The sequence below is a fragment of the Lolium rigidum genome, chromosome 5 (genome assembly GCF_022539505.1).
Source record: "Lolium rigidum isolate FL_2022 chromosome 5, APGP_CSIRO_Lrig_0.1, whole genome shotgun sequence".
Lineage (NCBI taxonomy): Eukaryota > Viridiplantae > Streptophyta > Magnoliopsida > Poales > Poaceae > Lolium > Lolium rigidum.
The window spans coordinates 150,527,970-150,672,148 of record NC_061512.1 but is presented as its reverse complement, the minus strand read 5'-3'; positions in this window follow the sequence as shown (position 1 = coordinate 150,672,148).

The following is a 144,179-nucleotide window of genomic DNA, read 5'->3' as shown; positions in this document are numbered from 1 at the left end:
GAGCTTGCCGGAAAACACCATCGAAAGCCCAACCTGGCAGCGGCGTTTTGAAGATGAGCACGCCGTCGAGCTCGCGCGGGCGACCGACCACTCGCGCGGTCGCTTCAACAACGCCGGCTGCCGTGCCTAGTGGTACGGCCGCGACGTCGACACCACGCTGGGCGAGTACGGCTACCGCCAGCGCGTCTGCGGCAACCCGATGCGCGTCCCACTGCACTTCCCGCAGGCGGCCTGCATGGCGCCAGCGGCGCCGACTTTGGAGAGGCCGCCGGAGAGGACCGCGGCGTCGACTTTGGAGAGGCCACCGGAGAGGACCGCGGCGTCGGGAAGCTCACGCACCGGATCTTCATCGGTCGTCGCCCGCACGCGCTTGGCCGCGCCCGCGCCTCCTTCCGGAGGCATCGTCATCCGCGCCGGGGGGGAGGGGGCGAGGAGCGCGTCCTCCGCTCCGGCCCTTCGAACGACGGGGTCAGGCCGCCGCCCCCGCGTCAATTAAGGAGGAGGGTGGCACGGCCTCGCCACAACTTTCGTCGGCGAAGAAGAAATGGTGGGAGAAGGAGGCGCATGCGCATGCGGCCATCCATGGTGACGATGACGAGGAGGAATTCCCCGCCCTAAAGTTCATCCTCGGCTGCTCCATCGACGAGGACTACCGGCATATTACGCTGGACCCGCGGCAAGCGGAGGTGAGGTCCGCCAGGGACCATAGCGCCAACTTCGTCGACCTCGCCAGACCATCGGAACTGCCGGTGCCAAAGGAGGAGAAGGCCGACGAGGATAACAGCTGGTCCTTCGGGGCATCCAGCGACGATGGCGACGACATGGACTTTAGCGCCTTCGACTCCCAGCGCAGCTAAATGTTTTTTTTTTAGTTTTTACGTTTAAATTTGTGTTAAATATGTATAAATTTCGTTCGAACTTCATATAAATATCGTTTTCGAAATTTAATTTAACTTTCTAAATCTATCGAGACTACCGATTTAGAAGCGTCGGTGTTGAAGCAGCATCCTCAAATAGAAAATGCTCTGCCCTCCCCTATACTGCTGTACCGACGCCTACCTATTTAAAGGCGGCCTGTGGAGATGCTCTGAGGGCGCTTTGGTTCTCGAATGTCTATACCAGAGTGATAATACAAGTAACCGGTGACCCAGACGACACTCAACTCGAATTCGCACCGGATGTCACAGATTCGCGAGATTTTCTTCGGAAACCCGACGGAATTTGGTTGCAAGCTGTACGCCGGTTCATGCTCCGTCCAATCACGCCAATAGCTCAGCTGGAATGCGAAACTGCCGACACACGCCTCGCAGTTCGGGTTGTCGTGGCCAAGATTGTCTGTCCCATGGTGCGCGTTTCCGGGAACACGAAAACGAGCTTGGGCCCGCACACCTACCGACCTATGGCGAAACGTCACTGTTCCGGTATTGAACCACGGTTCAATATAGTTTTAAAATTTTATTATGGGCGTTTGGTAGGCTGCATGTCCCTTGGCTGCATGGATACAGCTATTTTCGGCCATTTGGATGCTTGGGTCGAGTCGCGTTGTTGCATCGCAAGGGTTCTCAAAGCACCCCTGGAGCTGGCCCTAGAGGAACGTCTGGAATGGTAGTTTCTCCGGGGACAGCATGTTGCGGCCACAAGGCTGCACGCGTGGGGAAGGGAGGTGGAAACGTCGCATCCCTTCGGGAACATGCGCCATAATTAGCCTCACCGCTCCCCTCTCCTTCCTCTCACTCGCGACCGCACTCTCACCTCCCCCAAACTGTCACATCACCCGGTGGTTCCCCTCTCGCCGACCAATCCGCCGGACCGACGCACGGAGGAGCACCGGTACTGGAGAAGGAGACCTCTGCGAGCAGCACCGCGACATCGGCCGCAATCTGCTCCGCAATCTTCATCGGCATCTCGACTTCCCGCAACCTCGAGCTCGTCCTCGGCCGGAACAATGGCGGTAACGACCTCTCCTTCTCACCTTCGTACTCGTTCTGGCAGAACATGCCATTCTCGGGCATTTCCGACGACATGCACATTAGATCTGCTAGGGTTTCTGTTAGGATAGCGGTCGGATTGACGTTTGCAAGGTGTTCGTCCCCATTTCTTGATGTGCTTGTCCAGCTCTTGCTTTTCACGGTCTCGATTTGTTTAGATCTGTTACTCTAGTGTCGGATTGCGGTAGATCCTTCCTAGACCGGGCTTTGGATTGGTCAAACCGGTAGATTGTACTGTGCATGCATAGAGGGGAAGGTTTTTGTGTTCGGGTTTACCTTGTTGTGATTGTTGTGCGAAAGATTGAGCTGAGTCACGCTAGTTTGTTCAGACGCAAAATGAGTGGAAGGACTTGAAGAAGGAAGTTGCTATGCTCAAGAATATGGAGAGAACACAAGCACAAGTGATGAGGGCTAACAAACAAGAATGGGAGGCAGAAAAAAGGCTTTGATGGCTGAGAAGAGAAACCTAGAGTATGGCATATACGACCTGCTTCAAGTGAACTTTGCAATCAAGGACAAACTCAAGAGGATCAGGGCTACTTGTGACGAGTGATGAATGTGATGTAGATGTACTGTACAAGAATTTGTAATATGGCCTAAGTACAATTTGTAATGTACCCTAAGTACCACTCTTAATGTACTCAATTTGAAGTGCTACTTGTGTTGTTTCTTGATTGAACTAGGCCAATGATTATAACATGGGGTCATAATATGAGAAGATGATTGATCAGAACCTATGGCATGGCTTAACATGACCATGTCATTGGTTCTGTTCAAACATCTCCTACATATGTTCTCATTTTATGAGGCCTCTGATACTCTGCTTTGCATGTTTCTGCTTCTTCAGTTCTGCATAGGCCAATGATTCAACTATGGCACAACGGCAGGCATGGTGCTGCCCTCAAACTTAGTCATGTGTGCCATATTACTGGCACACTAGACTTAGTTTGGGGACAGTTCCTTTGCCTGCAGTGTGATCCTACATATGAGGCCTCGTTTTCGTATGTCTGGTGCATTGGTCAATGATTCAACAAAGGCACAATAGAAGGCTAGGAGGTGGCCTTAAACTTAGTCATGTGTGCCACTGTCGTAGCACACTCACTTAGTTTGTAGCCACTCCCTATGCCTACCGTGTGAGCAAATGTATGAGGCCTTACTAATGTTATCAATGTCCTTTTTCATCTAAACTACTTGTGAGTAGGCACACCTCTAATTGCTTGTGTTCTTCTGGCAGACTGAGAAGATCATGCTTGGGTCACCTGCTAAGGTTCCCGGCGAGGGATCGGCGAACAAGCGTCGTGGAAGGCCGGCTAAGGTCGGCCACTTCCACGAGGAGGCAGGGCCGGACCACTTCCTCAAAATCATCTTCAAGCCTACCTTCGGCCGGCTCATGATCCCTAAAGCTTTCGTCAAGTGGTTCGGAGAAATCCCTTCCAACATCGTCGTCACCACCAACACCGGATGCAACTGGAGGATGACTACGAGGAGAGAAGGCAATGACGCATTCATCGACCAGCGATGGACGGCCTTCTCCGTCGCCCATCAGCTCAAGGTAGGCTAGTTCGTTGATACGTCTCCGACGTATCGATAATTTCTTATGTTCCATGCCACATTATTGATGATATCTACATGTTTTATGCATACTTTATGTCATATTTATGCATTTTCCGGCACTAACCTATTGACGAGATGCCGAAGAGTCAGTTGTTGTTTTCTGCTGTTTTTGGTTTCAGAAATCCTAGTAAGGAAATATTCTCGGAATTGGACGAAATCAACGCCCAGGGTCCTATTTTTGCACGAAGCTTCCAGAAGTCCGAGGGAGAGACAAAGTGGGGCCACGAGGTGGCCAGACAATAGGGCGGCGCGGCCCAAGCCCTGGCCGCGCCGGCCTGGTGTGTGGGCCCCTCGTGACGCCCCTTTACCTGCCCTTCCGCCTACATATAGTCTTCGTCGCGAAAACCCTACCACGTTCGACGAAAAAGCCACGGTACGAGAAGCCTTCCAGAGCCGCCGCCATCGCGAAGCCAAGATCTGGGGACAGGAGTCTCTGTTCCGGCACGCCGCCGGGACGGGGAAGTGCCCCCGGAAGGCTCCTCCATCGACACCACCACCATCTTCATCAACGCTGTTGTCTCCCATGAGGAGGGAGTAGTTCTCCATCGAGGCTCGGGGCTGTACCGGTAGCTATGTGGTTCATCTCTCTCCTATGTACTTCAATACAATAATCTCATGAGCTGCCTTACATGATTGAGATTCATATGATGATGCTTGTAATCTAGATGTCATTATGCTAGTCAAGTGGGTTTTACTTATGTGATCTCCGGAGACTCCTTGTCCCACGTGTGTAAAGGTGACGAGTGTGTGCACCGTGTGGGTCTCTTAGGCTATATTTCACGGAATAGTTATTCACTGTTATGAATGGCATAGTGAAGTGCTTATTTATATCCCTTTATGATTGCAATGTGTTTTGTATCACAATTTATCTGTGTGCTACTCTAGTGATGTTATTAAAGTAGTTTATTCCTCCTGCACGGTGTAATGGCGACAGTGTGTGCATCGTGTAGTACTTGGCGTAGGCCATGATTGTGATCTCTTGTAGATTATGAAGTTAACTATTGCTATGATGGTATTGATGTGATCTATGCCTCCTTTCGTAGCGTGAAGGTGACAGTGTGCATGCTATGTTAGTACTTGTATTGGTTATGTTGATCTGTCATGCACTCTAAGGTTATTTAAACATGAACATCGAATATTGTGGAGCTTGTTAACTCCGGCATTGAGGGTTCGTGTAATTCTACACAGTTAGTGGTGTTCATCATCCAACAAGAGAGTGTAGAGTCTAGCATCTATCTATTTATTCTGTTATGTGATCAATGTTGAGAGTGTCCACTAGTGAAAGTATGATCTCTAGGCCTTGTTCCTAAATACTACTATCGCTGCTTGTTTACTGTTCTACTGCATCTGTATTGTCCGCAATATTACCACCATCAACCACACGCCAGCAAGCACTTTTCTGGCGCTGTTACTACTGCTCATACTTATTCATACCACCTGTATTTCACTATCTCTTCGCCAAACTAGTGCACCTATTAGGTGTGTTGGGGATACAAGAGACTTCTTGCTTTGTGGTTGCAGGGTTGCTTGAGAGGGATATCTTTGACCTCTTCCTCCCTGAGATCGATAAACCTTGGTGATCCACTTAAGGGAAACTTGCTGTTGTTCTACAAACCTCTGCTCTTGGAGGCCCAACACTGTCTACAAGAATAGAAGCACCCGTAGACATCATTCGTCACCTTCAAGAAGGTGTCCTCCTTGGAGTACAGTGTGGTCATCTTCGACCACACCTGCACTGAGGTGGTGAGTAGGTTCCCATACCATGGCGATGACACCAGGTGCGTCGTCTCCGAGCATCATGTCTGAAGCTAACCTGGTACCATGTCGTGTCTAGTTGCTGCTCGTGTCTAGTGTGTTGAACTATGATCCTGTCTGCCGTGTCCAGAACTATGACCGTGTCTGCAAAATGTTGTGTCGTGAACTCGTGTCGTCTATGATCAATGCTAAGTTCTATGTTGTCTATGATTGTGTTCTTACTTGTGTTGTTGATCGGTGGTAACCTCACCACTGAACGAAAGGGTTACCAGAAACGGATTATGGGTCGCAACCAAACAGCAGGGGCGTCGTTCTGGGCTGCTATAAGGCCTGAAAAGGATAAGTTCACCCAACGGTTATATTTCTCCCTATACTATAAATAGGCCTTCTTCCACCTTGGGCTGGATAAGTTCTTCCACTCTCTCTCCTCCATTGTTGACTTTGAAGAACTTGCCCTCTCTCTTGATTCCCCCCATGATTCTTGCTCATTTTTGCGGGATCTAAGAGAGCAGATCTAGATCTACAATCACCACCAATCATTTTCTCCTCTAAGTGAGGGGAACCCTTTGGTTCTAGATCTTGCAGTCATTTGTTGATTTCCTCTTTGTTCTTCCTCTCTAATCTTATCCTAGCATTTGTTGCTTTGGTGGGATTTGAGTGTGAAGGATTTGAATACCTCTAGTGTTCTTGCTTTGCATCATTGCATAGTATTGAGCGGGCGGCTCCGGACCCCCACTCCGCCTGGGAGGAGGCCTTGTGGTCTCCGTGGCCGGAGTCTCCCAGGCGCAGCCGAGCCACAACAGTGCCTCACCGCCCGGGGACGTCGTCGACGCCAACGGCGACGACGCCCACTGGGACTAGGCATCGCACCGGCGGCCACCGCATCCTCGACCAAACCCTAGCTTAGGGTTTTTGTATTTGTTTTAAATTTAAAGCCCATATAGAGGGATTCTTTTGTTAGTTTATTTGCCCAAAATAGGGCTATGTACAAATTTGCCGAAAATAGGGCATATGCTTAATGAAATTTAGTTTAAATTTATATTTTAATTTTTTTTTGTTTTTCTTCAAATATGCGATGCGTCCGCGCGTTGGGCGCAGCGTGTGACCCAAACGGACACGCGGACGCGGGCCGCTGTCCGCGTGTCTACGTGGCCACCCAAACAGGCTAAAACGAACTGGTCAGCGCGTCCGTTTGGGTCGCAGGGTTGAAGATGCCCTAAGAGCTGTCCGTTTGTAGATGATGGAGCTGCGGACGTGATTTCACCGTAGACAGGATTTAATACAGATCAGACCTAGACTTTACCGTTATGTGTCTTCATAGTAAAATTAGAGCTTGGATATTCACCATCTTTTCTGTAACACTATACAGAAATAGCTCCAAACACCCCAAAAAGGAATCATAGTACCTGTTAAGAAAGGCCATGAATCAATAATAAATGGAGTGATGTTTTGACACATGGGTGCGTATGCTCCCTTTATTTTGAAATACATGTTAGACATATTTTAAAATGTCAAAAAAATTGAAACAAAAATTTCGCACGTACATCTTCATGTGCTACGCGCTCACAAAGTCGTTTCATGAAAAATCGACATGTCATGTGACGTGTGTAAAAAAGATAAAATTCGGTGCTGAAATAAAGGCTTGTCACAAGATAAATTTTCTCTTCGCTTAGACTATAAAAAATATCATTTTTTCGTGAAACTTGACGAATACACATATAATATGGAGATGTACATGTAAATTTTTTTGTCAAATTTTTTTAACACTTGCAAATATATTTTTATGGTAGAGGGATCATATGCACCCGGGAGCCGAATTGAGTTTCTGATAAATTACTAACTACAAGTTTTGGAATCACATTTCGGTATGGCGTCGCCCACTTGTGTGTGTGTGTGTGATTAAAAAAAGTGAACAGCTTACCATAAACAGTATAGTGAGGTTGCAAGCAGTTTGTTCATCACCTGGTCGGTGGTAGCTATGATTGGGCATCTGGGCCTCCGCTCCACCCCAAACCTGAAATAGCAGTGAACTAGATCGACCAAAGTCTGAACAGAATTAGCATCGGTAGTTCGGGATCTGAAATCGCCAGGAAGCTACAATCGGGAACAAAAGTCAAGCAACGCGTATGATTTGGCGCATCTGCTGCCAGGTCGGTTCCCAATATTGTTGTCTCATCTACCGGGCGTGATCCTCAAATAATGGCATCCTTCACATCACAGCTTCGTCCAATGTTAGGGTATCTTTAACGGGTCGATCATTTTTAACATTATAATGTGTTCGTTTCGGTCTGTTTATGTTAGACCGCGAGCAGATTTAAAGTTGTATCCTCCTTTTGTCCATTTTAGTTGGGTCACATCGAGCCGGAAGACCATTTTTTTAGTGGAATTTGATATATTAAAAACTTAATTTACCTAGGGTGAATAAAGCAATAAAATAAGAAGTATAAGTAAACCCTGTCCACTAGGGTTTGCATCGTTGCTGCCTAAATGTCGGTAGCTCGATGTAGACTAGCGGCTCCCATGTACATGATCAGACTGACCCAGGAGGTGTTGCCGTTGCCGCTAGCGCGGTGAGATTACTGGAGGCGGCATGTCGCCCCAGCTCCAAGGCGGATTCCCGCATCTAGACAACAAGACACCCGCCCCAGTTGGCTAGATCTTCCAGGTCGATATGCCCGTTAGCAAACTCGAGGGCCTCCTCGTAGCTGAACTTGGGCGGTTGGACGTGGCCCTCGACCTCCTGCTTGACGACCTCAGCGAGGCACGTCGTCACGAGGATTGGGTCACCGGATCGAGCGGCAGCGCAATTGTGTTGTTACTTCCTTGGAAGCGTCCCCTAGGTTGTTCGAGGAGTCCTAAGTGTACCAATTAGAGTCTATGTTGGTCATAGTTCAATTGAGGTTCCGGTGGGAAGGTGGTCAATGCTTCTTCCTTCGATGACGGCAGAACTAACTCGCCTCTCGTAGGCGGTGTGCCCGATTGGCCAATCCTTGCGGCGCATGTCTGAGTTGCTTTGGGGTCGACGGCTGAAATCCCCGCATCAAGCTAATGAAGGCGACGTCAGTGGCGATATAACCTCTGAGGCGTCTACATGCGGACCGGAAAAAGGATAATGCCGACCATGAATAGTCTTTGTCTCACTGAATAGATTTTTCCCATTTGAAGGGGAACACGAGAAGTCTTATCTTGGACGGACGAACATGCGTGAGAGCATCTCCAACAGCCTGACGCATATTTATGTCTGTTTGCGTCGGGTACGGGCACAAAAAACGTCCGCATGCGTCTGTCCCTTCTCCAGCGGCAAGGACGTATTTATTTGATCGCATGCGTGATTAGAGAGGAGAGAGAGGAAAATATTCTGTTTGTGTGGCTAAGAATGACCGCATGTGTGATTAAAGAAGAAGAGAGAGGGCTGCATGCAGACCAAACGAACTCAAATAGACGCGCGGACGTGTCCGCACAGACGCATTTCTGACGCATATTTGATCCACGTTTGCGTCAGGACGGACGCTGCGGACGTTTTGGGTCTAGTCGCTGGAGCAACTTTGTCCGCTGAAGATGCCCTGACGGTTTGATTCGCAAGAGGTTGTTCTACAAAATCCTTTCGTTGCAAGTTGCACGCCGCTTCCTGCCCCGCTCCGTCCAATCACGCGAACATCCAGGTGGAAACAAAACTGTCATCAGTCCCGACACTCGCCTCGCAGTCCGGGTCGTCACTGGTCAAACCTGTCGGCGGGACCTACGGTGCACGTTTCTGGGAACACCAAACCCAAGCTAGGCCAGCCCATGCGCTCTGCACAGTCTAGACGAAATGTCACTGTTCCGTAGCAGTACGTCCAATACTTTGTCACGATTCAGCGTTGCTGAGAGTGTCGAAACAAATGACCCTTCGGAAGCACCGTTGTTCTCTACATTAACCTTTTTTTTTTTTTGCTTCTGCCGTCCAAACTGGAGCCGCCTCCATCAAAGTAGGCACTAAAATTTGTTTTAGGCGCGTCGGACATTTAACCGGTCTAAGTCATGCGCTCTTAAGGTCATTTTCTTCCGGTACGGTCTAATACGGTGTTCGACGTAACGATCCCATCTTAGCTCCACAGGAGACGCTGCGGGCGCACCGGACAGAGCGTGGAAACGAGTCGCGAGTGGTGGGCCCGACGCGTCATTGACACATGGAACGAAGCGGTGCAGCTTTGCCTCAATGGTGACGGAGGGTAGGCCAGACGTCACGTCGACGATGCGCCTCCTCCACGTGTCGTCATCGTTCGCACACGACATCTTCCCGCGATTTCTTCCCCTCGCTTCTCACCTCTTCCCAGCTTTCTTCACACCTCTTCTCGCGTCGGTCTCTGCTGTCCACAACTGGCGCGTGGTTGACGTGGGAGGTAGAAATCTCTGTGGTGTAGCTTTTCTTCGTTCCCCGGCAACGGCGTCAGAAAATAGTTTGATGTCTACGCACGCTTCTATTCCTGTAGACAGTGTTGGACCTCCAAGAGCAGAGGTTTGTAGAACAGGAGCAAGTTTCCCTTAAGTGAATCAACCAAGGTTTATCGAACTCAGGGAGGAAGAGGTCAAAGATATCCCTCTCAAGCAACCCTGCAATCACGATACAAGAAGTCTCTTGTGTCCCCAACACACCTAATACATTTGTCAGATGTATAGGTGCACTAGTTCGGCGAAGAGATAGTGCAATACAAGTAGTATGGATGTATATGAGTGGTAATACCAATCTGAATAAAATATGGCAGCGAGTAAACATGCAACGTAACGAGTAAATAAACGGAGATTCGATGTTTGGAAACAAGGCCTAGGGATCATACTTTCACTAGTGGACACTCTCAACATTGATCACATAACTGAATAAACAAATATTACTTTCTCTACACTCTCTTGTTGGATGACAAACACCATTCATTGTGTAGGGCTGCAAGAGCTCCCTCAAGCCGGAGTTAACAAGCTCCACAACATTCGGTGTTCATATTTAAGTAACCTTAGAGTGCATGATAGACCGTTGCAATTATACCGAGTACTAACATAGCATGCACACTGTCACCGTCAGGCTATGAAAGGGGGAATAGATCGCATCAATACTATCATGGTAATAGTTAACTCCATAATCTACAAGAGATTACAATCATAACCTATGCCAAGTACTGCATGATGCACACACTGTCAACATTACATCATGGAGGAGGAATAGAGTACTTTAATAACATCACTAGAGTAGCACATAGATGATATTCAACTAGATCACAAAGCTCATGATCACATAAAGATCACATGGGAGAGAGAGATGAACCACATAGCTACGGTACAGCCCTTAGCCTCGGGGAAGAACTACTCCCTCCTCATCATAGGAGACAACAGCGGTGATGAAGATGGCGGTGGTGTCGATGGAGATGCCTTCCGGGGGCACTTCCCCATCCCGGCAGGGTGCCGGAACAGAGACTTCTGTCCCCCGAATTGGAGTTTCGCGATGGCGGCGGCTCTGGAAGGTTTTCTGGTGTTTCGTCAATCCGTGTCGAGGATTTAGGTCAGGACGGCTTAAATAGGCGAAGAGTCAGAACCGGAAGGGCCACGGGGCCCCCTCACAGTAGGGGGGCGTGCCCCCCCCCTAGGCCGCGCCGCCACGATGTGTGGGGCCCCCCGGGCTCCCCTCTGGTCCCACTCTGGCTCTCTGGAAGCTTCCGGGAAAAATAAGGTTTTGGGCGTTGATTTCGTCCAATTCCGAGAATATATTTCCTTACTAGGATTTCTGAAACCAAAAACAGCAGAAAACAGGAACTGGCACTTCGGCATCTCGTCAATAGGTTAGTTCTGGAAAACGCATAAAATCATCATAAAGTGTGAACAAAACATGTAGGTATTGTCATAAAACAAGCATGGAACATCGAAATTATAGATACGTTGGAGACGTATCAGCATCCCCAAGCTTAGTTCCTACTCGCCCTCGAGTAGGTAAACGATAACAAGGATAATTTCTGAAGTGACATGCTATCATAATCTTCATCAATACTATTGTAAAACATATGAGATGAATGCAGCGATTCGAAGCAATGGTAAAGATAATGAGTAAACAAATGAATCATATAGCAAAGACTTTTCATGAATAGTACTTTCAAGACAAGCATCAATAAGACTTGCATAAGAGTTACTCATAAAGCAATAAATTCTTAGTAGAAAGTTTTGAAACAACACAAAGGAAGATATAAGTTTCAGCAGTTGCTTTCAACTTCAACATGTATATCTCATGGATAATTGTCAACTCAAAGTAATATAACAAGTGCAATAGGTAAACATGTAAGAATCAATGCACACAGTTGATACAGGTGTTTGCTTCTGAGATAGAAAGAATAGGTAAACTGACTCAACAATAAAGTAGAAGAATGGCCCTTCGTAGAGGGAAGCATGGATTACTATATTTATGCTAGAGCTTTTCATTTTGAAAACATAGAAACAATTTTGTCAACGGTAGTAATAAATCATATGTGTTATGTATAAGATATCATATAAGTTGCAAGCCTCGTGCATAGTATACCAATAGTGCTCGCACCTTGTCCTAATTAGCTTGGATTAACATGGATTATCATTGCATAGCATATGTTTCAACCAAGTGTCACAAAGGGGTACCTCTATGCCGCCTGTACAAAGGTCTAAGGAGAAAGGTCGCATTGGATTTCTCGCTTTTGATTATTCTCAACTTAGACATCCATATCGGGACAACATAGACAACAGATAATGAACTCCTCTTTAATGCATAAGCATTCAACAACAGATAATATTCTCATAAGAGATTGAGGATTAGTTGTCCAAACTGAAACTTCCACCATGATTCATGGCTTTAGTTAGCGGCCCAATGTTCTTCTCTAACAATATGCATACTCAAACCATTTGATCATGAAAATCGCCCTTACTTCAGACAAGACGAACATGCATAGCAACTCACATTATATTCAACGAAGGTAAAATAGTTGATGGCGTCCCCAGAAACATGGTTACCGCTGATACGTCTCCGACGTATCGACAATTTCTTATGTTCCATGCCACATTATTGATGATATCTACATGTTTTATACACATTATATGTCGTATTTATGCATTTTCTGGCACTAACCTATTAACGAGATGCCGAAGAGCCGATTCTTGTCATTTCTGCTGTTTTTGGTTTCGAAATCCTAGTAAAGAAATATTCTCGGAATTGGACGAAATCAACGCCCAGGGGCCTATTTTGCCACGAAGCTTCCAGAAGACCGAAGAGAAGACGAAGTGGGGCCACGGGGCGCCGCCACACTAGGGCGGCGCGGCCCAGGAGGGGCCCGCGCGGCCCTGCTGTGTGGGACCCCCGTGACCCCTCCGACTCCGCCCTTCCGCCTACTTAAGGTCTTCGTCGCGAAACCCCCGATCACGGGAGCCACGATACGGAAAACCTTACCGAGACGCCGCCGCCGCCAATCCCATCTCGGGGGATTCAGGAGATCACCTCCGGCACCCTCGCCGAGAGGGGAATCATCTCCCGGAGGACTCTTCACCGCCATGGTCGCCTCGGGAGTGATGAGTGAGTAGTTCACCCCTGGACTATGGGTCCATAGCAGTAGCTAGATGGTTGTCTTCTCCTCATGTGCTTCATTGTCGGATCTTGTGAGCTGCCTAACATGATCAAGATCATCTATCTTTAATTCTATATGTTGTGTTTGTCGGGATCCGATGGATAGAGAATACTATGTTATGTTGATTATCAATCTATTACCTATGTGTTGTTTATGATCTTGCATGCTCTCCGTTATTAGTAGAGGCTCTGGCCAAGTTTTTGCTCTTAACTCCAAGAGGGAGTATGTATGCTCGATAGTGGGTTCATGCCTCCATTAAATCTGGGACAGTGACAGAAAGTTCTAAGGTTGTGGATGTGCTGTTGCCACTAGGGATAAAACATTGATGCTATGTCCGAGGATGTAGTTATTGATTACGTTACGCACCATACTTAATGCAATTGTCTGTTGTTTTGCAACTTAATACTGGAAGGGGTTCGGATGATAACCCGAAGGTGGACTTTTTAGGCATAGATGCATGCTGGATAGCGGTCTATGTACTTTGTCGTAATGCCCAATTAAATCTCACAATATTCATCATGTCATGTATGTGCATTGTTATGCCCTCTCTATTTGTCAATTGCCCGACTGTAATTTGTTCACCCAACATGCTATTTATCTTATGGGAGAGACACCTCTAGTGAACTGTGGACCCCGGTCCATTCTTTACATCTGAAATACAAATCTGCTGCAATACTTGTTCTTTACTGTTCTTGCAAACAATCATCATCCACACTATACATCTAATCCTTTGTTACAGCCAAGCCGGTGAGATTGACAACCTCACTTGTTTCGTTGGGGCAAAGTACTTTGGTTGTGTTGTGCAGGTTCCACGTTGGCGCCGGAATCTCCGGTGTTGCACCGCACTACATCCCGCCGCCATCAACCTTCAACGTGCTTCTTGGCTCCTCCTGGTTCGATAAATCTTGGTTTCTTTCTGAGGGAAAACTTGCTGCTGTGCGCATCATACCTTCCTCTTGGGGTTCCCAACGAACGTGTGAGTTACACGCCATCAAGCTCTTTTTCTGGCGCCGTTGCCGGGGATCAAGACACGCTGCAAGGGGAGTCTCCACAATCCAATCTCTTTACTTTGTTTTTGTCTTGCTTTATTTTATTTACTTTTTTGTTTGCTGCATTATATCAAAACACAAAAAAATTAGTTGCTAGCTTTAGTTTATTTACTGTCTTGCACTCTATATCAAAAACACAAAAAAAAATTAGTTACTTGCATTTACTTTATCTAGTTTGCTTTATTTACTACTGCTAAAATGAGTAATCCTGAAGTTGAAGTTCGTTCGTTTAAGCAACAAGGGGGAGAATGTTTAAAAGATGCTTGGTATAGAATTAGTGATGCTCATAATAGGTGCACTAAGAAACACTCCACCACTATCCTACTCAGGAACTTTTATGTTGGTATCTCTAGCTGGAATAGGTATGTTCTTGATTGTCTCGCAGGAGGTAACTTCCTAGGCGCTCCTGCTTTAGAAGCTAGTTGCATTATTGAAAGTTTATTTGGAACACCACCTGTTAATGAAGTTAAAATTGAAACCTCTCTTGAAGATGTCATGAAAAAATTGGAAACCATAGAGAAAAAATTTCCAAGTATTGAAACTAAATTGGAAATGTTACTTGATAAAACCGATGAACTTGATAAATCCTTAGGAGGAATTGATGAAAGAATTAGTGTCCTAGGAACTTGTGTTGTCCATGATAATCAAATCAATAGGATTGGCGAACTTGAAAAAGCTATGGGAACCTTGGGTTCAACCTTTTCATCTTTAAAGTTCAGAGAAAAATCTTATGTGGGTAAGGAGCAAAAGTTTATGTATGTCTCTAAAGTGCCTAAACCAAGAAAATATTATTATAGGCCTAAAATTGACAAATCCCTTAGTACCACTACAGATGGGGGAGCTTATGATATCAATGCTTCATCTCTCGATAACACTTGATACACACTTTCTGCGCCTAGCTGAAAGGCGTTAAAGAAAAGCGCTTATGGGAGACAACCCATGTTTTTACTACAGTATTTTTGTTTTATATTTGAGTCTTGGAAGTTGTTTACTACTGTAGCAACCTCTCCTTATCTTAGTTTTGTGCATTGTTGTGTTATCACCAGAATTTGACCGAGTCAGAGGTGGGCCGCGATCAAGATGTACTTGAAGATATATACATGGAAGAAATACGTGAATCGGCCTTTTATACCAAGTTGGGCTTGTTTGCCCACGTATCTGTAACATATTAGATCGCATCTTAGTTTAGAAGTTAGAATCTTACTCGTGCACGGTTTGGTGCACGCCCACATTAGAAAGTCCGCTGGACTATAAATATGTATTTAGGGTTTATGGAATAAACAACAACCAACGTTCAACCACAAACAAATCTCGGCGCATCGCCAACTCCTTCGTCTCGAGGGTTTCTACCGGTAAGCACCATGCTGCCTAGATCGCATCTTGCGATCTAGGCAGCACAAGCCTGCCCACGTTGTTCATGCGTTGCTCGTATCGAAGCCTTTTTGATGGCGAGCAACGTAGTTATCTTAGATGTGTTAGGGTTAGCATTGTTCTTCATATTACATGCTTTCGTAGTGCAACCCTTGCATGTCTAGCCGCCCTTACACCTATCTTAGGTGTAGGGGCGGCACCCCGCTTGATCATTATTTAGTAGATTCAATCCGTTACGGTTGCTCCTTGTTTCATCAAGGATTAGTTTAATATCTGCAATAGTTAGGCCTTACAAAGGGTTGGAGGATCCAGCGGCGTGTAGGGTGGCGTTCGCTAGCCCTAGAAAGGATGTTCCGGGGATCAACCTCGTGTTGGTTTTTAGGCCCTAACTAGGATCGGCTTACGGTCACCGTGCGCGAGCGCGAGGCCCAATCGTGAGTAGGATGATCCGATTATGCGGTGAAAACCCCAAATCGTCGTAGATCTAATCAGCTTTATCTTGATCAAGCAGGACCACCATATATTCGGACACCTCGTCCGAATCATGGGTGGATCGGCTCTTTGAGCCGATTCACAGGGATAACCCGAGAGCCGATCGAGGCTCGTATTTAACGTTTACGTGTGTGCCCCGCAGGAAACTAAGCGAGGCATCATCCACACCTTCCTGACCAGGTATAGGTCAGGTGGCACGCCCTTGTGATAAACATCGGACGTGCGACCAGGAGGCTTTGCGGGCCGTCACTCTGAGGGACTGGGGCCAGCCGCAGCCCTAGTTGTTCCCGGCTCTACCGTGTTGCCCGTCTCTGCCCGCCAGGGGGTTTCTGACGCCAACACATTCTGGCACGCCCGGTGGGACACCCTTCGTCATCCACAACATCGCCATCTACATCCGAGATGGCGGAAGACACTCCGGTCACGTACGAGGGTCTGCCTGATGAGCTCAAGAAGAAACATGACGAGATCAAGGCAACCCTCGAAGCCGAACTCATCGGCTCTTTCCACAGAACCCGCTCCCACGGCATCAGCATCAACATGGTAGAAATTGGGTACCGCCCTGGTAAGGTGGCGTGGTATCGTCACGGCATATGCCATAGGGTGGCTAATCGAAGGGGCTCCTGAGAGATCTCACGGCGGTATCCGGAAGCGGGTATGGGCACGAGCGACACGGCGACGTACCCAGGTTCGAGGCCCTCCGATGGAGGTAAAACCTCTACTCCTGCTAGAGTGTATAAGATATCACACAATACAATGGTGCTCCTAGAGCTGTGTCCGGCTGCTCCGGGAGGCTAAGGGAGACGACGGTCTCTCTCACAGGGCAGCGCTAAGGGTGGAATGAAGTAAGAATGATTGATCCTCCCCGCACGAGGGGGGGTAGCCCAGCTTATATAGGCGCTGGCACTTTACACATAAGTCCCTATAGTCTACCGGCCGGCTTGGCCGGCTCCGGCTTCCGCTCCTTCCCGAGGCGTTGACGTCATGGAGCCGTTGAGGCGTAGTGGCCTGTCCCGTCCGCCGCAGGAGGTCAGGCGGTATGGCGAGGAGGAGTCTCTGTCGCCATCATGCCCTCGTAGCCGGTACGGATCGTCGTAGGCGATGATGGCCTCGTCCGGCGTGTGGTACCGCTGCTCTACGGTGCCCCGCGCTTACGGAAGATGAAGTCGGCGTGGACTTTGGGAACCCGGATCACCAACCCGGTTCCTTCCAAGTGCAAGACTCGCCAGCCTCGAGTCGGTCCGAGGTACGAGACCCCAGCCGGATATGGCTTGTAGAAGCCGGCCCAGCCTACAGCATTGGCGGCCGTAGCCAGGCCGACTAGGACCTAGAGCCAGCCGGCTTCCGGACCAGCCGGCCACGGCGCCGCACCGGCTGCTCCTCAGCCGGCCTTTGCCGCGAGCCGGCCAGTGGTCAGCCGGCTGCTCCGCGTCCATTGCCCTACCCGGGGTCTTCCCCCCGACATAAGGGCATCGATGAGGGCAGCTGCTCTCATAGCAAGGATGAAGAGGGAGCCGATCCACGCGACCGGCCCCGACACTGCCACAAGATCCTGGTGATGATCAAGATGGAGGCTGATTCTAGCGATCGGGCCGTATTATCCGCGCCACCGGCTCTCCCAGTATTTGGCGTCGACCTCACAGGTGACGGAAAGCTGGGGTATGGGTTCACCTCGGCTGACGAGCTAGAGGAAGTCGACATCGGCCCCGGGGATAAGCCTCGGCCGACTTTTATCGCCAGGAAGTTAGATCCACGACTCAGGAGTCGGATGATTGCTCTATTGAAGGAATACCCGGATCGCTTTGCATGGGACTACACAGAGATGCCTGGGTTGGACAGGAGCATCATTGAACATCGGCTCCCCCTTAAGAAAGGGTTTCGGCCGTTCCAACAACGAGCACGTCAGATGAAGGCCGAAATCCTGGAGGAGGTCAAGAAAGAGATCGAAAAGATGTTGGCCGCCGGGTTCATCAGGCCATGCAGGTATGCGGAATGGATCTCCAGTATCGTTCCCGTAGAAAAGAAGGACGGCCGGTGGCGTGTGGCTATCGATTTCCGAGATCTTAACGAGCCACTCCAAAAGATGAGTATCCAATGCCCGTGGCAGAAACATTGATCAATGCACTTGCTGGCCACAAGGTTTTAAGCTTCATGGATGGAAACGCCGGCTATAACCAGATCTTCATGGCTCCGGAAGATATACACAAAACCGCATTCAGTGGTACCGAGGGCAGTAGGCTTGTTTGAATATGTGGTTATGACCTTCGGGTTGAAGAACGCTGGTGCAACGTATCAAAGAGCCATGAATTATATATTTCACGATCTGATCGGCAAGTTGGTGGAAATCTACATCGACGATGTGGTAGTCAAGTCTGTCTCCCTGGAGGGACACTTGGGAGATTTGCGACGCGTCCTAGACCGAACTCGGAAGTTCGGGCTGAGAATGAACCCAAAGAAGTGTGCCTTTGGTGTGACGGCCGGTCAGTTCCTAGGATTTTTGGTTCATGAACGAGGAATTGAGATCGGCCTGAAAAGTCAGGAGGCAAGGTGCGTACCATGCAGCCGCCCACCACGAAGAAGGAACTCCAACGTCTTATCGGCAAGATCAACTTCGTCCGCCGATTCATCTCTAACCCTGTCGGGACGGATCGAGCCGTTCATGGCGTTGGTGAAGACTAAATCCGACGACGAGTTTCACCGGGGCGCAGAACGCAGCGAGCGTTTGATGAAATTAAACGGTATCTGACGACGCCGCCTGTGCTAGTTCCGCCCCAGCAAGACAGGCCGTTCTACATCTACTTGTCAGTGGCTGATACGTCCATCGCCTCGGTGGTGGTACAACTCTACGAGGGCGTTGAAAAGGTCGTTTTTTACCTCAGCAGAAGGATGTTGGACGCGGAAACAAGGTATCCTGAGGTCGAGAAACTGTGCCTCTGTCTGTTTTTTACCTGCACCAAGCTGCATCACATCCTTTTGACGGCAGAGATCTTCGTCATGTGCAAGTCGGACGTTGTCAAGCACATGCTATCAGCCCCTGTGTTGAAGGGCCGATTAGGAAAGTGGATGTTTGCGCTGTCGGAGTTCGATCTCCGGTACCAGCCTGCGAAAGCAGTCAAAGGGCAAGCGTTGGCCGATCTCATAGCTGAGCGAATCAGTACCAATATAGCGGCACTATCCATACGTGCATGGGCTATGTTCTTCGATGGATCGGCTTGCGACGATGGTTGTGGCATCGGCATTCCGCTCGTGTCGCCTCGGGGGCGAGTACTCTTTCTCCATCAGATTATCTACCCCTTGCACCAACAACGTGGCGGAATATGAGGCGAGTACGAAAGGGGATGGAGTTGCTATTGGAAGCCGGAGCGAGAGGCCGTAGAGCTTTTTGGAGACTCCAAGTTGGTGATTAACCAGCTCACGGATGAATACAAGTGCGAGTGTGAATTGCTCTTCCCGTATTGGATGGAATGCCGTGAGTTGATGACACAGTTTCGGTACATCAACTTTAATTGGGTCCCAAGAGCCCAAAACACCGAGGCCAACAATCTCTCACAAATGGCGTCAGGTGATACGTCTCCAACGTATCGATAATTTCTTGTGTTCCATGCCACATTATTGATGTTATCTACATGTTTTATGCACACTTTATATCATATTCGTGCATTTTCTGGAACTAACCTATTAACAAGATGCCGAAGTGCCGCTTCTCGTTTTCTGCTGTTTTTGGTTTCAGAAATCCTAGTAACGAAATATTCTCGGAATCGGACGAAATCAACGCCGAAAGTCTTAGAAATACGCGAAGCTTCCGCAGCACCGAAGAAAGGTCGGAGGGGGCCAGGGGGGCCCCACACCTGTGGGCGGCGCGGCCCAAGGGGGGGGCGCGCCCCCCTATGGTCTGGGCAGCCCAGGCCCCCTCCGACTCCGACTCTTCGCCTATTTAAGTCGTCGTGACCTAAAACCTCGACACCAATCGACGAAACCCACAGAAACCTGCCAGAGCCGCCGCCATCGCGAAGCCAAGATCTGGGGGACAGGATCTCTGTTCCGGCACCCTGCCGGAGCGGGGAAGTGCCCCCGGAAGGCTTCTCCATCGACACCGCTGCCATCTCCATCGCCATCTTCATCACCGCTGCTGCTCCCATGAGGAGGGAGTAGTTCTCCATCGAGGCTCGGGGCTGTACCGGTAGCTATGTGGTTCATCTCTCTCCTATGTAGTTCAATACAATAGTCTCATGAGCTGCCCTACATGATTGAGATTCATATGAGTTTTGTATCACAATTCATCTATGTGCTACTCTAGTGATGTTATTAAAGTAGTTCTATTCCTCCTGCATGTGTGTAAAGGTGACTAGTGCGTGCACCGTGTGGTTCTTGTCGTAGGCTATGATCATGATCTCTTGTAGATTGTGGAGTTAATTATCATTATGATATTATTGATGTGATCTATTCCTCCTACATATGCATGAAGGTTACAAGTGTGCATGCTATGCTAGTACTTGGTTTAGTCTCGTTGATCTATCTTACACTAAAGGTTACTTAAACATGAGCATTATTGTGGAGCTTGTTAACTCCGGCATTGAGGGTTCGTGTAATCCTACGCAATGTGTTCATCATCCAACAAAAGTGTAGAGTATGCATTTATCTGTTCCGTTATGTGATCAATGTTGAGAGTGTCCACTAGTGAAAGTGTAATCCCTAGGCCTTGTTCCTAAATACTGCTGAGTTACTACTCGCTTGTTTACTACTCGCTGCGTTACTACTCGCTGAGTTACTACTGCTTGTTTACTCGTTTTATCTACGTTACTACTGCTGCAATACCACCACCATCAACTACACGCCAAGCACTTTTCTCGGCACCGTTGCTACTGCTCATACTTATTTATACCACCTGTATTTCACTATCTCTTCGCCGAACTAGTGCACCTATTAGGTGTGTTGGGGACACAAGAGACTTCTTGCTTTGTGGTTGCAGTGGTTGCATGAGAGGGATATCTTTGACCTCTTCCTCCCCGAGTTCGATAAACCTTGGGTATCCACTTAAGGGAAACTTGCTCGCTGTTCTACAAACCTCTCGCTCTTGGAGGCCCAACACCGTCTACAGGAAAGGAGGGGGAACGTAGACATCAAGCACTTTTCACGGCGCCGTTGCCGGGGAGGAAAGGTAAAAGGCTCTCATACTACGGTCTCAGGTAAAGTATTTTTCCGGCGCCGTTGTGTGTGTGCTCGAAGCTATTTCCTTTAGATCCTGAAATTGCATCTTGTTGTTTCTTGTTTACACTAGTTTGGCATAATGTACAAGAGTGAGCTTCTTATTCTATTTCCTGATTTAAAACATGGATTGTTTGATGCGAAAATTAAAAAACCTATGAAATCTTCTTTGCATGCTGGTAGTAATATTAGTATGAACGCTTTGAACACCATTGTTGACAATAATATAGAAAGTTCTAAGCTTGGGGAAGCTGGTTTTCATGATATTTTTAGTCCCCCAAGCATTGAGGAGAAAATTTTCTTTGATGATACCTTGCCTCCTATTTATGATGATTATAATGATAGTGGTCTTTTGGTGCCACCTACTATGGAGAGTAAATTTTGTTGTGATTATACTATGCCTCCTACACTTGATGAGAATAATAATGATAGCTACTTTGTTGAATTTGCTCCCACTACAACTAATAAATTTGATTATGCTTATGTGGAGAGTAATAATTTTATGCATGAGACTCATGATAAGAATGCTTTATGTGATAGTTATATTGTTGAGTTTGCTCATGATGCTACTGAAAGTTATTATGAGAGAGGAAAATATGGTTGTAGAAGTTTTCATGTTACTAAAACACCTCTCTATGTGCTGAAATTTTTGAAGCTATACTTGTTTTATCTTCCTATGCTTGTTACTTTGCTCTTCATGAACTTGTTTATTCACAAGATTCCTATGCATAGGAAGCATGTTAGACTTAAATGTGTTTTGAATTTGCCTCTTGATGCTCTCTTTTGCTTCACATACTATTTCTTGCGAGTGCATCATTAAAACTGCTGAGCCCATCTTAATGGCTAAAAAGAAAGAACTTCTTGGGAGATAACCCATGTGTTATTTTGCTACAGTACTTTGTTTTATATTTGTGTCTTGGAAGTTGTTTACTACTGTAGCAACCTCTCCTTATCTTAGTTTTGTGTTTTGTTGTGCCAAGTTAAGCCGTTGATAGAAAAGTAAGTACTAGATTTGGATTACTGCGCAGTTCCAGATTTCTTTGCTGTCACGAATCTGAGCCCACTGCCCTGCAGGAAGCTCAGAAAATTATGCCAATTTACGTGCATGATCCTCAGATATGTACGCAACTTTCATTCAATTTGAGCATTTTCATTTGAGCAAGTCTGGTGGCCTAATAAAATCCATCTTTACGGACTGTTCTGTTTTGACAGATTCTGCCTTTTATTTCGCATTGCCTCTTTTGCTATGTTGGATGAATTTCTTTGATCCATTAATGTCCAGTAGCTTTATGCAATGTCCAGAAGTGTTAAGAATGATTGTGTCACCTCTGAACATGTTAATTTTTATTGTCCACTAACCCTCTAATGAGTTGTTTCGAGTTTGGTGTGGAGGAAGTTTTCAAGGATCAAGAGAGGAGTATGATACAATATGATTAAGGAGAGTGAAAGCTCTAAGCTTGGGGATGCCCCGGTGGTTCATCCCTGCATATATCAAGAAGACTCAAGCGTCTAAGCTTGGGGATGCCCAAGGCATCCCCTTCTTCATCGACAACATTATCAGGTTCCTCCCCTGAAACTATATTTTTATTCCATCACATCTTATGTGCTTTTTCTTGGAGCGTCGGTTTGTTTTTGTTTTTGTTTTGTTTGAATAAAATGGATCCTAGCATTCACTTTATGGGAGAGATACACACTCCGCTGTAGCATATGGACAAATATGTCCTTGGTTTCTACTCATAGTATTCATGGCGAAGTTTCTCCTTCGTTAAATTGTTATATGGTTGGAATTGGAAAATGATACATGTAATAATTGCTATAAATGTTTTGGGTAATGTGATACTTGGCAATTGTTGTGCTCATGTTTAAGCTCTTGCATCATATGCTTTGCACCCATTAATGAAGAAATACATAGAGCATGCTAAAATTTGGTTTGCATATTTGGTTTCTCTAAGGTCTAGATAATTTCTAGTATTGAGTTTGAACAACAAGGAAGACGGTATAGAGTATTATAATGCTTTCAATATGTCTTTTATGTGAGTTTTGCTGTACTAGTTCATCCTTGTGTTTGCCTCAAACAACCTTGCTAGCCTAAACCTTGTATCGAGAGGGAATACTTCTCATGCATCCAAAATACTTGAGCCAACCACTATGCCATTTGTGTCCACCATACCTACCTACTACATGGTATTTTCCAGCCATTCCAAAGTAAATTGCTTGAGTGCTACCTTTAAAATTCCATCATTCACCTTTGCAATATATAGCTCATGGGACAAATAGCTTAAAAACTATTGTGGTATTGAATATGTAATTATGCACTTTATCTCTTATTAAGTTGCTTGTTGTGCGATAACCATGTTTATCGGGGAACGCCATCAACTCATTGTTGAATTTCATGTGAGTTGCTATGCATGTTCGTCTTGTCTGAAGTAAGGGCGATCTACACTGAGTTGAATGGTTTGAGCATGCATATTGTGAGAGAAGAACATTGGGCCGCTAACTAAAGCCATGTTCCATGGTGGAAGTTTCAGTTTTGGACAAACATCCTCAAATCTCTAATGAGAAAAGAATTAATTGTTGTTGAATGCTTAAAGCATTAAAAGAGGAGTCCATTATCTGTTGTCTATGTTGTCCCGGTATGGATGTCTAAGTTGAGAATAATCAAAAGCGAGAAATCCAAATGCGAGCTTTCTCCTTAGACCTTTGTACAGGCGGCATAGAGGTACCCCTTTGTGATACTTGGTTAAAGCATATGTATTGCGGTGATAATCCAGGTAGTCCAAGCTAATTAGGACAAGGTGCGAGCACTATTAGTACACTATGCATGAGGCTTGCAACTTATAAGATATAATTTACATGATGCATATGTTTTATTACTACCGTTGACAAAATTGTTTCATGTTTTCAAAATCAAAGCTCTAGCACAAATATAGCAATCGATGCTTTTCCTCTATGAGGACCATTCTTTTACTTTCAATGTTGAGTCAGTTCACCTATTTCTCTCCACCTCAAGAAGCAAACACTTGTGTGAACTGTGCATTGATTCTTACATACTTGCTTATTGCACTTATTATATTACTCTATGTTGACAATATCCATGAGATATACATGTTACAAGTTGAAAGCAACTGCTGAAACTTAATCTTCTTTTGTGTTGCTTCAATACATTTACTTTGAATTATTGCTTTATGAGTTAACTCTTATGCAAGACTTATTGATGCTTGTCTTGAAATGCTATTCATGAAAAGTCTTTGCTTTATGATTCACTTGTTTACTCATGTCATACACATTGTTTTGATCGCTGCATTCTCTACATATGCCTTACAAATAGTATGATCAAGTTTATGATGGCATGTCACTCCAGAAATTATCTTTGTTATCGTTTTACCTGCTCGGGACGAGCAGAACTAAGCTTGGGGATGCTGATACGTCTCCAACGTATCGATAATTTCTTGTGTTCCATGCCACATTATTGATGTTATCTACATGTTTTATGCACACTTTATATCATATTCGTGCATTTTCTGGAACTAACCTATTAACAAGATGCCGAAGTGCCAGTTGCTGTTTTCTGCTGTTTTTGGTTTCAGAAATCCTAGTAACGAAATATTCTCGGAATCGGACGAAATCAACGCCGAAAGTCTTAGAAATACGCGAAGCTTCCAGAGCACCGAAGAAAGGTCAGAGGGGTGCCAGGGGGGCCCCACACCCGTGGGCGGCGCGGCCCAAGGGGGGCGCGCCCCTATGGTCCGGGCAGCCCAGGCCCCTCCGACTCCGACTCTTCGCCTATTTAAGTCGTCGTGACCTAAAACCTCGACACCAATCGACGAAACCCACGTAAACCTGCCGGAGCCGCCGCCATCGCGAAGCCAAGATCCGGGGACAGGATCTCCGTTCCGGCACCCTGCCGGAGCGGGGAAGTGCCCCGGAAGGCTTCTCCATCGACACCGCTGCCATCTCCATCGCCATCTTCATCACCGCTGCTGCTCCCATGAGGAGGGAGTAGTTCTCCATCGAGGCTCGGGGCTGTACCGGTAGCTATGTGGTTCATCTCTCTCCTATGTAGTTCAATACAATAGTCTCATGAGCTGCCCTACATGATTGAGATTCATATGAGTTTTGTATCACAATTCATCTATGTGCTACTCTAGTGATGTTATTAAAGTAGTTCTATTCCTCCTGCATGTGTGTAAAGGTGACTAGTGCGTGCACCGTGTGGTTCTTGTCGTAGGCTATGATCATGATCTCTTGTAGATTGTGGAGTTAATTATCATTATGATATTATTGATGTGATCTATTCCTCCTACATATGCATGAAGGTTACAAGTGTGCATGCTATGCTAGTACTTGGTTTAGTCTCGTTGATCTATCTTACACTAAAGGTTACTTAAACATGAGCATTATTGTGGAGCTTGTTAACTCCGGCATTGAGGGTTCGTGTAATCCTACGCAATGTGTTCATCATCCAACAAAAGTGTAGAGTATGCATTTATCTGTTCCGTTATGTGATCAATGTTGAGAGTGTCCACTAGTGAAAGTGTAATCCCTAGGCCTTGTTCCTAAATACTGCTGAGTTACTACTCGCTTGTTTACTACTGCTGCGTTACTACTCGCTGAGTTACTACCGCTTGTTTACTCGTTTTATCGTTGCTATTATCGCTGCAATACCACCACCATCAACTACACGCCAAGCACTTTTCTCGGCACCGTTGCTACTGCTCATACTTATTTATACCACCTGTATTTCACTATCTCTTCGCCGAACTAGTGCACCTATTAGGTGTGTTGGGGACACAAGAGACTTCTTGCTTTGTGGTTGCAGGGTTGCATGAGAGGGATATCTTTGACCTCTTCCTCCCCGAGTTCGATAAACCTTGGGTATCCACTTAAGGGAAACTTGCCGCTGTTCTACAAACCTCTCGCTCTTGGAGGCCCAACACTCGTCTACAGTGAAAGGAGGGGGAACGTAGACATCATCGGGCTACATAGATATACCCGAAGGGTCGGAAGTCCAGGTGCAATTCCCGGAACAGGATGATTGGAGAGCCGAAATCTTCAATTACTTAAAAGATTCGGCTCGGGGGGCACCTAAACGGATAAGATACAAAGCCATGAAGTATGTCCTCATAGGAGACGATATGTTCTACAGGACGTTGGAAGGGTTACTACTCAAGTGCCTGGGACCAACTGAGTCTAATCGGCTCTTGCATGAGGTGCACGAAGGCGCCTGTGGAACTCACCAGTCGGCTCACAAGATGAAGTGGCTAGTCAGGCGCTCAGGGTTTTATTGGCCCACCATGCTTGAAGATCGCTTCAATTACTATAGGGGTGCCAAGCATGCCGGATGTTTGGGAAGATTCAGATGGTACCGGCATCGGCGATGAACCCTATCATCAAGCCTTGGCCGTTCCAAGGGTGGGGCATGGATATGATCGGCAAAATCCATCCGGCGTCGAGTAAAAACATGAATGGATTTTGGCCATCACGGACTATTTCACCAAGTGGGTGGAAGCCTTCCCTATGAAGAAGGTGAAATCAGAAGATGTGATCCAGTTTGTGAAAGAGCACGTGATTCATAGGTTCGGGATTCCCCAAACTATCACGACCGATGGAGGTTCGGTCGTGATAGTTTGGGGAATCCCGAACCTATGAATCACGTGCTCTTTCACAAACTGGATCACATCTTCTGATTTCACCTTCTTCATAGGGACGGCTTCCACCCACTTGGTGAAATAGTCTGTGATGGCCAAAATCCATTCATGTTTTTACTCGACGCCGGATGGATTTTGCCGATCATATCCATGCCCCACCCTCGAACGGCCAAGGCTTGATGATAGGGTTCATCGCTGATGCTCGGTACCATCTGAATCTTCCCAAACATCCGGCATGCTTGGCACCCCTTATAGTAATTGAAGCAGTCTTCAAGCATGGTGGGCCAATAAAACCCCGAGCGCCCGACTAGCCACTTCATCTTGTGAGCCGACCGGTGAGTTCCACAGCGCCTTCGTGCACCTCATGCAAGAGCCGATTAGACTCAGTTGGTCCCAGGCACTTGAGTAGTAACCCTTCCAACGTCCTGTAGAACATATCGTCTCCTATGAGGACATACTTCATGGCTTTGTATCTTATCCGTTTAGGCATGCCCCCTGGTTTTGGAAATGACATTTCCAAAATCATCACGTTATTCTTTCGTCGGGTCATGTCGTACCAGAGCAGAACCGTTGCAGCACTTCTCATCATGATGCCCTGTCTCTTCAACTATCCCGCGTGATTTGGCCGCCGTCTCTGGGCATCGCCTTCTCGGAAACTGCTATGGCATCGAATTCCTACTATAGCCCTTTTATTTAAACGCCTTGAGCAGTTTGCCACTCCATCACTTTGCCCCATTCCGACCATTGGCACCCCAAAAAACCCCCAATCTCCTATAGCCATGCCTTCCTCTTCTTCCTCCTCCACCTCATCGGTCTTCTCTGACTCTTCCTCCTCTCGCGAGCCGACGCCGGAGTGGGGCTCGTTGGCGGCGCACGACATCCTTGCCCCGACGACGTGGGACAAGGAGGAACATGATTCCTCCATCCGGTCGGAGGATGACAAATCCCCGACCGATGGAGAGGGCGACCTTCAATTCCTTGTCGAAGGGAAGAGGAGGCGGAAAGCGAGGACGACCGCTTCTCTCGGGACGATTTCACCTCCTCCGAGGAAGAAGCGGAGGAGGACGACGATGACTCCCTTGAAGGTTACCCCCCAGCAAAGCGCCTCCGCACCTGGTGGGACGACGATAGCGATGACGATGATGAGGAAGATGAGGCTCCCGTAGAAGGCTACGGAAGCTCCGATGAAGAGCCTCCCAGCAATTGCACCGGAGGCAGCGACGACGAGAGCAGCAATGGCCTCTAGATCAGGGATCAGTAGTAGTAGTTGGCTTTTGCCCTCTTCTCCCCCGAGCAATCGGCTCTTTGCTTGTAAGAAATCCCTCTATTAATGAAGAAAATATTCCTCAATTAATTTCGCCTCTTTGTTGACTTCGCCGATCGTCGAATGGAGTCGTCGTACGAAGAGCCGATAGCAAGACATCGGCTCGCATTGCGATCTGGGGCCAAGCCGTTGCTTACCCACACGGTTCAACAGGTCTTACATGGCCTAAGCCTCGTCCAAACCACCAGCTTGAATTCTTTATCAATCTCACCCCTGGTCTGAACCGATTCCATTAACTTGTTAATTTGAGCTCATTCCTCTAGAGTCGATATCAGCGTATCGGCTTTGTTATTCTGAAGTCGATGCCTATACATCGGCTGTATTTTCATACTGTTATCTCTGTGCGTTTTCTCAAGTCGATGTCTGCGCATCGGCTGCGATTTTTTTACCGGCCGATTTAAAATCGGCCTCCATACCTTACTGCCCATCATCCCACATGCTTGGGAAATACTTCTTGAGGTGTTGACCATTGACGGCTACTGGGAACTTCTGTCCGTCCAATTCTTCCAACATGTATGCATTACCCTTCAAGGCCTGGACGACTTTGTACGGACCGTGCCAATTAGGAGACCACTTGCCATATGCCTTGTCTCTGGTTCCTAATGGCAACACAGCTTCCCATACTAGATCACCAACTTGAAACTCCTTTGGCCTAACCTTCTTATTGTAGGCACGAGCTACCCTGGCCTTGTTCTCCTTAATCTTCTCCAATGACCAAAGCCTAAGTTCTGTTGCGTCCTCAATAGTGTCACTCATCAAAGCTGCATATTCTTCCGCCGTCAGATCATTCTGAAACGTGACACGTCTTGATCCAGCCGTAATTTCCCAAGGTAATACGGCTTCCCGTCCATAGACAAGCTGGTACGGCGAAGTCTTTATAGCTCCATGGCACGACATGCGGTAGGCCCATAATGCTTCGATAACTTCTCATGCCAATCCCTAGGGTTCTCGTCAATCTTTCTCTTGATCAGCTTGATTAAGCTCTGATTGGACGCTTCAGCTTGCCCATTAGCCTGAGCATAGTACGGAGATGACCGGATTAGTTTAATCCCCATGTCATCACAGAATTTCCTGAATTCTTTAGAAACAAAGACCGAACCTCCATCGTGTTATCACCAGATTTTGGCTAAATCAGGAGGTGGGCCGCGATCAAGATGGACTTGAAGATATATACATGGAAGAAATACGTGAATCTGCCTTTTATACCAAGTTGGGCTTAATTGCCCGTGTATCTGTAATATATTAGATCGCATCTTAGTTTAGAAGTTAGAATCTTACTCGTGCACGGTTTGGTGCACGCCCACATTAGAAAGTCCGCTGGACTATAAATATGTATCTAGGGTTTATGGAATAAACAACAACCAACGTTCAACCACAAACAAATCTCGGCGCATCGCCAACTCCTTCGTCTCGAGGGTTTCTACCGGTAAGCACCATGCTGCCTAGATCGCATCTTGCGATCTAGGCAAGCACAAGCCTGCCCACGTTGTTCATGTGTTGCTCGTATCGAAGCCTTTTTGATGGCGAGCAACGTAGTTATCTTAGATATGTTAGGGTTAGCATTGTTCTTCATATTACATGCTCGTCGTAGTGCAACCCTTGCATGTCTAGCCGCCCTTACACCTATCTTAGGTGTAGGGGCGGCACCCCGCTTGATCATAGTTTAGTAGATCTGATCCGTTACGGTTGCTCCTTGTTTCATCAAGGATTAGTTTAATATCTGCAATAGTTAGGCCTTACAAAGGGTTGGAGGATCCAGCGGCGTGTAGGGTGGCGTTCGCTAGCCCTAGAAAGGATGTTCCGGGGATCAACCTCGTGTTGGTTTTTAGGCCCTGTCTAGGATCGGCTTACGGTCACCGTGCGCGAGCGCGAGGCCCAATCGTGAGTAGGATGATCCGATTATGCGGTGAAAACCCCAAATCGTCGTAGATCTAATCAGCTTTATCTTGATCAAGCAGGACCACCATATATTCGGGCACCTCGTCCGAATCATGGGTGGATCGGCTCTTTGAGCCGATTCACAGGATAACCTGAGAGCCGATCGAGGCTCGTATTTAACGTTTACGTGTGTGCCCTGCAGGAAACTAAGCGAGGCATCATCCACACCTTCCTGACCAGGTATAGGTCAGGTGGCACGCCCTTGTGATAAACATCGGACGTGCGACCAGGAGGCTTTGCGGGCCATCGCTCTGAGGGACTGGGGCCAGCCGCAGCCCTAGTTGTTCCCGGCTCTACCGTGTTGCCTGTCTCTGCCCGCCAGGGGGTTTCTGACGCCAACACATTCTGGCACGCCCGGTGGGACGACCTTCGTCATCCACAACATCGCCATCTACATCCGAGATGGCGGAAAGCACTCCGGTCAAGTACGAGGATCTGCCTGATGAGCTCAAGAAGAAACATCACGAGATCAAGGCGACCCTCGAAGCCGAACTCATCGGCTCCTTTGAGAAGGCCCGTGCGCACGGTAACACACGTTTGTTGCCTGGCGACAACATGGTGGATCTCAGCCACTCCATATGCCAGCCGAGTTCTCCTTTGGCGTCAACATGGCAGGGTTTGCAAGCCGCCATGGCAAAGATGAAGCGAAAGCAGCCACTCCCGTGGCAAGGATAAAGAGGAGGCCGATCCATGCGACCGGCCCCAAGATGATGACAGACGAGCACCGGCGAGAGGAGGAAGTGAGAAGCGTGCGGTATCAACGTCCACTCTCCGAGCATCTCCTCAACAAATATGAGCAGCAGTACGACCGACGTCGGCGCTACTACGTAGATGATGAGAGAAATTGTCGGTCCGATGCAGAGGACAGGAGGTACCGTCAGCAGGATAGGAACAACGGCGGGTACAGTCGTCACGCTGAAGGAAGGCCGAGGGGGCAGGATGACATGGGTCGGCACTGGGACTGTCCGTTCTTCAAACATTGCTGGGACTCAGGAATGAGCCGATTGCCAACAATCGAGAACTGCCCAGAATGCAAACAAAGGAAGAAGGATGCCGCTAACGTGTCCGTGTTCGAGCGTCTGGGGCCTCTCCCGCCTCGGAACAAGCATGCTGAGTCCGCTCGGGTGGAAGATCTCGAGGAACTAGAGGACGATGATGAAGAAGACAAATATCATCGGCCCAGATGGTGCCCCGATGGGCTCAGCCGTTCCCGAAGCGAAGGGTTCAGCGTCCGCGTGGGTCGGAAGAAGCTGAAAGATTGTACCCGCACACGCTAAGGAAGGCACGGCTCGATCCGGCCGCCAAAATTCGGCGAACCCCGGACGAAGAAGGTCGGCCACAAAGAAAAGAGTGGCGCCCCAAGCGAGAGGAAAGCCGATGATGATACATCGGCTGGCACAAATATGGTCTTCATTCTTCCAACGGAGTTTAGCGCTCCAAGATTATATGAAGCACCTGTGGCGCAATTAGATCGTGGCCCACGGCCGGTCATCTTTGAGAAGCCGAAAGAAAGAAGTTACGGGCATCCGAAGGCCCTGTACTTGCGAGGATACATCAATGGGCAGCCTGTCAACAAGATGTTGGTGGACACCGGAGCGGCAGTCAACATTATGCCATACTCCATGCTACGTCGGTTGGGACGCTCCAGCTCGGATCTGATCAAGACCAACGTAACACTGAGCGATTTCAACGGCCAAGCATCTGACGCACAAGGTGTTCTGAATGTGGATCTGACCGTAGGAAGGAAAACTGTCCCTACAACGTTCTTTATCGTCGACAGCAAGAGTACCTACGTTGTCCTACTAGGGAGAGATTGGATCCACGCCAACTGTTGCATTCCATCCACGATGCACCAATGCCTAATACAGTGGGATGGAGATGAAGTAGAAGTCGTCCATGCAGATGATTCAGTCGAGGTTTCAACAGCCGGCATGGACATTTGGGAGACATCAGGCCAAGAGCCGCTCTCAGGCATCAATTTGGACGACTGCGAGCGCATCGACGTGACAAAGAACGGGGTCAGGCTAGTTTTATCCACCGGCCTGACCGTGTAATAAAACAAACGTCGATGGGCGAACACGGCGAGGCTGATCCTTGTGATCGGCCCCAAAAATTTATGAAGGGACATCACAAAACCTTCACCGAGCAAGCAAACGTGGAGGCCGATTCCAGCAATCGGCCAAAATTATCCTCACCATCCATTCTGCCCGGGTTCAACATGTTATCCAACCAGAGCCGATACCATCAATTCCCTTGACAGAATCGGCTCGGGGGGCACCCAGGTGGATAGAACACGAGGATATGCAGTAGAAGTGTCTCACCCTTTGGCGGTGGGTATTGGAGTATGGGAGCCGATATGTAAATCGGCCGAAAATTCAAAACTAAAAAAAAAAAATTTAGCAGAGCCGATGCACGGTCATCGACTTTAGTACAAGTGCGCAAAGTTGCCAGGTTGCCAGTTCAGCAGTACTATCAGAGGAATGATGGCATGCAAGTCAGCCTTGTCCATGGAGCTGTGGGTAATCATCCACCGTATCGACTGCCAACGGAAGAAAGGTGATCGGCTGGTGGCCCTGCAGGATAACTCTCTTGGACGTGATCGAGCCCGCCCTGAAATGTCGATGATCTGGGAAACCGATTTGTTGGAATCGGCTGATGCGGCACCACAGTTGGGAAGCTGGTGATGGTCCATTAGGCTGGTCCATTTTTTATCCTCGCCTTGGCTGAGGCTCGGGGGGCAGCTCGCCCTCAAGGTTTAGCCGATTTTGTCGAAATCGGCTCACTCTTCATCACAGCTCGTTTGAAAGATGGTGAATTATTGCAGAAGGAAACTGCCGGAGCTGAGTGAGCGGAATTTGGAGAGGATAATGCGGCAGAAGAATGTCTGAAATTTAAAGTTAATAAGGAGACTGGACATTATTTCAGGGGTTTCGCCGCTAAGTTTAACATGCCATCCTGTGAGATCTGCATTTACAAGTCCTAGGATTTGCGCGATTATGGCTTGGCCTTGTTTGACCGGGAGTTTGGGTCCGGATGATCTATCTCGAAATTTATCGTGAGGGACCGATGCGCTGCCGTCGGCTCACTGGGCTTTGACCAAATTGACAATCGGCAGAATCAGCATGAAGGACAATCGGCTAAATTATCCTAAGGGAAATCGGCAAAATCAAATTGGGGAATTTCTTCATTGATAAACCAGATTTCTTACACAGAAGAGCTGATTACTCTCAAAAGGAAGTACTAAGGGGGTACATTGCCCCGTCTACTGCTACTGATCCTATGCTAAGGGCCCTATCTACGGGCCGTTGCTGCCCTCGTCGTCGCCGTCATCGCCGCTGTCGGCGCTGCTCCCGACCGGCTCGTCGTCGCTGCTCCAGCGGCCGCCGGCAGGACCTTCGTTGTCCTCGTCTTCCTCGTCGTCGTCGTCGTCGCTGTCGAAGTCACTCAGATTCCCCGGCCAGGGGCAATGGCGCTTGGCCGGCGGCTCGTCGGGGAAGCTGTCGTCGTCGTCGTCCTCCTCTTCCTCCTCCTTCACCTCCTCGGAGGTGGTGAAGTCGTCCCAGGAGAAGCGATCGTCATCGCTCTCCTCCTCCGATTCCCCGTCGACGAGGAAGCGGAGGTCACTCTCCCCATCCGTCGAGGATTTGTCATCCTCCGACCAGAGGGAGAAGTCATGGCTCGACTCCTCCCCGGCCTCAATGGCGCGGCGGATGTTGGCCGCGTGGACCTCCGCCGGGTTCGGCTCCGGCGTCGGCTCGCGAGACGGAGAGGACTGGGTGGAAAGATCCGACGAGGCGGAGGAGGAAGAAGACATTGTGGCAGAGGAGGGTTTTTTGGAAGTGCTAATGCGAAGAGGATGAAGAGGAGAACTGTTCGATGCGGTTAAATGAAAGGAGATGGGGATTTAATTTTCGAGCAGTTTTCGAGGACATGGTGCCAAAACTGTCAAATCGTGCAGAGAAGTTGGGAAGGCAAGTCATCATGATGAAGCATACTGCGACGGTTCTGCTCTGCCACGACATGACCCCTCGGAGGAAAAACAGAGTGGTTTTGAAATTATCATTGCCAAAACCAGGGGGCATGTGTTATCACCAGATTTTGGCTAAATCAGGAGGTGGGCCGCGATCAAGATGGACTTGAAGATATATACATGGAAGAAATACGTGAATCGGCCTTTTATACCAAGTTGGGCTTAATTGCCTGTGTATCTGTAATATATTAGATCGCATCTTAGTTTAGAAGTTAGAATCTTACTCGTGCACGGTTTGGTTCACGCCTACATTAGAAAGTCCGCTGGACTATAAATATGTATCTAGGGTTTATGGAATAAACAACAACCAACGTTCAACCACAAACAAATCTCGGCGCATCGCCAACTCCTTCGTCTCGAGGGTTTCTACCGGTAAGCACCCACTACTAGGAATTAGCTTATAGCCGCACTTCTTACCGCCGGCGCGCTAGGTTCGAAGATGCCAGCAGTAAGTTACCGCCGGCGAGTTGGTTTGAGGTTGCCGGGGATATTCCCCTTACCGCCGGCGAGTTGGAACTGCAAATGCCGGGGATAAGTTGAGCCGAGAGCACCTAGATGGGGCTGAAATTACCGCCAGCATTTTTAGTTCAAACTCGCCAGGGGTATTAGATTTACCGCCGGCATTTTCAATTTATAGTCGCCGGGGTAACTTGAACTCGTGTGAGCCACCTGGGCCGAATATACGGCCGGCATCCCCGAATTGTTTTCGCCAGCGGTATTTATCCCTATACCGCCCCCACACGACCAAGCGCACCCAGCCCTATCCTCTCACGCCCCTCTCTCCTCTTCCCCACTCCGCCGCTCCGATCGCCATGCCGCCCCGGCGTCAAACCCCCACCTCGACGCTGTGAGCCGCGGCGGGGAGAGATCCCGGCGCGCCAACCCCCACCTCGACGCCGTGCGAGGCCGCGCGCGGCCGCCTCGTCCGCCGCCCTGGAGCCGTCGCAGCAGGAGGCGGTGAAGCCCTCCCCGACCAACGGCCGCATCCGCTACCGCTCGCCCTCGGCGGCCGATCTGCTCCCGGTCGACGACCTCACGGTCGGCCCGTCCGCCGCCGATGCCGCCGCCGCCGCCGCCAGGATGCGCCGCTTCTCGGCCGCCGGCGCGCGCCAGCAGCAGCAGCAGGGGGACGCCGTGTCCGACCGCCTGCACCGCTACCGCGGGGTGCTCATGGTGCTGCTCTCGCCGCTGCTCCTCGTCTCCTTCGTGCTCCTCATGATGCCGCGCTCCCCGGCCTACGCCACCGCCGGCGGGGCCTCCGGCGTGCTCGTCGCCGCCGGAGGCAGGAGGTGGGGGCCCATTGTTCAGGTGATTGATTTGCATAGATATACACAGCCAATTTTTGTGGCAGCTCTTTATGGTTAATCCTGTTCTTCAGTTGTGAATTTGAATCCTAATATGAATACTAATTTGGTTATTTCCACATGTTCTAAGGCCATGATAACATTAGCCACATTGGTAATAATAGTTGTCAACTGAACCGACCAAACTGTGATGTGTGGCATCTTTGACCAGTTAGGCTTAGAATTAGATGCTAACCCGCTGCTATTTTTTTTTCTAGAAGATTGCATCTATGTCGTCAGTAATTCCCATAATTTCACTCAACTGAACTAAACACCATCATATGGAGTTATCTTGGCGTCTAATGATTTTATGCCTCTTTTAAGCCATGTAGTGGTCCTTGCTTATTCTTCCAGTAGATGATATTGACTAGATAGCTATAATCGTGTTTCATTTATAACATCTTCTCTGAATGAGAGCTATAATCGTGGATGTAGCAGTACTGGCAAACAGTGAGAGCTGAATCATCCAACCTGTAGTTAAATTGCTCACACCCACTCTCTGTTTTGAGTAGTAGTTTCTTGCAGTTCATAGTACACGTAAGAGCATTATGTGTGCTGATATCTAACCTTGTAGATGTAGGCTATGTGTGACTGTTTTCTACCTGATTTAGAAGTTTTAACCGTGTGGGCTTCAGCAGATTGTGAGAGTTTATCTGAAGATTTCTTCCTTATGTTATTTGATTGTTTTTAATCAGTCCAACTGAGATTTTGTTTGCTGTTTCAAAATTCTTGAGCAGACAAGCATTATTTCGCTGCTACCTTGATCATGGACAGAAATGGAACTAATTCGAGTGCAGCAGGAACACCGGAAAGGACTAATTCAAGTGCAGCAGGAACTTTCTTTTCTTACGGGCATAGTTTCTATTGTTCAGATCTTCCAGGCAACACGAGGAGTTTTTCTGATATCCATGCCTCTTTTTTTGCAGGAGCGTTCGTATCTGCCCCTCGGGCCGTCTCATGGATCTGCTGACATGATCCCGTAGATCTCAGTTACTCAACATTTGAGTCTTTTTGAAGCGCCGCAAGGACGACTAGTATGGTCGTGCTGTCTATATTATTCGTTTGGTTTGGCCATGTTTTGAGCCATATGTTCATGTGCCGATTTGTCCAATTTCAGTTCGGAAAGGTTGAGGTGCTCGTCGCCGCCTGCACCGCTACCGCGGGGTGCTCATATTTGACGCCGGGAGCTCCGGCCACGCACCGGCCACGCCCGTCCGCCCACCACGCGGCGCAACCTAGCACCACCACTCGCCGACGCTGCTCCTCCACCGTTCCCTGTATAGGTGATTTTTTTATTATTCTGTTACTTTCTTACTAGATCAGGTCTGCATCTAATCCCTAAACCTCGATTTGCTTACATTTTTTGTCCTGCTTCAGATTAGTATACCATCATGCAAATTTTGGTGTTAGCGAACCTTTGTTGTCTGCACCTAATTATTTAACTAAACTGAAATGCTTAGTTCAACTACAACTCTAGTCTATCTCCCTTTACTGCGGTAGAGTTTAATTTTGTTGTGCACTCAGTATGGTTGATACTATACTACTCTAATCAGTAATATATTTCTATAGCAATAACTTTTCTCAAGTCATATGTACTTACTATTGCAATAAATCTTGTCTTCTGCAGTCATGGTCATAGGATCTCCAAGTGCGAGACAACATCATTAACCAGTGTTCATTTTCTGTGATGGATATTGTGTTATTTTGATTTTCATTATGTAGCCACTTGTGTGTGATTATACTGTGCTTGTAAAATCAAATATACACTGCTGCTAGACATGTTTTGGAATCAGAACAGTGTAGAGTATCACGTGGGAAATGTATGGGATGGAGCCCATGTGATTTTTTTTTTAAATCCTGAAAGTGTTACCGCTGGCGAACTGGGCCTTTGTGCCAGGGGTAAGATGAGATGCCTCGGCGCATTGGTAAAACGCCGGTGGTAAACTGGATTACCCCTGGCAGATTGTAAAACGCCGGCGGTAAATATTACCCCCGGCAGTTTGGGATAAAGTGCCGGCGGTATTCAGGGTTACCCCCGGCGGTTTGCAAAGCGCCGGCGGTAAGGCATTACCACCGGCGAGGTTATCGCCGGCGAATCCGAAAGTGCCGGCGGTAAGCCTTTTCAGGTCGCCGGCGGTAGGCCTTTTCCTAGTAGTGCCAGGGTGAGTCGATACGCCGACCGACCCTGGACGACATGTTTCCGCGCCACGCCCCGTTTGTGGAGCAGGCGGCCGGAGCTGGTAGGGGTATGCCGCCTGCGACCGGAGCTGGAGCTGGCAGGGCTGCACCGCCTGCGACCGGAGTCGGCGGGCCCGCACCCAACGTCTTGGTGTTGGAGGACAGCCTGGAGGGAGCGCCTCAGGCGCCGGAGGCGGCGGCTCCTACCGGACCGACTGCTTCGACCGCGCCGCCTCCATCTTCGGAGCCGCCAAGGGAGGAGCCGGCCAGGGACGAGCCAGCGCGCACAAGGGACGCTGGCTCCCGGCACCGGTGAGGATGGAGGGGCCATCCGAGCCAACTACGGGCCTCCACGTGGCCAAGGGCGCCCGGCTGCCGAACGTGGCATCCGCCTCCGACTCCAGCCTCGGGTTCGGCTGGCACCATGGAGAAGGCGTGGCACCGGGCGGATGCCTCGCGAGGTGACCAGCCGGGAGGGGCAGCCGGGCGTGGCGCCCATGAAGATGTTCTTCTCCGGCTTCCGTGGCAGCCTTAAGGCCAAGGCCGCCGAGGCCATTGCCCAGCTGGCAACGCTGGAGGATGCTGACAAGGTAGGTGTCTTATCTCATTTTCTGCAATTTTGTTGTTATCCTGGTAGCCCTCCGAGGCATGGGCCGGCTGCTTGGAGCCGGCCCAGGTTTCGCCAAGACGTCTGATTTTATTCCTCTTAGGCGGTTACGGAGCGGCGTACCGTCTTGTACAACCAAGTCGTCACCAGCTACCACAAGGCCAAAATTGAGATGGCCGGCTTGGCCCGCGAACTGAAGGATGCCAAGGGTAGGGTTTTCTTCCTTTTGACCTGCTCTTTTTCTCTTAGATCTCTTTTTGGCTGACGGCTTGTTTTTGCCGACTTGCAGCTGAGGCCGCCCGGGTCCCGCAACTGGAGTCGGATCTTCGAGCCGCCCGCGCCCAATGCGCCGTGAGCGAGGAAACGGGCCGGGCTGCTGCCGCCAAGCTAAAGGTGGCTGAGGGGGAGCTGACGCGGCTGCGCCAGCTTGAGGCTAACCACCTCAAGGAGCTTGCCGCCCTCAAGAAGGCTGAGGAGGAGAAGGTGGAAGCCCTGAGCAAGCGGCTGGAGGAGGTGGACCGGCAGCGGCTTGCGCTACGCCAAGAGGTGACCTCCAAGTCCGAGGAGCTGCCGGCCACCGCCAAGCGGTGGGTGGATGAGATTAGCCGACTCGACCGCGGCTTGGCGGGTGAGTCCTTATATTTTTTCCTGTCCTTCCCCTTTGCCGGCTTTCGGCCGTCGGCTGCCGGCTTAGGTTGGCAGCCGGCGGCAGAAACTTTGATTTTTCCGATATCTCCATCTTCAGGCTGGGGGCAGTTGGTTCTTGCCGGCTGCCGCCAGGCTTTTTTCTTTTTACTTCGAAATCTCCATCTTCAGGCTGGGGGCAGTCGGTCCTTGCCGGCTGCCGCCAGTCTTTTTTCAAGACTTCGAAAATTTGCATTTTTCTGCCTTTTTCCGGCTTCAACAGATTTCTGATGTGTTTCATCTTTGCAGCGGCCTTCCCTGAGGCGCAGGAGGCGGCGCTGAAGGCAGTCGGCGAGGCGCGGGAAGCACGCCGCCAGGCCACTGGTGAGCAGAGCAGGGACTACTTCTCCATGGACGACTACGTGGCGGGCATGGCTGCCCGCGTAGGGCCCATCACTAAGCTTGGCTGGGAGCTCCGGAAGGCGGCGGAAGAGCTGATCCGGCTGGTGTGGCCGACTGAGACGCTGCCGCAGGACCTCTCCAACCTCATCGCCTGGATAGAGAGGGCGCCTGACCGCTTCCTCGACTTGAAGGAGTCGGCCGCGCATGCAGGAGCTGATATGGCGTTGTCGTTCGTGCTCTCCTGGTATAACGAGGTTAGCCTCGACCAGCTGGAGTACCGGCGCGCCGACGTGGAGGACAAGCTCCCGCCGAAGAACAAAACCGCCCGGCTTGCCCGTGCCTGCGCCATTGCCGACTTCTTCGACAAGGCCATCTTCGTCGCGGATCCGAATCCACCGTCTGACGACGAGGAGGAGGAGGCGGAGGAGGCGGAGGACATGCCCGAGGATGACCCGGCAGCCGGCTCCGCCGATGCTCCCCCGACTGGTCCTGATCCAGCCGGCGCTTAGCTTTTACCTATTTCTTTTGCTTTTGCAAGACAATTTGTTAAATCCCCGGGATGCCGGGTGCATATGTAAGACAATATTATTATCCTTTTATTAGAGCACACTTTAATGTGTTTGTTTAATCATTTGTGTGCCGGCTTGCTTTCTTCCGACTTGTTCGCTTTTTCCCATCCGCCCCACTCTTTGGCTGTGCTCTTGTCGATCGTACGTCGGACTTGCGGTCCGTCGCCGGATCAAAAGCGTGCCGCTGGGTGAGGCCGATAGTATTTCAGTCGAACGAGCCGAGTTCGGCAATCCGACACTTTTATGAACAGTTGAGCAAGAAAATCAATTCGCTTTCACTCTTTCTCTTAACCCTCTTTCGCGTGCCGGCTCCCTAGGCACTTACTCCCGCCTGCCGGACAGCCGGGTTGCGGTCTGTAGCTGGTCGGAAGCCGGCTGTCGGAAACCGGATCACGTTACTAAGCCGGCTGCGTGAGAGGGTGTTAGCCAATCGGTGAAAACGATAGAGTACGCGAAAAACTTGTCGAAATCGGCGCTCTTAGCGCTTGCTTTTTCATAGCTTACAAAAGGGAGTACAAGGGATACATACATTCCTGCTCTCAAGTGTAAAATGTTCGAAGCAACCTGACATTCTAGGGACGTTTAGTCTCCTCGTCAATTTTGTTTGCCTTGTTTTTCTTAGACTCTTGGGCATCTAAGAGATAGTAGGAATCATTGCCTACTGCCTTGCTCACGATGAAGGTACCCTCCCATGGGGATGACAGTTTATGCTGTCCGGCTGTCCGTTGGATCAGCCGGAGCACTAGGTCTCCTTCTCGGAATGCTAAGGATTGGACCTTCCGGCTATGATAGCGTCGGAGGCTTTGCTGGTATACGGTAGACCTGGACTCGGCCATCAGCCGAACCTCTTCAACCAGGTCGACTCCATCTTCACGAGCTTCTTTGGCTTCAGCTTCTGTGTAAAGCTTGATTCTTGGCGCGTCGTGCTCGATATCAGTCAGCAGGACGGCTTCGGCCCCGTATACGAGGAAGAAGGGTGTGAAGCCGACTGAGCGGTTTGGCGTCGTGCGCAGGCTCCATAGTACGCTGGGAAGCTCTTCAATCTAGCAGCCGGCTGAGCGCTCAAGCGGCTCCACTAGCCGGGGCCGGATGCCGGCTAGGATTAGCCCGTTTGCCTTCTCCACTTGGCCGTTTGACTCCGGATGCGCCACGGACGATAGGTCCATTCGGATCCCCATCTCCCCGCAATAGCGTTTGAAGATGCCTTCGGCGAAGTTGCTGCCGTTGTCAGTAATGATGCTGTGGGGGTAGCCGTATCTCACGATTATCTCCTTAAGGAACGTGACGGCTGTGGAGCCGTCCAGCTTCTTGATTGGTTTGGCTTCGATCCACTTAGTGAATTTATCAATCATCACCAAGAGATGAGTCATGCCGCCTCGGGCTATTTTGAATGGGCCCACCATATCCAAGCCCCATACGGCAAATGGCCAAGTAATGGGGATGGTCTTCAGGGCGGAAGCCGGCGTGTGCTTTTGCTTGGCAAAGCGTTGGCAGCCGTTGCACTTCTTCACCAGTTCTTCTGCGTCTCTGAGCGCAGTCGGCCAGTAAAAACCGTGCCGGAAGGCTTTGGCCACTATGGCTCTGGAGGAGGCGTGGTGGCCGCACTCTCCCTGATGGATTTCCCGTAGGAGTTCAATCCCTTCAGCCGGCTCGACGCACCGCTGGAGCACCCCACTTACGCTGCGTTTGTACAGCTCGTGGTTGATGATTGTATAGGCCTTGGCCCTTCTCTCAATCTGCCTGGCTTGGACCCTGTCATTGGGCAGCACACCATCGGTGAGGTAGGAGAGGAATTCTTGTGCCCATGATGGTACGCATTTTATTTCAAATACGCTGACCACCAAGGCCTCCATCTTCGGAGCTTCCGGATTCGACTGCATGGTCGCCGGGTTCGGCTGTGGAGCCGACGGGTTTGGCTGAGAAGCCCCCGAGTTTGGCTGAGAAGCCCCCGCGTTGGACTGAGAAGCCCCCGGGTTCGGCTGTGGAGCCGGCGGGTTCGGCTGAGAAGCCCCCGACTTGGGCGATGAAGCCCCGGGTTTGGCTGAGAAGCCCCCGGGTCAGCCGGCACGAATATGGAATCCGAGTCCGGTGACGGTATGATGGACGGTTTCTTGAGGACCGCCAAGGCAACGCCCGGCGGAATAGCTTGCCGGGTTGAGCCAATCTTGGACAGGGCGTCTGCCGCCTCGTTGTTTGCTCGCGGCACATGATGGAATTCACATCCATCGAAGAAGCCGGATAGCTGCTGGACGTGGAAGCGGTACGAGGCCATGTTGGCGTCCTTCGCGTCCCAGTCGCCCGATGCTTGCTGTATAACCAAGTCGGAGTCGCCGAAGCAAAGGATGCGACGCACGCCTATCTCCTTGGCCAGCTTCAGCCCATGGATGAGCGCTTCATACTCCGCCACATTGTTGGATGCGGCGAAGTGGATCTGCAGGACGTAGTCCAGCCGATCTCCCTTGGGGGAGGTGACGACGATGCCGGCTCCCAAGCCGTTTCGCATCTTCGAGCCATCGAAGTGCAGCTTCCAGTGCGTGGAGTCAGGCACAGGCGGCAAGTATTGCATCTCGGCCCAGTCGACGAAGAAGTCCGCGAGGATCAAAACTTGATGGCTGTGCGCGGCTCGTAGATGATGGTGTGGGCGGCTAGCTCCAGGGCCCATTTGGCAACCCGGCCGTTGGCGTCTTTGCTGCCAATGATTTCTGCCAAGGGTGCTGTGGCCACCACCTTGATGGGGTGCTCCTGGAAGTAGTGCTTGAGCTTCTTGGCTGCCATGTACACGCCGTATGTGACCTTCTGGTAGTGGTGGTAGTTTTTTCTTCGACTGGGACAGCACTTCGCTAAGGTAGTAGACTGGGCGCTGGACCGACTGCTCCTTGCCGGCTTCCTTGCGTTCCACCACCAGGACGACGCTAACCACTCGATTGGTGGCAGCGATGTACAACAGCATCGGCTCCATTGAAGCCGGTGAAGCGAGGATGGGCGCGGTCGAGAGCACGCGCTTTAAGTCACGGAAGGCCTCATCCACCTGCGGTGACCAGACGAATTTGTCTGATTTCTTCAGCAACTGGTATAAGGGCAGTGCCTTCTCTCCCAGCCGGCTGACAAAGCGGCTCAAGGAGGCCAGGCATCGGGTGAACTTCTGGACGTCCTTGAGGCACTGCGGCAGTTCCATCTTCTCAATGGCACTGATCTTTTCTGGGTTGGCTTCGATTCCTCGCTGAGAGACGAGGTAGCCCAGGAGTTGGCCGGCTGGCACGCCGAACGTGCACTTGGCCGGGTTGAGCTTCGTCCAGAATTTTCGCAGATTGGTGAAGGTTTCTCTCAGGTCATCAAGGAGGGTAGGCATCTCCTTGGTTTTTACAACGACATCATCCACATATGCGTGAACATTTCTGCCGATTTGATCCTGCAAACACTTTTGCATGCACCTTTGATAGGTGGCGCCTGCATTTTTCAAGCCGAATGGCATAGTCGTGTAGCAGTAAGCCCCATACGGGGTAATGAACGAATTCTTTATTTGATCAGCCGGATTCAAAGGAATCTGGTGGTAGCCTGAATAGGCGTCTAAAAAAGACAACAGTTCACAGCCGGCAGTCGAGTCTATAACTTGATCTATGCGCGGTAGGGGGAAGGTGTCCTTCGGGCACGCCTTGTTGAGGCTGGTGTAGTCGATACACATGCGCCAGGAGCCGTTCTTCTTCAAAACCAGGACCGGGTTTGCCAACCAGTCCGGGTGCAGCACTTCCATGATGAAGCCGGCTGCGAGGAGCCGGGCGATTTCTTCACCGATGGCCTTCCTTCTTTCTTCGGCGAAGCGCCTGAGGGGCTGCTTCACAGGCTTGGCTTCAGGCCTGACGTGGAGGTGGTGCTCAGCCAACTCCCTCGGCACACCCGGCATGTCCCTTGGAGACCATGCGAAGATGTCCCAATTCTCACGGAGGAAGCTGGTGAGCTCGCTTTCCTATTTGCTGTTCAAGCCGGCACCGATGGTGACGAACTTGTCCGGCTGCGCCGGGTCGAGCAGGATCTTCTTGGTGTTGTCGGCCGGCTGGAAGTGAGTCGTCCCAGCCGGGTTGCCCACAGCAGGCATGTCCGACTGCGCGGCCTTAGCCAGGGAGACGGCGTCGTGGATGAGCTGCTTCTCGGTGGCGATGACCAGCGTCTGGGCCATCTTGGAGCTCTGCGTGGCGTAGTCCATGGAGCGGCGATAGTCGCCGGCTACGGTGATGACCCCTTTAGGGCCAGGCAGCTTCATCTTCAGGTACCCATAGTGGGGCATCGCCATGAACTTGGTCAGCCGGCCTGCCCAGGAGCGCGTGGTAGGGACTGACGAGGTCCACAACCTCGAACTCGATCCTTTCGGTGCGGAAGTGATCCGGCTTCCCAAACATCACCTCCAGCGTGATCCGGCCGATCGGCTGGCAGCAGTGGCCTGGCACGATGCCATGCAAGAAGGTGGGGGTGGGACGCAGCTCGGCTTCTTGGATGCCTAGCTTGTGGGCGGTGTCGCGGTAGAGGATGTTGATGCTGCTGCCCCCGTCGATGAGGACACGCGAGAAGCGCACGCTGCGCCGGGTCGTGCCAATGGTGGGGTCGAGGACCATGGCGTAGCTGCCCGGCTTCGGCGGGACAGCCGGTGTGTCGCGGCGATCAAAGGTGATGGCCTGCTCGACCGGTTTAGGTGCTGGGGGACCGGCGGTATGACCGCGTTGACCTCGAGGAACGGCTCGCGCGGCTCGTCTTGTCCTCGGGCTCGGAGGTGAAGATGATGTAGGTAGCATCCTCGGCCAGGTAGCGGCCATGGTGCACTTGGTTAGCCTCGTGGTGCTCGAGGTTGGCGTTCTCTGCGCCGGCTTGGCCACCCGGCCCGCCGGCTGGAGGGGGCGGGGGTGGGGGTGGGAGGAGTTCGCCGCTTGTCAGCCGCTTCATGAAGTGGTAGTCGCGGGTGGTGTGATTGGAGGGGTTCTTGCCGCTGTGATACTTGCACGGCGAGTCGAGCATCTGCTCGAAGGTGTACTTCGGCTTCCACGGCCGGTCTTGCTTCTGGCGCCGGCTGCCGCCAGCCGCCGCATGGTCCGACATGGCTGCCACGTGGGCAGAACCGTACCGGCGGTCCGGCTGGTGGCTGTACGTGCCACTTGCCACGGTAGTTGTCCCGCCGGCTGCCGTGAGAGGCGCCTTCGGCCGGCTTGTGCTCGGCCGGCTTGTTGTTGTCCCGCCTTGGCGGAGCCGGAGATGTATCAGCCGGCGCTTTGCCGGCTTCCTCAGCCAGCGCGTACTTGTCCGCGATGGCCATCAGGGCCGCCATGGTCTTGGGCTCGCTGCGGCGCAACTTGTGCCACAACATGGTGTTGGGCCGACATCCTCCCATGAAGAAGCTGATGGCTTGGATCTCGTGCACACCCTCGCAGGAGTTGCGCATCTCGCACCAGCGCGTCAGGTATGCGCGGTCCGTCTCGTCCGGGCCCTGCTTGCACATCTCAAGCTGCTGAGGGCGACCCGGCCGGCGATAGGTGCCGGGGAAGTTGCTGATGAAGGCTTCTTCGAAATCCAGCCAGCCAGGTGCGGGCGGAGCCGACCAACATCAGGGGGGAGTAGCATACCGCCCAGCGCTTGTTGCCCCTGGCGATGCCGACTGCGGTGGAGTAATCCAGCAGCCAGTCCTCCGGCTTGGCGGTGCCGTCGTACTTGGGGGTGTCGCGCGGGAGCTGGAAGCCGTCGATCATGGGCTCGTTGGCGATGCGGGGCCCGAAGCACTTTGGGCCGGCTGGCCCCTCTTCTTCCGCGATGCGGGACTCGACCAGCCGGTCGAGGCGATCTCGGGCATCTGCCGGCTCGATGCGCGGGCCCAGCCGGGAACGTGCCGGCTGGCGAGCGCCGCTGGCTTCTGGAGCCCGGCCGGTGCTGACGTCGAGGCTCGGAGTCCTGCTCTTGGTTCCGGCTTGGTGGAGGCCGGCTGCGGCTGCTGCCGCCGCCTGGCTGGCGGCTCGGCCAGCTTGAGCTCGCGTGTGTAGCGCGGGAGTCGTTGCGCCGGCTTGGTGCTGGGAAGATGGACTCGGCCGTGTCCTCGGCGTTGCACTGCGGCACCACGAGCGTGAGAAGCTGCGGGATCTTGGGCGTACCTGGGGTCTTTCGACTGCCGGTTGGCAGCCTTCAGCAACTCAGCCACCCGCTCGGTCTGGCGGCGTAACTCTTCGCCTTCGAGGCGGTGCAGCTCTTCTGCGGCGGCTTCGGCCGCGAGCATGTTCTTGTCGGGGGTGTTGTAGAGGGGCAGCTCCATAGACGGAGCCGGCGCTTCCGCGCCATCGCGGTCGATCTCGGCGCCTAGGTCGCGGCCTCTGCGGCGGATCTGGCCGGCTCGGCTGGGGTTGTCGCCGCCTGGGGTGAGGCCGTGGGCGCGGTTGTACTCGCGCTCGGTGATCTCCCACTGGCGCTTAGCAGCAGCCAGCTCCTCAGTCTGCTTGAGGAGGAGCACGCGGTGCGCCTCCAGGTCCGCCTCGACGGTGGCGGCATCGGCGCCGGTTGTGAGCGGAGTGCTCAGCTTTGCCCGGACTTCTTCCAGCCGGGATGGTGGTGGTGGTGGCTTCGCGCCTGATGCAGACGCGCGCCCGTCGACGTTGCGCTCCAAGTCGGGCCCGCGGACGCGCGTGGACTTGTTGGGCTGCTCGTCGCCGGTCGCCATGACTTGCACGATGCAGGGGTCGGCGAGGGCGCTGCTGATGCCGGCTCCTGGAGGAGGGCTTGCGCAGCGCAGCACCTGCCGCGGGTAGCGCGGCGGTGCGGCGGTAGCGACGTAGACGTCGTGGCCGCCGAAGGAGATGACGCTGCCGCCGGCAGGGAAGGGCCTATCGGCGAAGCAGCCAGCGTTGTCGCTGACGCAGTCGAGGGAGCCGAATCTCCAGATCAAGCCTGAAGCGACTCGCTCGCCGGTGGTGATGGTGAGGCCCGTCCGGATGAAGACACCGGCCGCGGACGCTGAAGGCCCCACGGTGGGCGCCAAATGTCGTGGGATCGTCACGGCATATGCCATAGGGTGGCTAATCGAAGGTGGTTCCTAGATGGTCTCACGGTGGTATCCGGAAGCGGGTATGGGCACGAGCGACACGGCGACGTACCCAGGTTCGAGGCCCTCCGATGGAGGTAACACCTCTACTCCTGCTATGAGTGTATATGGTGATCACACAGTACAATGGTGCTCCTAGAGCTGTATCCGGCTGCTCGGGGAGGCTAAGGTAGACGAAGGTCACTCTCCTCGAGTAGCGCTAAGTCTAGGATGAAGTGAGAATGATCGATCGTCCCCCGCACGAGGGGGGTAGTGCAGCTTATATAGGCGCTGGCACTTTACAAGGAAGTCCCTATAGTCTAGTGGCCGGCTTGGCCGGTTCCGACTTCCGCTCCTTCCCGAGGCGTTGACGTCATGGAGCCGTTGAGGCGTAGTGGCCTGTCCCGTCCGCCAGAGGGAGTCAGCGGCATGGCGAGGAGGTGTCCTTGTCGCCATCATGCCCTGTAGCCGGTACGGATCGTCGTACGCGAAGATGGCCTGTCCGCCGCGTGGCACTATTGCTCTACAGTGCCCCGCGCTTTACGGGAAATGAGGTCAGCGTGGACCTGTGAACCCGGACCACCTACCCAGTTCCTTCTCGTGCAAGACTCGCCAGCCTCGAGTCGGTCTGAGGTACAGAACCCAGTCGGATATGGCTTGTAGAAGCCGGCCCAGCCACAGCACAGACGGCCGCAGCCAGGCCGACTAGGACTTAGAGCCAGCCGGCTTCCAAAAGCAGCCGGCCACGGCTCCAGCCGGCTGCTCCTCAGCCGGCCTTTGCCGCGAGCCGGCCGACCTCTAGCCGGCTGCTCCACGTCCATTGCCCTACCCGGGGTCTTCCCCCGACAAAGGTGGTGCGCCGGCACCACTTGCCTCCACCTATAGGCTTTTTCCTAGTAGTGGACGCTGGAGAATGTGCTGAGGTGTAAGGAATGGTGGACGACGGTGATGGATCTGCTCGGTTGCCGGCGGCGGCAATACACGGGACGGAGGGGAGACCCTCAAACGTCGTGGAGGAGTACGACAAAGTTGTACGGGGCACAGGTGGCAATGAATCTACCTTGTGTTGCCGTGCTAGCTAGCTAGTTGTGGGCGGTGCTGCAGGTCGCGCAACCCTGGCCCTAGCCCGCCTGAATTTGGTAATTCAAAAATTTGGGGGAAAGCCCTCCCGCCGAATACAGTTTGCAGGGCGCGAACACTGTTTTATTTTTAGACAACACCAAAGCATGCCGAGTCGTTCTGAGAAGAACCTGAATCTAGTTGAATAGATCTGGGTTGGGATATAACTTTCCAGGAATAGGCCTTGGGCCCATTATTCGGCTTCGAATATATTCTGGGCTCTTTTGTGTGTCTTGTTTCAACAAGAATAAATTGGAATTGGGCCAAGTAATTTCCTCTGCGTGTCTTGTTTCGACCTGAATAAATTGGCCTTGGGCCTTTAGTCAGCCAATCTGGCCCAAGGACACCATGACGCGTAGCTGACAGGTGGGACACATAGTGAATCCAATAGGTCTCACAGCTACATGTGGGCTGGACGGGGTTGGGACCAGGAACACACCAGGCTCGAACATACGGGCCCCACAAGTTCTGACATATTGGGTCCACACTCTGGCATGTTGGGCCCACCAAGCTCGGGCATGCTGGGACCCACATGCGGACCCCACGGATCTCTGGCATGCCGGACCACTAAAACTATCATACGTGGGTCCCACCAGGCTCTGACATGTAGCCCCCATAGATCTCTGGCATGCCGGACCCACCAAAACTCACAGAGAAGGGTCCTAGCAGGCTCTGACTTGTGGGGCCATGCGTCCAGAATTGACGGCAGGCAGACACTTGTGCTGGCACGTGCACAAAAATATTGGCATGACAGCTGACATGTGGAACCCATGTTGGTGGTACTGACAGTTCTGGGCCACTTCACATGCTGGGAGGCTGTTGGAACGGGCGGCCCCACACAGGTGGGTCATGTCGATACCTGACATGCGGGCCCGAGTGCTGCAGGACAGGTACATGTGTGCAGACAGTGCTTGTCTCCCCTTACAAATATGGGTCCCAGTGCTGCAGGCATTGGACGGTTGTGCGGGCAGACAGAAAATTACATGAACATGAGCGTGCAGAGCGTGGGTCAGGTGTGTCCACCGGTTGACGCCTCCCCTGCTGACTCCGCAGTTCGGGCCGCCCACCACCCGCGACGCTCATTTCTGCACAATCGTTGACGTTTAGACCTCGCCCGTCACTAATTTTTCGGGACAAGCGGCCCAAATCGCCATCGGTGATGCGAAAACGCCCTATCGTCGTAGAAAAGACAATCACTGACGGATTTCTCAATCGTCAGTATCATACCGTCATTGAAGACCCATATGTTACTAGTGGTGTCTGGTAACTGTGGACCCTAGATTTATTTTTGTCATGCCCCAGAATATCATGGTTGAATAAAATCCCCTATAATTATATGGAAAGCATAACACTTTTTTCTGGAAAAAAAATTAAGAAGGGTTACCAAATAAATTGCCAAAGAAATAAGGTTTAAACCATTTGTCAAAGAGAAGTAGGTTTAAATGCTGCTCCACATAATGCATGTCAGCATGTTTCCCACTCATAGTGCAAACGGGTTGTGGCGGCATTCATATCGATGGCGCCAAACGTGTATGCGCATATCCGAACGTGTGCATGCTTTACATTCCTTGTTTCTAAAATATAGCTTTTCTGTCACTAGTGGAAAATAGGGCTTTCGTGGGAGCCTTTTGTCGCGGGCGCGCCTGCACCCGCGACAAATGGCGTGGCCACGGCGCCCCGAAACCATTTGGAGCGGGCAGGGTCTTTTGTCGCGCCCTTTTGTCGCGGGCCGTATCACAACCCGCGACAAAAGGGGTCTGAGGGCTAGCGCCTCCTGCCGGCACCCCTTTTGTCGCGGATCGTAATACGGCCCGCGACAAAAGGTCCATGCCTATATATAGACGCGCAGCCAGCCCCCTCCCACCTCCCTACATTTTTTTCCTTGGTGGTGAAAGGTGGAGGTGTATGCTAGCTCATTTTTTCTACATGTGCACAAGAGGTGTTTGATGGAATGCTTGTGAGGGATGCCACTTGATTTTATTTGATAAGATTTCTCCTCTTTTTGATCCTAAAAGGTTAGCAACTATTTTCTCGTATATATATACATAGTCCGTACAATACTAATTTTAGCAAGGTGATTGCATCTGATACATAATTGTACTTATGCTGCAGATGAGTCATCCATGGATGTACGGTAACCGATGTGCTCCCGCTTTCAGAGAGGGCGTGAATTCTTTCCTGCTTGTGGCGGAGGCCAACAAGTCGAAGCAAGGTTTTATGTGTTGTCCATGTCTGAAATGTAAGAATGAGAATGATTACTCTTGGTCAAGAGACATTAAGAGCCACCTGCTTCGGTTTGGATTCATGTCCAGCTATAATGTTTGGACCAAGCACGGAGAAGAAGGGGTTATGATGGAAGACGGCGATGGAGAAGAAGATAACGATGACCAGTACCGATCTATGTTCTCTGAATGCGATGATACCGCAATGGACGACAATGAAGAAGAAGGAGGTGAAGAACAAGCAGCAGATGATCCTGTTGATGATGATCTTCGTCGGGCCATTTCTGATGCAAGAATAGACTATGGCACGGATAAGGAGAGGTTGCAGTTCGACAAGATGTTAGAGGACCACCAAAAATTGTTGTACCCAGGTTGTGAAGATGGACAGAGAAAGCTGGGTAGCATATTGGAATTGCTGAAATGGAAGGCATAGGTCGGTGTGACTGACTCGGGATTTGAAAAATTGATGATAATATTAAAGAAGTTGTTTCCAAGAAATAACGAATTGCCCGTTAGTACATATGAAGCAAAGAAGCTTGTCTGCCCTCTAGGATTAGATGTGCAGAAGATACATGCATGCATTAATGATTGTATCCTCTACCGCGGTAAGAAGTACGAGAATTTGAATAAATGTCCGATATGCGGTGCATTGCGGTATAAGATCAGAAAAGATGACCCTGGTGATGTTGAGGGTGAGCCACTCAGGAAGAGGGTTCCTGCGAAGGTGATGTGGTATGCTCCCATAATACCACGGTTGAAACGTTTGTTCAGAAACAAAGAGCATGCCAAGTTGTTGCGATGGCACATGGACGAACGTAAGAAAGACGCGATGTTGAGGCACCCCGCTGATGGTCGGCAGTGGAGAAACATCGGGAGAGAGTTCCCGAATTTTGCAGGTGAGGCAAGGAACTTATACTTTGGTCTAAGTACAGATGGCATGAATCCTTTTGGGGAGCAGAGCTGCAGTCACATCACCTGTCCCGTGACTCTATGTATCTACAACCTTCCTCCTTGGTTGTGCGTGAAGCGGAAGTTCATTATGATGCCAGTGCTTATCCAAGGCCCAAAGCAACCGGGCAACGACATTGATGTGTACCTAAGGCCATTAGTCGATGAACTTTTGGAGTTGTGGGCCAAAACAGGTGTACGTGTGTGGGATGAGCACACCGAGCAAGAATTTGACCTACGAGCGTTGCTATTCGTAACCATCAATGATTGGCCTGCTCTTAGTAACATTTCAGGACAGACTAACAAAGGATACAATGCATGCACACACTGTTTAGATGAGACTGAAAGTAAATATTTGGAAAAAAGCAGAAAAGTTGTGTACCCGTTCAATCGTCGTTTCCTTCCGCGCAAGCATCCCTTAAGGAAAAAAGGCAAGCATTTCGATGGCGAGGCAGACCGCCGTCGAAGCCTGTCCCCGTAGTGGTGCTGATATATTTGACATGGTCAAGGATTTAAATGTTATCTTTGGAAAGGGTCCAGGCAGTAGACCTGTTCCGAAAGACGATGACGGACACGCGCCCATGTGGAAGAAGAAATCTATTTTTTGGGAGCTAGAATATTGGAAAGTCCTGGAAGTCCGCTCTGCAATCGACGTGATGCACCTGACAAAGAATCTTTGTGTGAATATTCTAGGTTTTCTGGGCGTGTATGGAAAGACAAAATATACACCAGAAGCACGGGAGGACCAGGAACGTCATAAAGGACGAAACGGCAATCATCCAGGGCAGTTTTGTAGGGCCTGCCAGCTACGCTCTTACCAAACAAGAGAAGGAGATCTTTTTTGAAGCCCTATTCAGTATCAAGGTTCCGTCTGGTTTCTCGTCGAATATAAAGGGGATAGTAAATATGAAGGAGAAAAAATTCCAGAACCTGAAGTCCCATGACTGTCACGTGCTTATGACACAATTGCTTCTGGTTGCATTGAGGGAACTTCTACCAGAAAATGTTCGACTAGCCATTGTGAAGATATGTGCATTCCTCAACGCAATTTCTCAGAAGGTAATGGATCCAGAAACTTTGTGATTCAATACTATTTTCTTACAACTACGAGTGAGAGTCTTAATGATCTTTTATGCACATTCAATTTTTCTTACTCGATGTTAAGTGCAAGCCCTGACGTATATACATAACATGTGCAGCTTCCACTGGATTCTACTAGACATTCAAGTTGAGAGGGGAATAGTTGAAGTAAGGGACCCACTGAGTAGAGGCGTGGACGGGTTCCACGACTTGCAGAAGTTGCCCCAAGTGTAATTTCCTTCATCGATGCGCTATATCTTTCGTGAGATATCAATTAATTATCCACTCATTCAATCAGTCTTTTGCCTGGCAGGGCTTGGATAGCTTTCAAGAAACATCATAAGGGTACCTGGGCAGAGAGGCTAACATTTACTCATGTACCGTGCGCCCAGCAGCCACCAGGGACGAATCTATGTGGATACTACGTTTGCAAGTCCATTCGCATGTTAACCACTGAGAAGCAAAACAAAAATAAATTCAACGTAAGCAATAACATTCACAACTTCATTTATTATGTTCAATATTTCGTTATCAAGATTGATATAGTCATACTCATCTCATTTTCGTTTATAGGTCGACTTCATGCGGGACACACTCCAACCAAAAGAACACCTACTAGGAATTGCGGAGGAACTGGCGGGACTTTTGGTTAGAGAAGTAATAGACAACAACGGCTTGTTTAGTCCAAATAGAAGCTCTACCTCTCCCTCCAAATAGACGGTCTTTAGTACCGCTAGTCGATCGTCAGCTCCATGTATATATATATGTAAGGGGAATCTACGAATATGTAAGGGGAATCGACTATTTCTTCCAATATTTGTTTGATCGATCTATATATAATGAATGAACGTGTACCACTATTAGTAGCGTACAAATATATGCAACTTTTATTTTCGAATGAAAAAATGAAATAAAAGGGGGTCGGTGGCGGGGGGGGGGGGGTGCTGTACCCCTCAAACCCTAAAGCAGCAGCGCTGTGCGCGCGCCACGTAGAGGGCCTTTTGTCGCGGGCGGTATTACCACCCGCGACAAAAGGGCATGTCCCCTGCGCGCCCCGCGCCTGCCACGTGGTGGACTATATGACGCGGGTGGGAAGCGACCCGCGACAAAAGGGTTGGCCTTTTGTCGCGCCTTCGTTGTCGCGGCCGGCCGCCCGCGATAAAAGACCCTTACGACCCGCCACAAAAGCCCTGTTTTCCACTAGTGTGTTAATTAAAAAGCCACAAACATGGCACATGCAAAGGGGATCAGCTAACATAAATTAATAATAAAATCAATCATTAGTGCATTCAAAAATCTAGTTTCTTTTGTATGCATGTATGTATATTCTTAGGGAATTTCTTGTTCTCGGATTAGTTCTCAGTCATCCAGATATCCATCTGATCTGTTGTGAAGTGATTTTTCCATGAAATAGGCGTTGTATAATTTTTTTTTTGTATGGGCAAAGGCCAGCCCATACGGGAGGCATTGAGCTGCATCTATTTTTTCTTGTCTTCGTCTAGCAGTTTTTGCAAACGAGGGACTTTGGCCCTTTTAGCATTTACTATTTAGTTGTTTTCTCACACGTGCGTGGAATCTGTATGGGGTTGTGCGCTTTGTGTGCGGGGATTTTCTTTTTCCTAAAATGTACGCACATATGCCCCATTTGATCGATCAATTATTTTTTTAATTTGTGCAAGATCTATATATTAATGTGTGTTCATAGATAGTTGCCACGCCGGAGGTCTCTTAATAGTGGTGTGCTACTATAACGGCACGTCACTAATACTTGGTCCACTATAAGCACTTTTCTACTAGTGTCTTCTTTAGTAGTGTCATAGCCATTATGATTTTTGTATTGTATATTTTTTCCAAATTTTCAGCAAGGTGAATGGTAGAGCTCTTTCCTAGGCCAATTCTACTCATATTGCTAATTTATTTATACCTTGACTTGTTTATCACAAATCATATATACCCATTAACACCTAGTGCATTTTGCTCACATCTTAAAGGGAACAAGACATATAAATTGTTTGCTAACATCATCTAAATGCAGCGGAAGCTCCCCCTCATGTTTATTTAATAGCCTATGTCAATTTAGGGGAATGGGTCCAGCATGTCCAGTACATTGACTAATCTAGACATTAAAGAACATAACCTAAGAAAATTGATTTATTTCCTGAGAACTTGCGAGGTGAGAAATATGACATGCCATATACATTCTTGTTGGAACAAAGAAATGAAAGAAAATTATACTGTCATCTCAATATTGGGTTTTCCAACTTGGTGATCTCAATCCGTCGGATCATACTATCGGGGTAGGATCCCTATGCCCATAACTTCTGAAAAATAGTCGATCATATAGTAGTGAAAGGAGACAAAAATCACCAGACATATCATATATAGTCTAACAAACAAGCCACATATTAGTGGTCATTCTCAACGAAAATATAAATGAGTTATTGATTTGTGTGCAAATATCATTATCACGTGATTCCTCTAGTGCATATTTCCAATAACATATATTCATACAAATCCTAGTATACTTATTAATCATAATCAAAGCGGGAAAGGAACTGTGGTGGTTGATATTTGTTTATATGGTTGATATGTTTATTTGGTATAAGGCGGAAAGAAATTTGTTCACCATATATGCAATTTTTAAGGGGAGACTTGTCACTTGCCTAGTTGTGCATAAGTGACTTCCCACTCATCGTGCAAGCGTGTTTTGGCGGCATGCAAATGGACAACACTAAACATGTATCGGTGTATGCACATATCTGAACATGCGCATAATTTAATGTTACTTTTTTTGTGAGAATATAGTTTTTCCTCTTACATTACAAGCCACCGACAAAGCACGTGTAACCTAATATAAATTAATTATAACTGCATTTACACATATAATTTCTTTTGTTTGTATTTATATTCTTAAGAACTTGTTAGTTCTCACTTGTCAGTCATCCTCATATCCTTATGTTTTGTTGTGTGGAGATTTGTTCTTGAAATACATGCTCTATGTTATTTTGTTTGTGTCAGCAAAAGACATCCCATACATGAGGGATTGAGCTGCATCTATTTTGTCCTGTCTCAATCTTTATCTGGCGGTTGTTATAAATGAGGAACTGGGCCCTTAGTATTTAGCATTTAATTGTTTTATCATACGTACATGGAATCTGCATGGGGCCGTGCGCTTGATGTGCAGGGAGTATCTTTTTCTTGAAAGGTATGCACCTATATCTCGTTTGATTGATCGATTTTGTTTTTATTTTCTGAGGAACTTAAACATCATTGTATTTTTTTGGATAGAGTTTCTTTCTTCGTCATAGAAATTGTTCAACACAATTTTTTATCCTATAATTTTGATTAACGAAAAGTCTTAGTTACAACCCAATTTGCCACTATAGAAATATTGTTGCAAATCGATTTGCAGTTGACTTTTTTGGTTGCAACCATACTTACAACTTAAAATCATCTCTGTTGCGACTCGACATGCAACTAGAGAAAAACTTGGCTCGGTATCGACTTGCAATTAGCAAAAGATGTTGGTTGCGACTCGACTTGCAACTAAAAATATCTCAGCTGCAATCTAACTTGCAAGTGAAACAAAAATCTCGGTTGCAACCTGACTTGCAACATATCTGAGTTGCAACTCGACTTGCAAGTGTCAAAGACACAACTTCAACCCGACTTGCAATTGAAAAAAACTCCTTGCAACCCAATTTGCAACTGGAAAATATCTCAGTTGCAACTCAACTTTCAAGTGTCAAAAAACTCAGCTGCAACCTAACTTGCAATTGAAAAAAAGTTAGTAGCAACCCATTTTTTTACTGAAGAAAGTTAGTTGCAATCCGACTTAAAAATAAAAGATGTCAGTCGCAAGCTCTCTTTCAATTGAAAAATCTCAATTTTAACTCCTGTGTGAGTGGAAAAGTTATAAGTTAACAGTTTGTCTCCGCTATATCTAGTTTTTTCAAAATAAATTATCTCTTAGTTTGCTAGTGTCTTTTGTTGGCCTTAGTTAGCAATTAAAGGAAAATATACTCTTACAAAGAAAATAAAAGGAAAACAGTTGAGGCCGATAAACGGAAATGTCCTACCAAGCAAAACAGAAAATGAATATGGCTGAAGCGAGACACATCGGCTCAGACATGCCTCCCGCGTCAAAGCCCACGATATATTCCTGGATCGTTATTACCGCATGGCTGGTCGTTAACCAATCCCTCGATTGGGATTAGTGATTAATCGTGCTCCAAGTTGACATGCCAACATGGGTGACGGCAGTCGAGTCAGAACTAACTAAGTTCTTGCTCGACTGAGCCTTACGCGCACCCATATTCTTAATGAAAAAATTATGTGGGTGGAAGAATTTACTAAATTATATAATGCATAGGTAGTACAAAAGGAGACATGTCTTATTAGCCTGTTTGTATCACTTGATGCATAGACTAGGAGTCTGTATGACCCTGTATTGAACAAAAGTAGACAATTGAAATGTCATCGTGCAGAATTTGTGAATAAGGGCATGGATTCTGCTTCTCGGTAAAAAAGTTGCACGTGAACAATAGTATTTGTAAGAACGAGTGGCAAGATTTTTCCTAGATGTAAATTAATTTTGTGATAACAATTAGGAGGAATAGTAGTATGTTTATTAGGAAAAAAAAGTATGTCTAAAGAGTGATAAAAGGGAATCTAATCTTTGCCCAAAACATTAGGATGAAGAATTGTGAAATCAGAATTAATTACTACGGATTTGTGATGGAAATAAGATGAAAGATATATATGACATAGATATGCGTGGAAGAGAGGATTAACAGGTGGCCTACAATTTACTCAGTTGATGGGTCCTGTATAATTTTTTTCTGGAGTAATAATTAGACAAGGATGAGTCGAGCATGAGTTGTCATATACAGTCACATGATAAAATTGGAGTATACTATTTTTTAAAAGTATACTACGGAGTATTAATTTGGTATGTCATCAAGGCATATGGGAGGATATATACTAGTACAACGGACATATTGCATTTTGATAAAGAGAATCCAGCCATATATGTGCATGCAAGCATTCATATTGATGCACATACAAAAATATACGCATATATCTGATCCCAATTAGCTGTCACGCACATCCAATTAACGCTGCTAGATCTAGACAATATTTTGCCGCAATATTTTGGCCATTAAGATGGAGTAGCGAATACAGCCAATCGTTTTCCCTTCCATAAAATGTCATTACGCGTCGATATCACTTACTTCCATTTGTATATATGTGATGTGCGTTCTCTATTAAACCCATCCGTCCCGGCCTTAAACCCCCGGCCACCCTTCAACCAAGCTTTCACATACATCCAAATGGAGTGCACCGCGCCTGCCGTCGCCGCCCCTCTGGCCGCCGCGGAAACCACGCTGGTCATCCGTGACGAGGGCAACAAGGCAGCGAAGCGGAGCTCAACGTCTTGTTTTGCACCGTCATCGGCTTCCAACAAGAACAAGAAGCTGAAGGAGTCAGCCGCGCCTGCCGCCGCCGCGGACACCACGCTGCAGCCGCTGGCGGCCATCCGCGAAGAGGGCAAGACGGCAGCGAAGAAGAGATCAAGGTCGTCTCCTGCGGCGTCATCGGCTTCCAACAAGAACAAGAAGCTGAAGGAGACGATCCAGGGGTTCTACTGTGAGCCCTGCCAGCGCAACTTCCTGACCGCGCCGGCGCTGAAGCAGCACCAGACGAAGACGCACACGAACCGCCACGTCGGCCAGGAACCGAAGGAGCCCCGTCGTCTAGCTCCCGCTGTGCCGCAGGTGAGCGCCTCGTCGCTCATCCCCTTGCTGGGAAGACCTAACCACTTCTACTTGGAGGGGAAGACATTCGAATTGACCGGCTCTGGCCTCGTCCCTGTGTTCTTCGGCCCTGCTCCTGCTCAACCATCAACTGGAGGTGGAGGTCAGGTTGGTAGCGGAGATCATCTTGGAAGCCTGCGTGAAGTGAATCAGGGAGGTATTGCTCACGGCATCATGCCTATTTCCCCCGGAACGGGCAGTGGCACCAGCAGCCTTCCGGGGCCTTCGTGTGCCGCCCTAGCACCTGTGGCGGATGGCAACGGCAGAACTGGAGATGGAGATGATCTTGGAAGCCTGCGTGAAGTTGATCGGGAGGGGATAGTAGATGGGATTGACCTCACCCTGAGGCTCTAGCTTGGATCATGCATTGGAATATTTTTGTTTATCACCTTCAAATCTAAATTGTTTTGGTTAGTTGGAATTTGTCTGTTTTTTTTTATGGTGAACTCTAAGATTCATTGCAAACACCAATTGTAAGGAGTTACTGGGTCGGTCAAATCATTTACTTTTTATCTATTGGAGTCGTAAGACGATGCAAGTATTTTGAGTATTGCAGCAGCGTATGTACTTATTTGATGGACGATGCAATCGCAAAAAAGTTTGATTCGCTGTATATGATCTCTACACAAATTAATAAGAGTTCTCAGCTAAAAAAATTCAGATGTTGCTTCATGACATTTTGGATGTCTGATCTTTATTCAATGTTGAAGCTCCAGGTTTTGAACGATTTAATTTTGGGACTAGCTCTATATGCCTTCAGGAAATACAGAACATGCTTCCCTATTCTTTTATGTACAACTATATATATGGACTGGTGCTAATCATGTACTACTTAGATTAAGATATTTTCGAACTTTAGATTCTATAGCTTGAATTCTGCTGTTCTGGGGATCATGTGATAAGCTAATAGCGGCTCGGAATTTCATTTTTGATTATGGTTTCCCATAGGTATCTAATTAGGTTCTCAATATAACTTCATTTTTTCTCATATGCTACTTAATTATGTTGCAAATTTCCTGAATGAGAGCAGTACGAATCTTGCCGGCATCATCTCCTTCCCCAATCATGGATATGGGTGCAGCAACGCTCATGCTACCACCAGATCAAGCGGATCAAGAGTTAGGTGCCCATTGAAATGCTTCAGTTTGCTCGAGCCCAGCAGTCCTAACAGGGGATGAGGACGGTGGCGGCCTTAGCTATAGCACGCCATTACACATTAACTTATGATTGGCCAATCCTTGACTCACCAAGCAGACGGCCGTTGGCGACTACGTATCGACCAATGATGCTTCCCGGCTGCATCTTATCCTGTGTTTCCAGGAGTACAGAGATCCAGACGTTGCCACAAAGGTATGGCTACGTTCAGACCTGCATGTAAGTAGCTGGACAAAATCAGTTGGATTCTTGGTGTAAATTATTTTTCCTTCACTTCTTTGCGCAAATTCTAATTGATTACTGAATTTTCTAATGATGCCTGGTTCACCTTACCTACACGTAAGTAACTGGGCCAGATTAGTTTAATTCTTAGTGCATTTTTTCTGAACACTTCTTAAGTTCTTATCGCAATTTCTTATATACTACCATTTTCCTGATGATCCCTGGGTTAGTACCTTCTTATAGATTTGACAGCATGGGCTCATAAGACTTTACTTGAAAATGGCGAGAGACGATAATATTAAGACGAATACTGATTACATGGATGGAAACTTAAAGATCAAAAACTGCATTCTGATCATATAAGGAGCAGACCAAGGGTCAATACTAAAAACAGATCTCTGTTTTCTGAAGCTAGAAATGAGAAACAAACCCCATGGTTCTCCCAATTTAGGGTACATATAATCATGAATTCAGATATCTCAGGCACTTCTATGTTATTTGGAATTAGGTTACATGAGCATACCAAGTTAGATGATATCATATCCCATCAGAGATAATCTAACACCTATGCATCCAATTTTTCCTAATAAATAATTGAGCTTGATTTTTTTTCTTATGCAAACCTGTTAATTATCTCAATTGTGCAGAAAACCACAATGTTGTGAGGCGGCTAATATTTTTTTCTCAGATGGCCTGACTGGATCTCTCTGACTTCTTTCTCACAGCCGTGTAACACAGTACTTTCTGCTCACATTTAAGTACTATATACAAGTAGACTACAGCTACGCTACCGCAGTATTCCTTCCACATGTTCATTGAAATATTTAATTTCATATGTCACATGAAATTTGGCACTCTATAGTTTGCATCTACAAGGTCGCAAATTTCGAAATTTTAGATGGTCGGTGCATGCCACCTTTCATCCTGCTTTGTGTTTGAGGGTATATGACTCATTTGATTTTTTTTAGTTGTTATGCCTAAATATATCTGGGAAGACATCTTTAACTACTTGTAGCCTGTTCTCGGTAGTAACTTCGGATAAACCATGAAAAAAATGCAATGTTGAATATGTTACTTCTCTGGGGAATGAGGATTTCTAAGACAATGGTGAATACGTTTTCTGTCAAGTCCATTTCGAAAAAAAAAGTTTTCTATCAAGCAGAGATATGGAAACATAAGACCGTGTGTTCTGGGATCCTGATGTATATCAAGCAGGGAGACAGCTGCATATCAGGTCAGCAAAAAATTGAGTACTTTATTCATTCTGTGGTAGATTTGCTGAGATCGTCATCAAAGTTCATCCAATCTGGAATATGGTGGAAGCTCAAGTTTACTACCAAAAGAAAAAAAAAATGTATGATGGATCTGCTCTCAGAAGGTTTATTTTAATGGTGCCCGAATGTTGCCGAAGGTTAGTGCAAAAGGAAATTCATATGATGCATTTTCCCTCGGAATATTTATTAAACTTGTGTGCTGAATGTTTTCGTAATTGTAGTTCTCGCCCTGCTGTTCCTTTAGGAGGATACTTAAGTGACAACTCTAAATTTTTTTTTTTGCTTCACATGGCTCTTGGTTGGCAAAACATGTTAAAGTGTTCTTTGATAATAACGTGGTTTTAGAAAGGAAACTCAAAAACAAATGACACGGTTTGGGTGGTGTACTTCCTTTGATTTAAAATATAAGTCATTTTAGAAGGCTACTTCCTTCTAAAACATCTTATATTTTAATACGCAGGTATTATTTGTCTTTAGAAGTAGTTGTACTACTGCACCTTGATGCACCAGTGCAGGTGGATTTCAATGAATATTTGAACCATTGGGGCATCATTTTTCACTATTTAAGGATACCACTATAGTATATGCTAGATCTTAACTTCTTAAGACACTCCTCTATGGAGTTCTTTACTGCTAGGTGCTTAACGTTTATAACTTTCTACTCTTTCATTTAATTGGTACAACATCATCTGATAACATATTGTTACAAGGCCGTTGAGACAAAAATTAAAGATTCCAGTCTAAGAAAGATAAATAAAGGTTTTAGGGTATGACTAGATCCACTAATAAATATTGTCACTTCACATCGCATACATTATCTATTGTGCTTGGTTTATATGGAAAGTGAAAATTATCTTGCACCACATGTGTACATTTATATTTTATATGATGCTAAGAAAATCTGAAGCTGCCTAATTGTGACACAACTGAGAAAACATAAATATAATATACTAGTATGATAACCAGTTAAGAGCATAATTTTTTTAAAGAAAAAACCAATTGAAGAAATATATATATTTCAGAATTACGAATCATTTTTTTATAAATTATTATATGTTACAAAATGTACTTTTGAAAGGGTTGTAATTGCAACTTCTCTTTCATTGCAACTAGACGGGTGCCTACCTTCTTTATTATTAAAATATTTTCAATATAGTTCGAATATGCTGTCTTGTTATGTGAAATGAGTTAAAAACATGAAGTAGATAACTACAAACTGACATAAATTAAACTGAATTTATATTTATAAATTGAATGGAAATGACGACGTAATATTTTTAGAGGGGCTTCAGTATTATAAAGTATTCTAAGGTATTCATATATTTATGATTACGTCGTGATAATGGTAATGAAACTATATGGCAGGAGGATAAATTGGAAATTTAGATTTTTCATAAAATAGATAAAGGTTTGATTTCTATCAAAGATATAACAACCATATTAAGCTGACTATGGCTGCTGAGTCCTATAAATTTTTAGGGTGTATTTTGTGTAGTAAGTATGGATGACTTTTCCAGTGATGAAACAGACCCATGGTTCATCCTTTAGATTACTAAATGAACTCCCATGAGTTGTCAATGTGCACAAAAAGAGAAACTCATATGAGATGTCTTGGATCAAATTGGGAGGAACATCGTCCACAATATGGACCTTGTCCCATCATTGGATTCTAATTGACTAAGAGAGCTGATACAAATATCCCAACAGAAAAAATAAAATGAAGTCAACCATGTGTGGTACACACGTGTGGTTGCAGCCGCCGTGGTGCACAACTCACACAAAGCTGACAGGTTGCAACGAAAAATAGGATGGTTGCTGCTAGTGATATTGCAACACGTCTCCGTGAAGTTTTTTTTTCTTTCTTCTTCAACAAAATAGGGAGAAGTTCATCGAGAAGACACATGCAAAGGCTTGAGGTTGAGGCACATTGCGCAATTTTTGATCCACCAGAATATATATTATGCAAATCAGATGACTATGAAAAGTGGAGGCTACAATGGAGATTAAATTTGTTATTATAATAGATTTATGCACAATATAATGTAGAGAATGGACCGATCCTAATTCATACCTAACTTTCTGTAAGAAAGAACCAAAGAAACATAATATATGAATTTTGGTTCCAGCTTGGTGAACACCTTATACAAAATAATTGGAATAATAATACATGAATAGAGAATGATTGCGCTCATAGTAATAAATTATTATAATTAACTACAATTAAATTTAACGGTACACATCATCTAGACAAATGCAAAACAACCATGTAATTAGTAGTTGAGGGAAGGATAATTGGTTGGACTACATCAGTAACAATGGTTCTGCAGCAATCAAGAAACACTACAACAAAAACGCATGTTATTTCTTATTTCTTCTTTGTCAAGATGATTATCCGCTAGATAGTTACATAGGAGGCACAAATAACTGCAGAGAATGGCCAACTAAGAAAAATGCAATCTAATTATCACTCGGTATATGCCAATGATACTGTGGTGGGCATGGGGCGATGAAGCCCCATGGTTTCTCAACGAGGTGTAGTGTAACACCTCTAGTCGGTTGTTGATTGCTGCAGCTTATCCTGTGTTTTTCTTCTTTTTATCTTTGATATGCTTTGTAATAGGATTCCCTCGTCACTTTATATCTGTTCGGCCGTGTAGCTTAGGAGAAATCTTGCATTTCCATTTGTCTCTACTAGTATTATAAAATTAAGATATCTTAAACTTTGAAGCGAAAATGAAAATTTAACCTACTCACATGAGATCCAAATTTGGACAGTATTCCCTATACCATCTTCACCGATTAGGAATTTTGTTCAAACATATCATATGGTGAACTAAGTGTTAATTGTACTTTTCATTGGTCAATTTTCAAATCAACAAGGAACAACATGTTAGCAAAGCTCAATATGACTCCGTATTTTCATGTTGCTTGTGAGGCAAACATTAGATAAAAGGGAAAGAACAATCAAGAAATAATCATATAAAATTAATTAACTGATTCTTACATTTCCACTTTTACCGCTAAGAGAGACAACAAAAACTGCATCTCCAATGAAAGTGTTGCAGATGACTGAAACTGAATATGATTGTATGGCACATCCTTTACCTCTGCATCTGCATACCTCAGCAATTTAGTTACTAAAAGTACAGTTTATATATGGATCTTCATCTATCATGTAGGGATATGGATTTGTACTTACTTTTTGCGTATAAGAAATAAATAGTATTATAAGCTACGAAAGGTAGCATGACCACATCTCTTAATTATTATACTTGCACATAATTCCAACTCTCTTGGTTTCTATTCCTGCTTTAATTTATGATTGTTAGGTTATATATGGCAAATACGTGAGGGCAAAATAAAATACCATAGGAAAGATAGACTTAATTCATTTACGTAAATGGTATAAGATGGATATTATCTGCCAAAATATTAAGTACAATGAGTATTTTATCGCAGATTGGTTAATCTAAACCTGAGCGACTGGGTTGGATTCCCGTTTATCTCACTTAACTGAAAGATAGAGAACGATGTGCATACAACAGCGAAAATTAACGCAAACACGGTAGCGATTTTCCCTAAGCCATCATTTAATTAGGTTTAGTCATCCACCATAAATATAAGACATCGAGTAAATAGCTTTAGACCCATCCACCATTAGGACAACCATTACCGCATTTACACTTGTATTTTATATGCTAGCTAAATTTGGAGATGGTGATTTCTTTGGTCTTTTCTTCTTTTCAGCAATGTATCAAGTCTCGGTCATTTCTGCTTCGTTGATTACTTTCTAATAGAAGGAGAGAAAAATTATAAAATGTTACTAATTCTATATCTCTTCAGAGGGAAGTAGTACAAATGTCTCCACGTCAACTCTTATTAAGAAGATCTTAGCATATCTACAAAATCATTTCACTATGCAAACAACGACATGAGTGAGTTACCTGAATGATACATGAAGAAATAGCACCTTCTATCTTCAGAGTGATAATTAGTTGGAGACATTGAACACCTTGAAGAAATAAGCTTAATAGTTAGGGCACAGAGCACTGTTTGAAATTTCATCATGATCCTTGAGAAAAGCAGCTGAAAACCGAAACTGAGTAAATATGGTTAATAGAATTCATAGCTAAACTTACTATTTTCTTGCAGCGATAACTAAGAAAACAATCCATGCTAGATAATTGATCTATTCTATTATAAAATTATCTATTAATCCTCTTGGTCCTCCTCTAGCTTGGTTTATTGCTCACCAAAGTAGCAGTTACAGTCTTCTGTTCATGTTGATTATTACTAATCGAAATAAAGACAAGAAGCTACGAATAGTGTTTTTCAGGATTAACAATATGGCTCCAAATATCTAAGCAATACGTCTCTTATTATATCTTTTGACATAAAAAATAGTACATGCAGTGCAAACATCAAACACCGAATTATAGATAGTGCTCCACTTGTCCTGGATCGACAATGGTATACCAAAAACAGATATGCCATAAACGATTTAATTAGAATTACATATTACATAAATACTCCTTGCAATGATGGATTAGCTGTATTTTTTATTTTCGAATCGTTAGGAGGTACTGTAGGAGCAGGCCAGCATGGACTTAAAGATGTCCCTGCGGACATCCTGAAAAGTGGATTTGCATCTGAGATATAGAATGAATCTAGGATAATTTATCAAGAATTAAAATAAAACAATTATGTGTATAAGGCAAGTACGAAGATTATACAATCAAGAATCAAGGAACTCAACATATATATGTTCATCCGCTCACCACTGTATCCCTACATGCAGATATCCATGAGAAATTGTTTTACCTGCTGCGACGACCGAGCACATCCGATTCAACCTCCAAACTGCTACAATCAAATAAAACCTGAAGCCTTCCCCGATTGATGCATTGTGCTTCCAATTCCATGCACCCTTTTTTGCGGGTCAATTTCATGCATATATCTAACATCACGACCTTACAGAAATCTCACGTAGATGTGATTTTATTTAGCATCTATATAAGATGAATATATGAACTTATTAGTTATAATTTCATAATATATTTTTCATCAATCTATAAAAAAGTTTTATACATATTCATATGCTACCCTCGCATTCGTGAGGGCCACCTTGCTATTTAGGTAAAAAGACTTGGCACTAACATGACATATGCAAGCACTGATATCCTCTTTTGTATTAGACCAGCTCAACGAATGGTATTTATATATTCAGTTGTACCCAATGGTATCTTCTTCAACCAACCCTAGCCTCCCTGGTCACCTCGGGCGACTCTTGAGTCCCCCTGCGCCACCACTCTAAATTCTCTCTCCACTGCCCCTCAACCCTGCCGCCGCCGGAGGAGATCGCCGGTGGATAATAGTGGTGTGCCCCCAATAAAGCTTATCCATTGGTGTCCCTATCATGATGATCTTCCGCCACTTCCATGTGCACCCTCTTCCCTCAACGATGAATTAGGTTCTCGTGCATAAGGTTCATTGCGACAATTGGCTAACTAAGTGATCCCTCGCGAATTGCTCCAGATAGATCAACGACATAAAAAATGGCCCAGGAGACGTTCTTGCATTTATGATTCTTCATGTGCTGGATCGACTTCTTTGGTAGCATGCGCGAAGGGATCTTCGTATTTTTCGCCCCCGCGGGAAGGGTGCAAGACATGAAGAATCATTTTCCTTTGGCTCGTGGCTATAGGGATCCACCTTTGTTCAGCCTTGGCATCTTCATTGTTGTGATTACCGAAGTGTTAATGCAGGGATTATGGCAATCGTGTTTGAAGAAGAACAGATAGGATCTGGAAGTTCCATCTTGCATGCTCGTGTCGAGTCGAGAAGATCCTAGAGAATACTCGCAGCAGATCGGAAGAAGTATGAATTCAGACAGACTTTGTTCTTGGTGTTGCTCTTTGAGCTTGGTGTCTCAGTTTGAGTGTTTAAATCCCTAGGTCTGGCATTTGCTGTTCTACCTCAAAATGGTGGCTTCCTAGTTATTTCCTTGTTGAATGCATTGTCTTGAGAATGGACATTCTCGAGGGCAAAAATCCAAGATCTAAACATTCTGGTTGGACTGGGCATCAACGTTGTTTATGCATTTTTACCTTCATGGATGCGTTGTTTTAGAGAAACTTTTTTGGAGAAGAGGTGTCGTTACCAGTGTTTGTGCTATTGCTGCGGCGAGTTTCAGATTGCTTCAAAATGGTGTTTTCTTTGTTTCTTATTCTTCTTTATTTGTTTTCTGGATGGTTGCAACGTTGATGTCTAGACTTGCTATATGATTAATGCAGATGTTGGGTATGATTCATATTATCTTGGTATTAATATATTCCTATTATCCAAAATGTGAAGAATCACGACGCCAAACAATGAAATATAATAATGTGCTGTGACTTCAGAGATTGATTTTAGGCTACTACTCTCTCAGGGGAAATGAATTCAGGTCAGGTAGAAGATCCTCTTATTTTGCAGAGAAAGAAATTAAAACCACAAAGAATATTTTTTTTTGTAAAGAATCACAAAGAAGATCCCAAGGGTTCACATATGTAAATATTGTAACACGATACTGCCTCACAATTTATAGCAACCCACAATTATCTCTGTGTAATCCTACCCTTTAAATGACTCCATAATCTTTAAAGGAAAAGAAAATTCAACGGAGAGCTCTTGTTACCTTGTGAACCGACATACTCCGTGGACTCAACATGGACACCAACACAATCCGTATGGACATAATTCAGAGATCGCGCACCACCTAGCACTCTTCCCTTCCTCGCTAGTGCATCCACCACTAGTAGGGAAATAGCTATAGGGGCAAGCTTATTGGCAGCGGACCACTTCCAGCGCACACGACTGCTCTTTTTAGAAGCGGGTGAAAGAAAGGCATGTGATCGATACACACATAGTGGCAGCACACCGAGCAAGAAGGCACACGACTACTAAATGGGCTCCAGCTGTACCCTGGTCCAAAACATATCCGCAACGCGTGGTACTGGTGACATGCGACCGCGTGCCAAAATTAGGAGTCGCGTGCACCTTTATGCGGGAAAATCGCGCGCGGCAAGTAATGCGCGGGAAAGAAGCGCGTGTGATTTTGCCGCGCGGGAAAGGTTGTCTGCGCGCTATAAAATGACCACCGCGCGCCACCCCCGCACCCGTCGTCTCCTCCAAATCGCGCCCTACCTCCCGCAGACCGCACCAGCGCGCACCGCACCACAACACCACCGCGCATCCGCTGTCGCCATGCCGCGCCGCTCCACCACCACCGGCGTGCGGGAGCGCCCTAGCGGCGCGTTCTACGCGGAGAACCGTTCCAGGCCGGAACGGATCAACCTCAGCACGGACGAGACGGCGCACGAGGCGACGCGCGCCTACGACGTGGCGGCCTGGCGCCTCGGCCGCCCGCACGCGGAGATGAACTTCCATGACGTCTGGATGCAAGAGCAGGCGGAGGATCTGGCGCCGCCTTCGCGCCTCTTCACCGACGAGGACAAGCGCCGCCACAAGATGCTACAGCGGCAGCTCTACCACGCCGTCGAGGACGAGCGCCTCATGGCCGAGCGGAAGAGGCGCTTCCCAGCGGACGTCCAGGAGATGCGCGCCTTCTACATCGAGCACAAGGCGGTGCGGAAGGCAAGCCGCGTCGCGAGGAGGAAGGATAAAACAGAGCTCCGCGTCTTCATCCTGGCGCAGGAGGCCGACCCTCAGACGATCGGCGACAATGACGACATGTGGCAGGACGTGTTCTCCTCCACGCCGGTGTCCGACACCACTGTGTCTGCAAGATCGGACTGGAGCGACTAGAGGAGTAGATCGTCTCCGGTCCAAATTAACTACATATATATATGTTTCATATTTTATCGTACTAGTGTAATCGACACCGAACTCGATCTATATATATAATACTACTACATATTTTTATCTATATCACTTTTGTATAATTATTCATCTGCTTATTTGGAGTAAACTATAAACAGTATGCTAATAGCCGCGTGCAACGTTGTGGTGTGCTGCCAATTAGTTCATAGCCACCGTGTGCCCTAGCGTGCGCTGTCAGTAAGTTAATATCCACGTGCGCCCTTGGGTGCGCTGCTATTAAACTATGGCCGCTCTTATAAGTTAGGCGCGCGCTTGTTACACTTATCCTCAATCTGCTCGTCTAGCTCGGCTGCGCTTGCTGCCTGCTCGCGTGCGCGCTCCCTGCTCACCTGCGCGCCGACTCTGCTCCGCCGCGCGCCCATCCTCGACACTCGCCAACGTCGGACCTGCTCGCACCGGCGCCGGAGCGCGTGCAGGACGGACAAACCTGAGCGGCGCACGTCTTCCCCTTCTCACCGCGTGCCGAGGGTGAGTCCTCCACCTACAATGTCTCTTCCTCCTGACTGCGCCTGCTAACCGCTCGATGAAATGTCCGGCTGACAATGGCATCAACTCCGCACTGGAGGGCTTCTCTATACCGGCTATCACAACCAACTCGCCAGCATCGACTCTCCAACGGCTGGCTCGTCTTCACCAAACCATGCAAAAAATCCGGACGCGCCTCTGAGGGAGTGCCTTTGTGTGTTGTTGGATCCTCTTGCGTGCGTGGTGTCCACCACCAATCCGTCTTTTCAGCCATCGTTCAGGACTTCACCAACACCAGCGCCATCGATTTTTATATGTGCACCATCGTCCACGCCCTCACATATATGGGCACATGTCAGCCCGATCAACCCATCTCACGCGCGTCTTTGCCAAGCATGTCTGTGAGCATGCTCCTATCACCAATCGAACATCAGGCTGTCGCTGCATCGCCTCTTCAGGTCACAACACCTCCGCCTTTTATTTTGCCCATGCTACCTGGTTACAACACACGTCACTGGTGGTCTGCAGTAGTTGCACTAACTTGCGCCAATCAGTTCTTCCTCTCCTTCGGGTTGTATCCTCGCTGCAAGCGGCCAACTTCCTAGTCCCAGAAAATCGATGTCCTAGGCTGTCACCACACCGCCTCCCCTGCATGAGTCGCGACCGTCCATCGATGATAGATACCATGCCACCGGGTTCTTCCTTGCCTAATTCGAGTGTCATATCCGTGTTGAAGGAAACATACCCTAGATGCAACAACAAGTTGTATTATTCTATATTTCTAGATTCATGAACAAGTTTGTAGTTCTGTTGTACAAGTGTATTGGTTTTGATATTGTGATATCGTAGGAAAACGTAATTACGCATGTGGAGTTAAAAAAACGAAATATACATTTCCAGTGTCGCCTCTAATACTAGTTCGTATATTATTGATCGTCGTGTTTTGCTGGCTATAGGAAAATGTGAAGTTTTACCATGTTGGATAACAACATTGTTAGGGGAACAATGATGTTTCATAGATCCTGAATGATATATCGTGAAACATATCGTCAATATTTTTATAGGTAGTTTCTCAATGACAAATATTACCGTTACTAAGATCATTAGATCATAAGAATTACGTGGACATGGATACGATATGAATGTCGCGATATCATGAAACTTTACCTCATGATTGAGTAACCGTAAAGGTGGTCTTCGTGCATACCGGATAGTGTGCCGTAGTTCAACATTATGTAGTTATGGGAATTGGTACTCCGACGATGAAGAGATGCACTCTAGGGTGTCCACTCATGTATCATGGTGTTCTTCATCGTCTTACCTAGCATGTGACTAAGTTGTTATGTCACAGGAACATCAATGATACAATATGAGTAAAGGAGTACATGTTGGATAATGAGGATAATACAATGGTTTCACCTCCAACTATGTAAGATATCGAGTAGTAATACGACTTGTATTATAATTAATATGGAATGCTGTCATGATAAAGATCTCAGTGTTACTTCTGGGGATCGATGCGGTTATCAAGCGTCAAGACATCGATCATTCTCACGGAAGGTATTCCGGGCATGCCCACGTGTACCATAACCCGTAGAGTCACAAACTTAACGGTTTAACACCATTTATGAGCGTAAGTTGTACATGAATGTAAAAGAAGATGTCTGGGAGTGTCTCGGATGGTCTCTTCCGAGAAACCCAGAATCTCGGAAGTCCCCGGAATGATCTTGGAAGTTTCTGGAATGGTTCAGTGCATATAGGGAAGGGGTCGTAAAGTACCGAGAGGTTATGGAAGGTTCCGAAAGGGTCTGGGATGCTATGGGTTATTTTAGAAAGTCTAGAAGCTTCCATAATTGGTACAACCACTTTGCCTTAAATGGCAAGGAGTTTCATCCTAAGGCAATTCGGATTTGACAAAGAAGTTAGTAGGTTTGCTTTGGTGAAAACCAACCGAACTCGTCGAAACTTTGGGGGCTGCACTTGGAGGACCTAGGGCTGGTTTGGATGCCCCAACCACTTCATAAAGAAGGGAGAGGGCTTCCCAAAGGACACCAAGTCGAAACCTTGGACTCCCCTCCTTGGCCGCCACCTCCCACGAGTGAAACCCTAGCCATCGGCGCCTGACACGCGCACCTGACTCTTCTTTGCGGAGCACTGGCCAACCCTAACACCATCTTGATCTAATATTGACACCGATCATGTAAGAGATGTTGGATCTTCATCGCTTTTTCTGTGTGCTAGATGACATGTTCGACGCTGTGACACGTCCGACACTTGATCGTGGAAGCGGTTCGTGGGATAATACATCTCCTCGCAACTTGGTGAGTCTACTTGTGGGGATCGATTTGTGACAACATTAAACTCGTCATCAACAACATTTCGCTAATTTTCTCTATGAGGGTATTACTTTTACATCTCTCCTCGCATATGATTTTTCTTATCCACAAGAATTTGTTTGTATTGCTTAGCATGTTCCCCAAACCGTGCTTCCACAGGTAACTTGCATGGATACTGGTCATCATATGTCCTGTCTACTACCACTACGGCAATATAGGCAACCAACATTACTACTCTAGGCCGCCGTTAATTTTACAACCTTCTATGTCATCATTGATGAGGACCTAGTCGTTAGCATCATTGTCAAGTCCCCAAATACTATGTCTACTTTGACAAGCGTAGGCTGCACCGACACGTCTCTCTCTTCGCCGCTATGCTACGCGCAACCGTTTTGGAGGCCTCCTATGGTAGTCCCTAGGACACTGACCGAAAGTTCATGATTGTCTACCCCTACACGACCGGTCTTGGTAGCACTGGTACGTCTTCGTCCCCGAAGCATCAACCTCGCTATCAACTCCCTCCATCGTCAATGGTTATGAAAATTGAGTACTTATGATTTTTTTTAGGTATGATGAACTTATGAAAATTGATCTTCTGAGACATTATTACTAATGTTGAGGGAATAAGTGTAATCAGGAGGCAAACAGTATAGTAGCGATTGAAAAGAGTCCAATCTTTTTTGTCCACAAACATTTGTTGGAAAATAATGAAATTGAATTAATTTCTATTGATATCTGTATATCGGATAAAATCTGCGACAGATACAAATAATATATTAAGGTGTCAGGTCATCATATGCGGTGCAATTTATCTAGTTTAATTGCACCATTTATTGGGGAGTAGAGGGATAAGGATGACAAGCAATATATGCATGCCTGTTTTGCTCATACAATCGCATGCCAAAACTTGGATAGATTCGGTTGTGGCATGTTTCCATATTCAATTCCCCACTACACTGCTCTTCCAAGTTCAAGCCATAAAACAGATGGATACATATCTAGACACAAATAACGAATCCAGCAAGGACGCGTACGTCAAATGCACTGATGCACAAAAGATGGCAAGAAACGGTACAACAATGCATGCAAGGCCGCAGATACGAAGAGCAAAATGCTTTCACTCCTTAAAACAAGAAGATCGTGGAGCGTTTATTTCCGTTCCTAGCTCGTACATGCTCCCCTCGCCACAGCTATTACAAGTAGAACCCCGGCTAGCGAATAGATCACAATATCAACAGCGTCTAGATCCACACCCAGCCTCGATCTCAATCTCCAAATGGAGTCGACCGGCTCAGGCAGCTGCTCCACCGCGCCCACCTACCACGGCTCACCGTCGCTGGCCATCCGTGACGAGGAGAAGAAGAAGGGCACGGTCAAGTGCAAGTTCTGCCCGCGCGTGTTCGCTTCCTTGCGGGGGCGGGGCGGGCATGTGAAGGTGCACAAGAACGAGAACCAGAAGCAGCCCATGCACCGTCGTCCCGCCCCGCCCCCGCCGGTGCGCGTCTGGTCGACATTGTCCAAGGACCCCCGACTGCGCAGCCCTTGCCGCAACCTCCACGCGGCGCGCTTCAACGCGTGGCCCAAGCGCTACTTCCGCGACGTGCCTTTGGCGTTCGCCGGGACAGGCCGCCATGATCCCGCTCAACCGTCATCTGCGACCAAGAGATGCCGCCGGGCCAAAGATGGAGGCCATTCTCGAAGCCTGCATCTGCGTGAAGTGAATCGGGAGATTGCTGAAGTGAAGAACTACTTCCCCTTGCCCCTCTCCGGCAGCGCCATGCCGTTCTCCCTGTCTCAAACAGGCAGCGGCACCAGCGGCCTTACTCAGGCTTCGTTCGCGGTACCAACGCTGGCGACGGACGGCAACAGCCGGACTGGGGATGGAGATCATCTTGGAGGCCAGGAAGTCGTGCCTGAAGTGAATCTGGAGGAGGCTGACGACGGGATTGACCTAACTCTGAGGCTCTAGTATCATCAGGCCTTGGATTGGATTTATCACCTCCAGGTTCAAGTTTTGATATAATATGTTATGTTGGATTTGTCATCTGGTTTCACCGTATTTACCTGTAATTCATATATTGCGATGGAATAGGTCTACATGGTCAATGGTTTTTCAAAGTGTAATTCAATAAGATTCTGGATGTGCCTTTTCTCGTGTATACATGAAATCACTTTTTACCTTACCCTCTCATTCATAGCTGTGTGTATTATATATGTTTCACCTTTTTAATAGATACTGTACATAAGTCAGAAGAAATCACAATATGGTTTTATTGGGTCAAATCACCTTTTCCCCCATACATAAGGGAGTTTTTATTTCAAGGGGCCAAGCCCTTGCTCTACATTCATTCACCCACACAACCATTTTATTGTATAGTTTCGTAGATCTTTAAAAAAATACATAAAACTGGTATATAAACACTTCATTTCGCAGAAATAGTACTCCCTCCTTGCCAAAATGTAGTGCATATAAGGTTTTTTAGAAGTCAAACTATATACAGTTTGACCAAGCATGTAGAGAAAAATATCAACACCTTGATCGAGTACCAAATGAATACCATTAGATTCATCACGATGTATATTTTTATATGGCGTACATTTGATATTGTAGATATAGATAATTTACTCAATAAACATGGTAAAACTTTACATCTTTTGACTGTTCGAAATTCCTTTATGCCTACATGTCCAGTAGGTTGTACCCAAAGTGAAGGTTCTGAACTTCCGTATGCTCAGGACCACATACATGTCGAATAAATGGGTTTTCAGCTAACATATAAGAAGTTGCAAGAATTTCTTTGATACATCGATCTAAAGGAATAATTGTACACCAATGTTTTTTGTCGAAAAGGAAGGTCACGCCTCCGGCCTGGTCGTATCCGGCCGGGGAGGCACACTAGCTAGTGTTAGAGTTAACCTTGCTTAGGGGTACGTGTTACACGTTTAGGTACTATATGCGTGTGTTTTCCTAGTCTATGTCGTTCATCTGGGCGTGAGTTCTAGTCCTTGATGGATTACCATACCGTGTGTGGTATGTTCTTAGAGCATCTCTAGCAGAGCCCGTAAAATGCTTAAGATCGAAAAATAACCGCCAGTTTACAGGTCCGAGCTGAAAAATAGCGCTGATCAGTGACCAAAAACGAGGCAAAACTTAAAATATTTTTTCGGGCCGAGACCGAAACCCATACTCTGCCTGTATTTGTTGGGGCCGACGGAGCGAACCGAATACAGCCCGAACAAAATTCCTAGTTCGCGAGCGAGGGAAGTTTCAGCTCCTTCCAACCGCCGCCGCCGCCGCCGATCTGCGCTCCCTCACCTTCCTCTGCGGCGCCGTCGTCCGATTTGTCCACGATGAGTCTCGAATCGACCCCGCCGGCCACCGTTGCTAGCTCGCAGGCGCCGCCACCCTCTCCCGCGGTCACTGGAGCTTCCGCCGCTCCACCAACCACCTCGGCGACCCCTGCGACTCATGTGACCCCCGCGGAGGTATCAACCACGGTCTCGTCGGCGAGCGTGCTGAAGCGGCGGCGCACTGGAACGCATGTGGTCCCTCAATCCGGGGCCGCGGCGGCCACCGGTGATGTCCCGCCGGTGGCAACGAAGCCGAAGGCATCCCGTGCGAGACTGAAGAATTAAGCGCCCAAAAGGACGAAAGTGAAGGTGTCGATGAGTCGTGTCACCCCGCCTCCGTTCCCCTCCCCGCCAACGCCGCCGCCACCGGAAGCCACAGCCAATGTTGCCTAGGACATGCTCGACGATGGGTCAACAAGGTACACATCAACTCTTCCTCGGTTTTTCATCGCGACTAGATATTGAGGCCGCGTAATGTTAGGAAGGAGAACACCTCGTACATGGAGATGATGGATGAGGTGAACATTAACCCACTCCCTCCGTTCGACGTTGGGATGGGCAGAGATGAGGCCGACGGTGGGGACGGAGGGGAAGAAGGGGACGAAGGGGGAGAAGATGAAGGGGATGACGGTGTGGTCGAGGTGGAGGCCGATGGAAATAGGAAGAAGAGGCGGGCCAACAACTACACGGAAATTGAAGACGCCACCTTGTGCCGAGCTTGGGCCGCCATGGGGATGGATGCAGTCTCCGGCACCGATCAAACAGGGAAGCGGTACTAGCAACACATCGAGGACAAGTTCCATAAACTTATGCCGCGTGTTCGCCATCTTGTCGATCGCACCTACTGATCCCTCCAAGGACGTTGGGACGCGATCAAACCAGCCTGCAGCCGGTGGGCAGCAGCAATGGACCAAGTGGTGTCAAATCCTCCAAGCGGCGCAACTGTGGATGAATATGTGAGTGAATGTTTCGTTTGTATAATTGTAGTTTCTCTGTGATGACATATTGACAATTTTTTTGGTTTGTTTTGCAAATTTAGGACTGCATTGCCGATGCGAGGTACGGAGACATGGCCAGCCGCAAGGGCAAGAGCTTCACCATGCGTCATTGCTTTTATGTGCTTCTGTTATCACCAGAATTTAACCAAGTCTGGAGATGGGCCGTGGTTAGATGGGCTTAGAAGATATACATGGAAAATATTCCCGAACCGGCCTTGTACAAGAAGTTTGGGCAAGATTGCCCGTGTATCTGTAAATTATAGTAGGTTACGTGTCGGTTATAATTAAGAGATAGAGTTTAGCTCGTACACGGTTGGGTTTATTCCCAAGTTAGAGAGTCTAAGGACTATAAATATGTATCTAGGGTTATCGAGAAAGGAGGACGATCACGTTCACAACAAATCAATCTAGGCGCATCGCCACCCCTTGTTTCGAGGGTTTCTCCCGGGTAAGCAACATGCTGCCTAGATCGCATCTTGCGATCTAGGCGATATCAGTTTATTCGTTGTTGGTGTAGCTCGTGCTGAAGCCTTTTTGATGGCGAGCAACACCCTTATCTTAGGTGTTTTGGGGTTGATGACAATGCTTTCACGATGTACTTGTTTAGCTACGCTACCCCTCGATATCTAGCTGCCCTTACACCTATTTTAGGTGTAAGGGCAGCATCTTGCTTGATTCTTTATTTAGTAGATCTAATCCGTTATAGTTGCTCCTTGTTCTTCAAGGATTGGTTTGATATCCGTATGGTTAGGCCTTATAAACGGGTTGAAGGATCCGGTAGTGCGTAAGGTGTGGTTTATTAAGCTCTAGAGTGATTGTTCCGGGGATCAACTTCACGTTGGTTTTTAGGCCTCTTTAGGGCTGGTTTTCCATCATCTTACGTATCTGCTAGGCTCAATTACGCATAGGATGTTCCGATTATACGGTGAAAACCCTAGACTATCGTAGATTAGTTTAGCTTGATATTGATAAAGCACGATCCCCATGTCCTTATAAATCTAACATGAACCATGGGGCAATCGGCTCTTTGAGCCGATCCACAGAACAACTTAAGAGCCGATCGGGGCTCGTATTTAATGTTTACGTGTTTGCCATGCAGGAAACTAGTCGAATCAATCCATCACCTTCCTGACTAGGTATAGGTCAGGTGGGACGCCCTCGTAAGCACCAGGACGTGTGCCAGAAGGCATTGCGGGCCGTCGCCCGAGGGACCAGGGTCCACCGCAAGCCTGGGAGCCTCCCGGCTCTACTGTGTGTCCCGTTGACATGGGCATCCCTAATGGGCCTGCCGAAGATAGTACCCGGTGTTTACTGAAGGCCCACTACTCGAAGAATAAGAAGATTCGGAAGCCCAAGATATTATTAAGGAAATCTAGAGTTGTAATAGAAAGTCTTATTTGTAATCTTACGGGATGAGTTTGATACCTTCCCGGACTTTGTAACTTGTACAGCACGAATCCCTCGGCTCCGCCTCCTATATAAGGGGGAGTCGAGGGACGCAGAGATCATCGAATCATTGTTTACAAACCCTAGTTTTCATAATCGTCGAGTACTTTTCGGCTGAAACCTTCGAGATCTACTTGCCCTCTACTTCCAACTAAACCCTAGCCTACAATCCATAGGCATTGACAAGTTGATACCTTGTCAATTGGCGCCGTCTCGTGGGAATTAGAGGCGACAAGGAGCTGATCTCGATGGCACGTTCAAGATCGTCGACTTCATCAGTAGCAAGCAACATCATGGACAGAGGTAAACAGATCGAAACTGGTCTTGTTGATTTTATTCCTCACCCGCCCTCCCGTTTGGATGCATATGCGTATCTGGAGGAGCCAATGAAGATGACGTTTGGAAAATTCGATTTCCGCGTCCAGAAAGAAGGAGTATATCGTCTCGAAGTTCCGATCTCGTCGGGATTATCGGTGGGTGGTCCTGATCTCTCAAACTCAGTATCATCCGTCGAGTCAAGCGATAAGGAGATTTCGTCGCCACGCTTCATCGACAGCAGAGCAAGTGAAAAACTCACGAAAATCTTCAGCGACATGTCCTTCGAATCATCGGCGGACTCTTATATAAGCGATGATTCGAGCGACACTGATAGCTTCGACTTCATCGACAAATCCACCTCTATTGGGAAGGTCTTCACCAAACTCTATGATGGTGTCACCGAACCAAGCAAAGTGAAAACTCCAAAATATCACCAAGTTTATGCCATTGGAGATGCAAGTCGCGATCAAGAGGGAACATCGGAGGCTTTCGACGATTTGGGCAATCCCTATGTCGATCCCTCAGATCTAAGGAGAGGTTTGGGCACTAAATATGTCGGGCCCACACCACGCGTCAGAGTTCAACTTCCGCAAACAGCCTGGGATAGAGCTGCGAAAGCTTTAGATGGTTCGGAACCAATGACGACAACTGCTACAGTCCAAGAACTGCAAGCTTATCAATATAGACTCGCCAGAGCTGGAAGAGAACTGGAAAAACAGACAGAAGCTTTAAACAGAAGAAAGGAGGCAGCCTCCGCGTCAAGCAGACGAAGGGCAGAGTTAAGTCGACAATCTGGAACCTCGGGAGATAGCCATAGAGAAGCTCGGAACAGAGCAAGGTCAAGATTGCAACACATACCTGAAGGAGAAAGAGAGTACCTGGTTCAAAATCTCGACATGTCTTTTATGTCGATAGACACAAGAGAGAATATTATCCCCAAGACACCAGAAGCTGGGTATATGGCGACACAAGCCTTTATCCTTGCATCTAGGCCACCTCCAGGAGATCCAAGGGAGGCTTTGTACAACATGGCAGTGGCAGGAGCTGAAGCCATGGGAACGGCGTTTGCACCAACACCGCCAGAAGGAGCAGCAAGGCAAAATAGTCCACGACCTACGACAGCAGCAACAGAGCAAATGTCGAAGGAACAAGTGGAGCAAGAGACACGGCAGCACAAGCAAGGGTAGACAGAGCACGACAAAGCAGAAGGGAACATCGGTATTCCCCAGAATTAAACGACGAGGATATGTGCGGTTTGCCGTGCTTCACAAGGAGAGTACGAAAAACTCGAGTCCCTTCGGGATTTAAGTTGCCTGATAATTTCAAGAAATTCGACGGCCTGCAAGATCCAGAGGATTGGCTAGTTGATTACCTCGAGACGGTGAAGTTAACTGGAGGGACCAGGGCAACAGCCATGCAAAGCATTCAGGTGCATTTAAGTGGAGCTGCACGATCTTGGATCAAAAAGCTTCCTCCAGGGTCTATCGACAGCTGGGATAGCTTTGAGGACATATTCGTCAAGAATTTCCGATCCACCTGCAAGAAACCCGCGTCTCTAGAGGAGTTACGCGCGTGTCGACAGAAGCCAGACGAGCCAATGAGAAAATATATTCAAAGGTGGAACATCATAAAAAACTCAGCAGAAAATATATCTGACGAGAGGGCAATAGATGCATTTGTCGCAGGGATCAGGCGTGGAGATTTTGTCGAAGATTTGGGAAGAACCAATCCAAAGACAGTATCTGCATTAATGGAAATAGCAAACAGATGGGCAGATGGAGAAGATGCTGTCCACAACAAACGGCATAGGTCGCCAGAGGAGGACCGCGGTCGAAATTATCAATCAAGGCGACGATTTCCTCGGCAGTACTCGAATTATGATGCTCCAGGTCAAATTTCGGCTGGTTTCCGGGCCAGTGCAGGAGGAAATAATCGAGATGATTACCAGAGAAGTCATGAGCAACGAAGTGACAATAGAGATGAATTTCGACACAATTGGCAAAATAGCGGGCCAAGGTTCCAAAGGCCTTCTGTGTCTCTGTTATCACCAGAATTTGACCGAGTCAGAGGTGGGCCGCGATCAAGATGGACTCGAAGAATATATATATGGAAGAAATACGTGAATCGGCCTTACATGCAAAGTTTGGGCTAGTTTGCCCTTGTATCTGTAACATATTAGATTACGTGTCGGTTAAGAGTTAGAGTTTTACCCGTGCACGGTTAGGTGCACGCCTAAATTAGAAAGTCCCTTGGACTATAAATATGTATCTAGGGTTTATGGAAAAAACAACAACCAACGTTCAACACAAACAAATCTCGGCGCATCGCCAACTCCTTCGTCTCGAGGGTTTCTCCGGTAAGCACCATGCTGCCTAGATCGCATCTTGCGATCTAGGCAGCACAAGCCTGCCCACGTTGTTCATGCGTTGCTCGTGGCCGAAGCCTTTTTGATGGCGAGCAACGTAGTTATCTTAGATGTGTTAGGGTTAGCATTGTTCTTTGAATTACATGCTTTCGTTATGCAACCCTTGCACATCTAGCCGCCCTTACACCTATCTCAGGTGTAGGGGCGGCACCCCGCTTGATCATAGTTTAGTAGATCTGATCCGTTACGGTTGCTCCTTGTTCATCAAGGATTAGTTTAACATCCGCAATAGTTAGGCCCTACAAAGGGTTGGAGGATCCAGCGGCGTGTAGGGTGACGTTTGCTAGCCCTAGAAAGGATGTTCCGGGGATCAACCTCGTGTTGGTTTTTAGGCCCTGTCTAGGATCGGCTTACGGTCACCGTGCGCGAGCGCGAGGCCCAATCGTGAGTAGGATGATCCGATTATGCGGTGAAAACCCTAAATCGTCATAGATCTCATTAGCTTTATCTTGATCAAGCAGGACCACCATATATTCGGACACCTCGTTCGAATCATGGGTGGATCGGCTCTTTGAGCCGATTCACAGGATAACCTGAGAGCCGATCGAGGCTCGTATTTAATGTTTACGTGTATGCCATGCAGGAAACTAAGCGAGGCATCATCCACACCTTCCTGACCAGGTATAGGTCAGGTGGCACGCCCTTGCGATAGCATCGGACGTGCGACCAGGAGGCTTTGCGGGCCTGTCGTGGTATCGTCACGGCATATGCCATAGGGTGGCTAATCGAAGGGGCTCCTGAGAGATCTCACGGCGGTATCCGGAAGCGGGTTTGGGCACGAGCGACACGGCGACGTACCCAGGTTCGAGGCCCTCCGGTGGAGGTAAAACCTCTACTCCTGCTATGAGTGTATATGGTAATCACACAGTACAATGGTGCTCCTAGAGCTGTATCCGGCTGACCCTGAGAGGCTAAGGGAGACGATGATCTCTCTCACAGGGCAGCGCTGTAGGTAGGTGAAAGCAATAAGTGATCGATCGTCCCCTGCACGAGAGGGGTAGTGCGGCTTATATAGGCACCGGCACTTTACATATAAGACCCTATAGTCTACTGGCCGGCTTGGCCGGCTTCGGCTTCCGCTCCTTCCCGAGGCGGTGACGTCGGGAGCCGTTGAGGCGTCATGGCCTCGTCCCATCCGGCTGCCCAGGTCAGCGGTATGGAGAGGAGGTGTCTCTCGTCGCCGTCAGCCCACCGTAGCCCGTACGGCGCGTCGTAAGCCATGATGGCCTGTCCGGCGCGTGGCACTATTGCTCCACGAGTGCCCCGCGCTTTACGGAAGATGAAGTCGGCGTGGACTTTGGGAACCCGGATCACCAACCCGGTTCCTTCCAGGTGCAAGACTCGCCAGCCTCGAGTCGGTCCGAGGTACAGACCCCCGGCCGGATATGGCTTGTAGAAGCCGGCCCAGCTACAGCATTGGCGGCCGTAGCCGGGCCGACTAGGACCTAGAGCCAGCCGGCTCCGGACCAGCCGGCCACGGCGCCGGCCCGGCTGCTCCTCGGCCGGCCTTTGCCGCGAGCCGGCCGGTGGCCAGCCGGCTGCTCCGCGTCCATTGCCCTACCCGGGTCTTCCCCCGACATTAGCCCCCGAAGCCGGCAAGGTCCTGCGTTTAGAAGGACCTAGGCAGGTTTTCCTGGCTTCTCGAATATATTTGACGGCACTTGGAGGGGCCGACTGAGGATTTTCATTCAGCCGGCTGCGCCCTCGTCCGGCTCGTTCCTGCCGGCTGCTCCCAGCCGGCCGCTTTTTACACTTGTATAGTTTTTGCTTTCTTGCAAGATTTGATGGCGCCTCCGCCTTGCTGAAGAGTTTTGGTTCGACTGGAACTTTTTGTCCGGCTCCGGCTTGCCGCGCGCCGGGGTCTCCGCCGCCTCGGGTCCTGCGCCCGACTTGACCGGTCTGACGCCTGGCCTGGCGGTCGGTTCGTCTGGTCACATCAATGTCCCTCCGGATCCGGTGCGGTCGTGGGCGACGTGGTGTGGCAGTTTCCGGTAACGGTAGCGGTCGTGGGCGACGTTAATGCGCAGAAGATCCGGGCGGCGTGGCCCACGAACGCCACTTGGAGGCCAACCGCCCGCGGCAGGAGGCTATAAATGCCGCGGGGGAGGGTACCGAGGCGGCACTTGCCCACTTCTCCTTCCTCGCGCTCCTGCCTCCGTCGCTCTCCGCGCGCCCAAGCTCTTCGCTGCTCCGGCGAACGTCCTCCGCTGGCGAACTCCGGCGACCGAAACTCCATCGTTCCGCCGCCGCCGCCCCATCAATCCGACGTCACGGGGCCGCGCGTCTCGACGGAGCGTCCGCAGCCGCCGCTGTCGCCGCCGCGGTCGCAAGGTTCTTCCTCGCCGTTCCGCCTTTCTTGGTCATCTTCTTCTTCTTCGACCTCGTCAATGGCGTCCCCCAGCGGATCATGGAGGGGCTCCTACATGCGCGAGGATGACATCGAGCGCCTGGTGCGCCTCCGGCGGATCCCGCGGTCGGTGATCACGCGGGTGCCTGGCAAGGAGGCGGAGCCCAAGCCGGAGCCCGGCGAGCGCGTCGTTTTGGCGCGCACCTCGACCGCGGGCTGGGCCTGCCGGCTTCAACATTCTTCCGGCGGTTCCTCGACCATTTCGGTCTTCAGCCGCACCACCTGCCGGCCAACGCGTGCGTCCTCCTGAGCTGCTACGTCGCGTTCATGGAGGCTTACGCCGGCCTGTGGCCCGACATCGACTTCTGGAGCCGGCTCTTCTACTTGAAGGCCCAAACCACCGAGGGCCGCCTGCGGGCCTCGTGGCGCCGCCTCGATCTACACCCGGCCCGGTACGCCTTTCCCCAAAATCCCCACCGTCGATTCGGTGAAGAATTGGCAGATGTCATTCTTCTACGTGCGCAACGACGGGGCGCTCGTCGACCGGATCAACTTGCCGGAGTTCAACCCGGCTCCTCCAGTTGGCCGGATCAATTGGAGCCACAACGCCCGCTCGACGGATCCGAACGCCGAGGTGAACCTGCTGTGGGACTTCCTGGCGACAGCCACTGATGGCGGGCTGACTGCCGAGGATCTCCTCTGCACCATCGCCGAGCGCCGGGTGCTGCCGCTCCAGATGCGCTCCCACAAGATCGGGCACATGTCCGGCCGGTTCGATCCGAACCGGACGTCCAAGGCGCCGCTCAACAAGGCCCAGGTGGCCAGCCGGGTGAACCACATCACCAAGGCGAACCTGACGGAGAGCTGGAGCTACGGGCTGGTGCCTCGCGACAGGGAGCATCCGCCGGCGCGGGTAAGTCTCATGTCTCTGCCATTTTCCGCGCTTGCGGCTGCGAGGCCGACTTCCTTTTCTTCTGCCGACTTCCGGCTTGTCATATGTTCATGTTTTTTCTGTCTTTCTAGCTTTTTGAGCGCCCGAACGCCGAGGACGGCGACCTGGCGACGAAGAGGTGGACGCCGGATCTCGTCGATCCGGCCGACCAAGCCGGCGAGCATGCCGGCGACGACGACCTGCCGCAGCGCTCGATCTAGGCGGCCGGGGGGAGCACAATCCGCCCCTTCACGCGAGCAGCAGGAGGAGGAGGTGGAGCCGGCGACGTCCCGGCACGGGGCCCATCCCCGCCGTGCCTCTCGCGTACGAGGCCGCCAAGCACCACGGCGACTTCGGCGCCCAAGGGCACGAGCGAGCCGGCTCCACCGCCGCCTTGGAGGCGAAGGCGAAGAAACAGCGCCGGCTGCAGCCGAAGATGGTCCCGGAGAAGGCCGGGTGAGTTCTTTCTCTCTTTTTCTTGTTTGATTCCTTTTCTTTCCTTACTTTTATACTTATTATCTCTCTGTTTATCCGGCTAGGGCCCCTATCAAGTTTGCCCAGGGCGGCAAGCTCCGCGCGTTGTGTCGCCGCTTCCCCGCCAGCAGAGGGAGCGGACGCCGCAGCCTTCCTCGCGCGCATCTACACCGCCGCCGCCTGCCGCAGGGGCGCCTTCCTTCGCCGTGCCGCTGGCCTCAGCGCCTGATCGCGGCACGCGGGTTGAGCCGACTCGCCAAGCGACGCTGGACGACATGTTCCCGGGCCGGACTCGTCCTCCCGGGCCCAGCCCGCTGGGGCTGGTCTGGGAATGCCGCCGTCGACCGGAGCCGGAGCCGGCAGCTCCGCACCGCCTGCGACCGGAACCGGAGCCGGGAGGGCTGCGCCGTCCACGATTGGAGCCGGAGCCAGGCCGAGCGTGGTGGTGCTGGACGAAAGTCCGGAGGAGGCACCCCAGGCGCCGGAGGCGACTGGGCCGGCCAGGCCATCTCGCTGCGCCGGAGCGACGCCACCACCGCAGCCCGACGACGGAGGAGCCGGCCCGACAGGAGCCGGCAAGAGACGAGCCGGTGCGCACGGAGGGCGCCGACTCGCGCGCGCTGGTGAGGACGGGGACCCCAACGGTGTCACCGCAAGGCCTGCACGTGGCCAAGGGCGCACTTCTTCTTCAGGTGCCGTCCGCCTCCGACTCCAGCCTCGGCTCGGCTGCCACCATGGAGCAGGCGTGGCTCCGCGCCGACTCCTACGAGGTGACCAGCCGGGAGGGGAACCCCGGCCAAGCATCGGTGGAGATGTTCTTCTCCAGCCTGCAGGCCAATCTCAAGGCCAGGGCAACCGAGGCCGCGGCTAACGTCGCCAAGGTGGAGGAAGCCATCAAGGTATGCTTCAACTGTTTTTTGATCTGAATATTATCCTTGTAGCCCTCCGAGGCATGGGCCGGCTGCTTGGAGCCGGCACGGGTTTCGCCTGATTGACTAACTTCTTCTTTTTTCCTTAGGCTGTGGCGGATCGGCGCACCGCTCTGTACAACCGCGCCGTGACCCACTACCACAAGGCCAAGCTGGACCGGGCCGACTTGGCCCGCGAGCTGGAAGCCGCCAAGGGTAAGCTCTATGCTTCTTTCGACTTGATGTCTTGTTTTCTTTCTAATATTGGTTGGCTGACATTCCTTTCTGGCCGACTTGCAGTTGAAGCCGCCAAGGTCCCGCAGCTGGAGTCGGATCTCCGAGCCGCTCGCGACCAGTGCGCCGTGAGCGAGGAGGCGGGCCGATCCGCCGCCCGCAAGCTTAAGCTGGCTGATCAGGAGCTGACGCGGCTGCGCCTGCTGGAGCAGAACCACCTCAAGGAGCTTGCTGCCCTCAAGAAGGACGGGGAGGAGAAGCTGGCGGAGCTGAGCAGGCGGCTGGACGAGGTGGAGAGGCAACGGCTTGCGCTTCAGGAGGAAGTCACCACCAAGTCCACGGAGCTGACGGCCACCGCCAAGCGCTGGACGGAGGGGATTGGCGCGCTTGATCGCGGCTTGTCGGGTGAGTGCCTCTATGTTTCCTTCCCTTTGCCGGCTTTCGCTGTCGGCTGCCGGCTTAGGTTGGTAGCCGGCAGCTGAAACTTATCTTTTTTCGCTATCTCCATCTTCGGGCTGGGGGCAGTCGGTTCGTGCCGGCTGCCGCCAGGTTTTTGCTTTGCTCCTTCGAAAATTTGCATTTTTCAGCTTATTTCGGCTTTTGGTGGTTTCTGACATGCTTCTTCCCGCAGCGGCCTTCCCAGAGACGCAGGATGCGGCCTTGGCAGCCGTTGGCGTTGAGCGCGAGTCCCGGAGGCAGGCGACTGGCGAGGGCAGCTCGGAGTATTTCTCCATGGAGGATCACCTGGCGTCCATGAGTGCCCGCATCGAGCCCATCACCAAGCTCGGCTGGGAGCTTCGGAAGGCGGCCGAAGAGCTGGTGCCCATGCTGTGGCCTGAAGAGGCGGTGCCGCAAGATATCTCCGGCCTCATCGCTGCGATGGAGCGGGCGCCGGACCGTTTCCTCGACTGGAAGGAGTCGGCCACGCGCGCCGGTGCCGACATGGCGCTGTCCTTCGTCCTCTCTTGGTACAACGAGGTGGACCTGGGGCAGCTTGAGTTCCGGCGAGCCGGCGTGGAGGACAAGCTCCCGCCCGATCTCAAGGCCGCCCGCCTTGCTCGAGCCAGCGCCATCGCCGAGTTCGTCGACAAGACCCTCTTCGTCGCGGACCCGAACCCTCCTCTGTCCGATGGAGAGTACATGGACGATGAGGAGGCGGAGGACGTGCCTGAGGATGACCCGGCAGCCGGCTCCACTGATGCTCCTCCAGCTGGCGCTTAGTTTACTCGTCTTTTGATTGTTGCTTTTGCCAAGACAATTTATCAAATCCCCGGGATGCCGGTGCATATGTAAGACAATATAATTATCCTTTTATTAAGGCACACTTTAATGTGTTTGTTAATCATTTGTGTGCCGGCTTGCTTTCTTCGACTTGTTCGCTTCTTCCTATCCGCCCCACTCTTTGGCTGTGCTCTTGCCGGTCGTACGTCCGACTTGCGATCCGTCGCCGGATCAAGAGCGGGTCACCGAGGAGGCCGACGCATTTCAGCTCGAACGAGCTGAATTCGGCAATCCGACACTTTATGAAAATTTGCAAGTCAATTCGCTTTTACTCTTTCCCTTAGTCGCTTTTCGCGTGCCGGCTCCCTAGGCCTTACTCCCGCCAGCCGGACAGCCGGGTTGCGGTCTGTAGCTGGATCGGAAGCCGGCTGTCGGAAAACCGGATCACGTTACTGATCCGACCGCGTGAGAGGGTTCAAGCCAATTGGCGAAACGAGGTAAAGTACGCGAAAAACTTGTCGGAAACGGCGCTCTTGGCGCAAGCTTTTTCATAACTTACAAAAGGGATACAAGGGATACATACATTCCTGCTCTCATGTGTAAAATGGGCGGAGCAACCTGACATTCCAGGGACGTTTAGTCTCCTCGTCAGCCTTTGTCCGGCTTGTTTTTCTTAGCCTCTTGGGCATCTATGAGATAGTAGGAATCATTGCCTACTCGCCTTGCTCACGATGAAGGGACCCTCCCATGGGGATGCTAGTTTATGCTGTCCGATCGTCCGTTGGATCAGCCGGAGCACTAGGTCTCCTTCTCGAATACTAAGGTCTTGACCTTCCGGCTGTGGTAGCGACGGAGGCTTTGCTGATATACGGTTGACCTGGACTCGGCCATCAGCCGGACCTCTTCAACCAGGTCGACTCCATCTTCGCGAGCTTCTTTGGCTTCAGCTTCTGTGTAGAGCTTGATCCTTGGCGCGTCGTGCTCGATATCAGTCGGCAGGACGGCTTCGGCCCCGTATACGAGGAAGAAGGGTGTGAACCCGACTGAGCGGTTTGGCGTTGTGCGCAGGCTCCACAGCACGCTGGGCAGCTCTTCAATCCAGCAGCCGGCTGAGCGCTCAAGCGGCTCCACCAGCCGGGGCCGGATGCCGGCTAGGATCAAGCCGTTAGCCTTCTCCACTTGGCCGTTGGTTTCCGGGTGCGCCACGGACGATAGGTCCATCCGGATCCCCATTTCTCCGCAATAGCGTTTGAAAATGCCTTCGGCGAAGTTGCTGCCATTGTCGGTGATGATGCTATGCGGGTAGCCATATCTCACGATTATTTCCTTGAGGAATGTGACGGCTGTGGAGCCGTCCAGCCTTCTTGATTGGCTTGGCTTCGATCCACTTAGTGAACTTGTCAATCATCACCAAGAGATGAGTCATGCCGCCTCGGGCTGTTTTGAATGGGCCCACCATATCCAAGCCCCATACGGCAAATGGCCAGTGTAATGGGGATGGTCTTCAAGGCGGAAGCCGGCGTGTTCCTTTGCTTGGCGAAGCGTTGGCAGCCGTTACACTTCTTCACCAGTTCTTCTGCGCCTCTGAGCGCAGTCGGCCAGTAAAACCGTGCCGGAAGGCTTTGGCCACTATGGCTCGGAGGAGGCGTGATGGCCGCACTCACCCCGATGGATTTCCCTTAGGAGTTCAATCCCTTCAGCCGGCTCGACGCACCGGCTGGAGCACCCCACTTACGCTGCGTTTGTACAGCTCGTGGTTGATGATTGTATAGGCCTTGGCCCTTCTCTCAATCTGCCTCGGCCTGGACTCTGTCATCAGGCAAAGACACCGTCGGTGAGGTAGGAGAGGAATTCTTGTGCCCATGAAGGTACGCATCTTATCTCGAATACGCTGACCAACAGTGGTCTCCCGCGTGGGAGCTTCCGGCTTCGATCGCATGGTCGCCGGGTTCGGCTTGCTAGCCGGCGGGTTCGGCTTGCTAGCCCCCGAGTGTGGCGATGAAGCCCCCGGGTTGGACCGAGAAGTCCTCGGTTCGGCATGGTAGCCGGCGGGTTCGGCTTGTTAGCCCTCGACTTGGGCGATGAAGCCCCCGGTTTGGCTGAGCAGCCCCTGGTCAGCCGCACGAATATTGAATCCGAATCCGGTGACGGTATGATGGACGGCTTCTTGATAACCGCCAAGGCGATGCCCGGCGGAATGGCTTGCCGGGTTGAGCCAATCTTGGACAAGGCGTCAGCCGCCTCGTTGTTTGCTCGTGGCACATGGTGGAATTCGCAGCCGTCGAAGAAGCCGGATAGCTGCTGGACATGGAAGCGGTACGAGGCCATGTTGGCGTCCTTCGCATCCCAGTCGCCGGATGCTTGTCTGATAACCAAGTCGGAGTCGCCGAAGCAAAGTATGCGACGCACGCCAATCTCCTTGGCCAGCTTCAGCCCATGTATGAGTGCTTCATACTCCGCCACATTGTTGGATGCGGCGAAGTGGATCTGCAGGACGTAGTCCAGCCGGTCTCCCTTGGGAGAGGTGATGACGATGCCGGCTCCCAGGCCGTTGCGCATCTTTGAGCCGTCGAGTGCATCTTCCAATGTGTGGAATCCGGCACAGGCGGCAGGTACTGCATCTCAGCCCAGTCGACGAAGAAGTCCGCGAGGATCTGCGACTTGATGGCTGTGCGTGGTAGAGGATGGTGTGGGCGGCTAGCTCCAGGGCCCACTTGGCGACCCGGCCGTTGGCATCCTTGCTGCCGATGATTTCCGCCAGAGGCGCTGTGGCAACCACCCGGATGGGATGTTCTTGGAAGTAATGCTTGAGCTTCTTGGCTGCCATGTAGACACCGTAGGTGACTTTCTGGTAGTGGGGGTAGTTTTGCTTCGACTGGGAGAGCACTTCGCTGAGGTAGTAGACTGGGCGCTAGACCAGCTGCTCTCGCTTTCGGCTTCTTTGCGCTCCACCACCAGGACAACGCTAACCACTCGGTTGGTGGCTGCGATGTACAACAGCGATCGGCTCCATTGAACCCGGCGTTGCGAGGATTGGCGCGGTTGAGAGCACGCGTTTTAAGTCACGGAAGGCTTCATCCGCCTGCGGTGACCGTGACGAACTTGTCCGCCTTCCTCATCAACTGATATAGGGGCAGTGCCTTCTCCCCCAGCCGGCTGACGAAGCGGCTCAAGGAAGCCGGACAGCCAGCCGAACTTCCGGACGTCCTTGAGGCACCGCGGCAGCTCCATCTTCTCAATGGCACCGATCTTCTCTCGGGTTGGCTTCGATTCCTCGCCGAGAGACGAGGTAGCCCAGAGTTGGCCGGCCGGCACGCCGAAAGTGCACTTGGCCGGGTTGAGCTTCATCCGGAATCTTCGCAGATTGGTGAAGGTTTCTCTCAGGTCATCAAGGAGGGTAGGCATCTCCTTGGTTTTTACAACGACATCATCCACATATGCGTGAACATTTCGCCGATTTGATCCTCGCAAACACTTTTGCATGCACCTTTGGTAGGTGGCGCCTGCATTTTTCAAGCCGAATGGCATAGTCGTGTAGCAGTAAGCTCCGTACGGGGTAATGAACGAAGTCTTTATTTGATCAGCCTGATTCAAAGGAATCTGGTGGTAGCCTGAATAGGCATCTAGAAAAGACAACAGTTCACAGCCGGCAGTCGAGTCTATGACTTGATCTATGCGCGGCAGGGGGAAGGGGTCCTTCGGGCACGCCTTGTTCAGGCTGGTGTAGTCGATACACATGCGCCAGGAGCCGTTCTTCTTCAAGACCAGGACCGGGTTTGCTAACCAGTCCGGGTGCAGTACTTCCATGATGAAGCCGGCAGCTAGGAGCCGGGCGATTTCTTCACCGATGGCCTTCCTTCGTTCTTCGGCGAAGCGCCTGAGAGGCTGCTTCACCGGCTTGGCGTCAGCCGGACGTGGAGGTGGTGCTCAGCCAACTCCCTCGGCACACCCGGCATGTCTCTTGGAGTCCATGCGAAGATGTCCCGATTCTCACGGAGGAAGCCGGTGAGCTCGCTTCCTATTTCTTGCTCAAGCCGGCACCGATGGTGACGTACTTGTCCGGCTGCGCCGGGTCCAGCGGGATCTTCTTGGTGCTGTCGGCCGGCTGGAAGTGAGTCGTCCCAGCCGGGTTGCCTCCAGCCGGCATGTCCGTTTGCGCGGCCTTGGCGAGGGCAACGGCGTCGTGGATGAGCTGCTTCTCGGTGGCGATGACCAGCGTCTGGGCCATCTTGGAGCTCTGCGTGGCGCAGTCCATGGAGCGGCGATAGTCGCCGGCTATGGTGATGACCCCCTTTGGCCAGTGCAGCTTCATCTTTAGGTACCCATAGTGGGGCACCGCCATGAACTTGGTCGGGGCCGGCCTGCCCGGAGCGCGTGGTAGGGACTCACGAGGTCCACCACCTCGAACTCGATTCTCTCGGTGCGGAAGTGGTCCGGCTTCCCGAACATCACCTCCAGCGTGATCCGGCCGATCGGCTGGCAGCAGTGGCCTGGCACGATGCCATGGAAGACGGTGGGGTGGGGCGCAACTCGGCCTCCTGGATGCCCAGCTTGCGGGCGGTGTCGCGGTAGAGGATGTTGATGCTGCTGCCGCCGTCGATGAGGACGCGCGAAAATCGCACGCTGCGCCGAGTCGTGCCGATGGTGGGGTCGAGGACCATGGCGTAGCTGCCCGGCTTCGGCAGGACAGCCGGTGTGTCGCGGCGATCAAATGTGATGGCCTGCTCTGACCAGTTTAGGTACTGGGGGACCGGCGGTATGACCGCGTTGACCTCGAGGGAACGGCTCTGCTGGCTCGTCTTGTCCTCGGGCTCGGAGGTGAAGATGATGTAGGTAGCATCTTCGGCCAGATATCGGCCATGGTGCACTTGGTTAGCCTCGTGGTGCTCGAGGTTGGCGTTCTGTGCCGCCTTGACCACCCGGCCCGCCGGCTGGAGGGGGCGGGGGGGGAGGGGGAGGGGTTCGCCACTTGTCAGCCGCTTCATGAAGTGGCAGTCGCGGGTGGTGTGGTTGGAGGGGTTCTTGCCGCTGTGATACTTGCACGGCGAGTCGAGCATCTGCTCGAAGGTGTACTTCGGCTTCCATTGCCGGTCTGTTTGCTTCGGCGGCGGCTGCCGCCGCCGCGTTGTCCGACACGGCTGCCACATGGGCGGAACCGTACCGGCGGTCCGGCTGGTCGCTGTGACGCTTGCCGCGGTAGTTGTCCCGCCGGCTGCCATGCGAGCCGCCCTCGGCCGGCTTGTGCTCAGCCGGCTTGTTGTCTCGTCTTGCTGGGGCTGGTGAAACGTCAGCCGGCGCCTTGCCGGCTTCCTCAGCCAGCGCGTACTTGTCTGCGATGGCCATCAAGGCGGCCATCGTCTTGGGCTCGCTGCGGCGTAGCTTGTGCCACAGCATGGTGTTGGGCCGGCAGCCTCCCATGAAGAAGCTGATGGCTTGCATCTCGTGCACGCCCTCGCAGGAGTTGCGCATCTCGCACCAGCCGCGTTAGGTACGCGCGATCCGTCTCGTCCGGGCCCCGCTTGCACATCTCAAGCTGTTGAGGGCGACCCGGCCGGCGAGTATGTGCCGGTGAAGTTGCCGATGAAGGCGGCCTCGAAGTCCAGCCAGCCGTTTATGCTGCCGGCCGGCAGGTTGTTGAGCCATGTGCGGGCGGAGCCGAGCAGCATGAGGGGGGAGTAGCGCACAGCCCAGCGCTTGTTGCCCCGAGAGATGCCGACTGCGGTGGAGTAGTCCAGCAGCCTGGTCCTCCGGCTTGGCGGTGCCGTCGTACTTGGGCGTGTCGCGGGGGAGCCGGAAGCCGTCGAGCACGGGCTCGTTGGCGATGCGGGGCCCGAAGCACTTGGGGCAAGCCGGCGCCTCCTCTTCCGCAATGCGGGATTCGATCAGCCGGTCGAGGCGATCTCTGGCGTCGGCAGGCTCGATGCGCGGGCCCAGCCGGGAGTGGGCCGGCTGGCGAGCGCCGCTGGCTTCTGGAGCCGGCCGATGTGGGCGTCGAGGCTCGGAGTCTTGCTCCTGGTTCCTGCTTGGTGGGGCCCGGCTGCGGCTGCCGCCGCCGCCTGGTTGGTGGCTCGGCCGGCTCGGGGTTGCGCGCGTGGCGCGGGAGTCGTTGCGCCGGCTTGGTGCTGGGGAGGCGGATTCGGCCGTGTCCCTGGCACCACGAGCGTGAGGAGCCCTAGGGTCTCGGGCGTACCTGGGTCTTTCGACTGCCTGTTGGCAGCCTTCACCAAATCAGCCACCCGCGCAGTCTGGCGGCGTAGCTCTTCGCCTTCGAGGCGGTGCAGCTCTTCTGCGGCAGCTTCGGCCGCGAGCATGTTCTTGTCGGGGGTGTTGTAGATGGGCAGCTCCATGGATGGAGCCGGCTCGTCCGCGCCGTCGCGGTCGATCTCGGCGCCTAGGTCGCGTCCTCTCGCGGCGGATCTGGCCGGCTCGACTGGGGTTGTCGCCGCCTGGGGTGAGGCCGTGGGCGTGGTTGTACTCGCGCTGGGTGATGTCCCACTGGCGCTTAGCAGCAGCCAGCTCCTCGGTCTGCTTGAGGAGGAGCACGCGGTGCGCCTCCAGGTCTGCCTCGACGGCGGCGGCGTCGGTGCCGGCGCCGGTGGTGAGCGGGGTGCTCAGCTTTGCCCGGACTTGCTCCAGCCGGGACGGTGGTGGTGGCGCCTTTGGGCCCGAGCCGGAGGCGTTGGGGTCAACGTTGCGCTCCAGGTTGGGGCCGCGGGTGCGCGGGTTCTTGGTGACTTCTTCGCCAGCCATCATGACTTGCACGATGGCGGGGCTGGCGGGAGCGCTGCTGCCGGCTCGCGGAGGAGGGCTAGCGCAGCGCAACACCTGCCGCGGGTAGCGCGGCGGTGCAACGGTGGCGACGTAGACGTCGTGGCCGCCGAAGGAGATGATGCGGCCGCCGGCTGGGAAGGGCCGGTCGGCGAAGCAGCCAGCGTTGTCGCTGACGCAGTCGAGGGAGCCGAATCTCCAGATCAAGCCCGAAGCGACTCGCTCGCCGGTGGTGATGGTGAGGCCCGTCCGGATGAAGACACCGGCCGAGGATGCTGAAGGCCCCACGGTGGGCGCCAAATGTCGTGGTATCGTCACGGCATATGCCATAGGGTGGCTAATCGAAGGGGCTCCTCGGAGATCTCACGGCGGTATCCGGAAGCGGGTATGGGCACGAGCGACACGGCGACGTACCCAGGTTCGAGGCCCTCCGGTGGAGGTAAAACCTCTACTCCTGCTATGAGTGTATATGGTAATCACACGGTACAATGGTGCTCCTAGAGCTGTATCCGGCTGGCCCTGAGAGGCTAAGGGAGACGATGGTCTCTCTCACAGGGCAGCGCTGTAGGTAGGTGAAAGCAATAAGTGATCGATCGTCCCTTGCACGAGAGGGGTAGTGCGGCTTATATAGGCACCGGCACTTTACATATAAGACCCTATAGTCTACTGGCCGGCTTGGCCGGCCTCGGCTTCCGCTCCTTCCCGAGGCGGTGACGTCAGGAGCTGTTGAGGCGTCATGGCTCTGTCCCATCCGGCTGCCCGGGTCAGCGGTATGGAGAGGAGGTGTCTCTGTCGCCGTCAGCCACGCGTAGCCTGTACGGCGCGTCGTAAGCCATGATGGCCTGTCCGGCGCGTGGCACTATTGCTCCACGGTGCCCCGCGCTTACGGAAGATGAAGTCGGCGTGGACTTTGGGACCCGGATCACCAACCCGGTTCCTTCCGGTGCAAGACTCGCCAGCCTCGAGTCGGTCCGAGGTACGAGACCCCCGGTCGGATATGGCTTGTAGAAGCCGGCCCAGCCTACAGCATTGGCGGCCGTAGCCGGGCCGACTAGGACCTAGAGCCAGCCGGCTTCCGGACCAGCCGGCCACGGCGCCAGCCGGCTGCTCCTCAGCCGGCCTTTGCCGCGAGCCGGCCAGTGGCCAGCCGGCTGCTCCGCGTCCATTGCCCTACCCGGTGTCTTCCCCCCGACAGGGCCGTCGCTCTGAGGGACTGGGGCCAGCCGCAGCCCTAGTTGTTCCCGGCTCTACTGTGTTGCCCGTCTCTGCCCGCCAGGGGGTTTCTGACGTCAACACATTCTGGCACGCCCGGTGGGACAACCTTCGACATCCACCACATCGCCATCTACATCCGAGATGGCGGAAGGTACTCCGGTCAAGTACGAGGATCTGCCTGATGAGCTCAAGAAGAAACATGACGAGATCAAGGCAACCCTCGAAGCCGAACTCATCGGCTCTTTCCACCGAACCCGCTCCCATGGCGTCAGGTGGAAGGGTTTCACGCCTGAAGGCGCACTCGATGGAGTGGACCTGTCCGCCCCGTTAGAAGAACGCACCAGGTCGCTGCGGCAGGAAATCAACTACATGGTGGCTCATTCGCTGCACCGCCACTCGAGAGCTCGGTGAACACTTTGGAGCGTGTCGCTCTGCGCGTGGTCCAGGAAATCATGAGCCACCGGTATTCTCCGTCGGGACCAGCTTGGGGGACCTTCAAAGGAGAGATGCCACTCCAGCCCCAGCCGTTCGCATGGGCAGCACCGGAACTGCCGAACTCATCGGCATACGTCGTCTACAAGATTGGTGGTGATCCTAGTGACTACCAATTCCTACCCGAGGCACCCAAGGAGATCCCGCACGGATACGCGTGCGCATACGTACCGGATCGCAACACCCGGGCACTCTCGAACCGAGGCTGCAACATCGGGGGCCTGCGGAACGGCAGGAGGAACGTCGGGAGCCGATCCTGAGAAGCAAACGTGGCTAGCTAAGTACGCCGCTCCGACAAACCTCCAGAGCCCAGCTCCTGCAGTTGGCTTAGAACCGGAAAAGCAAGCATGGCTGGTTAAGTATGCCACCCCGGCGAATCTTCAGGGTTCGACACCTTCAGCCATCACGGCGGATCAGATTTGTGCAATCCTGAAAGATCAGTTCGGCATGATGCCGAAAAGGAAGACGTTCGGCTACACCAAGCCGTACCCCAACGACTACGAACTGATCCCGCTACCACCCAAATATCGGCTCCCGGACTTCACAAAGTTTAGTGGATCAGATGGTTCCAGCTCCATCGAGCATGTGAGCCGATATTTGGCACAAGCTGGGCACGATCTCAGCATCGGACGAGTTGCATGTGAGGTTCTTCGCACAGTCCCTCACAGGATCGGCTTTCGGGTGGTACACATCGCTGCCACCGAACTCCATCCGGACTTGGAAGCAGTTGGAAGAGCAGTTCCATGAGCAGTATCACTCAGAGGCTTCCGACGTTGGTATTGCCGATCTAGCACAAGTACGACAGAAGCGCGGGGAGACAGTGTCAGAATACGTCCAGCGCTTCAGGACCATTAGGAACCGATGCTTTTCGGCTCACGTAAGTGAAAAAGAAGCAGTCGAGTTGGCGGTGGTGGGTCTCTCATCATCGATTAAGGACGTGGCCTCCCAAGGAGACTACCCTTCGTTGGCGCACATGGTGCAGAAGCTGTCAGCATATGAGCAGCGCCACCCAGATGTTTACCAGGACAAATTCAAGCGTGCGGTGACCCTGGTTGAGGCAGACGAGGATGAAGGTGCTGCGGGAGATCGAGAGGTAGCAGTGGCTGAATGGACTCGAGCGACAGGCCCCGTGACCTGCAAATGGGTGAAGCCACAAGGCCCTCCAAAAGGGTTCGACTTCGACGTGACCAAGACTGAGCTGATTTTTGATCTCTTACTCACGGAGAAGCATATAAAGGTACCCGAAGGCCACAAGATCCCCACGGTGCAAGAGCTGAACGGAAAGCCATACTGCAAGTGGCATAACACGTTCACCCACACCACCAACGACTGCAGGGTGTGGCGGCAGCAGATCCAAATGGCGATAGAAAATGGACGGTTAATTTTCAACCAGTACGCCATGAAGGTCGACACACACCCCTTCCCCGCCGTAAACATGGTGGAGTATACTTACCATGGAGGGTACCAGCCGGATTTCTCGTGCAATATCAACATGGTAGGACCTGGACACCACTCTGGTAAGGATGGGGATGAGGGCAGCTGCTCTCATAGCAAAGATACAGAGGAAGCCGCTCCACGCGATCGGCTCCGCCAAGACGGCAAGCGCTACGTCACAGAGGGAGAGGTAAAAAACATAAGGTATCAACGACCTCTCTCTGATCACCTCCTCAATAAGTATGTGAGTCAGTATGACCAACGCCGGCGATTCAACGACGATGATGAAGAAGATCGTCTGGCTAGGGACGACAGGAGACGTCGTCGGCATGATTGTGAGGAGGAGGAGCACGTGCGCTGTGCCAAGGAAAAGTTGGGGGAGCGAGTCGACGAGGATAGGCACTAGGACTGTCCCTTCTTCAGACACTGCTGGGATTCAGGAATGAGCCGATTGCCCACGATCGGCAACTGCCCAGAATGCAACCAGAAGAAGAAGGAGACAGCCAACGTGTCTGTGTTCAAGCGCCTAGGGCCTCTGCCGCCACAAAGTAAACGCGCTGAGTCCCCTCGGTTGAAAGATCTCAAAGATTCAGAAGACGAGGGAGAAGAAGGAGACAGGTACCACCGGCCAAGGTGGTGCCCTGATGGACTCAGCCGTTCCGAGAAACGCAGGGTTCAGCGATTGCGCGGCCTGGAGGAAGCCGAGAGGTTATACTTGCATACATTGAGAAAGGCAAGGCCTGATCTGGCTGCGAAGGTTCAGCGAACCCTGGATGAAGAGGGTCGTCCACGGAAAATGGAGTGGCGCCCCAAGCAAAGGAAAGCCGATGATGAAACATCGGCTGGCACAAACATGGTGCTCGTTCTTCCGACGAAGCTTAGTGCTCCACGATTACACGATGCACTCCAGGTGGACGACAGCAAGCGCACCAACATGATAAAGTCAGAGATTGGGCTGGTTTTATCTACCGGCCTGAACGAGTAGCAAGAGCACGTCAATAAGCAAACGTGGCAAGGCTGATCCTTGTGATCGGCCCCAAAAAATTTGTGAAGGGACATTACAAGACCTTCACCGAGCAAGCAACGTGGAGGCCGATTCCAGCAATCGGCCAAAATTATCCTCACCATTCATTCTGCCTGGGTTCAACATGTAATCCAACAGAGCCGATACCATCAATTATCTTGACAGAATCGGCTCGGGGGGGGCACCCAGGTGGACAAAACACGAGGATATGCAGTAGAAGTGTCTCGTCCTTTGGTGATGGGTATTGAAGTATGGGGGCCGATGCATAAGTCGGTCGTAAAAATTCAAAAAATTCGAAAAAATTTTAGCACAGCCGATGCAGCAGACATCGACTTAAGGATATAAAAGCCGATGCATGGCCATCGACTCAAGAGGTATAACTGTCAGAGGGTCAATGGAGCATGAAGAGAGACTATGATGGGAGAACTTCTCAATGGAGTGGTTCAATGGTTCAATGGCTCGGATCCTCTCTTCAAGAACAATGCCGAGAGCAGCCTGGACGTGCAGAACAGGTCAAGGATGGATTGCATCAGATCCACCGAAGGAAAGGAGCCAATCTAATCAACAAGGCGCAAGGGGTAGACTGAAGAAGCTCGGGGGGAAGCTCACCCTGAAGGTTCTCTGCTCTGGGGAGCCGATTTTGTTGGAATCGGCTGGCTCTGCATTGTGACGTGAGGTCAATGGCGACATGATTGACTATTTCGCTACCTTTCTCGCCTTGACTAAGGCTCGGAGGGCCACTAACTCGGGAGGTGCTCTATTTTTGAGAGCCGATTGGAGTTGCATTGGCTGGCACTGCATCATGATCTTCTCAGGGAGGAGCTGGGAAGGAAAAGCCGTCGTCTTGTACAGGGTTTGGACCGTGCTGGTGCTGCAAGAAAAGGAAGGAGACTGGTTTCTCAAATTAGCCGATGAACAGTCATCGGCTGCGGGACTGCAAAATACCACGGTCAAGAAAAAAAAGATAGTAATCCGATTCGTTGCTATCGGTCTTGGTGTGGCAAGCGGGAGGATGGAAATTGGATTAATGGAAGGAGAAATTGAAAGAACAATTCTCATTAATTCAAAGGAGCGGCTTTACAAGAAGAGCCGATGGCTCTCAAAAGAGGGATCTGGTGCCTAGTGCACTGCTACTGCTGGTCCTACTCTACTAGTCGTCGCTGTCCTCATCATCGCCGTCGTCGAGGTCGTCGGCGCTACTCCCAGGAAGCTCCTCGCCGCTGCTGCCCCAGCCGTCGGCTGGAGCCTCCTCCTCCTCCTCGTCATCATCATCATCCTCGCTATCCGCCCAGCTGCGGAAGCGCTTCGTTGGAGGATACCCAGCGGAGGAGGAGGAATCATCTTCCTCCTCCTCATCTTCTTCTTCCTCGTCGTCATCGTCGTCCTCGCTGTCCGCCCACATGCGGGAGCGCTTCTTCGGCGGGAGCCTGGCGGAGGGGGAGGCCTTGGTCCTCTCCGCTTCTCCTTCTTTCTTCTCCTTGTCAGAGAAGATGGGGTTCGCACCGGAGCGGGGATCGTCCTCTTCCTTGTTCTTCGGCGACGATTGGAGAGAGAGGCCTGAAGCGGAGGAGGAAGAGGAAGACATGGCTGCAGGGGAAGAGGGTTTTTTGGTTTGGTGAACGAGAGCGAGCAAGGGGATGGAGTGGTGAACCGTTTGGCACAGATAAATAAAGAGAGTGTAGTGGAGATTTAATGCCATGACGGTTCTCGAGGACGTGATGCCGAAATTGTCAATTCGTGCAGAGGAGCCCAGGAGGCGAGGCGTGATGATGGAAGATTCTGCGGCAGTTCTGCTCGCCACGACATGACCCGACGAAAGAAGAGCATAATGATTTTGGAAATGTCATTTCCAAAACCAGGGGGCATGTGTTATCACCAGAATTTGACCGAGTCAGAGGTGGGCCGCGATCAAGATGGACTCGAAGAATATATATATGGAAGAAATACGTGAATCGGCCTTACATGCAAAGTTTGGGCTAGTTTGCCCTTGTATCTGTAACATATTAGATTACGTGTCGGTTAAGAGTTAGAGTTTTACCCGTGCACGGTTAGGTGCACGCCTAAATTAGAAAGTCCCTTGGACTATAAATATGTATCTAGGGTTTATGGAAAAAACAACAACCAACGTTCAACACAAACAAATCTCGGCGCATCGCCAACTCCTTCGTCTCGAGGGTTTCTCCGGTAAGCACCATGCTGCCTAGATCGCATCTTGCGATCTAGGCAGCACAACCCTTGCACATCTAGCCGCCCTTACACCTATCTCAGGTGTAGGGGCGGCACCCCGCTTGATCATAGTTTAGTAGATCTGATCCGTTACGGTTTCTCCTTGTTCATCAAGGATTAGTTTAACATCCGCAATAGTTAGGCCCTACAAAGGGTTGGAGGATCCAGCGGCGTGTAGGGTGACGTTTGCTAGCCCTAGAAAGGATGTTCCGGGGATCAACCTCGTGTTGGTTTTTAGGCCCTGTCTAGGATCGGCTTACGGTCACCGTGCGCGAGCGCGAGGCCCAATCGTGAGTAGGATGATCCGATTATGCGGTGAAAACCCTAAATCGTCGTAGATCTCATTAGCTTTATCTTGATCAAGCAGGACCACCATATATTCGGACACCTCGTTCGAATCATGGGTGGATCGGCTCTTTGAGCCGATTCACGAGATAACCCGAGAGCCGATCGAGGCTCGTATTTAATGTTTACGTGTATGCCATGCAGGAAACTAAGCGAGGCATCATCCACACCTTCCGACCAGGTATAGGTCAGGTGGCACGCCCTTGCGATAGCATCGGACGTGCGACCGGGAGGCTGCGGGCCGTCGCTGCGAGGGACCGGGGCCAGCCGCAGCCCTAGTTGTTCCCGGCTCTACTGTGTTGCCCGTCTCTGCCCGCCAGGGGGTTTCTGACGTCAACAGTCTCCCGAAGAAATGATGAACGGGCTGTGTCAGATGCACTTTTTCCTCGACAGCAACGGAAAAAGACAGTCGGGACATCTGCAGAAGGATTGTCGAAATTTCCAGGCAATGCTGAGATATGCGAGGCATGCTAATGCTCAGGCAGCTCAAAGAAATCCTCGAGAACCCAGAAGTGAGGTTCACCTGCCACCACCTCCCGCGATAACAGATGACAACCGACATCAGCTAAGAATAGCGGCGGCGCCTGCACCACCACCTTACGTTGATCCCAATTCTAATGGAGCGGTCTCGATGATTCAGAAGGGAAGGCCATCCAATAGAACTCAGAAAGTAATCTCGCGACAGGTGTTCATGGCAGAGAAAATGCCTCCACCAACAGTTGAGTACCTTAATTGGTCAGGGCAAGACATTGGCTTCACTATAGCAGATCATCCGCAGCAAGTTCCTCGACCAGGGCAGTCAGCACTCATACTACCAGCGGTCATCGCAGGATTCGACGTGTCTCGCGTGTTTATAGATGGTGGCAGCAGCTTGAACCTTATGTACGCAGATACATTAAGGAAGATGAATATATCCCTAGAAAACCTGAAACCAACAGACACGAGATTCCACGACATCACACCAGAGAAGCCAAGCTATCCGTTGGGGAAGATTAATCTCGACGTTCAGTTTGGGACCCGAGAAAATTACAGAATCGAGAAATTGGAGTTTGAAGTCGTAGATTTCCCGTCACAATACCACGCTCTGTTGGGACGACCAGCATATGCTAGATTTATGGCGGTACCACATTACACGTACCTATTGTGGAGGATGCCCGGACCTAAGGGACCAATCACAATCAAAGGAAGCTTCGCCCTAGCCGATAAATGTGACAAGGATTTTCATCGACTATCAGAAACCATCGGGATGCAAGCTGAGTATTTGGCATCAAGGCTCATGACTGACTACGACGTGCTGCCAGACGTTGCAAGGCCAAATAAATAATCAACTTTCAACACTGAGAAAAATTCTAAGGAGGTGCAGATTCACCCGACGGATCCAAAAAAGACGACATCTATCGCAAATGACATGGACCTCGCATAGGAAAGCGCGCTCGTCAAGTTCCTCCGTGAGAACTGGAAAATCTTCGCATGGTGTCCAGCTCGACATGCCGGAGTACCCGGGGAACTTGCCGAGCACCACCTAAACTTGGATCCACTAGCGAGACCAATCAAACAACCTTTGCGACGTTTTTCGGAACCAAACCGCAAAGCTATGCTATCGAAATTGATCGACTCGGAGAAGCTGGTTTTATCAAAGAGATATCCACCGAGGCCACCTGGGAAGCCAACCCAGTGATGGTGCCAAAGAAAAACACGAAAGTCCTTCGCATGTGTGTCGACTTTACGTGTCTCAATAAACATTGTCCAAAGGATCACTTTCCCCTCCCAAGGATCGATCAGATTATCGACTCCACGGCAGGATGTGAACGTCTTTCCTTTTTAGACGCATACTCTGGTTATAACCAGATCAGATTAAAAGAAGACGACGAAGCCAAAACAGCGTTCATCACACCGTATGGCGTATTTTGTTATAAAACAATGCCCTTCGGGTTGAAAAACGCGGGAGCAACGTATCAGAGATGATGCAGAAGTGTTTGGCAACACAAATTGGAAAAAATGTGCAAGTATACATTGATGATGTAGTCATAACGTCAACAAAGGGGACGACGTTGATCGAAGATCTCAAGGAAACTTTTGATAACCTCGACAAATTCTGCCTCAAGCTAAACCCGACGAAATGCTCTTTTGGCGTCCCAGCAGGAGAACTTCTTGGGTTCTTAGTTTCAGCAAGAGGGATTGAAGCAAATCCCGACAAAATACAAGCCATCGTAACGATGAGGAAGCCAACCAAGTTAAAAGAAATACATCAATTAACTGGGCGAGTCGCAGCTTTGAGTAGATTCGTCGCCAGGCTGGGAGAAAAAGCACTACCGTTCTACGCTTTGATAAAGCAAGGGGAGAAATTCCAGTGGAACGAAGAAGCCGATAGAGCTTTCGAGGATCTGAAACGCAAAATCTCGACACCACCAGTCTTGGTGGCGCCGAAGGAAAAGGAACCTCTCCTGCTGTACATCGCAGCCACACCCCAAGTGGTTAGCACGGTGCTAGTTGTCGAAAGAGAAGAAGAAGGAAAACTCCATGGAGTGCAAAGGCCGGTATATTTCATTAGTGAAGTTTTATCGCCTTCCAAACAGCGGTACCCGCAGTACCATAAACTAGCATATGGAGTGATTACAACAGCAAGAAAGTTGCGCCACTATTTTTCGGCACACCCGATAATAGTAGTCAATGAAGCACCTCTCTCAAATATACTGAACAATCCAGAAGCTACAGGGCGTGTCTCCCTTTGGGGAATAGAAGTTTCCCCTCGAGACATCACGTATGAAAAAAGAAAGGCAATCAAGTCGCAAGTTTTGCCAGATTTCATCGCAGAGTGGATGGAGCTGCAAAACACAGGACCCCCAGATTTGTCGAGAACTTGGACAATGAATTTCGACGGATCCAAGAGAGTAGAAGGAGCTGGTGCAGGGGTGATACTCATATCACCTGAAGGCGACAAGTTAAAATATGTCCTACGGATGACGTTCCCAAACGCATCCAACAATGAAGCAGAATATGAAGCCCTTATACACGGGATGAAGATGGCAAAAGCTTGCGGTGCAAATCGACTAAAAAATTTTGGCGACTCACAATTGGTGGCTCAGCAAGTTATGAACCAATGTGATGCAGTCAATGATAGCATGAGAGCATACAAGGAGGTGTACAATGAGCTTGAGAAGCTGTTTGATGGATGCGAGGTAAATCATATCGATGAGATCGAGCAATGATGAAGCCGACGTCCTCGCAAACATCGGGTCACAGTGCCTCACAATCCGCCCAGGCGTATTTTGGGAAGAAATAGCGGAGAGATCAACGAAGCCGAAGAAGATGCAGAAAAAAGAAAAAGAAGGAAAAACTTCGGCGTCTCCCAAAGAAACCGTGGAGGACGAAGAGGACCAAGAACTTGTGATGATGATAGAAGTTCCTTGGATGCAAGCGTACATATCGTATATCCTCAGGAAGGAAATACCCGACGATCCAGTTGAAGCAAGGCGAGTTATTCGATGATCCAAAGCTTTCACAGTGGTGTGTCACACCAGAAGAAGGAAGAATAATCCTAAAGGATGTGCATGAGGGAATATGTGGTCACCACGCAAGCAGTCGAGCTATTGCAGCCAAAGTCTTTCGGGCAGGATTCTACTGGTTGACAGCAATCGAGGACGCAAAAGAGATAGTACGAACTTGCGACGCGTGCCAGAGATTTGCCGCAAAACCGCACTCTCCGGCGGAAGAACTAATGCCAATACCATTGTCATGGCCCTTTGCCCAGTGGGGACTCGAGATGGTAGGCAAGTTGCACAAAGCCTCGCCAGGAGGATACGAGTACCTGTTGGTTGCTGTCGACAAATTCACCAAGTGGGTAGAAGCGAAGCCAATAAATTCACCAGATGCACAATCAGCAATAAAGTTCGTGAAGGGCATCGTTTTTCGATTTGGAGTACCATCACAGATAATGGCAGCAACTTTACGTCGAAGGAGTTCAAGGCGTACTGTGCAGAAGTGGGCATCAAATTGCACTTCGCGTCAGTTGCACATCCCCAAACTAATGGTCAAGTCGAAAAAACCAATGGCATCATCTGCAATGGCATTAAAAAACGCCTGCTAGGACCGCTTGAAAAGGCTCGACACACCTGGCCAGAAGAACTGCCAAGTGTTTTGTGGAGCATCCGAACAACACCAAACACGGCGACACAAGAAACCCCGTTCTTCCTCGTCCACGGAGCTGAAGCCGTACTACCAATTGAAATAGAGCACGATTCTCCAAGAGTAACAGAGTATGACGAAGAAACATCACGAAAAATTCGGGAGGATGATATGGATGCACTCGATGAAGCTCGAGATGAAGTACTGTCACAGGTTACCAAGTACCAGCAAGACTTGAAGAACTACCACAGTCGACGATTGCGGCCGAGATCTTTCCAGGTCGATGATTTGGTCCTACGGCTCAACCAACAAAGTACAGAGAAACTCGAGTCACCATGGTTGGGGCCTTACATCATCACAGAAGTCATTGACGGAGGAGCGTACAGGATCAAGGATAAGAAGACAGGGGTTCCCGAGAAAAACCCCTGGAATGTGGCGCAGCTCAGGCGGTTCTACGCCTAGAGCTGAAATATAGTCCTTCTCTGTAAAAATACAATGTACTGAAACGCCTGCGAGTTTTCAGACGCACTCTTTTCCTTTTCGGGGCACCGAGTGGGGCCGGAAAGGTTTTTAATGAGGCGGGCTCGCGGTGCTGCAATATAATAAAGATAGTGGAGATATACTTCTTATTCTTCGACACGCTCGGGGCTCAACGCCTTTAAGTCTCAAAATACGTACAATATAGACAAACTAGATTTACCGGAATATTTCGCCTTGGTACACTAATACCTCGCCAAATATAAAAATCGGAAGCCAACAATTATAAACATAGTGTACACGTCAAAAATCTTATTGCTTTGGTCCAAGAACCTCGCAACAAAAATATAGAACTTCGATATTAAGATACTCGAGGGCTTGCAATCCATCAATGAAAAAACAAGGATGTCTTATTACAACAGAAGGAAAAATCTTCAAGATAAAAAAAACAGTACAAACTCTAAGCCAGAAGGCTCGGGGGCTCCAACAATATAGAGCACTTTGCAATATACAACAAATTTCTTCGGAAATAAAAAAAAGAAATCAAAAAAGATAGAGACACAAGGTTTCCAATATGGTACAAATCAGTCAAAGCCCAAAATACTATCTACGGACAAGCCTCTGGTTGTTTTATGTTCAGCATAGGACCCCTTGATGAAGAATTCTGAGTCCATCCGAAGAAGCTCATCTATCATCGACTCGGCCACAGGAGCTACCATCTCATCGATTGTGTCAATATCATTTTTTCGCCGCGTTTTCTTGGCCAGACAATCAGCAACAATATTCGTCAGGTCTAATTTTGGATGACAAATATTTATCATAATCATGGCGAACCTTGCTCCAGCAGTCAATTGAGCTCACACAAAATTATGAATGCGGGGAGCATCTCTGAATATCTCCAGCAATTCAGGAAGAGTTTTGGGAACTTCATTGCAAGGAAACAAAGTCTTGTAAACAAGGGTTAATGTTGTCGTGCAAAAATTGAGAAATTCGCGCACTTGGCAAGCACGATCTTGGAACCTGACAATTTGTTGGGTTCGTTCAGGAGTGGCCCAGAATAAACAGCCATGGTTAAGGGAAAGATTGACAAGGAGATTCGTTCTCTCGTTCACTCTTCGATCTTCGGCAGCAGCATCAAGAACCGAGCCTATTAAGCGACAAGGCAAGAAATTTGAAGGAAGGCACAGCAAAATAAAGAGGAGGCATTGTGAGGTTGGAAAAACATACCTAACATATCTGTGCTAGCTTCCAACATTAGCTCGAGCATGCTATTTTCTCGGGTAGTGGCTCCCTTTGCTTCCAATACAGCAGTATCCTTGGCAGCCATAGCCTCTTTGGCTTGTTGGAGAGCAAGTTTTTCTTGTTCGGACGCTTTCCGAGATTGTTCCATCATTGCCAGAGTTTGTTTCTTCATGGATTGAAGTTGTTGTCAAAGTTCTTGCAAATCTTCCGACAAATGTTTGCTTGAAGAACCTTCGAGGGGATTATCATCGACTAGTATTTTCTTCGAGAAGGAAGACGCAGGTGAAGCAGCGGCAGAGCAAGGGTTGGTCGAATAATTATCAAATATTAACTGGAAAAGAAAGTCCCAGGATCAATGATAAGTACGAAGAGGAATTTCATTAATTTCTAGAAAATTTACACGGACATTACAAAAGAAGTTCTCCAAAGGGACTAACAGGGTAATTGTCGCCAAGGCTAAAATGGCGACAACAGCAAAAGGAATAGAGAAAGCAAAGGAAAGAAGAAGAAAAGGCATTCAACTAGACCTCCGGCCTTGATGAGCTAGGAGTTGAAGATGGCTTGATCCCGAGATAGGCCAGGATTTTCTTCGTGTTGGGCTTGGCTGCCTTGATCAACGACCTCCATCTTGATTGCTCTATCTGCTCGGTGTCGCCTACCTTCATCCAGTCAACAGTTTGTTGACTGTCAGCGACCAAGGCAATAGTGTTCTCAACAGCAACCTTCATGTTCTCCTGGCGCATCTTCAGTCCAAGATCCTCTGGTGGATTGAAGTCCTTGGCAAGGGCAAGGAAAGTCTTAGGCTCCTCTTTCTTCGGGAAGAAGTAGGGGAACAACTTCGACAATCCTGCGTCAGCATTCACCACGCCTTCGCGAATTTCTTGGCCGTGAAACTCCGGATAAGACAGTGCGTCAAGCAGAGGATCATTGGTGGGATTCTCAAGGTCAAAATCTTGGCTTGTTTGACCTGCCATAGAAATTATATGTTAGTTGACAGCAAGTAAAAACAAAAGAAAGCAAGTCTTACGAAAAATAGAAGGGATCAACAAAGCTACCGAGGAAGCGACGATTTTGTGTGTTCAAGCGCTTGAGGATTCCCTTTTCACGGGCGGTTTGTGCGGCTTTGTGCTCATTTAGAGCAGCTTCGAGCATCTTCAAGTTTCTTCGCAGTTCTTCGACACCGACAGCTTTTGCTTTGGCCTCATCGGCCTCCACTTTTGCTTGGCTAGCATCAAGTTCGGCTTTCTGGCGAGCCGTTTCACTTTGCTCCAATTTCTGAGCAAGAGTGTCGGCAAGCCTGTTGGCCTCTGCAAGTTTCTCTGCCAAAATAGAAAAGAACAATCAAAATTACGGCAAGAATAGGAGCAAGAAAATTAGAAACAATGACAGCAAAAAGTGGTTACCTTCAGTCCTGCTGGCGTATTCACGGTACCCAATGAATTGGGACCCAATGCGAACAAGCTCTTTGATCATGGGCTGTCAAAGAAGAATAGAGAAAGAAAATATAGCGGCATATAGCGTGGAGCCTACAACCAAGCACAAGTCCTTGGCTGTAGCCTCGGGGCTACTCCCATCGGGAACGCTGTTCGCGTGCCCGATGAAATTATAAAAAAAAAGTCAGAATGGAAAGAAGAAACATAGAAAAGCAAAAAGAGTATATTTCGAGTTATAAATAACTCTGCATATACTCCCATCGGGAGCGCAATATAAGTCATTCTTGACTCGATAAAATGTGCCATTCCATCAGCTGAATAAGCACTCGACAATATATTCTCAGAACGCCAAAGTTGCGATCAATTTCTGAATGCCGCAAAACTTTGCGAAGGTAAGACCCCAGATCTATTCTGTGAGGCGTGGCGCCGTCTCTGTCGTCGGTTTGCTACTTTTATCCGTATCAACAGATACGAAGAAAAATCCTAACGGACGCGTTAGGTACCCGATAAATATAACTGGGACTCGACAGAATGGTAAGACCTTAAGCGGCACTCGTCGAAGTTTACACCAGTATCCCGAAATCATGTCCAGGGACGTGATTTTGAGGTAGGTTTTTGCGGATTGCCACTAGAGCAGTTAACTAGTACCTGATCCGTCAGATGAACTAGCCCCAACTACCATTATCCCTGTACAATATAGAAATTTATATGAATAAATATAGAAAAGTTTAAGTTGTCGAGTAAAAATAAACAGTGGAGATTTTCCCTGACTCTACGATTCAAGCAAAATCTCGGGGCTACCGACATGGGCATCCCTAATGGGCCTGCCGAAGATAGTACCCGGGGTTTATTGAAGGCCCACTACTCGAAGAATAAGAAGATTCGGAAGCCCAAGATATTATTAAGGAAAGCTAGAGTTGTAATAGAAAGTCTTATTTGTAATCTTACGGGATGAGTTTGAAACCTTCCCGGACTTTGTAACTTGTACAACACGAATCCCTCGGCTCCGCCTCCTATATAAGGGGGAGTCGAGGGACGCGGAGATCATCGAATCATTGTTTACAAACCCTAGTTTTCATAATCGTCGAGTACTTTTCGGCTGAAACCTTCGAGATCTACTTTCCCTCTACTTCCAACTAAACCCTAGCCTACAATCCATAGGCATTGACAAGTTGATACCTTGTCACCCGTCGCTGCTCGCCGGTGGGTTTTTGACCGCAACACATTCTGGCACGCCCGGTGGGACCTTCTGCAACAACAACAACATCGACATCCGCAACAACCATGTCAAAAGCTGCGGATGAGGTGGTTGGCGAACCAGTCACGTACGCAGATCTGCCCGAAGAGCAGAAGAAGAAGTATGATGAGATGAAAGCCATCTTGTAAGCCGATCTCATTGGCTCCTTCGTGAGGACCCGTTCACATGGCGTAAGGTGGAAGGGGTTCTCCCCTGAAGGTGTTCTTGACGGAGTGGACCTGTCTACCCCTTCGGAGGAACGTACCAGAGCTCGCGCCGGAAATCAATTACATGGCGGCTCATTCTCTACACCGCTATTCCGAAAGCCTGGTGAATACTCTCGAGCGCGTCGCGGTCCGTGTAGTGCAGGAAATCATGAAGCATCGGTACTCCCGTCGGGACCTACCCTAGGGACTCACCAGGGAGAGATACCGCTCCAAATCAGACCGCCGCTACCATTCGCGCTTGCAGCACCAGAGCCGCCGGGTTCACCGGCGTACGTCGTCTACAAGGTTGGAGGCGATCCTAGCGATTGCCAGTTCCTATATGAGCCGCCTAAAGAGATCCCACATGGATACGTGTGCACATACGTGCCGGACTGCAATGCCTTGGCGCGCACCAGGCAGATTGCACCAACAGGGATTGCTGGAGTAGATGCTGACAAACAAGCATGGCTGGCTAAATATGCTACTGGAACGAGTCATGAAGGCTCGGTCCCTACAGCTAATACCATGGAGCAGATCAGCACCATCTTGAGAGACCAGTTCGGCATCCTGCCGAAGAGGAAGACAATCGGCTATTCCAAGCCGTACCCTGACGAGTATGATCTGATCCCGCTGCCACCCAAGTATCGGCTCCCTGAATTCTCAAAATTCAATGGAGCAGAAGGATCTAGCTCAATAGAGCACGTAAGCCGATATTTGGCACAGCTGGGCTTGATTTCAGTATCAGACCCGTTACGTGTGAGGTTTTTCGCACAATCTCTTACGGGATCAGCCTTTGGGTGGTACACCTCGTTGCCTCCAAACTCAGTCCGGACGTGGAAGCAAATGGAGGAGCAGTTTCACGTGCAATATCATTCAGAAGCTACCGAGGCCGGCATTGCCGATCTAACACAGGTGCGGCAGAAGCGGGGAGAAACAGTATCTGAATACATCCAACGTTTCAGGACTATCAGGAACCGATGTTATTCGGTTCGTTTATCTGAGAAGGAAGCAATCGAGCTGGCAGTACTGGGCCTCGCAACGCCGATCAAGGATCTGACTTCCCAAGCAAGTACAGTTCATTGTCGCACATGGTGCAAAAACTCACATCGTATGAGCAGCGGCACCCTGAATTGTACCAAGACAAATTCAAGCGTCCGGTAGGCCTGGTTGAGATGGAAGAAGCTGAAGATCCTGCACCAGACCTACAGGTGGCTGTAGCTGAATGGGCTCGGGGGGCAAACCCCGTGTCTTGTAAATGGGTAAAATCACAAGGGCCTGCAAGAGGGTTTGACTTTGATTTGAGCAAAGCTGAGCAGATTTTCGATCTATTGCTTAAGGAAAAACAGCTGAAGTTACCCGAAGGCCATAAAATCCCTACAGCACAAGAAATGAACGGGAGGCCGTACTACAAATGGCATCACTCGTTCACCCACACCACCAATGACTACAAGGTGTTTCGTTAGCAGATACAAATGGCGATAGAACAAGGCCGATTGCTCTTCGGACAGTTTGCCATGAAAGTGGACACGCATCCGTTCCCTGGCGTCAACATGGTGGAACCTAACCACTCCGCGAGGCGTCGATTGAATTTCTCGTTTGATGTTAACATGGCGGGGCCTGTGCACCACCATGGCAATGATAAAGAAGAAAGCAGTCACTCCCGCGGAAAGGAAAAGGAGGAGGCCGATCCACGCGACCGGCCCCGATATGATGACAAGCGGTACCTCACCAAGGAACAAGTGAGAAGCGTGCGATACCAAAAGCCACTTTCCACGCACCTCCTCAACAAATATGAATATCGGTATGACCGACGTCGGCGATACGACGAAACGACGAGAGATACAATCGGTCCGATGAAGATAAAGGAAGGTACCGTCGGCACGACAGAGACGGCGAAGGACGCGAGCACCGCGTTAAGGAGAGGTCAAGGGAGCAGGAAGACATGGATAGACACTGGGACTGTCCCTTCTTTAAACACTGCTGGGACTCAGGGATGAGCCGATTGCCTACAATCGACAACTGCCCGGAGTGTAGACGCCGGAAGAAGGATGCAGGGGAAGTTTCAATATTCAAGCGTCTAGGACCTCTCCCGCCACAGAACAAGCGTGCTGAGTCCTCTCAAGATGAAGACTTTGAAGAGTCAGAAGATGAAGAAGAGGATAGGTACCACCGGCCAAGGTGGTGCCCCGATGGACTCAGCCACTCCCAAAAGCGTAGGGTTCAGCGGCTACGCAGCTTGGAGCAAGCCGAAGCGCGATACTTGCACACGTTGAGGAAAGCGCGGCCTGATCTGGCCGTGAAAATTCAGCAGACCTTGGACGAAGAGACTCGTCCACCAAGGAAAGTTTGGCGTCCCAAGCAAGAAAAAGCCGATGTGGGTACATCGGCTGGCACAAACATGGTGTTCTTCCTTCCATCAGAATTTCGTGCCCCAGGAACTGAAGAAGTGCCGATAGCACAGTTTGACTGCGGTCCACGGCCAATCATCTTTGAAAAGCCACGAGAGAAGGGCTACAAACACATGAAGGCCCTGTACCTAAAGGGATATATCAATGGGCAGCCCGTCGGCAGGATGTTGGTTGACACGGGAGCAGCGGTCAATATAATGCCATATTCCATGCTACGGCGTTTGGGACGCTCCAGTGCCGATCCGATCAAGACCAACATCACACTAAACGACTTCAACGGCCAAGCATCAAGGACGCAAGGTGTCCTGAACGTGGATCTAACCATAGGCCGAAAGACGATCCCAACGACATTCTTCATCGTCGACAGCAAGAGCACCTACGCTGCCCTGCTAGGAAGGGATTGGATTCACGCCAACTGCTGCATTCCATCTACAATGCACCAATGCCCGATACGGTGGGATGGAGACGACGTAGAAGTCGTGCATGCAGATGACTCGATCGACGTCTCGATAGCCGGCATGAATATTTGGGACTCGGAAGACCAAGAACCGCTCTCTGAAATCAGTTTGGACGGCTGTGATCGCATCGAGGTGACAAAAAACGGGGTGAGGCTGGTCTTATCCACCGGCCTGATAGAGTAACAAGAGCAACATCCATCGACATACGTGGCAAGGCCGATCCTCGCGATCGGCCCAAAAAATAAAAAGCAAGGATCTCACTTCAAACATGTCACGTAGTCGTGTTAGGGAGACTCCCTCCTGTAAGGGAGCACATACAAGTTGTAAACCTTCATTGAGCAATTCAATCGACATGGAGGCCGATTCCAGCAATCGGACAAAATTATCCTCGCCATACGTTCTGCCTGTGTTCAACGTCGATCTAACAGGCGACGGAAAGCTAGGGTATGGGTTTACGTTAGCTGATGAGCTAGAAGAGATTGACATTGGTCCTGGGGATAAGCCACGACCAACATTTATCGACAAAAAGTTAGATCCGCATCCGAGGGGCCCGATGATAGCTTTGTTGAAAGAGTACCCGGATTGTTTGCACTGGGATTATACGAGAGATGCCCGGGCTAGACAGGAGCATCATTGAGCATCGGCTACCTCTTAAGAAAGGATTTCGGCCGTTCCGAGCAACGAGCACGGCGGATGAAGGCCGAAATTCTAGAAGAAGTCAAGAAGGAGATTGAGAAGATGTTGAGCGCCGGGTTCATCAGGCCATGCAGGTATGCTGAGTGGATATCTAGCATCGTACTCGTGGAGAAGAAGGACGGCCGATGGCGCGTCGCCATAGATTTTCGCGATCTCAACAGAGCCACTCCGAAGGATGAGTACCCTATGCCGGTAGCTGAAACGTTGATCAATGCAGCAGCTGGTCATAAGGTTTTAAGCTTCATGGATGGCAATGCCGGTTACAACCAGATTTTCATGGCTCCAGAAGATATACACAAGACGGCCTTCAGAGTACCAGGTTCGGTGGGTTTGTTCGAGTATGTGGTCATGACATTTGGGTTGAAGAATGCCGGTGCAACGTACCAACGAGCCATGAATTACATCTTTCATGATCTGATCGGCAAGTTGGTGGAGATCTACATTGATGACGTGGTGGTCAAGTCTGTCTCAGTGGAAGGACACCTGGAGGATTTGCGACGCATCTCCGGACCGAACTAGAAAGTTCGGACTTAGAATGAATCCAAAGAAGTGTGCTTTTGGTGTGATGGCCGGTCAATTCCTGGGCTTCCTAGTTCATGAACGTGGAATTGAGATCGGCCTGAAAAGTCAAGAGACAGTGCGAACAATGAAGCCACCTACCACCAAGAAGGAACTCCAAAGTCTCATCGGCAAAATCAATTTCGTCAGAAGGTTCATTTCTAATCTGTCAGGACGAATTGAGACGTTCATGGGATTGGTAAAAATCAAACCTGATGAGGAGTTTCACTGGGGGGCAGAGCAACAGTGAGCGTTTGATGAGATTAAAGAGTATCCAATGAAGCCGCCCGTGTTGGTTCCGCCCCAGCAAGACAGGCCATTCTATATTTACCTGTCAGTAGCCGATACTTCTATCGCCTCAGTGGTAGTGCAAATCTATGATGGCATGGAAAGAGTTGCTTTCTACCTCAGCAAAAGGATGTTGGATGCAGAAACGAGGAACCCGGAGATCGAGAAGTTGTGCCTCTGCCTATTTTTTACCTGCACCAAGCTTCGTCACATCTTTCTGACGGCAGAGATCGTCATCATTTGCAAATCAAACGTCATCAAGCACATGCTGTCGGCTCCTGTTTTGAAAGGCCGACTCGGTAAATGGATGTTTGCGTTATCGGAATTGGATCTCCGATATCAACCTGCGAAAGCAGTCAAAGGACAGGCCTTGGCCGATCTGATCGCTGAGCGAATCAACACTAATATAGCAGCACTGTCTATACGTGCATGGGCCATGTTCTTCGATGGGTCAGTTTGCGATGATGGTTGCGGCATCGGCATCCTACTCGTGTCGCCCCGGGGGCAACCTACACCTTCTCCATCAGGCTATCTACCCCTTGCACCAATAATGTTGCTGAGTATGAAGCAGTACGTAAGGGGATGGAGTTGCTAATTGAAGCCGGGGCAGAAGCAGTGGAACTCTTTGGAGACTCAAAGTTGGTGATCTCCCAGCTCACGGACGAATACAAGTGTGAGAGCGAGTCGCTCTTCCCGTTATGGATGCATTGCCGCGAGCTGATGACACAGTTTAGGTACATAAACTTCAACTGGGTCCCGAGGTCGCAGAATACGGAGGCGAATGATCTCGCACAGATGGCGTCAGGCTATAAGGAGACAGTGGAAGGAGCCGATGTCCAGATACATTTCATGGAGCCAGATGATTGGAGAGCCGATATCTTCAATTACTTGAAAGATCCGGCTCGGGGGGCACCTAAACGGATAAGGTACAAGGCTATGAAGTATGTCCTTGTTGGAGATGACATGTTCTACATGACCTTGGAAGGGTTACTTCTCAAATGTTTGGGAACAGCCGAGGCAAATCGGCTTTTACACGAGGTACATGAAGGCGCCTGTGGAAATGATCAATCAACTCATAAGATGAAGTGGTTGATCAGGCGATCAGGGTTTTATTGGCCCACCATGCTTGAGGACTGTTTCAATTACTATAAAGGGTGTCAAGCATGTCAGAAGTTTGGGAGCATTCAGATGGTACCCGCATCAGCAATGAACCCTATCATCAAGCCTTGGCCGTTTCGAGGATGGGGCATGGACATGATCGGAAAAATCCATCCTGCATCGAGCAAAGGCCACGAGTGGATCTTGGCCATTACAGATTATTTCACTAAATGGGTGGAGGCCGTCCCTATGAAGTCTGTGGCATCGAAGGACGTTATCAGTTTCGTGAAAGAGCATGTCATCCACATATCTGGGATTCCCCAGACCATCACGACCGATGGAGGTTCGGTTTTCGTTTCTCGCGAGTTCGGAGATTTCTGCGAGAGCATGGGAATTAAGTTGATCCGATCATCCCCATACTATGCTCAAGCAAATGGGCAGGCTGAAGCGTCCAACAAAAGCCTTATCAAGCTGATTAAGAGAAAAATCGACGAGTACCCTAGGCGTTGGCATGAGGTATTATCGGAGGCTTTGTGGGCTTATCGCATGTCATGTCATGGAGCAGTGAAAACTTCGCCATACCATCTGGTCTATGGACAAGAAGCCGTGTTAACCTGGGAGATCACGGCTGGGTCGAGACGTGTCACGTTTCAGAATGACTTAACAACTGAAGAGTATGCAGCCCTGATGAGTGATAGCGTTTAGGATCTAACGGAACTTAGACTTTGGTCACTTGAGAAAATTAAGGAGAACAAGGCCAAGGTAGCTCGTGCATATAATAAGAAGGTGAAGCCAAAGGAGTTCCATGTTGGTGATCTGGTATGGGAAGCTGTGTTACCGTTGGGGACTAAGGACAAGGCGTATGGTAAATGGTCTCCAAATTGGCACGGGCCGTACAGGGTTGACCAGGTCCTAAAGGGCAATGCATACATGCTCGAGCAGTTGGATGGTGTGAAATTCCCAGTGGCCGTCAATGGCCAGCATCTCAAGAAGTATTTCCCAAGTATGTGGGATGATGGGCAGTGAAATACGGAGGCCGATTTTAAATCGGCCAGTAAATTTTTTTTTTCGTCAACTTGAGCAGTGGAATATGGGGGCCGATGTATGAAATCGGCCGATACAAAAAAAAATCTCTAACAAAAGCATAGCCGATGCACTGACCATCGACTTCAGAGCTGAAAAGCCGATGCGGAGCCATCGACTATAGAGGAACGACTGTTATTTCAGGTCACCTTTCAATTTTACATTCGATTGTGGGACTGGCCTTGATGGCGTTTTGGGCAAAGACCGATGTATTGCCATCGGGTTCTCGAGCAATGATTTATTTTGATAATCGGAAGAATTAAGCATGGAATCCTTCTTCATTGATAAAAAGGGGGATTTTTTACAAGGAGGAGCCGATTGCTCAGGAATGGAGGAACAAAAGGAGGATAGATTGCTACTTCTAGTCCTATGCTAAGTGGTCCCTACTCTAAGGACCATCGCTGTCCTCGTCGTCGCCGTTGTAGCCGCCACCGGTGCTGCTGCTGGCGAGCTCCTCGTCGCTACTGCCGTAGCCCTCAATAGGGGCTTCTTCCTCCTCATCATCGTCGTCTTCGTCGTCATCTGACCAGGCCCAGCCGCGGAAGCGCTTCGCCGGCGGCTCGTCGGAGGAGATGTCGTCCTCCTCTTCTTCCTCTTCGTTGGAGGAGGCGTCGTCCTCCTCATCCTCCTCGTCTTCCTCTTCGTCGGAGGGGGTGAAGCTACCCCAGGAGAGGAGGTCATCCTCACTCTCCGCCACCAGTTCCCCGTCGATGAGGAACCGGAGGTCGTCCTCCCCATCGGTCAGGGGCAAGTCGCCATCTGACCCGACGAGGGCCTCGGGTGGGCCATCTGGCACGAAGTCGAAGTCCCACTCCGGCTCATCCCATTGGTTGTGCTCTGGCATCGGCTCGCTTGAGGAAGAAGATTGGAAGGAGAGAGCCGATGCAGCAGAGGAGGAGGATGAGTCCATGGTGGAGGAGGGCTTTTCGGTGGCTAGTACTGAGGAAGGGGATGAAGAAGCGAGTTGCTCGACGCGGTTAAATAAAAGGGGATATAGTGGAGATTTAATGCTGTGACGGTTTTCGAGGACATGGTGCCGAATCTGTCAAGTCGTGCAGAGAAGCTGAGAAGGAAAGGCATCATGATGAAAGATTCTGCGACGGTTCTGCTCTGCCACGACGTGACCCTACGAAGCAGAAAAAACAGAGTGGTTTTGAAATTATCATTGCCAAAACCGGGGGGGCATGTGTTATCACCAGAATTTAACCAAGTCTGGAGATGGGCCATGGTTAGATGGGCTTAGAAGATATACATGGAAAATATTCCCGAACCGGCCTTGTACAAGAAGTTTGGGCAAGATTGCCCGTGTATCTATAAATTATAGTAGGTTACGTGTCGGTTAGAATTAAGAGATAGAGTTTAGCTCGTACACGGTTGGGTTTATTCCCAAGTTAGAGTGTCTACGGACTATAAATATGTATCTAGGGTTATCGAGAAAGGAGGACGATCACGTTCACAACAAATCAAACTAGGCGCATCGCCACCCCTTGTTTCGAGGGTTTCTCCCGGGTAAGCAACATGCTGCCTAGATCGCATCTTGCGATCTAGGCGATATCGATTTATTCGTTGTTGGTGTTGCTCGTGCTGAAGCCTTTTTGATGGCGAGCAACACCCTTATCTTAGGTGTTTTGGGGTTGATGACAATGCTTTCACGATGCACTTGTTTAGCTACGCTACCCCTCGATATCTAGCTGCCCTTACACCTATTTTAGGTGTAAGGGCAGCATCTTGCTTGATTCTTTATTTAGTAGATCTAATCCGTTATAGTTGCTCCTTGTTCTTCAAGGATTGGTTTGATATCCGTATGGTTAGGCCTTATAAACGGGTTGAAGGATCCGGTAGTGCGTAAGGTGTGGTTTATTAAGCTCTAGAGGGATTGTTCCGGCGATCAACTTCACGTTGGTTTTTAGGCCTCTTTAGGGCTGGTTTTCCATCATCTTACGTATCTGCTAGGCTCAATTACGCATAGGATGTTCCGATTATACGGTGAAAACCCTAGACTATCGTAGATTAGTTTAGCTTGATATTGATAAAGCACGATCCCCATGTCCTTATAAATCTAACATGAACCATGGGGCAATCGGCTCTTTGAGCCGATCCACACAACAACTTAAGAGCCGATCGGGGCTCGTATTTAATGTTTACGTGTTTGCCATGCAGGAAACTAGTCGAAGCAATCCATCACCTTCCTGACCAGGTATAGGTCAGGTGGCACGCCCTCGTAAGCACCAGGACGTGTGCCAGAAGGCATTGCGGGCCGTCGCCCGAGGGACCAGGGTCCACCGCAATCCTGGGAGCCTCCCGGCTCTACTGTGTTGCCCGTCGCTGCTCGCCGGTGGGTTTTTGACCGCAACACATTCAACACCTCCCCAAATGGAAATTGAGGGATGAAGAAGTAGCACCGAAGAAAGCTGCAATGGTTGCACTTGACGATACCGAGGACGAGAAGGAGGGCCGGAACGCTAACAAGCCGGAGGGGAACAAGAAGGCCAAGGAGAGGCTCAAGCTCGAGGGGGAGGGGGGGGGCTGCATTGTTGAGGGACAAGTTTGATCAAATGATGAAGTCCAAGGAGGTGATAGAGTCCAAGACTTTGGAGACCAAGCTTGTCATCATCGAGACGAAGAAGGAGGTGAGCCTTGCCAAGCTTGAAGCCAGCCGAGAGAAAGCGAGGAACAAGGCCAAGTTGGAAGAGATAAGGATCAATGTGAAGAAGGCCAAAGCAATGAAACAACTATTGGCCGAAGAGAGGGAGATCATGATGATGAACACCAAGGACATGAATGAGCAACAACTGGAGTGGTGGAAGGAGGCCTCGGTGGAGATCACGGCAAGACGAAGACTAGCTCTTCAAGAGGCAACTGGTGGTGGCTCGGTGACTCCTGGAGGTGGTGGCGATGATGGTCACGGCGGACCAACCTCGATGTGATGCTGGCGCTGAGAGGAGATGGTGAAGTATGAACTATTTGTTTTCATTGTGTCATTTGATGTCTGCACTATGAACTATGCATGAATTGTTTGCATTTAATTGTGTCGTTTGTTTGATCATATGCAAAGTTTTTGATAAACCCTGTTTTTACGGGTTCGGAAGCCGCTGGCGTAGAACAGAGCCCGTAAACCAAAACTGTAAAACAGAATTCTGTTTACAGTTTTGGTTTACGGGCTCTGTTCTGCGTCAGCCATTTTACGATCCGAATACACGAGTTCGGTAAAGTGAACTCGACTTTTTCGTTCGCGTTTTTTGGGGCCATGCTAGAGATGCTCTTAGCATGGTTAGTAAATCTCGTTTGTGTCCCCAGGCCAGTTAAGATTAACAAGCCAACTACGTCTAGGTTGTCTTAGTCGGTTGGTCGAGTGCATACATGCATGCATTCCTCGTGTATGAAAGATTGTTCCAAGAAAATAGAAGGAAGAAGAAAGACAAGGTACGAGCGGGCCGGAATATTTTTTCGAACGTGTTGTGTTCCCTGAATTTTGATGTGACCGATCCTTGGGGAAATCCGAATAACTAGTATATTTTTATTAGATGATATGCATGAGAATAATACCAAATCATATTATAGGAGGATTGATTATTTACAATCAAGAACAAATACTAGACCTGTTACATGACACAACATAAATTTTTTTTTTTGAAACGAGGCAAAAACTTTGCCTTTCATTGATATAGGAGAAATGAGTTGACCTGTTTATGAGGAAAACTGGCCGAAAAACCGTTACAACACGACACCACACGCCAGCCCCGAGGCTGCGCTCCACACGGGTCGACACCACACCTCAACGCAACAGGCGGAGGCGAAAGACCGGAGCCACCGCTCCCACTACCACGCCGGCCCCGAGGCCACGCCCCGCCTGGCCGAAGACGAACCCGCCTCCGCTGAAAACCACCAAAACACACCACGAGTCCCTTTGTCCGGTGGACATCCAAAGCGAGGCCCCAAGAGGCAAAGCGACGCAAGAGCGCCGCCCATGCCCGATCCCGCGAGGGATCTAAGGTTTCACCCGGAGAGCCCGAGCGGAGAACAAAGAAACACCCGCTTCGACGACGCCTTCAAGAAGTATGCGGCGCCCACAGGCGTCACCGTCGTCGGTCCTGACCGGCCACCAAGACAGAGCTTTCGCCCAGCGAAGAGTTTCAAGACCTCGCGCCCGCCAAAAAGGACCGGCACAAACCACCACTTGCAACCGCAGAGCAACCCCCACGCCAACATGTAGCCCCAGACGCGCAGAGGGCGGCATAGCCCGAAGCCAACAGAGTACCGCCGAAGATCCCCGTGGACGCCGTTGGAACGCCACATAGAGGGGACGCCAACCAACACCAACACGGGGCTCGAGGACGAACGCCGAAGCCCGCAGGCATGAGCTCCCCGCACCACCAGCCGCCACCGCACAGTCAACCCGGCCCATCGCCGCAGCCTCCAGAAGCAGCACAGCCGCCATGGCCTCCGGCAGGCTCCTCCACCGACGCGGCCATCTCCACGCCTCCGCTGCCCGGGGCCGTCGCCCCGGCAACCCATCAGAACCCAGACGCAGCAACCAGGAGCTCCTCGACACAACATAAATTGGACAAAAACCTTCATTCTTCCAAAGAAAACACCCTTGCGCACTTCCAAGTTCGAATAGTGTTGTCCAGCAAATTACTAAAGGCCAGGACAACGATTTTCATCCCGACATCAATTCACCGTTTTCACCATATATGGATATGAGTAGCATTAGAGCTTCTCGACCCGTTCTTTGAGTGAATCCACCATAATGTCCTCCGAAGATAATTACTGCAAGGACAACCTAGCTTGAAACACATCTTGGTCACGTGGAAATGATTAAAACCATATTTTATATTGTTATGTTTTTGCATCTAAAGATCTTGAATATTTCACCATAGATCTAAAACATTTCAAACCTATAAGAAATGGAAAACCTATGTCTCCATTTTCAAGCTTTCATTTTTGATAAAGTACAAAAAACAGTTTTCAAACAGTTGACCCATTCTGACGGTTTATTGTGTCTCCTCCGGTACTTCTTGTCCTCATATTGTATCTCCAGGAAAAATATTGACTCAGCAAAAAGTTCGCGCTCCGTTTGAGTTCCGTAAGGTACCTGAAACTTAAAAATACACAAAACAGGGATTTCATGTTCTGCAGAGTTATATACCAATGAAAGAGGATCAATGAAAAATCCCCATAAATTAATGCAAAACATGAATATAATTTCTTATAACATGCAAATATGTTGGAATATATGACAATAAATTACAAAGTTCATGAATGCAATTTACATGCAGTACGTAGTACGCCGATGCGAATAGGTATTCCGTACTAGCTCGCTCTGGCGAGCATGAGGTCGATAGTTTTGGGTGCTCCGGGGCTCGCAAGACGGCACCGCCGTCGTCGTTGCTGGTGAAGGAGGCGCCCTTCCTGCGGTCGGTCCCTTCCACTTGGTTGCGGAGGCACCGGAGCAAGTTTTGGTCCGTAGAGGAGATGGGGGACGGCGAGGATCTGGTCCATTCGGCCTCTGAGGTTTCCGATGGAGACGGGGCTGACTCGGAGCAGGGGGATCTCCAGCGGTGGCAGTCGGCCTCGAGCACCGTGGAAGGTTTCATTCTGTAGTGTCAGGAGCTTGGGGGCTCCCACCCGTCGCAGCGATGCTCGTCCTTCGCCCCGGGCGACAGGGTTTCGATATTTGGTGGCTAGGCGCCGCCTCGATTTCGGCGTCTGGGGGATGTCGCAGGGGCACATAGTGGCTCAACGGTGTCGCTGTCGGGGCGCTCCTCCTGGTCATCGGGTGGCGCTCCTTCTGTGTTGGAGGTGCCTTCGCCGGCGTCCGCTCCGGTGGGTGTTCCTTCAGTGGGTGACGGGCTGCGGCGGGGGCCTATGGAACTTACGGTGGGGCAGCCCAAGGGGGCCTTGCCGCCTTCACAAGCCTCGAGCGGCGTGTCTCCGGTAGGGAGAATGTCGTCTCTGGTGACCTCTCCGGGGAATGCGCCGATGGTGGGATTTTGAATTCCTCGGTTCAGTGGGTGTGGGACCGGGAGGGCCTAGTCTCTGCCCCGTTTACCGCTAATGGCGTGGCTTCTACGCCGGCGGGTCTAGAGGGTGGGGTCATCCAACCCATGGGCCTCGCGGAGCCATGCTGGCATGTTTCTAGTCACCCTGTGGTTGTGGACCTGGCGGGCCGGTAGGACAGCCCACCTGCGCACACACGTTTTAGGTGCCTCTGGCTCCCCGTAGGTTGCACGGATCCATCATTGGGGTTTCTAGCCCGATCATGTGAGGTGAGGCAGCGCATATCTGACCCCCTCACGCCGCGCCACCGTCTTCTCTGCTGCATCCCAAATCTGGCCCCGCTAGTCCGCTCCTTTGCAGCGGTGGCCATGCATGGAGGGCGCCTTCGACGATGAGCGCAAGAGTCATTTCGAGGATGGGTCAGGCGCGCGTCGTGACGGTGATGGAGGTGCCCGGCGGTGGTCAGGCGGCGGATAGGCGTCAAGATGGAGGTGGACGACAAGATGGCGGCGGTGGCGGTGGCTTCCGCTACCAGGATGGGGCTGGGCACCTGGAGGGTGGCCGGCAGGACGGCGGCTAGCGGCATGATGGTGGCGCAGGAGGTGGGTAACTCTAACAGGAGGTGGAGCAGTTCTACCGTGACCTAGAGCGCGGCCTTCTGGACTACAGGCCCCCACCACCGTGGTAGGAAGAACAGCGCTGGCGCGAGGAGGCGCTGGCCAACTATCGTGTGGATGGGAGCGCTTCCAAGGGCGCAGACGAGCACTACGGCACGTCCGGGTAGAGTGAGCTCGTCGCAGGGCCAGCGTCTACAGCAAAAGAACAAAGGAAAGAAGGATTTGAGCAATGCGTCACGGGACGACCAATCGGACTGCAGTTTCGAGCCTCTTAGTGTGCTCTGTAGCAGTAAAGGCACGTGGCGGCGAGCTGTCCCGCGAGGGATAAGGCGCTACGACTCCAGACCATGGGTCACGCCATCTCTGGCTGTGGATTCTACAACATTGATGTGGAGCCGCTACGTGGTGGGCTTGGCAACGGCGATGTCTTTGTGGTGATCATCAAGTTCAACTCGGCTCTGCTCTCTGAGGAACAACTGTTTGATGAACTCAAACTCCTGGTGGACGAGCTTTGGGACTGGCAGGTTTGGAAGATATCTGACTTGGAGTTCTCGGTTGATTTTCCTACCCGGCAGACCATGGAGCTGAGCACTGGGACTGGGAAGCTCTACCTTCCCCTGTGCAAAACAGATACGGAGATCCAGGAGGCCTCCCCCCACAAGCCGAGCCTGGTCCTGCCCTCTAACTGGGCCCGCCTCACATGGGTGCTGGAGAATCTCATGGAGAAAGACTGTCTCATGGTTGCGTTCATCATGATTGGGAGGCCGATTGACGTGGACAAGCTTTCTATCCAAAAGCGTGACCATGAATCCATTCGCATGCGCTTCCACTGCCGCTATCCGGAGATGATCAAAGGCTCTGTCCAGGTCTTTGTCAAAGGTGAGGGCTTCATGGTGGGAGTACAAGCTGAAGTTGCGCCGCGCATCGCTCCAGGGGTTGGGACAGGGGGTCCGCCGTCGCCACCGCACGCGGACCTCGACGATGACTCGTACGAGCTCTCCTCCGATAGAAAATGGAACAGGCACGGGCGGAGGGCAGGACAAGAACAAGGAGCAAACCAAGTACGCGGGTGGCGCTTCGGACCCGTCGGGTTCCAAACCGGCCAAGGCATCACAACTGGGGATGTTGGAGGTGTAGGCTCCTGTCGCCGCTGACCCGGTGGCCCCAAGCCTGGATCAATATGGTTCAAACCTAGGTGTGGCTGCTGAGGTCTTCCATTCGCTATGCCTCGAGGGTCTGGCTAAAAACAAGCTTGTGGACCAGCTCCTGCCGGCAGGGGATGCCGAAGGTTCCCGCCTCTTCGCGGAGGGCTCCCTGGAATCAGGTGACCTTGACTCGCAAGTCACGGACCCTGTCGCTTCTTCGGTGGATGACACTCAGTAGGAGGAGGGGCCTGCTACCAAGGTAGCTAAGATGACGACGTCGCTTTACTTGGGCGGTGATGCAAGTAAAATGGCTACATGAACTTTGTCCTCTATCATATTGAATTTCCACATATTTGCAACATATATGATGATAATATGGGGATTACCAATGATATAACCCCAGAGAACAAGAAAATCCAGTTTTGCATATTTTTCACTTCTAGAGACCTATACGGAGTCAAGACCAGGGATTTTTGGAGCGCCACTTTTTCATCGCGAGAAGCACCCTGAGACCTAGAATCACACACCTGGAGAGGCTTGAGGCCCAAAATAGAATAGGTGGCATGTCATACCTTGTTGGGCGCGCCACCCAACCTCTTTCGACCGTCGATCGTCCGATTGCCCTGATTCTTTCGCCCACCGATGTATTTTAAGCTAAAAATCACTATATATGGCCCCGAAGATTTCTAGGGAGGAGAGTGCCGCAGAAAGACAGAAACACGAAAACGGAGGCTACTGTAAAGAAGATTGGAGGGGGAAACTCCGCCGGGATCACCTCCAGAGGGATCTCCACCTTCTCCAACATCTTCATCATCACCATGATCAACGGAGTGTAGTACACCTCTGGACTATGGTTTTGTGGAAGTAGCTTGATCTATTTCTCTCATGTTTTTCATAGTTCTTAGTGCCATATGAGCTGCCTCACATGATTATGGTCATATTTGTAATACCTATGTGGTGGATCCTTATTCTATGATATTGTGCTATAAGTTGATCATATTATGTGTAAGATGTATTGATAGATGCATATTATGTACCCCGTTCTTAAATATTTGTTTTGATCCAACATCTATGCAAGAGCATGTGTGGGGTGATGTGTGTATTAGATGGAGTAGCATGGTTTTAGTGATTGGATAGTGACAACAAATTCATGATATATTATGGCTTTTCCTTTTCTTTTGCTACCTCACTAGGGATAAATTGGATGCATGTGCTACGTTAGTAACATGAAAAAAGTGATGGTCTTGTTTGGTCAAGGTGGCATATTTGATATTCAAACATCATGTCAAAGCACTTAAGCAAATGTCTAAGCAATACGTCTCTTATTATATCTTTTGACATAAAAAATAGTACATGCAGTGCAAACATCAAACACCGAATTATAGATAGTGCTCCACTTGTCCTGGATCGACAATGGTCTACCAAAAACAGATATGCCATAAACAATTTAATTAGAATTACATATTACATAAAACTCCTTGCAATGATGGATTAGCTGTATTTTTTATTTTCGAATCGTTAGGAGGTACTGTAGGAGCAGGCCAGCATGGACTTAAAGATGTCCCTGCGGACATCCTGAAAAGTGGATTTGCATCTGAGATATAGAATGAATCTAGGATAATTTATCAAGAATTAAAATAAAACAATTATGTGTATAAGGCAAGTATGAAGATTATACAATCAAGAATCAAGGAACTCAACATATATATGTTCATCCACTCACCACTGTATCCCTACATGCAGATATCCATGAGAAATTGTTTTACCTACTGCGACGACCGATTGATGCATTGTGCTTCCAATTCCATGCACCCTTTTTTGCGGGTCAATTTCATGTATATATCTAACATCACGACCTTACAGAAATCTCACGTAGATGTGATTTTTATTTAGCATCTATATAAGATGAATATATGAACTTATTAGTTATAATTTCATAATATATTTTTCATCAATCTATAAAAAAGTTTTATACATATTCATATGCTGCCCTCGCATTCGTGAGGGCCACCTTGCTATTTAGGTAAAAAGACTTGGCACTAACATGACATATGCAAGCACTGATATCCTCTTTTGTATTAGACCAGCTCAACGAATGGTATTTATATATTCAGTTGTACCCAGTGGTATCTTCTTCAACCAACCCTAGCCTCCCTGGTCGCCTCGGGCGACTCTTGAGTCCCCCTGCGCCACCACTCTAAATTCTCTCTCCACTGCCCCTCAACCCTGCCGCCGCCGGAGGAGATCGCCGGTGGATAATAGTGGTGGTGTGCCCCCAATAAAGCTTATCCATTGGTGTCCCTATCATGATCTTCCGCCACTTCCATGTGCACCCTCTTCCCTCAACGATGAATTAGGTTCTCGTGCATAAGGTTCATTGCGACAATTGGCTAACTAAGTGATCCCTCGCGAATTTCTCCAGATAGATCAATGACATAAAAAATGGCCCAGGAGGCGTTCTTGCATTTATGAATCTTCATGTGCTGGATCGACTTCTTTGGTAGCATGCGCGATGGGATCTTCGTATTTTTCGCCCCCGCGGGAAGGGTGCAAGACACGAAGAATCATTTTCCTTTGGCTCGTGGCTATAGGGATCCACCTTTGTTCAGCCTTGGCATCTTCATTTTTGTGATTACCGAAGTGTTAATGCAGGGATCATGGCAATCGTGTTTGAAGAAGAACGGATAGGATCTGAAAGTTCCATCTTGCATGCTCGTGTCGAGTCGAGAAGATCCTAGAGAATACTCGCAGCAGATCGGAAGAAGTATGAATTCAGACAGACTTTGTTCTTGGTGTTGCTCTTTGAGCTTGGTGTCTCAGTTTGAGTGTTTAAATCCCTAGGTCTGGCATTTTCTGTTCTACCTCAAAATGGTGGCTTCCTAGTTATTTCCTTGTTGAATGCATTGTCTTGAGAATGGACATTCTCGAGGGCAAAAACACAAGATCTAAACATTCTGGTTGGACTGGGCATCAACGTTGTTTATGCATTTTTACCTTCATGGATGCGTTGTTTTAGAGAAACTTTTTTAGAGAAGAGGTGTCGTTACCAGTGTTTGTGCTATTGCTGCGGCGAGTTTCAGATTGCTTCAAAATGGTGTTTTCTTTGTTTCTTATTCTTCTTTATTTGTTTTCTGGATGGTTGCAACGTTGATGTCTAGACTTGCTATATGATTAATGCAGATGTTGGGTATGATTCATATTATCTTGGTATTAATATATTCCTATTATCCAAAATGTGAAGAATCACGACGCCAAACAATGAAATATAATAATGTGCTGTGACTTCAGATATCTATTTTAGGCTACTACTCTCTCGGGGGAAAGGAATTCAGGTCAGGTAGAAGATCCTCTTTTTTGCAGAGAAAGAAATTAAAACCACAAAGAATATATTTTTTGTAAAGAATCACAAAGAAGATCCCAAGGGTTCACATATGTAAATATTGTAACACTATATTGCCTCACAATTTATAGCAACCCACAATCATCTCTGTGTAACCCTACCCTTTAAATGACTCCATAATCGTTAAAGAAAAAGAAAATTCAACGGAGAGCTCTTGTTACCTTGTGAACCGACATACCCCGTGGACTCAACATGGACACCAACACAATCCGTATGGACATAATTCAGAGATCGCGCACCACCTAGCACTCTTCCCTTCCTCGCTAGTGCATCCACCACTAGTAGGGAAATAGCTATAGGAGCAAGCTTATTGGCAGCGGACCACTTCCAGCGCACGCGACTGCTCTTTTTAGAAGCGGGTGGAAGAAAGGCATGCGATCGATACACACATAGTGGCAGCACACCGAGCAAGAAGGCACACGACTACTAAATGGGCTCCGGCTGTACCCTGGTCCAAAACATATCCGCAACGCGTGGTACTGGTGACACGCGACCGCGTGCCAAAATTAGGAGTCGCGTGCGCCTTTATGCGGGAAAATCGCGTGCGGCAAGTAATGCCGGGAAAGAAGCGCGTGTGATTTTGCCGCGCGGGAAAGGTTGTCTGCGCGCTATAAAATGACCACCGCGCACCACCCCCGCACCCGTCGTCTCCTCCAAATCGCGCCCTACCTCCTGCAGACCGCACCAGCGCGCACCGCACCACAGCACCACCGCGCATCCGCTGTCGCCATGCCGCGCCGCTCCAACACCACCGGCGTGCGGGAGCGCCCTAGCGGCGTGTTCTACGCGGAGAACCGTTCCAGGCCGGAACGGATCAACCTCAGCACGTACGAGACGGCGCACGAGGTGACGCGCGCCTACGACGTGGTGGCCTGGCGCCTCGGCCGCCCGCACGCGGAGATGAACTTCCATGACGTCTGGATGCAAGAGCAGGCAGAGGATCTGGCGCCGCCTCCGCGCCTCTTCACCGACGAGGACAAGCGCCGCCACAAGATGCTACAGCGGCAGCTCTACCACGCCATCGAGGACGAGCGCCTCATGGCCGAGTGGAAGAGGCACTTCCCAGCGGATGTCCAGGAGATGCGCGCCTTCTACGTCGAGCACAAGGCGGTGCGGAAGGCAAGCCGCGTCGCTAGGAGGAAGGATAAAGCAGAGCTCCGCGCCTTCATCCTGGCGCAGGAGGCCGGCCCTCAGACGATCGGCGACAATGACGACATGTGGCAGGACGTGTTCTCCTCCACGCCGGTGTCCAACACCACTGTGTCTGCAGGATCGGACTGGAGCGACTAGAGGAGTAGATCGTCTCCGGTCCAAATTAACTACATATATATATATATATGTTTCAAATTTTATCGTACTAGTGTAATCGACGCCGAAATCGATCTATATATATAATACTACTACATATTTTTATCTATATCACTTTTATATAATTATTCATCTGCTTATTTGGAGTAAACTATAAACAGTATGCTAATAGCCGCGTGCAACGTTGTGGTGTGCTGCCAATAAGTTCATAGCCACCGTGTTCCCTAGCATGCGTTGTCAGTAAGTTAATAGCCACGCGCGCCCTTGGGTGCGCTGCTATTAAACTATGGCCGCTCTTATAAGTTAGGCGCGCGCTTGTTACACTTATCCTCAATCTGCTCGTCTAGCTCGGCTGCGCTTGCCGCCTGCTCGCGTGCGCGCTCCCTGCTCACCTGCGCGCCAACTCTGCTCCGCCGCGCGCCCATCCTCGACTCTCGCCAACGTCGGACCTGCTCGCACCGGCGCCGGAGCGCGCAGGACGGACAAACCTGAGCGGCGCACGTCTTCTCCTTCTCACCGCGTGCCGAGGGTGAGTCCTCCACCTACAATGTCTCTTCCTCCTGACTGCGCCTGCTAACCGCTCGATGAAATGTCCGGCTGACACTGGAGGACTTCTCTATACCGGCTATCACAACCAACTCACCAGCATCGACTCTCCAACGGACGGCTCGTCTTCACCAAACCATGCAAAAAATCCGGACGCGCCTCTGAGGGAGTGCCTTTGTGTGTTGTTGGATCCTCTTGCGTGCGTGGTGTCCACCACCAATCCGTCTTTTCAGCCATCGTTCGGGACTTCAGCAACACCAGCGCCATCGATTTTTATATGTGCACCGTCGTCCACGCCCTCACATATATGGGCACATGTCAGCCCGATCAACCCATCTCACGCGCGTCTTTGCCAAGCGTGTCTGTGAGCATGCTCCTATCACCAATCGAACATCGGGCTGTCGCTGCATCGCCCCTTCAGGTCACAACACCGCCGCCTTTTATTTTTCCCATGCTACCTGGTTACAACACACGTCACTGGTGGTCTGCAGTAGCTGCACTAACTTGCGCCAATCAGTTCTTCCTCTCCTTCGGGTTGTATCCTTGCTGCAAGCGGCCAACTTCCTAGTCCCAGAAAATCGATGTCCTAGGCTGTCACCACACCGCCTCCCCTGCATGAGTCACGACCGTCCATCGATGATAGGTACCATGCCACCGGGTTCTTCCTTGCCTAATTCGAGTGTCATATCCGTGTTGAAGGAAACATACCCTAGATGCAACAACAAGTTGTATTATTCTATATTTCTAGATTCATGAACAAGTTTGTAGTTCTGTTGTACAAGTGTATTGGTTTTGATATTGTGATATCGTAGGAAAACGTAATTACACATGTGGAGTTAAAAAAACGAAATATACATTTCCCGTGTCGCCTCTAAGACTAGTTCGTATATTATTGATCGTCGTGTTTTGCTGGCTATAGGAAAATGTGAAGTTTTACCATGTTGGATAACAACATTGTTAGGGGAACAATGATGTTTCATAGATCCTGAATGATATATCGTGAAACATATCGTCAATATTTTTATCGGTAGTTTCTCAATGACAAATATTACCGTTACTAAGATCATTAGACCATAAGAATTACGTGGACTTGGATACGATATGAATGTCGTGATATCATGCAACTTTACCTCATGATTGAGTAAGCGTAAAGGTGGTCTTCGTGCATACCGGATAGTGTGCCGTAGTTCATCATTATGTAGTTATGGGAATTGGTACTCCGACGATGGAGAGATGCAATCTAGGGTGCCCACTCATGTATCATGGTGTTCTTCATCGTCTTACCTAGCATGTGACTAAGTTGTTATGTCACAGGAACATCAATGATACAATATGAGTAAAGGAGTACATGTTGGATAATGAGGATAATACAATGATTTCACCTCCAACTATGTAAGGTATCGAGTAGTAATACGACTTGTATTATAATTAATATAAAAGGCTGTCATGATAAAGATCTCGGTGTTACTTCTGGGATCGATGCGGTTATCAAGCGCTCGAGACATCGATCATTCTCACGGAAGGTATTCCGGGCATGCCCACGTGTACCATAACCCGTAGAGTCACAAACTTAACGGTTTAACACCATTTATGAGCGTAAGTTGTACATGAATGTAAAAGAAGATGTCTGGGAGTGTCTCGGATGGTCTCTTCCGAGAAACCCAGAATCTCGGAAGTCTCCGGAATGATCTTGGAAGTTTCTGGAATGGTTCAGTGCATATAGGGAAGGGGTCGTAAAGTACCGAGAGGTTATGGAAGGTTCTGAAAGGGTCTGGGATGCTATGGGCTATTTTAGAAAGTCTAGAAGGTTCCATAATTGGTACAACCACTTTGCCTTAAATGGCAAGGAGTTTCATCCTAAGGCAATTCGGATTTGACAAAGAAGTTAGTGGGTTTGCTTTGGTGAAAACCAACCGAACTCGTCGAAACTTTGGGGGCTGCACTTGGAGGACCTAGGGCTGGTTTGGATGCCCCAACCACTTCATAAAGAAGGGAGAGGGCTGCCCAAAGGACACCAAGTCGAAAACTTGGACTCCCCTCCTTGGCCGCCACATCCCACGACTAAAACCCTAGCCATCGGCGCCTGACGTGCGCACCTGTCTCTTCTTTGCGGAGCACTGGCCAACCCTAACACCATCTTGATCTAATATTGACACCAATCATATAAGAGATGTTGGATCTTCATCACTTTTTCTGTGTGCTTGATGACATGTTCGACGCTGTGGCACGTCCGACACTTGATCGTGGATGCGGTTCGTGGGATAATACATCTCCTCGCAACTTGGTGAGTCTACTTGTGGGGATCGATTTGTGACAACATTAAACTCGTCATCAACAACATTTCGCTAATTTTCTCTATGAGGGTATTATCTTTTACATCCCTCCTCGCATATGATTTTTCTTATCCACAAGAATTTGTTTGTATTGCTTAGCATGTTCCCCAAACCGTGCTTCCACAGGTAACTTGCATGGATACTGGTCATCATATGTCCTGTCTACTACCACTACGACAATATAGGCAACCAACATTACTACTCTAGGCCACCGTTAATTTTACAACCTTCTATGTCATCATTCATGAGGACCTAGTCGTTAGCATCATCGTCAAGTCCCCAAATACTATGTCTACTTTGACAAGCGTAGGCTGCACCGACACGTCTCTCTCTTCACCGCTATGCTACGCGCAACCGTCTTGGAGGCCTCCTATGGTAGTCCCTAGGACACTGACCGAAAGTTCATGATTGTCTACCCCTACACGACCGGTCTTGGTAGCACTGGTACGTCTTCGTCCCCGAAGCATCCCCGAGTTTAGTTGACTGAGAACGACACCTCATGTTCATCGGTTTTGGCAACATTTTCTTTAGCATTGACTCCTTCATCACAACAACCTCAACCACGTCACCCACTTGTATGCGTACTCGGTTCTGCCAAAACATAGTATACCCTCATCCCCGGCGTACTCCTAGTTTTGGCAACACTATTGTTGCACCTTTTACTCGATGGCTCGAACCGCATCAACCTCGCTATCAACTCCCTCCATCGATACCTGACCATGACTTATGAATTTTTTTAGGTATGATGAACTTATGAAAATTGATCTTCTGAGACATTATTACTAATGTTGAGGAAATAAGTGTAATCAGGAGGCAAACAGTATAGTAGCGATTGAAAATAGTCCAATCTTTTTTGTCCACAAACATTTGTTGGAAAATAATGAAATTGAATTAATTTCTATTGATATCTGTATATCGGATCAAATCTGCGACAGATACAAATAATATATTAAGGTGTCAGGTCATCATATGCGGTGCAATTTATCTAGTTTAATTGCACCATTTATTGGGGAGTAGAGGGATAAGGATGACAAGCAATATATGCATGCCTGTTTTGCTCATACAATCGCATGCCAAAACTTGGATAGATTCGGTTGTGGCATGTTTCCATATTCAATTCCCCACTACACTGCTCTTCCAAGTTCAAGCCATAAAACAGATGGATACATATCTAGACACAAATAACGAATCCAGCAAGGACGCGTACGTCAAATGCACTGATGCACAAAAGATGGCAAGAAACGGTACAACAATGCATGCAAGGCCGCAGATACGAAGAGCAAAATGCTTTCACTCCTTAAAACAAGAAGATCGTGGAGCGTTTATTTCCGTTCCTAGCTCGTACATGCTCCCCTCGCCACAGCTATTACAAGTAGAACCCCGGCTAGCGAATAGATCACAATATCAACAGCGTCTAGATCCACACCCAGCCTCGATCTCAATCTCCAAATGGAGTCGACCGGCTCAGGCAGCTGCTCCACCGCGCCCACCTACCACGGCTCACCGTCGCTGGCCATCCGTGACGAGGAGAAGAAGAAGGGCACGGTCAAGTGCAAGTTCTGCCCGCGCGTGTTCGCTTCCTTGCGGGGGCGGGGCGGGCATGTGAAGGTGCACAAGAACGAGAACCAGAAGCAGCCCATGCACCGTCGTCCCGCCCCGCCCCCGCCGGTGCGCGTCTGGTCGACATTGTCCAAGGACCCCCGACTGCGCAGCGCTTGCCGCAACCTCCACGCGGCGCGCTTCAACGCGTGGCCCAAGCGCTACTTCCGCGACGTGCCTTTGGCGTTCGCCGGGACAGGCCGCCATGATCCCGCTCAACCGTCATCTGCGACCAAGAGATGCCGCCGGGCCAAAGATGGAGGCCATTCTCGAAGCCTGCATCTGCGTGAAGTGAATCGGGAGATTGCTGAAGTGAAGAACTACTTCCCCTTGCCCCTCTCCGGCAGCGCCATGCCTTTCTCCCTGTCTCAAACAGGCAGCGGCACCAGCGGCCTTACTCAGACTTCGTTCGCGGTACCAACGCTGGCGACGGACGGCAACAGCCGGACTGGGGATGGAGATCATCTTGGAGGCCAGGAAGTCGTGCCTGAAGTGAATCTGGAGGAGGCTGACGACGGGATTGACCTAACTCTGAGGCTCTAGTATCATCAGGCCTTGGATTGGATTTATCACCTCCAGGTTCAAGTTTTGATATAATATGTTATGTTGGATTTGTCATCTGGTTTCACCGTATTTACCTGTAATTCATATATTGCGATGGAATAGGTCTACATGGTCAATGGTTTTTCAAAGTGTAATTCAATAAGATTCTGGATGTGCCTTTTCTCGTGTATACATGAAATCACTTTTTACCTTACCCTCTCATTCATAGCTGTGTGTATTATATATGTTTCACCTTTTTAATAGATACTGTACATAAGTCAGAAGAAATCACAATATGGTTTCATTGGGTCAAATCACCTTTTCCCCCATACATAAGGGAGTTTTTATTTCAAGGGGCCAAGCCCTTGCTCTACATTCATTCACCCACACAACCATTTTATTGTATAGTTTCGTAGATCTTTAAAAAAATACATAAAACTGGTATATAAACACTTCATTTCGCAGAAATAGTACTCCCTCCTTGCCAAAATGTAGTGCATATAAGGTTTTTGAGAAGTCAAACTATATACAGTTTGACCAAGCATGTAGAGTAAAATATCATCACCTTGATCGAGTACCAAATGAATACCGTTAGATTCATCACGATGTATATTTTCATACGGTGTACATTTGATATTGTAGATATAGATAGATCTAAAGGAGTTGTACACCAATGTTTTTTTGTCGAAAAGGAAGATCACGCCTCCGGCCTAGCCGTATCCGCTAGTGGTAGAGTTAACCTTGCTTAGGGGTACGTGTTACACGTTTAGGTACCATATGCGTGTGTTTTCCTAGTCTATGTCATTCGTCTGGGCATGAGTTCTATTCCTCGATGGATTACCATACCATGTGTGGTATGTTCTTAGCTTGGTTAGTAATTCTCGTTTTTGTCCCCAGGCCAGTTAAGATTGAGAAGTCAACTTCGTCTAGGTTGTCTTAGTCGCTTGGTCCAGTGCATACATGTATGCACACGTCGTGTATCAAAGATTTTGCCAAGAAAATAGAAGGAAGAAGAAAGACAAGGTACGAGCAGGGATATTTTTTGAACGTGCTGTGTTCCCTGAATTTTGATGTGACCGATCCTTGGGGAAATCCGAATAACTAGTATATTTTTATTAGATGATATATGCATGAGAATAATACCAAATCATATTATAGGAGGATTGATTATTTAGAATCGAGAACAAATACTAGACCTGTTACATGACACAACATAAATTGGACAAAAACACCTACAGAAACCTTCATTCTTCCAAAGAAAACACCCTTGCACACTTCCAAGTTCCAATCGTGTTGTCGAGCAAATTACTAAAGGCCAGGACAACGATTTTCATCCCGGCATCAATTCACCGTTTTCACCATGGATATGAGTAGCATCAGAGCTTCTCGACCCTTTATTTGAGTGAATCCACCATAATATCCTCCGAAGATAATTATTGCAAGGACAGCCTAGCTTGAAACACATTTTGGTCACGTGGAAATGATTAAAACTGTATTTTACGTTGTTATGTTTTTGCATCTAAAGATCTCGAATATTTCACCATAGATCTAAACATTTCAAACCTATAAGAAATGAAAAACCTATGTCTCCATTTTCAAGCTTTTTTTTTTTGATAAAGTACAACAAAATAGTTTTCGGCAGTTGTCCCATTCTGACGGGTTATTGTGTCTCCTCCGGTACTTCTTGTCCTCATATTGTATCTCCGGGAAAATATTGACTCTGCAAAAAGTTCACGCTCCGTTTGAGTTCCGTAAGTTCCATGAAACTTTAAAATACACAAAACAGGGGTTTCATGTTCTGCAGAGTTATAAATCAATGAAAGAGGATCAATGGAAAATCCCCATAAATTAATGCAAACATGAATATAATTTCTTATAACATGCAAATATGTTGGAATATATGACAATAAACTACAAAGTTCATGTATGAATTTTACATGCAGTACGCCCAGTGCGAATAGGTATGTTCGTACTGGCTCGCTTTGACGACCATGAGGGTGATAGTTTTTGGTGCTCCGGGGCTTGCAAGATGGCAGCGCCGTCGTCGTCGCAAGTGAAGGAGGTTCCCTTCCTGCGGTCGGTCCCTTCTCCTGGGGTGGGGAGGCACCGGAACAAATTTTTGGCCCTCGAGGAGATGGGGGACGACGAGGATCTGGTCCATTCGGCCTTTGAGGTTTCCGATGGCGATGGGGCTGACTCGGTGTAACACCCCAAAATTTCAAAACAAGGAAAACTAAATTTCTCTTTTCCAAAATTTGGAGCCAACAAATTTTTTGAATTTGCATTACCTTATGTGCATAGTGTTCATGCATGTATGGTGATTTTTGTCATGATTGTTTATTTAAAGTGTTGAACGAGTTCAAAACCCTAAACCCTACCCCTTTTCAAAATCAAATAGAAACCAAGAAAAGAAAAGAAAATAAAAAGGAGAAGCATATGTGAGCTTTGGCCATATTTGCAAATCTTGACCTAGGCCATGATTACTTTGTGTAAATGGTTTGAAAACATGTCTAAAATCAAAAGAGTACAATTTGAGTCAAAGAAAAGCAAAACAAATAAAAAGAAAATCAAAAACCAAGTCACATATGATACTGGTCATATGTGACAATTTTAACATGATACCCACTTTGGACCCCTGTGGTTATTATTTTCTAAACTAACCTTGATCATCTCTTTGCTCCTCATCCAAGAACACATCAAGATGATCACTTTGGTGTTGACCAACCTTGTTGATCCATTTTCAAATTCTTATAAATGGCATGAAAAGTTGCAACTTTGAATCAGATTTATGATCAACCCAAATTTGATTTTTACCAAACCCACTCCATTTTTCAAACCAGGGCCGTCAAGAGGTGCCAATCCTTATTTGAATCTCACCCATAAAATATTTTTACAAAATTCAAATTTGTATCTCTTTCGGCCATTTCATCAAACACTTGGTGTGCATCAATTGACTTTGTTCATACACTCTAAAATCCTTTGGGTTTTAGCCTAAACCATCCATGCCTTGTGATCATCATTGTACTTCTTCATCCCCTGGATCAAACCATGCCCTTTGCACCACTGTTCGTGGAGAGAATTGACCAAACCAAGCCTATGTCATGCATCATGCCACTCACCATGCTCACCATGTCCTCTCCCTCTCTAGTCTCACCTACCATGTCAAGTAGGCTTGCCTCACTCAGGTGCGCCAGGATCGGCATGGCCACACCCACGGGCTCTGCAGAGCGCGACGTTGCCCCGTCGCCTCAGACCTCCCCGAGCCCTCTCCTCTCTCCCACGTACACTCCACAACACCAGCTACCCCCAGGACACCTCCATTTCCCCGCCCGCGTCCTGTAGCCCTCACCATCGTCGACGACTTCCGCCGGCCGCGTGACAGACGTTGACGTCGCCCGCACGCTCCCGTCCACCATTCTCTGCGCCATGAGCACCGTGATGATCGCCGTGACGTGTAGAACACCGCTGCGTCATCGCCCACACCTCTCCGCCACTGTAGTGTCATCGCCATGGTCGACCTGCCGGTGACCCCCGCCCCTCTGGCTAGATATAAAAGGAGACCCCCCCTGCCTTTATATTCACACCATCTTGCTCCCCACCTTCCTCTCGCTCTCCTCGACCCCTTACTCGTCCACATTATCGCCGGAGCCGCCCCAATTTCTTGTCGGAGCTCCGCCAGTACACCTGCAAGCTCGCCATCGATTCCGTCCACCTCCGGAGCTGCCGCTGGTGCCAGACGACCTGCGGGAGCTTCCGCGACCGTTTGCCCGCCTCGCCGAGCCTCGCCGTAGCGCTGGTAAGCCCCCAGCCACCCTCACTACCGCCGGTAGGTTTAGCTCGCCGTCGAGCCCTGTTCCCGGACGGAGACGAATGTGTGCCGTTCGATCTCGTTTTAATCCGACGGTGCAGGCTGCGTACCGTTTCGGGGTGGATTAAGAGCCACTGACAGGCGGGACCCATTATCAGGAGGCGCGCGTGTGCGAGACGCATTGCTGGGCCGGCATGCCTTCTTTCTCTCCCTGGCCCAATTCGTTTCCCGCCTAATAAGCCCGTTTAATTCAAATCCCATTTATTATTTTTAGCTGAAATTTAATACTGCTGCCCTATTCAAAATTCAATATAACAAAATCTACTGAGCCAAAATTGATGAATTTTATATTTATGGAAATCTTACGAAATTCCCTAACCAACCCCACTGGTCTCAACCTTTGTTTCACTATAGAACATTTACAAAAAATAATAACAAGGTAGTAAGTTTTCAGATTTCAAATATTTATTAAAAATCAACCATAATTCATTTTGACTTGTTTACAACTCTCAAAAATAACATTTCATATTGTCTTTCTAACTATGCAAAAATATGACATAGTTGTTTCATATGATCATGGACTAGATTCAAATAATGGCTATGTGGCTATTTCTAGCTCATTTAAATTATTTCAAAAATAGTATTTGAAATTTATGAGATGTAGCATCTCATTTAAATCTCTTTTCTAAGTAATTCAATATGAGGTTATGACATTAGTCTTCATGACCCCATATGTTATTACTTGAGAATATTAAATCATTTTCCAAAAGTGGTATTTAAATTGAATGAGATGTAGTATCTCATTTAAATTATTTTCCCAAATGGATAAATATGAAGTGGTGACTTTGGTCAACATGATCTCATACTTTATTATTTGAGGAAATTAAATCTTAGTAATTTTTCAATGAGAGAAAATTATTTTCCTAACACTAAATAGGAAAAACCTAGTATAAGGTTGAGTGATGATTATGACGATAGATCATCTTGTGTGAGAAATTATGGCTAAAGAGTCTCCTTAAGTATTGTTTGGTGATTGTTACCTCGTATCCGTTTATAGACGCTAGTATCGAAGGCTACGAGGAGGAGGAGGTCTTCTACGAAGAAGAGGAGGAACCCTTTGACCACTGTACCAACCAAGGCAAGCTATTACCAATACAAGCTCCCCTAATACAAGTTATACCTTTGCAAGATACTCTTGCGATACTATTGTGTTTCAGGATTTGTCCAAGCCCAAGTTTTTATCTTGCAATCATTTACTTTTTTACCAAAGCTTTTTCTTATAATTGATATTGGTCTATAGATTGAATACTACAAGAGCTTCAAACTTAGCCTAGCAAGCTAAACTTTAGTTAGCACCCCCTCACGACTAGTTGCTAGTGCTAAAACTAAAATTTACTACTCTAGATGAGAACTTGTGAATCAAATGACTTTGAAAACCTTGGAATGATGAGTCATTCTATTGAAAGTTTTGAAGGTGAATATGAACTTTGGTGAACAATGTGACTCTTTCAAAAAAACTGATGGTTGGGTTCGGATGCGATACCATTCCAATTTTTAAGTACCCCCACAATACCTGAATCTGGGTAGGGCTTAACTGGAAACTTATGTATACTAGATGATTCCCTGCGCGATTGCTGCAGAACATTAGGATGCAAAACAACCAAGAAAAATATGTACACAATACAAAATATTTTTATAGTGAAAGGAATGAGAAGAGATTTAAAAACAAACACAATGATGTTAATATAAAGGAAAAAAGTTAACACACTTGCAATTTGTAGAAAAGATGGTATGTTATCACTAAGGAATCAGCTATACAACTAATATGACCAAGTTCACTGAACTTGGCATGCAAAATCTGTAATTAGGTGTACATGGGGAAACAAAGAGTGTGTTAAATTAAGAGTAAGAGTATTCCTTTTTTTTAAAGAAGTCACACTAAGAATAATACTTATAACATGTGATTTTTTTAATTCATATGTCTTCATTCATCCAATCACATAACTCTTTCGAATGAGACAGCTAATACAGAGAGGAGCTCCTTATTTTGAGCGAGGAAACATGTAGTGAATGTTATAGTAGGAGGACTGAGCCACAGAGCGTTATTTTATTGTTGATACTTAAAGAAGAATGGGAATGTTAAGCATTGATTGTGATTTCACCAACAGTTCAGGAACTTCGCAGATGCATCTATCCCATAGCCCAGAAACTTGGGGCATACTAAATATAACAAATGTTAGGTGAAACTTGTTTTGGGTTTGCATGAAGAATATCAAGGGACCTCCAAGTATTTCCTGGCATCTTAATTAGCCTAATCAGGGAGCACGAGTGATTGACAAAGCCTATAAACAAAACTGGAAGATGAAGACAGTAGGAGTTTCAGTCTCACCTCCGAAACCTTCGGAGTGAAAACATGCAGTAATTTTGCTGATGAAGATACATGAACTTCACTTACCTTCCATTTCTGAAAATAAGTTCTCTTTTAACATACTATCCAAGTTTGATGGGCATGAAGGCGTAGTCCAATGCGACAATATTTTCATATTTGTAGCAGTTGTAGCTTAACAAATATGAACTGTTATATATGTAGCACCAGGAGAATAAGTAGACAGATCTATTAATGAAAACAAAATGCACCATTTTCAATGTACAACACATCACAATGGACAGTTTTCACAGTAGTTTGCCCAAGCAAACAGCTGGGCCAAATTATTAAAGAATCTTACCGCAGTGTAGTTTCTGACTGAATATCATGCATCTCTATTTTCTGGAACAGTGACACCCACATGAAAGATATATAAACTGGTTAGCATGGGAATTCACATGGCAGTACTCTTAGTCGTCGAAGATGACATATTTGATGGCCTCCAAGGATGCGAACTCCCTGTGGTGCAAACAAAAGTTTACTCAGTGAATCAAATGGATGATGCTATACGAACGAAATAGTGGTAGAACGAACACAACAACAGCATAGTGTATAGAGTAATGTAAGCAGAGAAAAAGGAGGGCTAGTCCTGCCCACCATGAGGAAGAGATGAGGTGTTGCTAAAAGAAGTCAACCGAAGATTAACCATCGGTGCATCTCAGCAGGAGGTCTCTAGTTGAAGATGAAAGTGAATATACGAAGGTGTTCAGCCGGTGAGAGAGACACCAACAGCTGCTTTATAAACACTTCTCTGCTGCTGGCCATTAAGAGATGAAAGTGGATATTGTAGTGAAACACTAAGCGTGGAAGCTGGTCATAAATTCATCACCGCACCCGGCTGCATGCGAGAGAGAATGGGAAGAGACGGAAGACAATGTTTGCATGGCCTACGTAAATTGGAGAAAAAAATCGATGTAATGGGGTTTTACCTCTGATGTGGCATGAAAAATAAGTTAGTGAGGTGGATGTGGTGGGCCTGCTGATGTGGCATAGCTGCATGTTAAGAGAAATAGGTTAGTGGGGATGAACTTCTTAGTTATATAGGATTAGTACGGGTTCCCTCCGAACAAACGTCATAGGGGTTATGCCGAGGCTGCCTCCGTTGAAAGTGAAATGACGTGAAATAAGGTGAATGTCCGACCCAAGCCCTTTGCAGTTCCCAGGATGGCGGTTTGCCATGGCTGGGAGGCCAAACTCAGAGGGGGAGGTACATGTACTAGGGTATGTAATTAAAAGGTTATGATTGGTAGTCCGCACACTGAGTGTGATAAATCAGGGCCAGTTACCCTTGACGGATTATTGCAAATATTGTGGCACAAGTGTACGACCTCTGCAGAGTGTAAAACTATTCGAATAGCCGCGTCCTCAGTCATGGACTGTTGGAAAGGCCATAATGTTCCGTCATCAGAACTTTTCAAAATGTGACATGTGACTGGTGACTGGTGAATTGAACTTGAAAGGTGACTTTGACTTGAATCACAACAGAGTTGTGGGAATGACACTAATGTTCCCACTTAAGTAATTTTTGGCAAATAAAGAGTCTTTGACTATTAAAGTGTTTATGAAATAAAACTGGCTTTGTGCAAATAAACCTAGAATCTTAGAACCATGATTACAGCTACTAGTACTTCTATTAGTGGTAGTTTGCGGGTACTTTAAAGTACTCATGGCTTTGTCCCTGGCTATTCAAATGGCCAGACTATGGAAAAGAGCACCAGTACCCGGAAGATGGACAGCAGGACGTCTACGATAACTAGGACTACCTCCTGACGTCAAGCGTTGCCTGTGGAACAGAGGGACCGCTACTACGTTTCTTCCGCTATGTGTTATGTATTTGATCTTTAAATCAATTGTTGTATTAAGACTGGATCATGTGATCCTTTGATGTAAGACTATTATGGTTTGTAATGAATGATGTTTTGTGATATCAATCTATTATGTCTCGCAAAAACAATATTCCTGGGATTGCGATGTATGGCATAATAGACATCTGGACTTAAAAATCCGGGTGTTGACACTCGGCGCAGGGGGATCTCCGGCGGCGGCAGTCGGGCTCGAGCACCCTGGAAGGTTTTCATTATGCGGGCTCAAGAGCTTGGGGGCTCCCCCCATTCAAAGCAACGCTCGTCCTTCGCCCCGGGCGGGAGGGTTGCGAGATTTGGTGGCTCGGCGCTGCTGCATTTTTGGCGTCTGGGGGATTGATACGTCTTAAACGTATCTATAAGTTTTGATGCTCCATGCTTGTTTTACACCCAATTTATACAGTTTTTTCGTTGCATTTTTATACATTTTCCGGCACTAACCTATTAATAAGATGCCACAGTGCCAGTTCCCCGTTTCCTATTGTTTTGTATTTCATAAAAGTTGTACAAGAAATATGCTCGGAATTGGATGAAACAAAAGTCGAAGTCAATATTTCCGTAACGAAGACAGAGACCATAGGAGAGTCGAAGGGGTGCAGCAGGGCGGCCACGCTAGCCCTAGACGCGGCCTAGCCCTAGCCCACCTATAGGGTTGGTGTGGGCCACCCTGGCCTCCACAGACATCGCCCCTCCACCTATTTATTCACGATCTCGGGAAAACCCTGAATACTCGAGCCTCCATCCACGAAAAGTTCTGTTGCAGCCGCCATTGCAGAACCCATCTTAGGAGGGTTCTAAAGCTCTTCGCGGCACTTTGCCGGAGGGGGAAATCATCACTGCAGGCATCTACATTGACATGCCCGCCTCCGAAGTGATGCGTGAGTAGTTCATCTCTAGACTATGTGTACATAGCAGTAGCTAGATGGTTGTCTTCTCCAATTTGTGCCTCATGTTTAGATCTTGTGAGCTGCCCTACATGATCAAGATCATCCTTATGTAATGCTACATGTTGTGTTTGCTGGCTCCAATGAATATTGTATACTATGTTGAGGTCAATTATATATTCATTTCATATGTTATTTGTGATCTTGCATGCTCTCCGTTGCTAGTAGATACTCTGGTCAACTAGATGTGTGTGACTCCAAGAAGGGGTATTTATGCTCGATAGTAGGTTCATGCCTCTAGTTTTCTGGAAGAGTGACAATAACTTCTAATATTGTATATGCGATGTTGCTACTAGGGAGAAAACAACAATGTTTTACCCAAGGGTAATTCTATTGTTTACGTTACACCCATTGCTTAATGTGATAATTTGTTGCTTGCAACTTAATACTGGAAGGGGTTCGGACGATAACTGGAAGGTGGATTATTAGTCATAGACGCAGTTGGATTACGGTCTATGTATTATGTTGTAATGCCCAAACGAATCTTATAGTAATCATCTTGTCATGTATGGTCGATATTTTGTCAATTGTCCAACTGTAATTTGTTCACCCAACATGTTATTTATCTTTATGGAGAGACACCTCTAGTGAACTGTGGACCCGGTCCTTTCCTTTACACTGATAAATTCAACCACTGCACATGTAAGCTCTGTTCTCTTTAATTACTACAAACATCTCCTTTCACTCAATGCATTTAATGCTTTGTGTTCAGCGAAACCGGTGAGATTGACAACCTTTCTTCATCATAGAAATTGTACAATATAATTTTTTTAATTATAATTTTGATTAACGAAAAGTCTTAGTTACAACCCAATTTGGCACTACAAAAATATCGTTGCAACACGATTTGCAATTGAATTTTTAGTTGCAACCATACTGATAAGGTATTAATTTGTCAATACCTACAACTTGTAGACTGGGGTTTTCGTGGAAATAGAGGGCAAGTAGATCTCGAGGGTTTCAGCCGAAAAAGTACTCGACTGCTAAAAAGCTAGGGTTGTGTTGACAATGAATCGATCCTCTCTTTCTCCCTCGACTCCCCCTTATATAGGAGGCGGAGCCGAGGGTTTCGTGATGTACAAGTTACAAACAGCGGAAGACTCTTTGAGTTCGTCCCGTAATAGTTACAAGTCCTTATTCCTAATACAATTCTATCTTTCCATACCGACACTTAATTTGGCTTCCGGGCTTCATACTTTTCGAGTCACGGGCCTTCAGTAAACCCCGGGTACCATGTTCGGCAGGTCCATTGAGGATGCCTATGTCAGTAGCCCCCGAGATTTTGCTTGAATCGGAGAATCGAGTAAAATCTCCATCATTACAATTAACACATGATTTCTTCGAGTCACTAAATAATTTTCATAAAATAATCATATATTGTACAGGGATAATGGTAGATGGGGCTGGTTCATCTGACGGATCAGGTACCAGTTAACTGCTCTCATGGCAATCCCGTAAAAACCTACTTCAAGGTCAAGTCCCTGGACTTGACCTCGGTATACTGGCGTAATTCGACATGTGCCGCTTAAGGTCTTACCATATGCCGAACTCCAGTCATATTTTATCGGGTACATTTGAAAAAAAAAACTTGTATTTGATCAAAGGCTCCCGAAGTTATCTTATTGGAATCCTCGATAGTTCTTCTGCCATTATTTTGAAATACCTATTCGAGATTTTCCAATGACGACGTCGATGCTAACGATAGCCAAGAACTCCATATTGGGAAGGTGCGAGTCCTATCATGTCTCCGATATGTGGGTCCAAACCTCTGCGCCTTTGATACGTCTTGGGAGTGGGGGACACACGTCCTCCACTTTTTCCGGCACGTGCACTGCACCGCCTGTCCAGTAATTTCATAGTGAATATACATTTTTTCCCCTGTAGACATGTGTAGGGCATAGGATCCATTTTTGTTTTCATCCAACGGCGCGACGGTTCGGTGGCATGCTTATAAATTTCTCCCTTCATCCTCATTCATCCCCTTCGCCGCGCCGCTCATCTTTCCTTTCTCTCTCCAAAATCACCATTGCTGCTCCAAGCTCGTGCGTTATTGCTCTCCTCCAAAGCTTGCTTTGATGCCACCGCGCACGAAGCTCCTCAGGCACACCGCTACAGGAACCAATCCATCGATGGAGCCTACGGATATTTCCGGGTGGGAGAGATCTGACATCTCCAACCAAGATCTGAAGACCCTCAAGACATTGGGGCTGCTGAAGACGGAGGAAGCACTAATCTACACTGGCAATGAAAATTCCCCTACGCCGCGCATTGGATATCGGGTAACCTTCCTCGACCACCTCATTCGCGGCCTTTCCACCCCCATCCACGAGTTTCTTCGTGGACTTCTCTTTGTCTACGGGATTCAGCTACATCAGCTGAGCCCCAACTCTATCCTTCATATCTCGATTTTCATCACACTATACGAATGCTTTCTCGGGACCCCATCCTCATTGGGGCATGTGGAAACGCATCTTTTTCTCCGGCGCAACAGCTCTCACAATGTCGCCAACAATGTGGGCGGCATTGTCATCTGCGTCCGTCCCGATGTTGACTACTTCGACGTCAAATTCCCTAACTCCGTTCAAGGATGGCGCCGGAGAAGGTTATACATCCAGGAGGAGAACGTCCACTCGCAGGAATACAAAATCGCTCCTTTTGACGGTGCCGTGAAAATCCTTCGACGCCGGTCGTGGGAAGCCGAAGCTACAGAGGAAGAAAAAACGGCGACAAATGCTCTGATGAAGCGCATCCACGAGCTTCAGAACACCCGCGGGTGTTCAAATCACTGCCCATTTCCTTAGGATTAGGGTGTAGCCTCTGCAAGCTCGCAAAAACCCACGCTGGATGTATGTTGGCGAGGAAGATGTCGACCGCATCTC